The sequence below is a fragment of the Syngnathus acus genome, chromosome 20 (assembly GCF_901709675.1).
Source record: "Syngnathus acus chromosome 20, fSynAcu1.2, whole genome shotgun sequence".
NCBI lineage: Eukaryota > Metazoa > Chordata > Actinopteri > Syngnathiformes > Syngnathidae > Syngnathus > Syngnathus acus.
Window position 1 is genome coordinate 3,380,373 of NC_051104.1, and position 121,896 is coordinate 3,502,268.

Sequence of the window (121,896 nt, forward strand, 5' to 3'; positions counted from 1 at the left end):
AATGGCTTTAGTGTAGAAGGTGAACTGGACCCTGTCAACCTGTTTGCGCTCGTCACCGCTCAAGTTTTCCGTGATGGAACGCGGCAGGTACACGGAAGCCAAGGTGGAGTCCCGCTTCCTGGTCCCGCCCCCGCCGTCGCTCATCTTCACAAAACGGACAATCAAAACACAGCGAGTTGTCAACCGGGACAGTCTCACTACCTGAACGTGCTCGGTGTTGAAGATGTCGACGGACATCTCCGGAAAGTCGGCTGCGTCCACTTTACGGACGGCCAGAACCAGCGAGTTGGACGAGAGAACTGCAGGGGTGTCGCTCACAAGCAGCTTGAGACCCAAGTCCTCCACCACTCTGATGATCCTGCAGAGAACCCATCTCACGTGCATCTATGCATCTTTTTTTTAATTTAAAAATAAAAAATGTAAGGACCTGTTGGAGGACGGGGCAAGGGCAAGGGTGTTGCCCTCCATCAGGTTGCTGATGATGCTGACAACTTTCTTGGCCAAAGCTTGAGACACGCTGGGAGCATCCAGAAGCTTCTCCAGCTCCGCCACCAACCTCGCCACCTACCACGTCCAACACAAAACAAAGCTACCTACTAGCTAATGGCCTCAAGGATAGGAAATCTCGCAACTCACGAGGATCATCAGAAGATCCAAGCTCGACTTTGATGTCATTGGTTTTGATTTTTACCTGTGAGGAGTTGAGCTGAGATACATCCCAGGTGCTTTCAAGAAGTCTGTCGGCTTGCTCCTCCAGGTTCTTCTTGGTGCCCAAAGACAACGTGGTAGTCTTTCCGATACCTTGAGGGGAATAACTGATTGGCATCATTTGACAAATGTTGGAGAGAGGCATCTTACCAGATGAGGAAGACTCTGGACCGACGTTTGTAGTTTGAAGCGTCTCTGCTGTAGTCGTGGTGGCGAAAAGTTCACGGGAGACTCCAAGTCTCGTACTTAAATCCACTCGGGCTTGGGAATCGTTGCGTGTCGATTCTGTGGGCGTGGCCTCGTGATTGCTGCTTGTTATGGAAACAATCGTTTCACCGGTGGCCTCCGCAGTGCGGTCGCTGCCTGCCGTCACGTTGTTGGATGTTGTCGGACCGTGAGAACCAGAATGTGGGTTTGTCATCGCATTGCGGTTGAGTGCGTCCGTGGAAATCGCCGTGTCGGCCACTGTGACTGCCGGGTCATTTGCTTTACTTTCACTTACATTGGCAATTGGTGTCCAGGAAGTTAAGTTGTATGGCGACGTGTCTTTGATAAGAAGGCTTTCCGTAGCAACATTATTCTCGAGTGGTTGTAACAAATCAGATGTAATGTTGCGTAGCGTTGATTCTGTTACATTGTAGCCTGGTGTTGAGGAAGCCGTGTTGTATCGTGACGTGTTTTTGATGAGGAGTGTGATTCCGCTTACTGTCGTTGCATCATGCTCAAGTGTGTTGTTAGGTTGGGAAAAATCTGAAAAAGTTGTGCTATTTGGAAGATGTGAGAAAGCTTTACGTGTCGTTACACTGTAGTGAGACGTAGTTGAGTGGGACTTTGGGGTGTTTTGGAGTGTTATTTCACTCCCGGTAGTTATATTTTCAACAGGATTGGTAGACGGAATCAAAGTGCGACTTGTTGTGTTGACCATTGTGTCATTTGGAAGATGTATATATCCTTTGGGGTGTGTAGTTACGTTGTAGTCAGATGGAGAGGAAGTCGTAGTTAAGTTGGAATGTGACGTGTCTTTGATGTGGTGAGTGGTGACGCTTATTGTAGTTACATTAAGTGCATTGCTAGCAGAGGGTAGTAACGAGTCAGCTGTCGCACGCATTGTGTAGTTTGACATTTCATGAGGCGTTACGGTGCTACTTGAGATGTGATTGGCTGGGTTGTGGTCAGTGGGTGGGGCTAAACTTTGAGGCAGAGATCTGATGATGGGTGTGGAGTCACTGGTCGTCATGGCGAAAGCGACGCTGATGTCCAACGACGTCGTGGCACTAGGAGGTGGCGTCACCGGTGGACTGGGTGTGCTTGAAGAGGTGTTTTCCCCGTGGCCACTAGAGGTCACTGTGACTGGCAGAGTCTCACTCTGAGGGTGGCTGTCAATGGATGTTGAAACTGAAAGCAAAAAAAAAAATGGAATAAAGATTTAGGCGACTCTGCGTTCCCCTGTGCAGAAGTGAACACAAGCCGGATGCGGGCATTGTGATCGACTTACCAGGTGGAGGGGAAAAAGAGGGTCCAAATTCAGGTATTTGCGCTAAAAACAACACATGTGCTGGTCAACACTTGCTCCGACATTTCCTCCATACAATGAAGATTAAAAGGGCTAATATTCACCACAATGGAGGTTGTGGTCCGTCTCCCGAGCCCTGGGGCTGGTCACGCCCCAGAAGCGAGCGCTCCAGCCAATCACGGTGCCGTCCTCGCAGGGGCCGCGCTGAGCTAGGTCGGCCCACACGCGGAACATGTAGACCTCCACCTGGCCGTGCGCCGCACCGTGCGGCTGCCGCCGGGGGCGACAGCCCAGCCACAGTGACCCCGAGGGCGGGACAGCCTGAGCGATGACCGTCCGCTTGGCCACCAGGCGGCCGTTAAGCTGAAACCCAAGTCCATCACAAATGGCTCCCCAAACAAACATTCGGACTCCTTACCTCCAGACTGAAAGAGTTTCCGGGGACGTCTCTCCTCAAGCATACGGTGTGCCAGCGAGCTAGGGACAGACTGACGGGGAAGCGGTGCCGCACCCCCAGTAGCCACCCGTACACCGCCCCCTCGTTGCCCTCCAGACCCAGCTCAGGCCTGGGCGCGTGCACCGAACTGTAGGAGAAGGCCACCCAGTCTCCGGAGGAGAGCACTCGCACGTCCAGGCACACGCTCATCTGCAACAAGACGGGCATAGACGTGCCGTCCTGCAGGGTCCAGTGGTCTTCGCAACCATCCAGCACCGCCTTGGTGTCTCCCAGGAAGTAACCAAACGCTTTCATAGAGTACAGGCCATTAGCTTCTGGAATCGGTTGGGTTCTGGTTGTGCTCTCTAAAATTGGGTTCTGGGGCTAAATGCGGTCCCCTTAGCCTAAGTAAAATCACAGTTTTTTATGTCTCAGTCACCGACTATCAGCAGACCAGTTTGTTCTGAGAAACAAACCGGCAAGGAACCGAATTCAACCCCAGAACTGGCTGAGCACCAGAACCATATTGGGTGGCAATGGGATGTTTGTACCTGGGACTGGAGCAGCTCCCAAAAAGGACAGTCCAAGGACTTGGAGCAGAACATATGCGCACTTCCACCGTCCGTCAGAGTGACAAGCCCTCCTTCTCCTGGAAACACAAAGGTCACGGGGCAGATTCAATCTGAGGCTGGACTCGAGTCCTTCTCAACTGCTCATCTTCAAACTTGGTGGCAACACATTTGGAGCTCCCTTGTGGATTTCCATCACATTTATTTGACACCATGTGACCAAAGAACAAGACTTGCAAGCTTGCTCTCCACACCCAGCAGACGATGCACCTCAAGGCAGGGCTATCAGCTTTTGTTGGCCACCTCATTGTCCCGATGCTCGCACGGCACTCCGCATATCGCATGTCAAACTCTCACGGGCTTTGTTGACACAAAGTCACGCTATGTAGTCACCTTCTTTCAACTCGCATTGAAATTAAGAGACAACTCACACAACAGAAACTCGAAACAAGCCTTACCTTTTCGTGCTCCTAGGGTCCATTTTGCATCCGTCTTAGGTTGGAAGAGTGGCCTCATGGCGCAGATGTCCCGCCATCGCACTTCTTCTGCATCTTCTGCTGCAGAAGTGAGTCTCAGGCACTCTGCAGTGGAAAGGACACGCCTACAAAGAGGAGGGCTGGGCATGTCCGTCCGTCCCACCTGCCGCACTTCATCAGGCTGCGTTGTCCATCCTTCTGTCCATCTGTCTGAGCCTCCCGTCAACCTCAGAGCATTGTTCTGTCCATCTCTCCACTCCTGCCGTCAATCGGGCCGCCTCGGGGCGACAGCTGCAGCTACAGGATGCGGGGCCAGACGCTTCCTGGACAGAGTATTAACCTTTATTTGATCCGTCTCACTGTGCTCACCTGCGTGCGTGCTTGTGGAACAACAAACCACAGAAGAATGTTAGGATTGTATAAAATGGTTGGGCTCAACTGTGAAATGGATTCCCGTTGGCCAAATGGAAAACACACACACACACACAGTCATGGGTGTGGCTGCGAATTTGAGGAACGGGTTCAAGTCATCCGGAAAGTGAAGCGGACTGAAACGTGCTCAAGGCCAGCGCGCCGTGACCGGCGCCGACGGCTCAAGTGTCAGCCAGCTTTTGTTCAATGCCATCAGACAAAATCGGATCATTACGCAGGAGCAACAGTGTCAATGTGGGCAAGCGACCTTTGTTTCCGAAGGATCGCTTTTCATTTCGGTCCTGAACGTTGTTGTTGTTGTCGTGGTGGTGGCCTGGTGATGCTCCTGAGATTTGAAACGCGGTTTCAGTGTTCGCCTGTTAGATTAAGGACTAAATCGGGGCTGAGCAAAGAAAGTGGGGCGAAGCATTTTGAAATGAAGTTAGTTTATTTTACCGAGAAAAACGTTACGATTGCAGTTGGAAAGACAATCGGAGCAGCTTTCAATCACTCTTGACTTTATTTGTCCGGCATTTGTATAGTGATACGGCTGATTGGCTTCTCATGTTGTGATAAGAACACTGAAATGAACAAAAGTATTGGGACTCCTACGGGAAGTGAAAAGCAAACGTGGAGGAGTGTCCACCTAAAGTTACTCTCAAATTCTCTTGGTGATTCAGTAACTGCGACCGCGATTTGCGTACTTCAAGCAAAGAAGGCCTCGGAAGCAGATAATTGTTGAAAATGTTCTTGATGAGATGGTATTATTGATTGCGAGGTGCGTCCCAGAACTTTTGTCCACGCGGAGCGGCGCTCAACTATACACAAGCAAACAGTCGGCAGCAGCTGAACGATGAGATCGGCCGTGCCTGAGCTCGGCTCTTTGGTCGTTTGCCCGTCGCCATGGAAACGCTACATCCGGCTCCTCCATCCAAGGTCAGACCGTGGTGATTTGATCGACCACCCGAGTGCCGTCTTCCATCTCCAAGCACTCGGCCTCCTGCCGGAGGGCGTCGCCGGAAGCGGGCCGGCGGGCTCGGCTCTTGGAAGGCGGCAGGAAGGTGAGCAGGGCGGGCAGGAACGCCAGCGCGTGCAGGGCGGAGCATCCAGCCGTCAGCACCAGGCAGCGGAAAAGCGTGCGCGTCAGGTTGGAGCGTACCGAGCCCACCGGCGCCAGGGCGGCACCGTAGCAGAGTAAGGCTTGGAGTGAGGGCACACCGTGCCTCTCGAGGGCCACTCGCACCCAGCGGGTCCTGCCGTCACCCCGGCCCGCCGCAAAGCCACACAGTAGCGGCCCGCTGCAGTCGGTGGCGTGTCCCAACGCCAGGATCAGGCACAAGACGGACGCGCAGTCCAGCTCCACGCCCCACAGGCTCATGAAGCCCAGCACGCCAAACTGCACCGAGAGCAGGGTCAGCCCCAGCCACACCGACACCAGGGGCTCCACCAAGGCCAGGGAGGACAGGCCCAGCAGGAAGAGGGCGGCCAGGAGGGAGTGGCGCAGGGGCGCGCTGACGGCACCAGCATAGCGGTCCAGGTAGACGAAGGACGGGTTGAAGACCAGGAAGCGCACGCGGGAGGTGAGCGACAGGCGCCGCAACGTGTCCAGCAGCACCGACATCTCCTCCCGCTTGTTCTCCGTGGTTTTGGCCACCAGGAAGATGCGAGACGCCGCCACCTCGGGCTCCTGGCCCGGACCCCGCTCGGCGAAGATGATGTCGTCGGCAAAGTGGGCAAACTGAGGCTCGCGTAGGAAGTCGTGGCGAAGCGCGTAAGTGAAGTTCTCCCGAGAGCAGCTGCCAGACTGGTTGCGGTCCGCCAGGTAGGACAGGTAGGCCTCCAGCCAGCTGATGCGCTGGAAGCCCTTGGCGTACTCCAGAAGGTCGCTCTGCACGGTGGCGTTCCAGTAAGGGGCGCTCTCATAGATGTAGAAGCCGATGACGGGCGAGTAGGAGCTGAAGTAGAGCTGCTGGGCGTGGGCGTACGATGCCGTGGCTGTGTCCATGGCGACCAGTGCGCTGGGGTCCGAGCCCTGCGCCACCTGCCGGCAACACAAAACGGGTTCAACTTCAAATCTTTCCTCATTGGATTTTGTTGAAAAATGTTTCTTGTCTCACCTGCAGGAAGCCCATGAGTCCAAAGGAGACGTAGACCAGGTAGAGCAGCACCACAAAGGGCTTGACGTAAGTGTTGGTGATCCAGTCACCGTAGCAACGCCTCACACAGCCCAGCAGAAGGTGCGAGTCCTGGGGGCGAGCGTCCGAGGCCCGAGGGTGGCCGGGCGTGCTCGGCGGCTGGTCGTTGACCGCCCGTGGGTGCACGTAAGTGCGCGTGTGCGCCACATTGGCCGGGTAAGGGGCGTGTCCTGGGCCGTGCGGTGTCCCGGTGGCGGTCTGCGCCTCATCCTGGTAGCGGGTGTACATCAGGCATCGGTACCAGGCCGGCTTGGAATCCAGCCGCTCCTGCCGGGGCACTCGTCGACAAAAGCAGCCGTGCCGATAGCCCGTCTCCAGGTAGCCGGTGAAGACCAGGCAGGAGCTGTAGAAGGAGAGCATGTAGGCGTAGCTGACGGCCACGGCGAGCGCGGCCGTGCGGCAGAAGAGGCGCACCGCCTCCATGTTGGTGAGCGGCGAGGCGGCCAGGCCCAAAGTCATCAGGTGGAGCACCGTTGAGCCCGAGAAGCGCGGCATGACGTCTTCGAAGACGCTCGCCACACGCTCCTTCACGTGCTGGTCCTCGCGCGTGCGTCGCCACGACGACAGCATCTCGAAGGAGCCGAAGAGGCCGTGACCTGGGGGGGGTATTTTTATCAAATTAAATGTAGCGTCAACACTGTTGCGATGAGCTAAATTGAACCATTAAAATGAAATGTTTTCAAAATGTAACATGAAATAAAAAAGTAAAAATATCCAATGCAGGTTCTTTCTTTTGTTTACCGAAAGAGATTTCCAAGCAGAAAGATTAAAATTCATCAACATCCTAAACGATCACATTGCAGTCACTCTGATTCAGCGGGTACATCTCGCGGCTTGTGGCTTCTCCTCTGGTTGCCACGGCGACAGTGATTCAGTCATGGCACACATAACACGGCAAAGCACTTCACACCTCAAATGACAGCTCACAGGCTGACTTTCATTTAATTTCAGCACCTTGCCTTGCTGAAAAGGACAATTTCATCCGCATTCTCATACATCATGGCTACTCAGTAAGCCGCAGTGATATTCTTTGCAGAGGATAAAGAACGGATGTCTGCAAGTACTCCTGTTATCTTTCCACTCTGTTTCACAAGAAAAAAACGGTCGTAGTAGGCGGGATCACGGCTACAACCGGAGACTAGCGGTCACTCACTCACCCAGCATGACGAAGGGAATGCCCAGGTAAGTGGAGTTGTAGGTGGAGCCGCTGAGGTTGAGAATCCCGGCGGCCGTCAGTCCCGCCAGTGTGACGGAGAGCAAGGCCAGCGTGCCCAACCAGGGCTTGGAGCGCACGCAGTCCCGCATGGAGCAGCACAGGATGGCCAGGACACCGCACAGCCCCAAGCCGGCCAGCAGGGGGCGACGCGCCAGCACCGAGGACAGCTGGAAGTCTGTACCGAGGGACGACGAGGTGGCCGGGTAGAGGCGCAGCTGCGGGTGCAGCGCCGCAAAGTCCCGCAGCCGGCCACAGAAGGCCTTCTCCCATTGGCCGGCCACACCCTCCATCAGCCCGCCTCGCGCCTGCAGGTAGTAGGTGAGCTGGAGCGCCCGGGCTGACCGCACCCCCTCGCCGTCGGGGCCCCGCGTTTGCACGCCGCCCAGCTGGTGGCCGATGTACGCCCGGCGCCCGCCGGCCAGCCGTGTAATGGGGTAGCGGAGCGTCGGCGCCGAGCGGTTGGCGGCCCGGGCCGAGCGGATCTCCTCCAAGGCGCCGATGATGTCGTCCACAATGCACGCCTTCTTGTCGTCGGGAAGACACAGGTGCGAGAAGGAGTAGTTGAAGCTGTCGGGGCTGCTCGGGGGCACCGTCACCTGCATCTGGTAGATGAGTCTGTGCAGCTGGCAAGAAAGGAACGGCGCGCCATTAGTCGCGAATGACAAAAGTAGTGCTTTGGCACCATCTCACTAACTCGAGGGAACGACACAACTTTGCCTGCAAGCTGAATTCTGGCCGTATTTGTGAGTTTGAGTTTTCGAAGCCTTCTTTCGCACGTTTGGGGGGTTACAGTCCCAACAGCCGCACGGTTGCCTAGCAACAAGCCGGATACGCTCAACTTTTTCCTGCTGTTCCATTACAATTTGCCTAATGTTGCTTTTCAAATCCAAATTGGCTTTCCGCGTGAACTCGTTTGTCAGTTTAAATGAAGTCATAGTGGGGGGGGGGAAATACCAAGACTTTTTAAGATAAAAAGATAATAAAAAGACAATAAAACCTCTTCCGCAAGATGCATTTCACTGGCCTATATTGGGAAGATAGATACTGGCTATTAATACCTCGGAAAATGGGTGGCTTGTAGTCTGCGCACTTGTCCACTTGCAGAAGACAAACGGAGGGTTGAGACTTGAGAGCGGGTGGGCGTGGGGCGGGGCCGGCGGCTTTTACCTTGAGCACGGCGTCCAGATTGGGCGGCTCCAGCAGGCTCCCGCGCCGGGCGGTGACGATGACTCGGCCGTAGCGACCGGGCGTCTGCAGGTCCGAGTAGAGGGCGTGCTTGGAGTGGTTGATGGGGAAAAGGCTGTCCACCAGGTTGCCCTCGATCTTGGCCAGGCTGTGCTTGGGCGCTAGCAGGCTCTGCACGTCCTCCTCCACGCGGTAGCGGCTGAAGCTGGCGCCCAGCAGCACGGCCAGCAGCACCGGCGCGGAGGCGAACAGCACCGGCTGGCTGGCGACGAAGCGGCCGAGCGCTCGGAAGCCGCCGCTCAGGCCGGCGTGCAGCGCCTGGCGCAGCATGGCAACGCGCGGCCGAGGAGCCCCCAGCGGCCCACCCAGCGGCCCCCCCAGCCTCTCCCAGCCGGCGGAAAGCCCCGAGGCGGCGCCGAGCTGCATCAGGGGCGGCCGGGCGCATCCGAGCACGCCCCACTTGTCTGCATCTGCAATGCGGGGAGGGGGCGGGGGGGTGTGCTCACGCTCTTACTCCCGGAGCCACCGGGAAGGGTCTCGGCTCGGTCTACGGTCCTCCACTCATCCGTCAAGAAGTCTCTTTACAAATTAGAGCGACAATTAGGTCGTGAGTCATGTCGCCAGCTAGCGCCCCCCGCCCCAACCGGCCTCCATCCGCCTACCTGATGCTGCAGCGGGCATCCCCGCTTAAGACGCGTCTTCAGATCTACGTACCCCTCTGGTAAGACCGAGATCTGGTATCTGCACCCCTAAACACTCAGTTCAGCCCAGCCAGCACGGCGCCGCTGTTTAGCCGTCTTTGCACGCGCGCGCGTGTGTGTGTGTGTGCGTGTGTGTGCACATGCACTCTCCACGCAGGAGGAAAGATTTTCAAAATAAGAGCTTCATTGACAACGACAAAGTGAACCAAGTCCAAAAAAAAATGATGACAGGATTAATACAAGTAAATGCTCGGGTTATAGGCACGTGTGCGCCGCACTTAAATTTAGAAACATCCGATGAAGTATCTGGATCTCGACCATGACGACGAGGGGATCATTTTCAAACTCGGTGACCCATTATCGTCCATTACAGCTGTCCAAGACAGAAGGCTGAGAAAAGGGCGGGGCCGGCTCAAAATTTAATTACAGGCCGGAAAAGGCAGGGGAAATGTGACAGAGAAGGCAAAAAAACATCCGGGCAGTATTTCTTAACCACCCAACACCGAACAAAAACAAGTGATGTTAAATACAAACTATTGTTCTGTTGTTAAACTCTATAACTCAAATTCAAAACACTAACATGCATAGTTTGAAATGAATCGAGTGCTTCTTTCACGGACCGCTAGAGGGAGCCCAAGTAGCCAAATTGGCTCACTGGTCAAACTGCGCCTTTCAGAAAGCCGCTGCGGCTTCACACTTTGAGATAAATAGGAATAATTCTCAGCATTTGCTTTCAACACCAATGGCCGAACATGTCTTATTTACACACGCGCGCGCGCACGCCAATGGGTGTTTTTGCTAATTAGCGCTTGCCGCTGCAATGGCCACCAGGGTTGCCACTGATGCAGCTGAATAACAGCGATGCCTGCCACTCAGAAATCCCATTTGGGTGACCCTGATAAGAGCGACGTCACAATGAGTTTCCATAGCAACGCTGGCATCCATAAGAGTCAGACAATGCCTATAGTATGTGTGTGTAATGAATAGCCACTGCTTAATAACAGAGGTCAAAATAAATGGGGAAAAAAAATCCTTAGTCTAACATCTGGTCAGGCCTGCAGGGCAACATGTTAAGCAGAATCTGTGACTTGTTATTGATAAAATAATTCATAAACTGTGTAATCTTCCGTTCACAATGAAAGGCTGCTGAGTCAGTTGCCATGGCGACATGTGCATCACAGCTCCAGCTGCTTCTGAGGTAACTGTTTGCACAATCTATTTAAAGTTACAAAATCACATTTATTTTGGTCATTGAAAAATAAATAAATAAAAATACAAATTTGATTTTATCCCCCAATGATTAGTCTCAGGTTAGTATCAAGTAAAATATAGGTAATGCAAGTATACGATCGTACAGTAATGACTTCGAAAAGTACTTGGGTAATAATTTCGAATGAGTGATTATTTGACTGTAATTGATTTCTTCATTTTCATCATTCGTGAGATTTCAAATTTGCTTTTAACAGGAGTTTCACAAACAAAATAAGGTCACCACACTCGGCAGGACTGCACCCCTCTGTTCATCGCTGACGAGTCGGGGCAATTGAAGGCCTTGCTGAATTCAGGAAAGTTACTCATCGCTCCGATCACCCTGGCACAGGGGGAAAAAAAATATCAATCATTTACTTTGCATGGCAGGGAGGAGCTCAATTTAGCCTGGGCTGTAAGTGGAAAAGAAGGGAAGTCCAGGTCTCCCTCTTCTCACGGTAAGCTGAACTCCCATTCCTACGCTCACCTGTACTTTGGCGGACTATGCGCCCCACTTTGCACTTGGTCCCTGGCGGCCTCGGTTCTGAACGCGTTGCAGCGGACCTGCGGGCACATCACGAGCGGATCAGACCCCGCGCGGTGCCGACGGCCGCAGAGCTGGCACGCTTGCTTACGTGCGAGTAGCTCAGGAAGAAGAGCTGGTTATTGTCCAGTCCCACGCCGGGCAGAAGCGGCTCCTCCGCACCTCCTCGGTTCTCGTCCACCCAGCGCCGGTACGCCTGAGGTGGAAAACAACAATCGGACCTGCCTCTGTGCTGCCTGCGCTAACATGGTACCTTGAAGGCTTGTCTCATTCCACCATTGTCTGCGATGTTCTCCGCGAGCGTCCTCTTCCCACGGACCTGCGGACACGACAGCCCTCACAGCACTTGCGATGCTAAATGTTTTGCATTCTGTCTTAGAATTAAACTGAACTTTTATATTGGAAATAAACAGTGTAAAGCCTCGTTTATTGCCAAAAATGTTCTCAAACTGCTACTTGTGCAGTGAATCGAGTTTGCCGCGGCACTCTTAGGTGCTCCAGGTGAACCTATTTCGGGTCACTTGTAAAATGTGTTTTGGCGTCCTCTAGTGGAATATTAGGGTATTACAAAAAAAGCACAAACATTTCCAATGGCAAAGTAACATCATTTAGAATCTGACGACTGAGAAGCAACAGTACAAAGCTCCCTCTGTTGCTGCGGGGGGGGTTAGCTGCTTCCCGACAACTACTTTTGGAATTTTGTACATGATCTTCAGATGAGAACAACAAAAGAAGAAAGTGTCGCGCTCACATTTAATCCCGCCTCCTCCCAGTAGTAGTCGTTGTACTGCTCCACCATGCACTGAGTCTTGTCCGTGAAGGCCGCCACCGATGAGTTGCTCCACCACTGGTCCAGGTTGCCGTCCTTGTCATATTTACGGCCTGGCCCGGCCGGCGAGGAACAGAGAAAAGGCTCCGGTTAAATCGCCAGCTGGCCGGCCTGCGTACTCACCGTTGCTGTCGAAGCCGTGAGTCAGCTCGTGGCCGACAATCACGCCGATGGCGCCGTAACTCAAAGACCTGCAAGAGCGGCAGAGGAATGGTTTAGTCCGCCGATGTCATCGAGTGCCCAAAGTATGTCTGCTCAGAGACGTCTAGCTAGCGTGTCACCTGGGATAGTCCTTGCCCCAAAAGAAGGGCTTCTGAAGCTCGCCGGCAGGGAACCCTGAGGTGACGTTTTTTAACACCAGAGATTGCTTGGCCAAGTAAACATTTCTCTCAGTTTGGTGGACAAAACGAATCCTTACGGATCTGGTTGGTGGAGGAGCTGTAGAAGGCGTTAACGGTGGTTGGGTTAGTGAACCACCTGCAAGGCAAAACAAAGGCCCGGCAGCACCGTCAAGCCTCCCGTTCCATTTGGCAAAACAACAGCTTCATCTTTAATGGCTCACTCCGTGCGCGGGACTGTCTTTCGAAGCCAGGCCACGTCGAACTGAGCGATGAACTTCAGCGTCTGCATCACGTTACCGTAGTAGTCGTTCTCGTCAAAGTCCAGCTGGAATTCGGCGCAATGGTTGGTTTCCGCAAAGCCGCGGCCGTAATGGGAGGCGGCGCACTGACCTCCTTCAAGTCCTGGTTGATGTAGGTGTCGTTGAGGATGAACTCGGGGTAGCCCACTTTGGCTAGGACGGCGTGCGCCTGAGGCACGACAAGGTGACTTCAAAGCATCGCCCGGAAGGAAGCAAAAAGAAATAAGGAAGCTCGTGCGGAGCGCTCACCTTTTCCACGGCTCTCGTCTTGGTCGCCTCGTCCATCCAGTCGTTCTCTTTCTGCAGCATGTCGATGAACGCCCAGCGAACGCCGTCGATGAGCTCGTCCATCTGCCGAGAACGCGAGAAGCCTTCACGCGGCTCAAACCGTCGTCATGAGAGCGAGAAAGAGAAAATGCCCACCATGTGTTTCTTGTCCTCCTGGAAGTGGTTGTCGACAAAGAGGCGGCCCGTGGCGTAGAGGAGCGAGTTCTCGACGTAGTTGATGCACTTGTCCCAACGCGGTGTCAGAGAAGTGGTTCCCGTGGTAACCTGCCAAACCAGGTCACAAGCATCAGCGCGAGCGGGATTCCTTGCGGTCTCGGCGCGATCGGAACGGCGCCGACCCTGGCGTAGTCCAGATATCGGTAGAGGAAGCGGCGGCTGAGGGTGGTCAGCTTGGAGAAAACCGCTCTCCACTGCACGTAGTTAGCCACCGTCCTGTGGCAAGAGAAAGAGAGAGACATTCAGGAACCTCCTCACTTGATTGACTCGGCCATCACAAGGGACAGGAAGCCCCTGCATGCGTCTGCCTCGGGTGGGTGACGTTGAGGAGCTCCACAAGGTCCCGCAAGTACTGCGGCGCCCGTACGATGACAGGTTCAGAGGAGGAGACCACGCGAGACGGGTCGCTGTCGGACTCCACCACCGACTTGACCAAGAACAACCAGTCCAGCTGAGGGAGGAGAAGCTCACAATTTAGCGAGAAGGGGGGCAAAATATGCTCGGACCAAATCAAATGAAATGAAGGACCTGCGGTATCTGCCGTTGAAGTCGGGACAGCGTGTATCTGTTGTACATGTTCTCGCTAGTGCGGTTCTCGTAGGGAATGATCATCTGTGCCAGACAAAACAAAAGATGTCTACGTGTGTGCAGCTTCTGATATATTGCTCGAGTTTTGTTTACATGAGCTAGTTTGGTCTCAAAGTTTAGCACTTCCTCCATCTGGACCCGCGCCGCTTTCTGGGGAGCACCCAGCATCATGGCCGTGTCCACCATCAAGCTCAACAAGGCCGCGCGGTACTGCACACACACACACACACACAAACACACACACAATGCATGATTTTTTGTTACATAAATATATAAAAAGTCTACACACCCCTGTTCAAATGCCAGGTTTTTGTGATTGAAACAACAATGGCAAAACGTTTCCCACCATTGACCTCACATTTATAAATCAAGTAAAAAATGTTTTTTTTTAAAAAGCTGTCGTTGGAAACTCATGTTAACTGGGAATCGATTCAACCTCAAATAATCCAAAGAAAGTTCTTGTAAGGGCTTTTTAAGTCACCGTCTGTGCAGCGGAGGTGTTGGTGATGTAGTCCTCCCTCGACGGCAGACACAAGGAGGCCTGATCCAGCTGTGAGGAAAAAAAAAACATCTGGAGTTTTATTTTCACTGGAGCGTAAAACAACAGCAAAAACAAAATGCAGCTTGTTTGACAGTCCATCACAGTCCATATCACACATGTGAGTGCACTTGGTTGCTTTTAGCATCTGGGGGAGGCAAAAGTCCCATAATGCACCTGAGTAACACAAAGTCTAATTCGGTTTGACAAAAATGACTCCACCTTGATGATGTATTTGGAGGAGTTCTTGTCATCGGTGGAGACGAAGATGCGGATGAGGACGCTCTTGCTGTGCCGGTTCCTGACACGGGCCAGCGTCCGCAGGAGGTTCCAGTCTCGCTCGGACCAGCGGAAGTCGCCGCCTAGGCCCTCGCCTAAAACGGGCCAGCGGAAGTCGGGCTCCTGCAGCGTCCTCAGCAGGGGCTGTGCGTCCAGCTCCTCCAGTAAACCTGGACAAAAGAGAAGCAAGTATGAAATGCGTTGCTGACAATTTGGTTCGGTGTCATTATTCCGCTTTTGTGTGGTGCTCACTCTCGTTTATGCAGGAGCGGTAGAGGATCTTGGCCTTGGTCACCGCCTCTAACTCGCCGGCCTCAGTGGGAGCTTCCAGTAACTCTAGGAGACAACAACTTTTGAACCTCAACATATTTTGGACCCCCCCTCCTCTTCATGCCGAGCACCTTTGAGCCGCAGGTCCACCTGCTGGCGAAGCCACGGGTAGATCCCGTACGTGGACGAGTCTTCGGGAATGGGATTATTCTCCAACCAGCCGCCGCAGGAGAACATGTAGAAATTCTCGCAAGGGTCCACCGATTTGTCCATTTTACTTAGAATGGCTCCAGCTAGAGAGAAATCATTACATGAGACGAGGCCGTGGAAAATGTAGAAGAAAAAAGAAAGGCTGTTGCTCTCACCTGCCTCGATGCACTCCGGAGTCAGACAGAACTGCTGCTGTTTGCTTCTTTGGGAAACTGAGGGCAAAAAAGGCCATGATGGGGATGAGACAAACTCAAGGCCGCGGGTGTCCCCGATGTTTCCCGGCTGGCCAGTGATTCAAAGGCCTGGGGGAAAGCCTCGCTTTCTTTGAGCCGGTCTTTGCAAAGAATGCTATCGCGTGTTTGCAAGCCCGTCAAGAATTCAAAAGACACACTGTGAATTTGCATCTCAAGCTGGCGAAGCCTCATTTTGACAGTACAATTTCAACGCTGCGTGAGCCCGCACGAGCAAAGCAATTGCAAGAAGCAAAAAACGGAACACTCGGCATTCTTGTGTGCGGCTGAGGAGCCGAGGCTTGGCTTTGGAGTGGGCTTGCGAAATTACACTTTGGCGCCGCCACAAGAGGGCGTGACGCGCGCATGCACTCGAGCGGAACGCTTCAAATCTTGCTAAATATACCAGACAAGCAAAACTGTTTGGGATGATGTGAGTGTTGCCCGAGCCGCGAGTTTGAATGTCATGGCCGTGTTGAAAAACCGCAACTTCCCCAAGGTGACCCGCAGCAGTTCTGTACTTTGTCGGGTAAAATTAGACATTTGGTTCTTGCCCCCAAAAAGGCAGCCCGGATGTCCAAATGGGGCCAATTTTGGGCTGGTGCTGGTATATGAAGGCAAAATGAGGTCAAAGGGCAACTCGAAGGATGCGGCCTTTGGGAACTCAAGCAAAATGGCTGCTTTTAGACATTTCCTGCTGAAAAAAGTTGTTTTCATTTGTTTTAGATTTGTTAGTAATTTAGTTTGGAGAAAATGGGTTGTTTCACTTTAGTTTCTTGAGCTTTAGAATTAACTTTAAGGTTTGGGTGAGTGAAAGATAAAAAAAAAAAAAAGTTGAATTCTCCACTGAGCAACAAAAACAAATAGTTTTAGTTTTGTTTTCAAGATGAAATTTTGCTTCGTCAAGCCATGTCATTTTTTATTTTGTCAATCTTTCGTTTTAGGTGTTAAGCAGCCATTTTGGGGTTTGTTTGTTTCAAGGCAGTTGAAGGCTTGAAAACATCCCAGAAGCCAAATTGCAGTCTTTGCGTGTTTCTGCCGTCCCCAAAGGCCTCCCGGGCTGAGTGAGTTTGGGAGAGGCCGGAGCGCAGCGCAGCGTATGCTGAAACCTTAGAGCAACCAGAAATAGACCCACGCCAGCCGGGACCTCACTTGGGCTCCCCATGTGCACTCCACAAATTATTATACACCGTGAGCGAGAGTGTGTGTGCGTTCGGGTGTGTGTAGGGACTCACTCACCCACGATGAGCGCAAGCAGCAGAATCCCACAGAGACAAGCGCATACAATCAAGGCAATCCTATAGCGCCGGCTGTGGCCCCGCAAGGGTTTGCCCCCCGTGCTGCCCCCACCACCGCTCAAACGCTCCGCTTCCATCATTTCCAAGCTCGCACCCTAATCGGGAAAAGAGGCCGGAAATATCAGGATGAGGTGGAACTTGACGGTGAGAGATTGCACTTACCTTCTGGTCTCTCTGCAGCTCCTCCAACTTCTGATGGGCTCTTCAAGCAGCCCGCCCCTCCTGCCATCACTCCACCCTCCCGGTGTGTGTGTGCGTGTCAGCTGATGATCGCCTCCAGCAGACTTCCAGCAGCAGATGTACGTCTTAGTGACGCAAAAGATGTCTTTTTTATTTTTATTTTAGAGAAGCGTGCCTTTTGCCAACTACTTACATGGTATTTATTTTGTAATAATTTCATATTTTTCTCAAATATATAAAAATATTTTAAAAACATCATCTGTTATTTTTGTATTTTCCCTATTTTTGTATATTTTATTTTTTTATATTAAAAGTGTTTCATTTTTATTCATACCGTCGTTCACGGCCACACGGCGTCCATCGAATCCCGCGACACAGAGGTTCCCATGATTGGACGCCCGGCCGGGCTCGGCCCAGCCCAGCCCAACGCAGCCATCTCCTCATCCCGCCGCAGGGAAGAATCGTTTCCACACGTGCTCATTAGGGTTTGGGGCGCGGGCCGCAGTGTCCTTTTATAGACTTCCTGCGGAGAAAAAACAAGCAGTGGTCGTCAATCATGAGCGTGCGGCTCTCTCGATGTCGCTTATCGAGATCACGCGATAAGAAGGAGAGCTTGATGAAAGGCCGCTCGCAACAAAAGCAAAATGAGAGCTCATGCAGGATTAGTTTTTTGTTTGATTAAATATTTTATTTTTGCTAAACATTCTTCTCCGATGTTCAAACGATTGGGTGTCGACCCGTTTGTTTTTATTCGAGCAGTAATTTAGTCTATTTATTTGGTTCAAAATGTTTCAATATTCAACAAGGCCATGAGAAAGCACATGGAGAGTTGCAAAACAACCAAACGAGCGCGTTGAAACGCTTTGGGTGCCAACCTTGGGATTTGCGAAACTCCATCAACACCTCGTTAGTCTTCCTGGCCGCCTCCTCCACTCCACTTTGGCTAAACACTCGGCAGGCTGCGAAATGAGCAAAAACACACACTTGGAAAATGCACACAGGGATGGATGGGTGGACCTTCGAATCTTATCCCAACACAAACAGCGGCATCCTTCAGCGTCGGCGAGCGAGCATTTTTTAAGGCTGTCAACGGGAGGCCGGGCTACGCAGAAGCGGCACCACAAAATCAACAAGAGTCAGCATTTGTCGTCCCTTTGGCATCACGACGGCCAGCAGCACTTTATTGAAAGATTTGAAGACGGACACACACTCGGACGGGCGCACACTTCCGCCGAGGCGCTTTTCACTTGAGAATCAAAGCAGGGCCAGAAAGAATTCCAACGCGCTCACTCGGTGGGAACGATTTGATGAGATTTTGTAACGTATTATACATGAGAAATGCTTCCGATCTGGATCCAACCAAGATGAAAAGAAATTTGAAAATAAAAATGTCACTGAACAGCCACGATGGACCTCCTCGGTTCCAGTAAAAAAAAGCCAAAAAATGAAATTGTCATCCTCATTAGACGTGCTGGTTCTTTCAAGCAAACCATTTGTTGGTCCTGTGCGGATGAGTTAGAGTTTCAAAGGCAAACCTGGGGGGGGCATCACGTGCTCCCTTCCCCGGTTTTGGACTTAGCGCGCCGTCACCATCCACAGGCCCAGCGCCACGTTGGCGGCCAGCAGGGCGCTGCCGGCCAGCAGCAGAAAGAAGCCCAACAGTTCACGCTTGCGTCGGTCCGGCACGGCGCCAGCCAGCGCCACCTCCAGCAAGGCGTTCAGCATCCACTGGCCGTCCAGAGCAAAGCACGGCACCGAGTTAACGACCGCCAAGGCGCCTGACAGGGAAAACACGTACCTGGGAGGCGGGGCCATAAGGAATGCACAACTCGAACTATTTTTCAGTGCTTGCCCGTCGCTTTGGTGAAATCAAAAGGTCCACAGGAAAAAGGATACTTGCAGAATGTCTCCAAAAAGATGGGTAGGTCCAAGTGGAGGAAACCAAAGCGGGGCACAAAGTTGGTCAGACTCACTGTGAAAGGGGGGCGGGGGGGTCAATGTCAAACGTTTTGTGCTCATTTCACGGAACGGCTGCGCTGAAGCCCTTTCTGAGCATCTAAACAAGGACGGAGTCTTCGTACCGGCGTGCTGGAGATGCGGAGGGTACCCCACGAAGAGCATGGGAGCGGCGGGTGGGTGCGCCACCCGGATGAAGCGGGTCTGGTTCTGCAGGGAGGGCGTAACGCAGACGCCGCCGCCCAGGCCGGTGTGAGCGTCGCAGTCACGGTCGCTGTGGCACACCCGCGTGCCCGTCACCATTTTGCGCACAGGCATGCAGGCGTACTGCAGGAGGAAAAAGGAGTCACCGTGTCAAAGCCCAGAAAGTCGCCAATTCACTCAAATCTTCACCTCTCTCTCAGCAGCGCGCCCTTTCATGTAAGAGAAGCAAAGGTCTGTCAGGCTGTTGTTGCTGCAGCAGTCCAACGTCCCGTCCAGCCGCTTGAACGCTTTTGGCGAGAAAACAAAAACCATTACAATTCCAGCAGGTTTCTTCACGGCATGACGACTTCAATCTGCTTTTCAATCTTGTACAGAAAAAGTGGGACAAATGCTTCTTTTAAATTAGAGACTGCGTGAAGGAATTGTAAAATTCAACAGGGCCTGCCTGAGGGTTGAAACTATTTGCCATGATGAGCCCGCACCAACCTCGTCCGTGGGCCCAGCTGGGCCGTAGGCCGGAAGTCGGCACGCAGTAGCCCGTCTGCGGCGCGCCGGCGAGCCGAGACAGGCAGCTGTTCCAGTCATCCACCCCCGCGACGTCACACTCCTCCAGGCCCGTCACGATGTCCCCCGCCGAGAGGCCCCGGGGCCCGTCGGCCGCCGAGCCCTGACGCGCACCCACATTGTCAGATTTACCGCTTTGGATTCTCGGGAATATTTGCACCCACCTGCGCCACCTGAGTGACCAGCGCCCCGCCGCCGCTGGAGTACAACGGGAACAGGAAGAGCGGCAAGAGGAAGAGCAATGCCAGGGCCACTATGCACAACACAAAATTATGCCACACTCCTGAGGAGAAGACACACAAAAGATGTTTAGGAAAAGCAAAGCAGAGCTTTGCGCTCAAAGGCCTCGATCGACCAAGGTCATTTTTAGAAAAGAGAAAATTAAACCAAAATTTAAAATGTGCAAAATGTTTGACAACAATTAAAATATGTTTTCAATAATATTGTCTGACCTAAATGTAGTCATAATCATATTTAATCAAAGATGCTGACTCAAAACGTAAAATATTGAGTTTGCTTCTTATAATAAACTGTTTCATAAAATAAATGAGTAGAAAAACATTATGACTAAATTAATACAAATATGAATTTTATTATTTCATTGCATGAATAAAAATGACCAACTAGAATGTCTAAACAATGCAGTATGTCAATGGCACAAGAAGGCTGGAGTTTTTCTTTCTTCGATCATCCATCCATCCATCCATCCATCCATCCATCCATCCATCCATCCATCCATCCATCCATCCATCCATTTTCTATACCAGGAATAATATGGGCAGCCTTTGAACCACAAGCACAATATCAATAAACCTGTCTCGTAATGTTTTGGTAGAACAGGAAAACTATTAAACAGCTCTTGGAATTATTTTGGGGGTCTTTTTCCTTTTGGGACCAACGCAGCTGCTTACGAGGGAGGAGGAAAAAATCAAGGGAATGTGCAGCACATGTTGCATCTGTACACAACTGGACCAAATCATCAATGCTTGTTGCAGAAAATCACGCAGCAGACAAAAGCGTCAACAGCCACTCTTTGCTGCCCTCCGCAGGCTTCAATGTGAAAGAACAATTTTGCTCACCGGCACAGAAGATGCGCAGCTGCTGGGCGGGCGACACGATGTTGAGGTGCGTCGTGAAGAGGTCCACGAAGGCGCCGGGATACACCACGAACATAAACACGCCAAAACCGTTGACGCGCACCTGCTCCCTGCGGGCACACGGGTTGAGTTTTGTTTGCTCGACTTGCTCTGACTTTGGCCAACTGTGTATGGTTGGCGTGGCAACAGACGTACCTCAATGCCGCCACCGCGTGGCCCAGCTCGTGTATGATGCCGCTGAGCAACAGCGCGAGGAAGAAGTACGCCAGGTGACTCGTGGGTAGGTTGACACCAGGAACCTGAAGAACATCATCTTCAAGTAAAATTCATTTGGTGCGATTTGCTCCAATTGCTCTTGCCAGGACACGTACCACCACCTGCAGGGCCTGCTGGGCTCCCATGCGTGGATTGTCTGTGGTCATCTGAGCGAGGGTCCCCTGCAGCGTCTTCACCAGCAGCACCGCCGACGCCAACATGGCCGCCACACCGAACACCAGGCCGCTGTTGAACCTGGAGAACCACAAAGTCGCGCTCTTCACAAAATGCAGCTCACCCCAACGAGAACGCGTCACTCACCAGACGTAGAGCGCTCGCGGATGAATGCGCGCACAGTACGCAAACAGTCGGTTGAAAATGGTCGTCTGCCATCTGATGTGGAACGGGGACAGCGTCAACCCTCGCCTGGCCAGCCACGACTCGTAGCCGATTCGATGAGTCGGCGACGACTGCGAGACAATGTCACTTTTCACCACATGCATTTCTGCTGTGTCGATTCATATGTTATCAACAGATCGAATGAGCTTTTGTCTCAATTCAATAAGATAAAATTGTAGCTTTTGGCAACGTTAAATATTCTCAGTAAATTTTTCAGGTTTCTACACTTGTTATTTTTTTCTGATGACTTTTCCTTGCTACATTAGAAAACAGTCTCACTACTTTGTTTCACCAGATAAAAATGACCTCAAAATAGGTATTGACACTGTAGTAATGTGCCCTAATTTTGCCTATCTGTACTTTCTAAGAAAACCAGTGATTTGTCTTGAGTCTTCTTTTAACACAAGTCTATGTACTCATTCACTGCCATTGACGACTATGGACGTCAAACATCCATTTTAATTGGGCTGGCACTGAATGAGTTAATTACCGGCGTTGAGTACTTATGGTGCGTCCTAAGCCCGTTCGCCTGTTGTGGTTTTTAGTTTTAAATTTAGAGCACGTTTGTTGTGTTTTTGTTTTGTTTCTTACGCGGAGCAGCGTGTCCGCTAGGTACACGGCGCACCAGCCGGCCAGGACGCACACCAGCAGGGGCACGGGGATCATGGTGCGTCCGCAGCTCCGTCACACAATCAACCGCACTGCACCGCCTCCATGGCTGTCTTGCAACCACCGCGCGTCCGTCCAGCTAGATGAAAAGACAAAAGCTCCTCAAGTCCTCCATTGTCAGTCTGCTTTATTAACACACAGTTCCGGGTTGCGGCTCTCCTTTACTTCTTCGTTTAGGTTAAGTGCAGGTGAACAGTTCGCTACTGCCGCTTAGAGTCGAGCGGCGGAACTGCGCCCACAAGTTGCGCTGAACCAAATCAATATTTCTGTTTTTTGTCATATCCATACATCTATTTTGAACCGCTTTATCCTTGCGAGGGTTGCGGGCGTGCTGGAGCGTATCCCAGACAGCACTTTCAAGACACATCTGAAAACGGTGCCAATGTTTTTTAGTCATTGATGATTATCTCAATAAATAAGTACAACGGTGTGGTGCAATATATAGTTTAGAGAAAACTTGTGTAAAATATACAAAATGGATTTGCATCATTATTTTTTATTCCAGCCATCTAATTTCTGTGCCATCAACCCAACAATTTTGTTGTATTAAATCATTTTTTTTACTCTGTCCATTTAAATTGATATTACTTATTAAACTCATAAACAATCAATTAACTAATCGCAAAAGTTAAATACATTTGTAATTCCAAAATGATTGATAAATTCATTCCAAATAATAACAATAAAAATAGAATCCCTGATGGAGCACAAAGGTGCTTTAAAAAAGTCACTGTTCTTGTTTGACTCTGCAACAGGAGGAGGAGCCAAGCCTCTCTCCCAACCAGTGAGAAGAGGCTGAAACGGGTCAGGTAGCCGAGGAGGACCTCATAGAGAGCATAGCAGCAAGGAGGTAAGAGGGCACACACGTCATTCACCCACCTTTTCTTATGCCACCGGTATGGATGGCCGTACTTAGCAAGTGTGTGTGTCTGTGTCTGTGTCTGTGTGAGCTGATACGCAAGTGTGTGTCCGTGCAGAACTAGGCCGGTGCCATTTTAAGATTAAGAGCATCCTAGCAATGAGATCCGAGCTGAAATCATCATGTTTCCCAATGAACTCTGGTTTTGCTCATTCACCAGAACGGTTTGCCCTAACTTCAGAAACAGCAGAGTGTGTGTGACACCATGTGTGTGTGTGTCTGTGTGTGTGTGTGTGTGTGCGGATGAAAGGCAGGTCCCTTCTGTGTATCACTCGTCTATTTATAGTGAGAACAAATCCCAGATATGAGAGGAATCCTGCCGCCACTTAGGAGAGAAGAGAGAGAGAGAGAGAGAGAGAAAGAGAGAGAGAGAGAGAGAGTGCAAGAAGGAAAGATATGGAAAGTTAAGAGTGTGTCAAGTCAGCCTCGCTTCAGTCAATGCAACTTTTGTGTCGCCAGAAGGTACGTTGCGTCTCGTTTGGGTCTTGCTGTTTGGCACAACAAATATTTGAAGGTTTTCAGGAGGGTTATTTCATATCGGCAGGCCGTCGGCTGCCAACCTCACATGAATGTTGCGTGTGTTTGTGTGTTTGTGTGTGATACGGGATGGTCAGCAAAGTGTGTATTGAGTGTGTATTGTTGTCACACAACCAAAGTGATGTGTAGGCTCTCGTGTAAACTAGATACTAAAAAAAGATGCATGCCTAAGGTGCAAAGAATTCACAATGATTCGAAAAGCACTCCGTGAGCAAAAGTATTAGGACACCCACAGGAAATGATTCTAAAGAAGTGCTCGCCCTTTTGCAGCTGCAACAGCTTTCATTCTTCCGGGAAGACTTTCTACTCGTGTGTGGGTGAGTGTGTGTGTGTGCATGCGTGTGTGTGTGTTCTTCCACATCAAATCCATCCTTTTTTGGCCCTTACTTTGTGGACTGGGAACAGAAAAGGAAAATTGTCAAACAGTTCCCACAAAGCTGAACGCATACGATTGTCCAAAGTGTATTCTTGACAAAAAATACTAATCAGGGCTAACTTTGGGCTGTGGTGGAATTTCTTCTTGATAAATTGATTGTCTGAGTCTATATGCTGCATTGAGCATTTCATTGTCCTCTCATCAATGATGCACGCGTCGGTTCCTCGCGACCCGCCGCTCCGCTCGAGCGTCGCTAGGCAACCGAAATGCTATCCCGGGACGGAGAAAGCCCACAGAAGCGGAGCACACTCGGTGTCGCATATCCACGCCTAATGTTTGTAATCTCTCTCTGCTACCTTCAGGTCAGAGGAGACTATGTCTAAACCTTCGTCCAACGTCAAGGCCCTGCAGGTAACAAATACTTGTGCCTGGATGAGCCCCAAATGCTCAACGCAGTAAAAAGAGTCCATTTGTGTGCGTTTAAGTCTTTATTGGTGAAGGCAAGTGCGCATGAATTGCAAAGAGGCTTTGGGATTTTAAGTGAGGCGGAGCGCCGACGCATCATCAACTATGCACAGATAGAATATTTGCTTGGATGCGTTGGGATGCTTTGTCGTAGCCCTCTTGTGCTCCTTTGCTCATCTAACCATGAGTCGGCAAAACCTTCCTCCCCTTCCGTCATTGGAGTTGTGCAGAAGAAGAGCATCGCAGCCAGAACGCAAAAGTACAATAAACACAAAGAGCATTTTTCTTGTCCTTTTTAAAATAAAGCGCTCCTCTGCCAGTCTTTGGTTTCACCCGGCGGAATGTTAGGCGGTGATTGTAAACAGCACGCGGGATTTATTGAAGCAAACATGCGGCGGATGGACTCCTCCTCTCCATCCAACGCAAACTCGGACAAAAAAATCTGGAGGATTGGGCGTCAAGGCTCGAGGTTATTTTATTGGCTCGTTCTCGACGTCCGTCAGGCTAATCTGAACATCCCGATGGGAGCTCTGCGTCCGGGGGCGGGACATCCTGTGAGGAGGAGAGAGGAGACGGGAGACATGTGCCAGGTAAGACATTGTGTTCGGGGCACAGATCTTCGCTGCAAATGTCCCTTCGGTTTTGATCTCCCCCAGGCCAGCTCGCCGACGGAGCAGCCAAGCGATGCCGCGCACCCTCCGCAGGAGGAAAAAAAGACTTTGCCCGGCGCCGTCAAACTGCCCGGCCCGGCCTTTAACCTCTCGGAGCTGAAGAACGTCAAGAGCGAATTACGCGGGGTTGGCAAGGAATAGCACGAGGTAAACACATTTCTGCAAAAAAAAATATATATCCAGTTTGGCTTGTGAATCCAAAATCCACTTTTGCCAACGCCGTCGGTCAAACAGTGTTCACATTTTTGCATTTCAAATATATAAATTTTTGTGCAACACATTTCCACGTGGCGCAGCATGTGAGTGTTTCCACTGCAAGCTAAAAAGGGTCGACGATATGCGGGGACATTGAGCTCCGCACGGCGGCGGTGTCGCTCGGCTCACTAGCTTGACGCGTAGGCAGCCCGGCTGAGTCAGGCGCTATTTATAGCTCATCAAAGTGAGCGTGTCACAGTCAAGTGTGTGTTTTGGACCTTCTGCTGCAACTAAATAAGGTCAGGCCAAGCATGAGAAGAGCTCGGCGGAGACATCAGCGTGTGAAATGTCTGATGATTGTTATGCTGTTTTTTCTGTTCATTCAAGCCAGCGTCCAGGCGGTGAGGGAGGACCGACCATTCATCCATTTGCTGGTTACCACGGCGATGCTCCGAAACCACAATTACATCTTGGACAAAGTTTCGGTCGAGGGTCACCCAATCAAAATCCGCTTCGTCCGTTGATGTTTCTTTGCCGATCGAATCAATTGCGATCCTTTTCGAGGCGGCGCTCCAAACACAAACTCTGAGCGTGTTCACCTCATTCGAATCTTTGGGCCGATCATGATCAATCGCAAAGACAATTTTTTCTTCCGTTCTTCGACTTTTTCGCTCTAAATGGCTTTCTCGTGCTCGACTTTTGTGCTATTTTTGTGTCTTTATCAATAAATCATTTTGGTTGAATAGCAATCAAAATGAAGTCGGGTCTTGGGCCTGAGTCAGCAAAAATATTGCAATGGACCCTCGCTTGTATGCTCGCTTGGCTTCAACCGTTTTTGGCCTTTTTCATGAGGTGGCTTTTATTTTGTTTTGTTTTCAATTCACTTTGTATTAATGTTAGTTTTTAATAGTTTTGAGAAAATCGTAAGTCACTGTATTGCTTCATCAATCATTTTTAATTGAGTTCTTGTATTCCATCTCCTTTATGGTGTCGCGAACTGTCGTGTTTACTGTTTCTTCAAAGGGATGGCTTGGAGCTCCTCCTAAAGCTACAAATCCACCGTGTTCAAGTACCATACACACTCATAGGTGCCCTATCCATCATCACGTCACATGCCACACACACAAATAGAGAGAAGGGGGGGGCAATGCGGAGCAGCTGTATCTAAGTTTAGCCTCCATCAGGTCATCGTGCAATGCTTACATCCACGCGGAACAATCTGACTTTGTGTGGCAAGGAAGGAAACGGCCATGCAAAGAGGCGTGATGCTTATTTCTGTGTTCAAGTGGAATGAACACGCACACCCTTGGATTCATCTCTGAGGGCGGCGCGCAACTATTCAGAGATGATAACCATAAATCACAGCCAAGTGGAAATGGCAATGAAACAAAGTCACTTTCATGCGGATGACCGCATCGTGACATGTTGTTGTTGTTCCCGCATCAGCAAGACGCTAGCGAAAACACACAGACGGCTCTGGGAGCTCCCCATTAATCAAAAGGCCATAAACACGCTGAAACCTGATAAAGGGACCTGATCTCTGCACCAAAATAAGCCTGCAGGCTTAGCATCCCTTGTTGACCTCCTTGTTGCGACACTGGCGCCAAAATATGTTTGATGCTTGACTCCTTTGAGCTAGTTGTTTCTATTCCTGTCGCCATGGCGATGAGAGCGCCTAAGTGCCTTGGCCAGGGCGACCTTGGATTCAGACAGGCAGCTGCATCTACCAATGAGTTCATCCATTGGGATGGACACTAAAGCCTGCCAGACTGCCTCCCTCCCTCTGCGTGTGGTATTTGGGCGATACTCCCACCCCGGGGCGCAAACCAAAGGGCAGCGGACAAAAAGCAAAGGCTCACATTCAGGACATTACAAATCCAACAGGAGCCTGTTGGGAGGGTGTGTTCCTGAGGCGGTCATCCGTTGAATTTTTGACTCGTCCAACACAAGAGAATAATATCGATGGATAGCTACTCCATCCTCTATAGCTCATCCCACAGGACGGAGCTCCTCGCTCGCTTCCAGCGTCTGCGTTCGGCCGGGAGGATGTGCGACGTAGTGCTGGAGACCGGCGACGCCTCCTTCCCATGCCACCGGGCTCTCCTGGCCAGCTCCAGTGAGTATTTCTGGGCCCTGTTCGGGGATACTACGGCAGAGAGATCGGCCGGCTGCATCAAGCTCCCGGCTCTAACGCCTGTAGGCTTGGATGTCATCGTAGACTTCCTGTACTCAGGTTGGCTCAGAGTGTCGGCGAGCACGCTTCCTGATGTTTTGGAGGCGGCGAGGTACCTGCAGGTGGACACGGCCGTTTCCATATGCGAACGCTTCATTGTGGATGAGCTCGGCATGGAGAACTGTTGCCTCTATGCTAACTTAGCAGAGCACCACATGCTTCCAGATGTGCTGGAAGCAGCTAACTACACCATCGCCACGGAGATGGCCACTCTTCTGCGAGAAAGACGGGACCATCTCCTGGGCTTGAACGTCCACTCGCTGATGGCGGTGTTGGATGCCGAAGAAATTCCAGCGGTGAAGGAGGTGGAGCTGGTGGAGCTGGCGCTGGATTGGTTGGGTGAGAACGGCCCCCTCCCGCCGCTGCAATCCAATCAGTTGCTGAGCCGCTCGCGCTTTGGATTGATCGCTCCCGAGGACCTCACACGCCTTAGCCATGCCAGCAAAGCCATGAGCACCCCTCTAATCAGGAGCCAGGTGACAAGGGCGCTGGAGTACCACAGCGCAGGTTCGGCAAGGCCAATTAGGCAAAACAAACAGTCGACGCTCAGGGCGGCCAGTCGTGTGTTACTTGTCGGCGGAGGCTCGAGTCCAGATTGTCCGGAGCAGCAGGTGTTGACGTTCGATCCCCAAACCAGGACCTTTGCATCCCTTACTTCCTGCCTTCCCCTGATACTAAGGAACCACTGCGTATGCTCCTTGGGCGGCTTCCTCTTTGTGTTGGGCGGGGAGGCGGTGAGCCAGGTGGACGGGAAAACGGTTGCAGCAGAACCCTCCAACCAGGTGTGGAGGTACGACCCCCGTTTTGAGTCTTGGCAGCGGGTAGACGCCATGTTGCAGAAGAGGACCAAATTCGCCTGCTGCGCCACCGCCCAGGGCATCTACGCCATCGGGGGGCAACACATGCCCGCCGATGCCGACGCACCCGCCACGCTGGCTTCCGTGGAGTTTTACGACTTAGACGCGGGGGCTTGGAAGAGGAGACCACCTATGCCTACAGCGCTCCACGGCCACGCTTGCGCCGGGCTCGAGCAGAACATTTACGTGTCGGGTGGTCTCTCGGACAACAGCGGTGTCGACTTGATCCTAGGCCAGAGCCGATGCAGAAAGGAGGTTCTGTGTTGGGACAACACAGGCAGACTCTGGAAAAAAGCGGCACCCATGTCCGTCGGGAGGTTCGGACATCGCCTGACGAGTGTCCACGGTCACATTTACGCCCTTCTCGGAATGTACGAGACCTATTGCGAGATCGAGCGCTATGACCCGGGAAGAGACCTTTGGACGCGCCTTCGGCCGCCGCTCACCGCTTCGTTTGGCTACGGAATGGCGGTAGCACCGAACGGGAACATCTTGGTGTTCGGCGGGAGGAAATGGAGCAATGGGCAGGAGGTGGTGCTGAAGAGCGTGCTGGAGTACGACCCTAAGAAAGACCACTGGAGGGAGATCTGTCAGCTTCCGAGACCCCTCACGGGAACCGAGTGCACGTTACTACCCGTGCCTGACTAAAGCCCAAAACAGGTAGCTCGCTCGCATTTCACGTACATTTTGCCGCTAAGATTAGGAGCTAGCTAGCTAACTAAGCCCCAGTTGGTTTGTTGTCTCGGTCTTGAGTGAGGATATCGTAGCTCGACATAAACTGTGCAAACGTACCCTCTTTTAGCCTGATTTAGCCAAGGCTTGTCACACATAGCGACAATTGAGCTGAATTTAACAATTTCATCCCCTTTCGTTTAAAGTCAGCAAAGGCCCGATCAACAAATGCCTCGAAAAGACAATCCTCCTCGATTGTCCTCTGGAGTGAGAGGTAGTAAGAGAGAATTTTCCTCCCCTATGTGCTCAGTATCCAGGATGGCAAATTCTTATGTGTCAACAACACGGTGGGCCAAGTCACAACATCTTGATTGGGAAATGAAACAGGATGACACCCAATCGGGAAACAACCTGAAGCTTGTGCTAATCCAGACACAAGTAGACTGGCGACTGGTTGTTTTGAGCGCCCGACTTACTCGAGGTTCCTATCTTCAGACAACGTCTCGGAGATTTGACTTCCAACTGGATTACCCACATTGAAAGTGCACAACGTGGATTGTTTTCTCAGTTGACAAACAACTTGAAACGTGCACTACCGCCATCCACAGGACTGGAGTGGAACAGCGCAGATCCAATAGCACAGGCTTGACTTTCCATCGCAGCTGTAGTCTCGAATTTCAAATGCAACATATCCAAAATCCAGCAGATACAAGGAGAGAACATATCTTTTACTTTCACTGCGACCTCTGGCAGCTGGTTTGTGTCGCAGTGCGGTAACAAGCGAGGTTATCCGGGATTTGCAAGCATGTCATCGTGCATTTTTAGTTGCCCTCGGAGTACTAAAGTCAATAACTTTCTGCAAAAACTGTGCAAATAAATACGTGCAAATATGAATTGTGCTCATTATTTCACCTTGCACAAGCACAAAATAAACCATCAAACTTTATTAATCCAGCTGCGTCTTCCAACACAACACACACAAATCATAATTTCATCATAATCGGCCAAACTAATTTATAATCGCGTCATGATATCATCTCGGCACGCCTACAAAAACGGATCGAATACAACAGCCAAGACAAGACACTCTCTAAAGTGACTGACTGCATCGAGCACTTTTGAAGACAGAACTTGATGATGGTCATCAAATAAATAATAATATTGTGCGTATTTACAGCAAGTACATGCTGCCGCTCACGACAAGCATCGGCGGCATGAAGCGAGAATCCAAGCTCAGCATTGCGTTCTTCCTGTCCATATCTATGCACCAAAGTCAGAACATTAGGAACACATCTATAAAGATATCGAAATAGAAATATAGAAGAAAGAGTTTGATGCATCGCAGTCGTAGATGACCGCAAACTGCCACCAGAATAATAACGTGTTGAATTCTCGCATTATCTTTGCATCTTTGGCAGACAGTTCTAATGTTAGACATGGTAAGATGCCTTGGCGTGCCTAATGTTCTGGCTGAATTGGATGTGCCATTTCATAACATTGATGCGATTTAAAAATACACTGGACAACGAATGATCCGGGAAAAGTATTCACTCTCCTTTGCATTCTGTCCATATTCAATTGATTTTTTTTTTTATATTATAATTTTTGTCCCATTTTTGTCCATTCCATTTAAATATATGTTTTGGTCTTGGATGCTAACTGAAAACAAATGACACCCAAAGCGTGTTGAAAATGACTTCTTCCCGCTCCAAACGATGACATTCAACTCTGCCAATCACGCCAGGGCCTGCGGCCGGGCTCATGACATCACTTCCTGCTAAGTCAACACTCTGCGGTGGCTGCTCCTCACGCATCAGACATGCGTCTCGATATAGGAGTGTGTGTGGGAGAGCGAGGGCGTCGACGGCGGCCCGGGCTCGGGCTCGGCCTCAGGCCCAGACTCGGCCTCGGGCCCGGACCCGGACTCGGGCTCGTCGGCCTCGTTTGGCATCTGTGAGAAGTGCTCCTGATAAGCTCGCTTCCAGTCCTGGAACTCTGCGGACGACAGCTGGGGGCGGGCCAAGAGCCTTTCAATCAGGGCTAGCTGCCCCTCTCTGTCCTACGCACAAACACAGGAGGGGAGCGCAGGTGTTTGAGTTGTTTTTTTTTTTTAGGTGGTGCGGGGTGTCTGACAAAGCGTGCCATCTTCAAAACGCAGACACACGGAAAGCAAGACAGACACAAAGTTTGGGGACGTCTGATGTTTGTAAGGTGTCAGACATCCGCAATCCTAGTCCAAACATGGAAGCCAGAGCCCTCCCCGACAAAAAGCCACAAATCCTGAAGCCACAAGACCGACAAGTGAAGCTCCCCCAACCATCCGAAATGCATCAGACGGCACACGGCAGCACAGACGAGCTCGCAAAGCTGAGCACAAGTTAGAGACGCTAACATTGCACACACAAATGCACGAACAGCGTGTCAGGGTGCAAGCTTTTATCATCAACAAATTTATGAGTAAGAAGGAACTCATTGCTTTTTTTTTTTCATTGATGATGTAAGTAAGCCATACGGTTCCCAATGCTCGCCTAAAATGTGATTATTTTTCATATAATAGTTTGGACGATGTGGTGCGCACCGACCTTCAGCGTGGAGCTCAAGATGCGTAGGCGGTGCAGGCGCTCGTTGAGCTGCGGGTCTGCAGCCCGCTGCAGAAAAGACTGCCTGAAGCGGGACTGGCCTTTGGCCTCGGACTCCCGTCCGAGGGGACACACGCCGCCCTGCTCGCAAGCGCGGAACAGGTCGCCCAGGGACGCCCCTTCGCTGCCAACTTGGGGCACAGACAACGTTTTTCTGTCACAAACGGGACTTCTACGTTGAATTCATTACCCCCGTCCTACCCTCCCCCCCTTACTGTTGTGCGTGTGCTGCTCGTCCATGGCAGGAGGCGCCAGCAGCGCATGTAGGTTGCTGTCGCGTGGCAGCGTGAAGCTGCGAGGTTTCCCTCCTTGCGTTGCCATAGGGATCAGCCTCTGCATCGCCACGGGCAACGGTACATTCCTCGGCGCAGGAAGCGTGTAGACGGCCGAGGCCGAGACAGGCGTCGGGCCGGCCGGGCTTGGCTCGGCAAATACGGCATCCTCTGGAAGACGGAGGAGATGAGGCTCAGGGATATTTTAGGGAAAATGGCACCTGTATGCAAATACTCGGATCCGGATTAAAGAAGCAGATAGGTGGAGAGACGCTGGTCTCGAGGGAATCCCAATCTTTTCGGAAGTTTCCAATGATGTTGTAACAAGTCATGCGATTTGTTGTGGGTTACTTTTTACCTAATAACGGGGGGCGTAAAAGTAAATAGCAAGAAAGTGAGTTGCTTTGTCACATTGCCCTAACTCCGCCCCAAAGTCCAAATGGCATGCAAATGATCCGGTGTTACCTAGCGGTCCCGTCTGCAGGTAGTGCAGTCCTGCTTCCGTCAGCGGCGTCTCAATCAAGTCCTGCCAGGAACGTCTCTGAGACGAGGACGAGCGGCCAGGTGAGCCCGTCTCGCTACTGCCCCCTGCGGGACTGGAGCGGTACTGCGGAGGACATTGGTATTAAGAGGAGAGTCCAAATTTTACGCTGCATAGAAGAGGAAGGGCATTCCGAAAAGTAAGAAAAATCCGTGAATTGACAAACACCTCTGCGGGGTCACATCGGTACCCCAGGTCGCCGCTGCTGCTGCTGCCACCCGGCCTCCTGCCGCCGTGCACGGCGCCGCCCCCGAGAGGGCCGGGGTGGTACTGAGGCTCGGCGGCCGTGGCCGTGGGCTCGCCGCAGAGAAAGTCCTCCTGAGACGAGCGGGACCGCGACGTCTCGGTGGACGACAGTCGCGTAGTTCGGCCTTCTACGTAAGCGCTCATCTGGAAAAAAAGATGGTGGTACTTCTTATGTCTTTTTACTCTGCATTGAGTGCATTGATCGTATCTCAAATCATCAGTTCCCATTGAAATAAACGGTGAAGCCATTAATTTGTTTCAGGCGATGTTTTTATGTTGCGAATTTTCACCGATTTGGGGGCGGGTCAATAAATGTGGCTTCACCATATATGGGCTGTGCACAACTCACCGACGGGGGCCGCGGGTAGGTATCGTACGGAGGTGGGGGGCTGTCCTGTTTGGGGCTGGAGGTGGCGTCGTCCTCGTGCTCGCTCTCGCTCCAGTAATCTACGAGAAAGCCACGAGGCACATTCGCAGGCTTAAAGTAGCCATCCTTCTGAATTTCAAGCCCAACACCGTTGCCAACGCGATATATTCCACCGTATGGACAAATTTATCTGCTGTGTCATCACATTTGTCAGTCAAATCCTTCTAACATAAAAAGCCGAGGGATACTCGTTTGATGTGTGGCGTCGCCCCTCCTGCTGTCTCGCGAAGGAAATCGTATTCTCTTGTGACGACTTGACCTCTGTGTCGATTAGTGACGTATAAATTGGGGTGAGAATTGCGACATGGCAGCATCAATGAAGGCTCACCCTGCTCTTGGCGAATCCTCTCTCTCTCCGCGTAGCCCACAGCAGCCGTGTTGAGTCGACTCAGCCACCTGAGGGTCGCAAAGACAAAGGCGTTGGGGCCGAGCGTGTAGAGAATAACGTAGATGATGTCGAGAACATATCGTGTTTGCAAACATCTGGCAGCGGGCGGATGGCAAATGTTTGGCGACTTTTGACATGGTGGAGGGTTTGGTGACCTGTTCATGTCGTCCACGCCGTCCGCCGCAAAGAAGAAGCTCTTGACCTTGGGGTGGCATGCTTTGAATGCGCTGGTGGGCAGGCACAAATACAGTAAGACACACACATACACAAACAGACATGGACATTGGCGTATTGGCTTGTGTTCACTTACTACTTCTTTCGGCATTCACTTGCGCGATCGATTTTAAACTCTGGCAGACTGACAAAGCCCTCTGCTTTCTCATCCTGCACACAAGAGATGATTCCTAATGAGATGATGGGCAGCAAAGCGCAAATATTACACCTCAAAAACAGCGCTGTGTGTTTGTTTGAAACATGAGATGTTCTAAATTCGCCGCAGTCTTTTCAGGACACGTCCCGAGTGTCTCATTTGAGCAAAATGTTTTAACTCGAGCGGCTCGGCGGCTGTTAAAGCCCCGGAGCGATCGTACCTCCTTGTTGATGTACCAGTAGAGGCAGGTGTCCTTCAGAACGAACCAGTACTTCTTCCATTTATGAGAAAAGTAACCCTTGGCATCTCTCTTGCGCCACAACCAGCCCTCGCAGTCGCCTCGGCCCAGCGCCTTGCAGGAAACGCGCCGGCGGCTCAGGCCGGCCAAACTTCGGCCTGGAACAAAGAGAAATGTTCACGTGCGAATTTGCAGTAGTTGCGTTTCTGGGTTTGACAAAATCACTGCACTGCAGTAGGCCAGGGTGTGTTTCATAGCTCGGAGAGGAGAGGGCTGCTTTTCTTTCGCTGTAAGAATTGAGAAACATTTTTCACAGCGGACTCCTCATTAGGGCCTGCAGCGGCCAGGGAGCCAAGTCATCCATTTATTTCAGTGCAAAGAGCAGATTGCAATAGTGCTGAAAATAGGCAAAACTAACTAACTTGGAATGAGTTTACAGTGCATAACGTAAACTCGAGGGCCACGACAGAAGGTTTACAAGCCATTGAAATCCAACAAGGGACACGCAACAGCTTCACAGAGACAACAATGCTCATTTTTAAGTATTATTTTAATGGCATGTTTATTATTTTGCTTGTAGAAAAGCACAACGTCAGCCTATTTAATTCAGGTTATGTGCTCCGGCTTGCGGCCACAGAAAAAAAAGTCTGAATAACATTTCATTGCCTACTTAGCGGAAGAAGGGCTTAGATTTGATCATGTTCATTTGCAAGCTTTCGTCACAGTTTTGTAAACAAACACACTCTGCTGAAACATGCGGATGGAGCTTTGAGCAGATGGTGAAACCAACCAAAAGGCCAGCGGGAACCCAAGGAGGAAAAAGTGACAGTAATAATAATGCATTCTGTTAAAAATAATAAAATGCCTTCTAACCACAACACACTCAATTGAATAAATACATTTCAAAATCATGTATTAGCGGGAGAAACATGAATTAGATATATGAAAATACAAGGATATGTTGTGGAGAGAATGCCAAATAAATTGAATAATTAACCAATTTATTTAAAATAACTAATTTCCTTGAAACTCGCGATTTAAATGTATCAAATATGCGTGAGCATGTTTTCATGTTTTTCGAACACAAGCTAAAATTCGGGATTATCGTTTCCATCATTATTACTCACTACTATTTTTTCGTTTTTTATACTTGTTTTTATATATGTCTTCTACTAATGGCAGTAATTTTAGCCAATCGAATTTGAGCATATCAAGATGGGGCGGGAGAACAGGTGTTCGCTGACGTCACTACTTCCCTGTCCTTTGATTGGACAGTTCGACACTTTACCGAGTGCAGCTAACCATTAGCTAATCGTTAGCTTAGTTTTCGTAAGTTTGTTCTCTTTTTTCCCCCTCCTTTCCCAGTATTAATTCCTTTATTTGTCAGCCTTTTGTCAGCTAACCATTAGCTAATCCATAGCTTAGTTTTCGTACGTTTTTCTTCTCGTTTTTCCCTCGTATTAATTCCTTTTTTTGTCGACCTTTTTTTACAAGGACGTTTGAGTATATGTATTACACAACAAAAGGACTCACAAATAACTCCACAGGAGTAAAGGTGGAAAACGAAAAATGAGCTGTATTCTGCAGTTGTGGTGAGTTTGATGTATTTTTATGTAAGCCTTCTTGTTGTTGCTTTTGTCATGTAATGAATGGCACTAATTCGTGCAGTATAATGTGTAATGTAGTTCTTTTCTTTCTGGCTGCACGTGTGACACATTCTGTTGGCGTGAGGAAGTGGGTATCAGATATTGTGCATTTGCAACAATATAATTGACACATTCAGTGATGTATTCATTTCATACAGTGGTTGCCAACCACTGTGCTGTGCGAGACCTTCAAAAAAAATCATCCAATTTCACTGTAACAGTATTACATTTGCATTTATCTTTGCATGCTAGAGATATATAGTGACAGGGGGAACAATTAGTTAAATATGTGCTTTGGGTTAATTAAGATTGGGAAACGCTGATTTCGTATGGTTATCTCCTTTATTGGTGCCAAACTGTTGTTAAATTGGCAATGTTTTGCCATCATTTGCTTGCCTTTGATTTACACATTTATATCTCACGTCTGTTGAGAAGTCGTGAAAGATTTATGGTGTTTCATTTGGTTATTAGGGAGTGACAGGCATCCCGACGCAGGCGTCCGCTGCCAAACGTCAATTCGCTGGCAGGGTTGCTCATCGAGCGCCGGTGACGGCTGCGTTAACGTCAGCAGAGAATGACGAATGCTCGCTCCATGTTTCACTCCGCTCCTTTTAATTCATCTGAGACTAAAGCAGCAAAGCGGTTGCTTGACGGAAGATAAAAAAAAGCCAACAGCTCGCTTCCTGGCTTACCTTTATTCTTCCTGCGTGTCTTTTTCTGCAGCGAGGAGGCCTGTTGATACGTCTGTCAGAGAAACAAGAAAAAGGGAGAGACTGAGAGGGTTGTTGAATGTCTCGCCGACCTTTCTGGTTGCAAAGCATCTTGGCTAGTAAATGTGGTAGATATCAAGGAATCCAGAGGAGAGAAGATGATACCGGCCTTATTTCAAGGTATCAAGTCTCAAATGGCGAGATCGGTCACCGATACCTAAAAAAAGTCTGACCTTGAAAGTCTGCCTTGCCAGTAGTTGGTGCTACTCTGCTGCTATGTGTCATAGCATTATCTATCATTGTGCTAATTCGATTTTTTTTGTATGATAAGTACCAATGGTATCGATACTGGAGAGTACTCAATAGTGGTGTCAGTCTGAAAAAAAGTGGTATAAGGACTTACATGGTAAATGGAGGCGGGGTCTCTGGGTGGCGACTCTCTCTGATTGACTTGGAGAATGTAGTGAGAGGGACTCTGACTGTGGTGGCTCCGCCGCTTGGCGCGCCCGGCCGTGTCATCGCTCCGCTTGCCCGGACGGGCCGTGTGGGAGGCGTAGACGTCGGGCGCGGTCCGCTCTCGCGCCCCGCCACCCGTCAGGCCCACGTAACGCAGCAGCGATGCCTCTGTGGAAACGGGCAGCCAATTGCAGCGCCTTTCAGGGGCACTTGGTTCATTTTGAGGAGGCTCTTCTTGGTCCCAAACGGATGGAATGACGCTCGTGTGGAAAATGGGCCAAATGATGACGCGTGTATGTTTGCAGGTTCTCGTCCAAGGCTACCTCCGGGATACCTGCCGCGGCCTGGTTGCTAGGCAACGAGCGAGCGGCCAAGAGAAGCGACAAGAGCTGTCGGCGTTGTCGTGGCAACAGTGCGAGTGATTCGTGTGGAGGTCAGGCAGAATCGTCTTTTTCTTCCCCTCCTTTCCTCTTTAGTTTTCTGTCTGCTAGTACGGATAATATTTTTATCTATGCAGCCGGCAGCCAGCCTGTCTTTGATTTTTTTTTTTTGCCTTTGCGCCATCTCCTGTCCCCTCGCCCTGTTGTGGCTTACGCAAATCACACAGGGAATTAGAGAACATGAAGGTGTACTGATCTCCAACTGGTTGATTTCACCAAAGCTCGCGGTTTCTGCCCAAGTAGCAGAGAAAACTAGCGCGGATGCTGACTTTAATGCTAATATTTGCTGGCTTTTGATGGCCAAATCTAGATATTTAGTTTTCAGATCTACCACAGCGCCTGTGAACAGGTACGGTGATGCAAAATCTTTGTTCTACGTAGTACACATGAACGTACTCTGCTCAAGTGCGAGGCGTTGGCGTGTCTCCCCCTCACGAGCGTCACGACCAACCATACTTGACGAATATATGCGTCAGTGGCAATAGAGGGTTGGATTCTGGTTGATGAAGAAGAATGTTAAGTGCCAAACGGTTTGCTACAGCCGCTGATCTTCGAATCGTGTCTTGTGACGGGAGCCTATGACAAGCCGGTGCGCAAACACCGACTTACCTCTGCGGCTTTCTCTGTGAACCTCGGCGGGGTCTTCATAGTCGCCCCCCCAGTTGCACTCTGCAGGCATGGAAATGGGCCTGAGCCTGCCTGCAAGCGGCCACAAGTGGCAAGTGAGAACCTCACTCTGCCTATCGTTTCTGTCCAGTGGCTCGATTCGGGAGAATGAGAACGAAGGCGCCGCCTCAGCGATCCGATTAATAAGCGCGTACCGTATGTCGGCGCGGTGCAGTAAAGCGGCTCGTCCTCTTCTCGCCGCCGGGATTCTTGATCCAGAAAGGAGTTGGGCGAATGCGATCGTTTGGCCGCGCTGCTGTGGCCGCGAGATGCCTCGTCCGAGGCGACCGTCTCGTCTCTGAGTCAAAGGAGACACACAGAGGCTCTGGAATGATCGAACGTTGCCGTTACCCAAAGTCTTCCTCGACAGACCTGGGCGCGTAAGGCTCCGCGGGCGGAGGTGGAATGTAAAGTTCCTGGAGGGCCGAGGTCTTGGTGGGGGTCCCCGATGGTGTGGCCGAGCCGCTGCCCGGGCTTCCGGTCGGCTGGAAAATGGAAAATACGGAGCCGTTGAAAATTGATCAACAAGTTCTGAAAAGGCAAGATGACCGTTTTTCACGGACATTTCCAGAAACGTTACACACGGGTCAGGCAAAACCGCCTCTATGTCTATAATTGAAACGGATGGCGGCTTATCAGTGTAACCCGTTCCCGCTGATATGATTCGTTGCGCAAACAAAACCGGCGCGATGTCCTAATTACACACTTAAGCCGAGGCCCGCGAGGCACCAAAGTGGGTCAGCGCGTTTTTTTTCATTTTCATCAAGTCTATAATAGATAGCGACCCACCTGTAGGGCCAGTGGCTTCCAGCGCATGTTTTTGAGCAGCGCCGGGGCGGAGCCCAGCGTGCTCTGGGGCCGCTTCTTCAGCGTTAGCGACACCGAGCCCTTGTCGGCCCGCAGCGAGCCCACCAGGTTGCGCAGCTGCCAGCCCACCTGCAGAAGGCGCAGAGATGCGGGCGGCTGGGCGTCAGGCAGTCGGGATGATTGCAGGCGGAGGTGGCGGGCTAGCTCGAGAGCTTTCTTACGTAACCTGCCCCTTGTGAAATTATTTTATGTTCACCTCCAGACGTTAAAATGCGCACGTGTGCAAACCCACCACAGTCTGGTGATTAACTTGAATGACTTCATCCCCCGCGTGGATCTTCTTGCAGCGGTCAGCCGGAGACTAGAACAAACGGGAAACGCGTGAGTGCACGGCAAGCGTATTGATCTGTGCACTCTCCCGTCATCGCCGTGCAACCCGATATGACGTCAGCCTGGAAACGAGTCATTCGTCTGTTTGAGTGCCGCTTCTCACCCCTTCCGTGGTCCCCGTGATGACATGGAGCCCGTCGTAGGTTGACTTGATGTACATCCCCTGGTGGCGAAGACATTGCTTTTGGAATAGAGCAATTCGTCATTTGCCCCGCCTGATCGAAGCGGCATATTTACCAGGCCTTCAGAGGCTTTGACGTTGGCGAGGCGGACCAGCTCCAGATGGGCCGACTGAGACGCAGGCGGGTCCGACGACACGCGCACGATGTGCTCGCACACTTCGGACAGAGTCTTGCACTGGAGCGGACCGAACGAGAGGCGAGAACACTTTAGAGGACCTTCGGTCGGCGACTTAACCAAGCGAGGTGTGGCGGCAAAGCTCCGAGCTGTTGGAATAACTCGAGACATTCACCCCAAAAGCGGGTGAACATACGCAGGTGTATTAAATATGAACGCCAGATGGATGACATCATCCCTATTTGCAAAATACGTGCCGATGAGATGAGAACAAGGCACTCAAGCGAGAGATTTTTCTGAACCGGCATCGTCAGCGCTGACTCGAATGCGAAGGCCGACTCACCACGTGCAGGATTTTATTCTCCGTCTCAAACACCGTACAGTCCTGAGGGGCACACAATCGCAGCGTCAACCACGTCTTCGCCTCTCAGCTCGGCTCGTCCGCACGTATACGAACCTGCTGCACGATGGTGGTGAGCTCCAGACAGAGCTGGATGACGTTATTTCGCGTTACCGAGTAGTCGGCCACCGCGGCGAAAGGAGACCTGCAGAGAAACGAAAGAAGCTCATGGTTGACGGGACGTCCGATTGGGGGGCACTCTGACGACTTCTAAGCAAATAGCCCAAACGACAAGTAAATGGCGTCCACCGGTAAAGCTTGGTAGCCGCCTATAAGATCTCGCTCTCACCTGTCCAGCCAGGCCAGCAGGCTCTTGGCGGCGGCGATCAGGTCAACCACAGAGGTGAGCAGGTCGTTAGGGAGGCGTCGCGACGTCCTGCTCTCCGATTGGCTGCCGCGACGGCGGCCCGAAATGAAGTTCTGCAAGTTTTTGGCCGAGGCGCCCAGCTTGTGTGCCAGCGTCCTAACGCTCTCCGTCTCCAGGCCAGAGTTCTGCGTGATGCGCCAAGGTGACCCGTGTTGTATTCTTCTGTTATAAAGAAAAGCCGCGCCTGCATCGGACACCTTACCAGCGCACAGAGCAGGTCGACGGCCTCCAGTATGAGCTCCTGGTGTCCAATGCGGGACACTCCCAGGTCCTCCAGTTCGGCGTGGCTGATCCTCAGCAGCTTCTCGCCGCACACGCCGCCATGTTCAAACATGCACACGTACTGCTGCAGGCAGTCATCCAAGCCTGCAACATTGCTAATATTAGCTCTTCTACGTCGAGGACAAAGAACCCACGCATCTGGCTATTTTTATATTGTCTGTCTACGTGTGCCACTGCACCATTTGTGTTGAATCTGTTGCTTGCAGACTCGTCACTAAACGGAAAGATTGTGTGTTTGATCAAATCTCAAGTCAAAGTGAAAAGTTGGTCCAAAATAACAAAGGTCAGGCAGCTTTTTGTTGTAGCACTTGCCAACGTGGTGTCTTGTGTGATTTCAGGTGCATTTGTGCTCTCGGGCGAAGAAAACGTGCCCACGGGGCTTCTGCGCCCGCCTGCCGAACCAATGAATATATCCATCCTCTGACCTGCGAATAAACACGCCTGTTGGAGGGCAAGTACCCACACCCACTCGTTCACGTACGCACACACGGTCCTTCAGTGAAGGCAGGAGCATTGATTTCCCCTGCTGCTCCAAGCCCCAGCTCCATAACTCACTCATCAGTCACAAGCCCTCCAAGCCACTTGCAAACACAAGGGAGGAAAGAATGAGCAAGGCAGTTCTTCAAGCGGCTGGTAAATTGCAGCCCCCCCCATGGACAACTCCATCCTAAATGAAAATACAAATCCTTCCTCATTCATGGGGTTGCAGGCACAGCCGCAATATAGACCATAAAAAAAGTCTTATTTACAGGCAGTTCCCTAGAGTGTTTAAAAGTATCCCGCTAAACACCAGACAAATTGTCCCATAAAAATGTGTAGCATGTACAGTTTCAAGATGGCCGCCATTTGGCCAGCCCACCTGCACGGCCAGCCTTTTGCAGGACTTAAGGCAAAGGTGGGAGATTTCATATTTGCCTACGGAACACCGTGAGCATGCGCCACTGCAAAATGCATGATTCAGATCTGACTCACGCACTCCACTCCCACGGATGCACACTTTGCACAAGAGCAGGCCAGCCAAACTCCCACACGCGTGCACGCACACGCGCAGCAACTCCTTGAACGTTTAAAAGGTGGACAGTACCACCTTGTGACATGAAAGTTTAATAGGGGGCAAAGCTGCAAGCGCAGCAGGACGGTATCGAGATTTTTGACAAGTTGCGGTCGTAGTTGAAAGTGCCAAGTTCCCTTACCGGCCCGGGCTAAACCCATTTGCGACTCGTCAGCTGATGCAACACTTCCATACAGCACACGTCAAAACGTTTGCGCCTTTTGTGCTCTTGACACAAGCGTCATCGTCACACAAAAAACACACATGGTGTCTCCCGTTCCCCCGTGTTGCAGACACACCCGAGAGGCCCGACATGGATCAAATAGCAGAGGAAGGCACGGCACACGCGTGTTCTGGAGCGCGTTGTATGCACGCCCCGCCGGTGGCCTTCTGTTCTGTTGGGTTCGGGCAGCCGTTGCTCTCGTCAGCTGTTGAGCACAGACGCTCGGAGACCAACAACTCGCCATACGCCCACATGCCGAGCACACACACACACACACACACCATATGCACATGAGCAAGCGGGTCCCTCGCGGAACAAAGTGGCAATGTCGCTCACGATGACTGTTTGCACGTCACCGAGTGAGGCATCCTTGACCTGATTTTTATCCATCAATATTCGACGTCTTGGCTCTGCTATTATTTTGACATGTAGGTCTGCTGTTTGCTAAACAAGCCGTAGCCTTTGCCAATAATGGAGCAAGTATCATTTCAAAGAGTGCACACTTTATGATGTCCATCAAACAAGTCCTGTCTGCCTCCGCTCTGACATGAATAATAAGAGAAAGGAATCAAATGAAAATTAGAAGCCTTTTTTGCACCCTTCAACTTTAATATCACAGTCGAGTGACTTACTTTATGACTGCAACTTTTTGATTCACTAGCTTGATTCATAGCGCTTGGCTAACATGCCTGACGTTGTGGACTTATCGGACTTAGGAGTCTCCTTTTGTTGCGTTCATTCAGTCGGCTCTCCAAATTCTGCTGTGTTCTTTTCAGCAACAGGTCGACTCGAAGACAGTTTTGTGGCGCCGGCGGACGGCGGCTGAATTATGCACGGCCGCAAGCTGTCATCTACTGTGAAATGGGAGTCGAGGAAGCTTTGTTCTCTCAAAAAAGCCGCTAGCAAAAAAGTCTGGCCTTCTGCCATTCACTGCTTCATCACGGCTTGATATTGCTTTAAGCTACGTCGTGATATAGTCGGACTGTGCGAGACCGATATTGGCGCCATCGGTCGTGACTCGTGTCGCTGAAGTAACATCGGCCGCGATGCTTAGCGCACATGTACGGAAGAGACTTTGCACACGAAGCTTTGAACGATGTGCGCAAATGAACCACTCGCGGAGAACGACAGCTGACGTTGCCTTCTGACACGACATGCGCATCTGGACTAAAAAGGACCCCTGTCACATGATCTGAGGACCCTCTATACTTCAAATATTGTCATTGTAATCGGCACGAGTGAGAATCTCCCAAAAGGTGCGCGAGCCGATGTTGCGAAGGCTAAACGGGGCGGCGATTCTCAATGTACCTTTCATCCAGTCCACCACCTGGCTGGCCGTCCACTTGCTGACCGGCTCCATCACCAGCGCCATTGGGTCAACTTTGCGCCTTCCCCCCCGTCCTGTCTCCCCCCCTCCCAAAAGGAAAAAAATCGTGCGCCCCACTCTCCTGTTTCCCCCTCCACCAGGTAACTCCCCTCCTCTGCTCCCGTTAGCGCAGCGGCGCGCGTGGCGTCAGGCTGCGGCCGTCTGCCGATGCCGGGCTACATTCCTGAGCTGCTGTGCGCGCCCGCGTCGTGGCTCCTCTCCTGGCAACGGGAGACGGCGAGATGAGGCGCGTGCATGCGTGCGGAGGTGTGTGTGCGAGAGTGGCATCGAGAAGTCACACGCATTCCCTCTCTCTCTCTCTCTCTTTGGCTGCGCACGCGCCTGGTGGGTGGTTCCTCACTCACGCACATGATGACTGTGAGGCAACGTAGCGAGGCAGATCGGGCGGAGGGAAGATGTCATCCTCCAGAGGTCTTCGCCGTGCGCGTGCGAGGGAGGGAAACACCACCTTCGGCTGCCTTGTGTGGGAACCATAACGAATCCTCAGCTGACCTCCTCCTCGTTCTCCCTCCGGGGTGCAGAGGCGAGTCGCAACTCCCGCTCCCCCCCTCCCACTTCTCCATGGGGAACTCCCATGAAGGTATTTGCAACGTCCCCTTTCATGCTTGCCGCATGATGAATGGCAATGATGATGAACAGTGACTGCATCAAGAATAGCAGCAATGATCAACAGTGACTGCCCCCCCTTATGCTTACCCTACAAAAAAAGCTTTAATTGCCCGAAAACGCCAGAAGCACTACTTTTGTCTAAACGACGCTCCCCAACCGACTTTAGCAAAAGCCCTGCTCTTCCAAACAAATATAATTTTCTGTTTTGATGAGAGTCTTGATCAGCCCTCTCAAGGGACTGCGATGACGTCACGTCCTGCGGGTTGTCCCTTCTCTTTTCTCCTTCCTCATTCAAGCGACGCATCAAAGATTCGATCCTTTGAGTCTTTACAAACAAGTGAAAATGGATTGTGAACCTTCGAGGCCTTTTCCTCACACTTTGCGTAACTGCTGCTGTCTTTATTTCATTATTCTGAAATACCATGCTTTATTTTGAAAATGTTATCCGGATGTCGCTTTGATTGAAATGTTTGACCGGAGGTTTTCTCGTCATTCCTTTTTTTGTCAAAGCTGACGGACTGACTTTAGAAGTTTTTTATAGAAACCTTTTTTTGAAGTCTTTTTTTTTTTTTGACCGTGGAGAATTTGCTGATGGAAGAATTCCATTGGTTGAGAGCAGGCCAAAGTGTTCTATGGTGTTGGTGGTGAATCTGTGGAACGAGTCCGACATCCAATCAAAAGGTGGCCCACTTTGACTCAAATTAATCTTAGAGCCGTGGGTCTGAGTAAAATCGTATGCAGTTCCTCTTTTATTTCCAGTTGATAAGAAATCAAACTTAACAAAGGGCAACTTCCTCCTTTCGTTTTAAGGACTGTGCAACCCTGGATATTCCGGCCTGAGGCGCGAAACTTTCTCGGCCCATGTGAGCCGTTGAAGAGATCCCGCGGCCACACGCTCTCACTTCCTCACGCGTGACAGTGAAGAGCAGGATTCCCACACATAGAAACACAACTTTGACATTTGTGTCGCAGACGCTTATATTTACCAGCTGCTCGGGAAGTGTGGAAGAGCCTTGATGAGCCTCTCCATATATTCATATTGCTCTCCAAATATGTCCCGTTCTGAATGGACCTAATTTGTACGTTTGGAACAACGACCTAGAGCGACTTCTCGGACGATGGATGATGGTAATGACCCCAGAAGTGGACGATTCTCGTGGTTGAGCTTTTGTTTTGTTTTCTCTCTGAGCGCCAACTGTTGCGCCGGATACATACTGAAGGACTGTCGAATAAGCAACGACAACGCCATCTGCTCAGCCAGCAAGCTACGAGCCGTCCCCCGGGACATCCCAGCGTGGGTCAAAACCTTTGACTTGGGCGTGAACAAAATCTCCAAGCTCCGAGCAGGTGATTTCCTCAATTACACGCTCCTGACGCAGTTAGACCTGAAGCGCAATAACATTTCACAGATCGAAAAAGGCACCTTTGCCAACCTGCGCTTGCTGCAAAAGTTAAATCTGAATAATAACCGTCTGGCACAACTGGGAGATGTGTTTGAGGGTTTGAGCAACCTGAGCGAGCTGAGACTAACAAGCAACGTCATAACAACTGTGGCCCCTTCCTCCTTCAAGCCCCTGACAAACTTGACAGTCTTGGACCTGTCATTCAACAAACTGCAGCGCTTGACTCAGGTCCACTACGCAATACAGCATCTACCCAATCTGAAGTATCTCTTCCTCAAAAAAATCGATGTCACCATTTTCCAGTCCTGGGAACTGACCAACAACACCGTGGGCCTCTCGTACCTCGATCTGTCTCAGAACCGTATCGACGTCTTCGCCGTCAGCGCCAACGTTTTCCAAAACCTGACTTGGCTGAACGTGGGGGGTTCTCCGAGAAGGCACAAGTTGTCGTGGGAGGTTGGCCGAGGGCCTCTTCTCGGACGGCTGAACTCGCTCGATATCGGCGGGCTTCACTTGACGCAGAAGGACGCCGGGGCGCTTTTTCAGAGCGTCAACTTCTCGCTGAGCAATCTACGGATGAACGCCATGAAATGCGACCTCAGGCAGCTGCTGGACGTGTCCTGCACCATCCCGACACTGACTCAGTTGCAACTCAGACGCAACAAGCTTCGGCTGCTTGATGGCGGTCTGCTTCGGCTCTGCTCCTCCGTCACCGAGTTGGATTTGGCCGACAATCGCATGAAAGACGTTCTCAACGGCTCCTTTGGAGCCCTAAGAAATCTGAAGAGGTTGACTCTCAGTCAGAACAGTCTCTCCTCAGTCCCGCCCGCCGTTAGGAATCTGTCCAGACTTCTAGAACTGGACCTGAGCTCCAATAACATCAGCACGCTCACTTGCGAAGACTTTGCCGATCTCGGCAAACTCCGAATCCTCGGCCTTTATCAGAACTACATATCGACCCTCCACCAGTGCGTCTTCAAAGGTCTGGCCAAGCTTGAGGTCCTCAAATTGCAGACCAATCGAATCACTCAACTGGCCAGTGCATTTAAAAGATACTTACCGAATCTTAGACAGCTGAAACTAGATAATAATCAACTCACGGCTATCGAAATGGGAGCATTTGAGGGCTTGCGATCTCTCCAGAACTTATCGTTGCAGAGGAATCAACTGGAAAAGCTTGAAAGCGGCTCTTTCGTGGGCCTGACGATGCTCACCGACCTTTTGCTGCAATCCAACGAGATCCAACAGATAACCGCGGGCGTTTTCAATGATCTGGCCAATTTAAGACGGTTAAGTCTGTTGGACAATCGCATCAAGTACAAGAGCAGTTTGCCGTTGCCGGCGGCGCCGTTCTCTGGGCTTTCTCGCCTGGAGACCTTGGCCATGGCGGGCCAACACAGCAGAGGCAGGTCCCAACTGCCCCGCAACTTTCTGCAGGGTTTGACCAACCTTCAGATTTTCGACACGAGAAACGTCTTCCTCTCTTCCTTGCACCAAGACACGTTCAAGCACACGCCTGGGCTTCAGAAGCTTGACATCAGCTCAAATGAGTTCATCGATATCTCCCCCAGCTTGTTTGAGCCCATCCAGAACCTGCGCAGCCTCTACATTTCAAGAACCACTCTCCGGTCGCTCGATTTCCTGAAGGAGGCCAACCTTACCAAACTCGAGTTCCTCCAAGCACGAAGGAACCAGTATTCGGTCATCACCAAGGAACAGATGGACGCCCTTCCTTCCCTGGTGTATTTGGACCTTCAGGGGAACAGTTTCCTATGCGAGTGCGACAACTCCCAGTTCCTGCTGTGGTTGAACGAAAGTCAAACCCAAGTCTTTGACGCCCACAACTTTGTATGCAACTACCCCCCGAGCCTTAAAGGCATGAAGCTGCTGAACCTCGACATCCGATCCTGCTCGGTGGATGTAGAGTTCATCTACTTCATCTCCACTACCGTGGCCGTACTCTTGTTTCAGTTGTCGTCCTTTATCTATCACTTCCTGCGGTGGCAGCTGGCCTACGCCTATCACCTCTTCCTGGCTTTGCTGCACGAGCGAAAATTCCGCGGCAGGCAGCCTGAGTCGCTCTACGACGCCTTCGTCTCTTACAATGCCGGCGACGAGGACTGGGTATTCAGGGAGCTGGTGCCCAAACTTGAGGAGGAGCAAGGCTGGAAGTTGTGCCTGCACCACAGAGACTTCGAGCCAGGTAGGGTTACATTCATTGCAGTATCACCCGTGCTCCAAAGGATGTCGCCATTGGCCTCATTTTATTTACTCTTCAGGGAAGCCCATCATGGAGAACATCACCGACGCCATCTATGCCAGCAGAAAAGCCATCTGCATAATCAGTCGCAAATACTTGCAGAGCGAGTGGTGCTCCAGAGAGATTCAGGTGGCCGGGTAAGAAGACCAGGTTTTTGTGACTCAGAGCTTTTGCCAACTCTGCTAATGACCATGACACGTCAACGGCACTCTGATTAACTGTGTCCCGACAGCTTCCGCCTGTTTGATGAGCACAGGGATGTTCTCATCCTGGTCTTCCTGGAGGACATTCCCATCTGGGAGCTGTCTCCTTATTACCGCATGAGGAAGCTGGTGAAGAAGCAGACCTTCCTGAGTTGGCCTCGGGCAGCCCAGTGCACCGACCTCTTCTGGGAGAAGCTCCGGCAGGCTCTGCACTCCAGAGACAATCCCGGCGGGGAACTGCTACTGCTCACCGTGTAGAGCAGAAGGTGACAAATGGACAGACAGACGGAATGAGGGGCTGGATTCACACAAATTCAAGAGCTTGATTTTGATTGCATTTTATCACTGGATTGAACCCCGCCTTATAAATTCAGCCAGACGGACGACGTTTGCTCTAACCAAACAAAAATTCCATTCGCTCGCAAAAGCAAAATCAGACTGACCAGTCCTCATTTGAAATTGATCTTACAGATTTATTGCTGTGTTGCTAAATCAAGAAAAATGCTGGTTATGGGTGTCATGTTATAACTGTGAAATGTTTTGTTTGATTATTATTATTTTGTAATGGGGCAGTGTAATAGTGTTCCCAAAGTTTGCCGGCGAGGTGGCATTGGCTCATCGGAGCAGCAAGATTCTGTCACGTCATTGCAGCGACTGAGTGGAACAACACGGATGCATGTGGTACAAAAAAAGTCTCTTTAATAAATAAGCAGACAACCAAAACTGCACAACGCCAAAGACACTTGAAAAGCAAATAGGTCAATTCTCAAACGAGAAGATGTGAGAACCTTCGGATAGCTACTCTTGGCTGTTTACAAAACAGAGCTTACATATGTCTTCACATCAAAAGCAGTCAAGTCCAGTTGAATCTCCAACCAAAGCAAATAGTCCAACTTCATGCCGCTGTGGTGGCGGATTCCTCAAGGGCCTTTGTGTTCTTCCTCCTACGCTCACTAGAACGGAAAACCTCAGTCAGACGCAGAAACGACTCTGAGAAAATCGTGTCGACGCGCGTCCTACTCACTCGATGCAGCGCATCACTCGTTGGGTCCAGCTCGCGGCGGGATTGGCGCACAAAAACCTTCCGGGGAGGTGAAGGCTGCAAAACAGGAAGAACCAGCACGCGTGTTAATGAGCAGCCTGGAGGAGTGTCAGCTAGCTGATGGTTAACCCGCTGACGCACGCTCAAGAGTAAATTTCTTAAAACTGCTTAAGCAGGCCACTATCTGCATTTATTTGACTTTGAACTCACATCAAAGTTTCCTATCAGTTTGTTTGCACAATGCGTGGTCCACTTATTCCACTACAATGTAATTTGTCTCCGTAAGAGGCCCGTTTTGTCTTTGTGTTGACTCACTCCCAATGAGTGAGTCAAGACACCAGTGAACAAAAACTAGATGACGCAACCAAAGACATCTGCATACACCCAACCCCCAAACGCCCGCCTGCCAAATGAAATTATGTCAATTGTGCGCGGCACCTTTGGAATCATTTGTAGACCTCAAAAAGGGAATTTGTTGCACCTCATACTTTTTACTCCATTCTTTGATTTACTTGTGGTTGTTGTTTATTCCTTTTGATCAACCAATTTTTTTTATTGCTATCACATAAAAATGCTCCAAACATTGTCCAAACTTTGATAAATGATGTCATCTGGGGGACGGAATTTGAGAATGGGACCTTTGAACCTAAACGGTATGATTTAAAACCGTTTTTCAGGTTCACTCGGCCCAAAAAAAAGAAAGTCAGACTCTTGAGAACTTGAGATGGACAATAGTCACCAAAAGCTATTGAATGTGAGTGTTCTCATGGTTGTCAAGGCAACTCACATGACAGCGTTGATGTCGCAGGACTTTCCCATGGACTGGTATGTGTAGCCTGACACCCGTTGGCATGGCAACTCCCGCCTGATGTACTTCAAACAGCAACTGGCTGCAAAAACAGGGTAAAAATGGTTTTAAACGTCATCGGTGATTTCAGCAGAAATAGAAGAAGGCGGTGTCTTCCAAGAGTTAGGGTCTTACCCGAATGCGTGCCGGCCATGAAGCTGGTGAGGATGAGCAGCCCGCTGAGGAGAAAGATAGCGTGGCCTCGCATGCTGGTTCGTGTTGTTGCCTTGAGGGTGTTCGTTTCCAATGTGTCGGAGAAAGCAGCCGTCTTCATTTTTATGTGGACTGGCGTCTGGGTTTTCCCACCCCATTGAGTGGGAGGGAGCCTACCTGCCCACCTGTGCTTGTGCAATGGTTGGAAAGGGGCGGGTGTCCTTTTCTTCTGCAAGACATCAGGATGTGCTCACCTGAGATCACATCATAGAAAGGAATGCCGGCCAACATTTTCCGGTCCTGTTTCATCATGATGTCATGATGCAACTTGATGTTGCCAAAGTGTCCCGCAAGACATCGGCTCACATTTTGCAATGATTGTCGATAACTTCAAGTCGAAACCACCCAATTAGGTTATGGGGACAAAACAACAAACAAAAAGGGCGCTCAACGTCAATATGTTGGAAGAGTGGGACGCATTTGCGCCTCACATTTCTGGGGTTCAGGGTTAGAATCCCAGTTCCAGCCTTACCGTCTGGAGTGAGCTGCATGTGAGAATTTTCTTTCAGATTTCTTTTTGAGAGCAAAACAGAAATTGCAACAGATTCCTACTTGACAATTTCAGATCGATGGACATTTACTGGAAATCAATATTTATATATAAATATATTTTTTTAAATTTTATATATATATATATATATATATAAAACCTATTACTACTGTACTTGCTCTCAGCCTGCTTGTTTGGGTGGCGTGAAGTGGCTGCATGGAGCGTCATGATCTCCTCATTATCATCCGACCATTGGAATCTGAAACCAGAGAGCTAAAAAAAGAACAAGGTGGAGTCGCCAACATTAACACATCAAAACAGCATTACGTTGTTGATGATTTCCTCGTTTGCAGAAGATTGCGTCACTGTTGGCACTCGGTTCCATCCTGATCTCAATCTTCTTTTCCCAGCTGAGCACATTTCGATCCATTGATTGAACAATTCAGATCTTCGATAACCTCATGTACCGTATTTCAATGACTGATGCCAAAGTTGAAACTAGCTTGGACTTCACGTCATCTTAAATGTTTGTTTTCCCGCTCATTCAAAAAGTGTCCGAATTTTCTAAACCGTGACGCTTGTCGGCTGTTTTTCACTTTTTTGCTTTGAATGTAACAAAAGGACTTCACCTTCATATCACTTTATCACCACGCAGGTTCATTAACCGTGTGCACGTCAAGGAAATTTCCCCCGCTTGATAAATTGTGGAAAGTTTGACGTTTTGTGACGTCTCAGAGGCACTTGGATGGTAAACAACTTTATCTAAATCACGGCGCTGGCGTCCGATAACACACACATGAAGGGAATTGTGTCATCTTGGGCATTCTCACCTACTTCAACAGGATTAAGGAGGGGAAAGTCCAATGGTGGAAGGAGAGTGTAACGGCCTTGACTCGGGTTTTTTTTTTTTTACCACAGTGGACAAAGGGCAAAAAGATGTGACGGATGCGCATCATTTCCAAGTTTATTGCAAAGCAAACAGGAAACAACATTTGCAAAGACAACATGGGTGACAAAAAGCTGAGCTAGTTTGCTCGTGTTGAGAAAGAAAACAGCTTTTGAAGGGTGAGACTAAGGCGATACAATCTCAAACACTTGCTTGGCTGTGACTGCAGATGCTTAAGCGTTTTCTCCGTTGATAAAAGGTAAGCTGAATTTTGCTGAAAATGACAAAGGCACGCAAGTCGTTTTACTTTGCTAGCTGTCGTTCAAACAGAGACTGTGAATAGGTGAGTGGGTAGGCCCCGCCCCCACAAACTGCAAACAGGTTCACTCAGATTGATTTCATTTCTTTTGGATGCTTCCTTTGGTCCCTTTTCTCAACAACCTAGTTGTGTTGTGCAGTAAAAGACATTTTGGCAAAATATAGCAATACGATGAGCACACGCAGAGAGAATTTTGGTCAAGTTGGGCAGAAAAAAAACTAAAGGCACAGTGGCAGGTTGGCGGCGTCAGGCTTCGTCCTCCGAGCGCTCGTCTCCCTTCGGCCTCGCTCGCTCCCGGTGCCTCTGGATGGCCCGCCAGATCCGGCACAGGACGCCGCCCCTGAGGATGAAGGCGGAGCTTAGGGAAGGCATTGAAAAGTACGCCAACGTGTTGATACCTGAGGCGGAGACAGCGTAAATCGTCTCTGGTGACCTCGTTCAGGACGTCAGTCAGCGTGTATTCTTCCAGCGCAAACTACACAGACGCATTTAGAACTATGATGAAGTGACTGGAGGACTTCCATGTAGTGCTTGTGACATAAAAAGGCGGCCTTTCAGTGGTGCGCATCTTAACACAGTCATCACCTTATCGATAGTCTCCGGGTCCGCCCCCTGCTTCTTCAGCCAATCGGCGAGCTGCTTGTCCGGCTCGTGGTCCGCCGGAATGTGGAAGATGGAGGGAGGAGAAATGTCTGCAGAAAGCACGCAAATTTGGGGGAGCTTTGAGCTCCTACACAAACTCTGTGCAAATAGTAAACAATAATATGGCTTGTTTTTCACTGAGGATAAAGAATATGTCATTGGATGGATTACAAATGCGTCTTAGAGTTAGGACATTCAGTTAACCCAACAATGGTGTTTTCCATTGGGTGTTAGCATTTAGTGGGAAGATGGGAGCACCCAAAGCTAAAGTGAAGTGTTGGGCTTCCACCTGGTGCTCTGTGACGGACTCGGACCAGGTCCAGGTCTTGGGTGCGCTGTTGCAGCGTGGCCTTCAGCACCTGCTGGTACTCTCGCTCCTTGTGCAACAGTTCCTCCAGAAGCCTGTTGGGGGCGCCAACAGAGCACGTAGTGATTAAATGTGATTATTCCACCATTTTTTTTTTTTTTTTTTAAAGAAGAACAAAATCAAATGAGATGAGGTCCCCATAATTCCAGCCATAATGACTCCATGTCCACATTTTGTACCTGCTGGTCTCTTGCTTGAGGCGGCCCAGTTGCGCGCCCATCTGGTGGTGGTGCGAGCGCTGGTGCTCGTGGGCCGGGTGCGGCACAGCGCCGGCCGAATGCGGCGCGGGCTCGGCGGGGGTCCCGGGCTCAGCCGAGGCCAACACCGGACCGAAGTCTGCCTCCTCCTCATCCACCTCGTCCTCCTTCTCCGCTCCCTCGCAGTCCGACGCTGGGCCGAAGTGCGTCTGAAGCTCTAGAGGAGAGACGTGACTTGAAATTAGATGTGCTGCTGTTGGGAATGGCTGGAGCAAAGTTGGCTGGATTGAAATTGGCCACATGTCCAGCAGATGTCGCCCACCTGGAATGAGAATAGTGATGGCGGCCTGCACAGCCCTGCGGATGATGTTGTCCATGGCGAACATCCAGTGAGGTTTGATGTGATGATTCCTCAAGACCTTGTTCACCTGACACAAGCAAACCAGCAATTTGCAGCTGTATTAATAATATCCAATAAATAATATCCAAAATAGGGACGGGTGAGTCCCCTTGGTGGATATCAATGCTAGCCTCATTTGAAAGTATTATTTGAAAGTTCTTTTTTGTCTTCCAATCAAATAAAGTAGCAGAAACTCACTGAGTCCTGGAAGCCGAAAAGCACCAACTGGATCTGGTTGATGGAGGTGGAGTCAAAATCCAGGTCCAGCTTGAGCTTGGAGATGGTGGCCGCCATGACGCGCCTCTCTGGGGAATGGATGAAGTCTCGCAGGATGCAGATGATCTGCTTGATGTGCTCCACCGACAGTTGCAGCTCCTCGCTGCCCTGGAGTGTGGACGACGCCGGCCCGAAAAAAACAAGTAAGAGAATTTTTTCTGGATCTACAATGGGGTTGGTGAGGCCATTTCTATCTCTCCAATAGAAGGAGCCCATATACCACAAGTGGTCCTGGTCCAGTACTTGGCACACCACTCATTGTATTTGTGTTTGCACAAGCGCACCTGGATGTAATTCTCCTTCAGGTTGGAGATGACCTTCTCCTGGTCCTCGTTGAGGACCTTGAACAAAATAGCTCTCCTCTCACTATCCTTCTTGAGCAAGAAGAGGCCGCCGTCCCTGTCCTCCGGCGAGGGCGGGGCCCCGCTGCGGTCCTCCGACACCGAACCCTCGTCCGGAACGCTGCCACACAAACACGTGCTGTCAGCTCAGCGCAGGTTTTTTGTTTTTTTATGACGTTTGCGGATACTAGACTCTCCTGGCTACTGTGTGTGTCTAGCAGAGTCAACAGCAGTAGCTTGTAAAGTTATCAAGCTTCATTATATCAGTGCTGTAAAAGGTAGTGGTGCATGCTGACAACAATAAGGCCATCTGCCACCAACACACACACACACATCTTTTTTGATATTAGGAACAAGCGCAACGTTCGCAAAACGAGGGAGCTTCTAATTCCATGACATCCAGCCAGTTTACCTTCAGCAGAGCTCTTGAACTGAGACACTTAAAAATACTGGACATAGTCCCCACAAAAAACCTTGTGCCATCTTGTTGCCAAGGAATTATGCCAAAGTGAGTTAAGGAGCTTTTTATTTTTCGACAAAAATAGTTGCTCAAGCACTATGTTGAATCGGGTAGACAAGAATGGTGCCTTGGTGACCTCATGTGGCATCTTGGTGTCAATGTATTATGTCAAGATGAGTGGAGTGGTTTTATTAAGACAAACCTAGTGCTTTGTCACCACTCAGGGGATTGGAAACCGCTGTTCGAATGTGAACACACGAGTTAAGTATTGAATTGTTCGCTACAAGTGTTTGGTGCACGGTGGCACCTCAGGTAGTTGGAGTTGGGCGGCTTGAGCAGGTTCTCCGAGCCAGAGCTTTTCTTTTTGTGGAAGAAGACGTCGTGTTTGGAGTCGCAGTCGGGACTCATGGAACCGTGCTCACTGCTGCTGCTCCCTGCGGCCTCGCACTGGAGCTGCACCGGCAGCGAAACGTGGATGTAGTCTGACAAAAGCGGAAAAACCTCACCTTTACTTCGTCTTGGCAAAGGAAGAAACTCATTTGCATGTATATTCTTTGAGAATATGGCGCTAAAAATGTGTTCTGAAAGATGAAACGGCAATCGGCAACTGAATTGGACCGCACCTGAGGCCTTGAATGCAATCTTGCTCTTCTTGCCCTTGGCGTTGTGTCGCACAAAGGTGTCCCTCAGGAGGTCGGAGGCCAGCGCTCGCTTGTGGGGGTCGGGCTCGAAGCAGCGCAGGATGAACGACTTAGCCTCCGGCGACAAAGACTCGGGGATCTCCGGGTGGATTTTGAACATGCCCACCTGCGGGTTTCAGGGCCGAGACCATCAAAGCGGATACGCTCTCTCGGGATCGTCGATGGAGACGAAAGCGGTCGGCAACCTTAAACATGGCGGCTTGCGGCTCGCCCAGCTCGTGGAAGGGAGGTTTCCCGGTTGCCATTTCGATGATGGTGCATCCCAGGGACCAGATGTCGGCCGGGGCTCCGTAGCCGCGGGGACCCTTGTCGATGATCTCCGGAGCCATGTACTGCAGAGTGCCTGCACAAGGAGATGGAGCTCAGTGAAGCAACAACATAAAAGTGCAAAATTTGTCCTTGGCAGATCTGGAATTTGCCCCATATAGTACAATAAACGGGAGAAGGAGATTAGGACAGACACAGCAACACAGATGAACCTACTAATGAAAGATAAACAACGTTGTGCCTGCGCTTGATTAGCTGATCTAATTGCACAAGGCTCTGACAGATGGAGGAGGCCAGATGCTCGGTCAATATGCGTGTGCGCTCCAGCATGCCACCTCCGAGCGTTTCCATGGACAGCAAGTGAAGATATTCTTTAACTTCTCCCTACTATTGAATTGTTGTGCAAAATCAATCTTCAATTTGGCATTCCACAGACAGAAGAGTCTTGCGTGCAAAGCTGCCAAATTAGCTGCCAGAAGTACAAATTACCCGTGAAGGTCTCGGTGCAGGGGTTGACTCCCGCCAGCCGCTTGGAGGTACCAAAGTCTGAAATCTTCAGGACGCCACTGTAGGTGTTGACCAGCACGTTGTCACCCTGTCGACAAAAGTGGTGAGTCAAAATGACGAGCATTGCTTTCTCTCGGTCAGACCTTGATGTCCCTGTGGACGATCTGGTTCTCGTGCAGGTAGCGCAGGCCCTCCAGGATCTGCCGGGTGTAGAAGATGATGGTGGCTTCCTTCAGCGGACCCCACTTGGAGCGCAGCAATGCTGACAAGCTCCCTGGAGGACGAATGAAAGGATGACTTCAAGTTTCATTCGGTCCATGATGGAACTCTCAATTTACTTGGACGCCACGGAAACGAATTCACATGACATGAATCCCACGCAGCCACCAAAAGCCAACTTAAGAATCTCGTAAGTCAAGCTACTGTTCCAACTTCCTTAAAATGCAAGTAGGCCAAGTGCCTCTGGTCTTGGGTAGACCACAGACGCACACCTCCGGGGACTTGCTCCATGAAGATCTTGATGTATCCATTCTCTGAAACGGAGCCCAAGTACTGAACGATGTTCCTGTGCTTCAGGTACTTGTGGAGGGCAATCTCTTCGTGAAGAGGTTGCGAGTACCTGATTTACCAAAACAAGGGGAAACAGTTTGGATTTGAACAGATTGCTTGATTGTGAGATGCAGTAGCTACTTCTAAAGGGACTACCCGGGAACCGAAACTCTGCAAGGCCTTTTCCTCAAAGGGCTTGTCTTTGGCGGCACCCACCTGCTGTCTCTCTCCGGAATCTCCTTGATGGCAATTCGGACCTGGTTGCTGACGTCCCTCCCGGCGTACACCACTCCGTAGGTGCCTCGCCCGAGCACCACCCGGTCGCCCGTCTCGTCCGTGTCGTACTCGTACTGCAGTAGTACCAACAGTGTCACGTGTAAGTGTGCTCGTGTTTTGACTTGCAAGTATAACGCCCAGAAAATCCCAAGTCAAGGTTCTGGGTTTTGGGTTGCACTCACCTCCAAGGTGTCTCCGTCTCCTTCGCCCTCCAACTCCACGGAGTTACCCGTGCCGTCCGATATCATCTCCTTCACCATGGAGCAGAACCTGAGTGGACGTGTGATGACCCATTCAGGCCCAGTCTCACCAAAACATAACACGGAGGCGCGCTTCCTCACCGAGCACACTGCTCCTCGGTGGAGAAATAAATCTGGAAGTCATCAGAGTTGTCGTGGACATAGAGGAAGCAGCAACGCTCGTCAAACTTGCTGATGCTGCAGATAAAGAGATAAAAAATCAACGAACTTCATCATTGGCACACAGGCTTAATTGCATTAAGCCATGACTTGAAATGTCTTTGGACCACGCTCTACCTGATGCCTTTGATAGACATGGCGGTGAAGTTCCACTCGTGTATGCCTTTCTGCAACACATGAAAGCGGATGGTCACCAAAGGAAGGTTTCAGTTTCAACTGTGGAAAGACACCACGGACCGTTTCAGCAGGGGACACGTGCCAGATGGAGACATTCTTCTCTTCGGCCTCGTTGTTGATGGACACGTAAGAAGGCTGGTACACTTTAGTGGGCTCCAGGATCAGCACCTGGAACATAGGGATGTCAAAGAACGGTCTCGGGGTATTGGATCCGGCCGTATGCTCCGTCTGGTATCCGCACGGGAAAACGCAGTCGGTTGGTTGTGCCCTGCGTGGCCTCCACGATGATGTCCATCCAGAAGTTGAGTCTGTCCCTCTGGGGGGAATGTTCCACCAACTGCTTTTTAAACCTCTGGATCAGCTGTAGGTTCTGCACCACAGAACGCAGGTACCTATGGAGAGGGACGCAACCCAAAAACCATTCAACCAGTTAAAGGCATTACTGCACCGTCAAATTTGGGGTCAGTTCTCACAAGGACATCGGATCTTACCAGAGAGGTGGCTTCAGCTTAAAGAGCTTCTCGGCAGCTTGGGTGGCTTTGGGGATGTCGCTAGCCAGCATGCTAACAGTGAAGAACTGGCCCACATCCCAGTAGTTGTTCATTTTCTCCAGGGAACCTTTGCGTCCCAACAGACTGTTCAACCTAACACCTGAAAATTACAGCGGGATCTGGACTTCAGCGTGTGGTTGTGTGTTTGCCTTGGAGGTCATCCACGAGTCGGGATGGGAATCAAAAAGAAATTCGGTGGCCCGGTGCTATTCTCACCAATTTTCCTCAATTCCATGGAGCTCTCAAACTGTTGGCCAGCGACTATGAGGAGGACGGCCAGGTTAATGCCTGAGTAGAGGGTAGGCTGCAGCTCAAAGCCCTTCCTGTACCTGCAAAAGTTGTTTAGCTTTGACTGCACCAGACATCCTACATGGGTTCAGATGGAAGTGTCTTCTTACCACTGGATAGCGTTGTCCCTGTTCTTGGTGTCCTTGCAGTCAGAGTCCAGGAAAATGTCCTTGTATATTCGCCCGCACAGGCAGAACATGTCAGGAGCCGGGTGTTCGCACGACTGTAGGACGTGGAGCATCACGCGTAGGGCCTGCTCCCTGTCGCCAGGACTGTTCCTCCTGCAAAGAACGGGAGTCACAAAATCCACTCAAGTGCAAACTATTGGAGTTCTGCGTGTGACCTGTTTAACGCAAAGGCGTAGTGGAACTGGATCATGGGCTGTGTCGCCAGGTCACAAGTGGGCAGCATCTCCAAGGTCTGCACCAGTTTGACCATGGCATCGTAGTCCTGACAAAGCAAACGGGGTGATGCGCGTTTTATTCTTTGGAACGGTTCATAATCGACACAAGCCCACCTGAATGTCCCTGTAAGAGAAGAGCAGATTCATGACAATGTCCTGCGTGAGGACTTCGGTGTTGTCGATGCGGAGCTTGATGCGGGAGAGCTCCTTAGCCAGCTCCTCGCCTTGATACTTCTCCCTGGCCTTCCGGATGTCGTTGAGCAAGGTGTCCTTAAAGGAGGCGCTGCAGACAGGACACGCTAGATATTGTGGCCACCGAGAACCGATGGTAGGACTTTGCAAACTTTGGAACCACGTCATTTATTGCACACTTTTTCGATGAGCTATGACATTGGTTTGGGTTTCAAGTTTGTTTCTAACCAGGATGTGACATGTATGTCCTTGAGCAGGCTGGTGAAGCGGTCCATTAGGGGAACACACAGAGGCCCCAAGAGGTTGTCCCAGCTGGGCTGCATGTACTCGCTGGCCCTCCGCTGGGCGTCACTCTCGCAGCAGGTGTACTCGTGGTTGGGCGTCACGATGTAGGGGATGAAGTAGTAGTTGCCGCTGGATGCCTGGAGACGGAAAAGAACTTTTAAAACGAGACCCGTCCCTGGCATTCTGTCAAGCCTCGAGTCGACCTCGGCGCGGAGAATGTTGTCGGGCAGTCGGTCGGCATCATGCCAACAAAGACAAGCTCAAATGCCGAACCAAAATCATTTCGAACCAGTTCAAACCAAGTCGGCACAGTTTTATTGCCGTTATGACGCAAACATCGGCAATGGCGCCATAGTCACGCTGTATTCCCGACCAAGCTTACCAAGATCATGCTGGACTCTGTTAGAGGGACAAGGTGGGCTCGCTTGTCCATGACTCAACAAGGCTCCTGCGAAGCGTTTTGTGAGCACACTGTCGTGTGAATATTACAAGCTGCATTCAGCCTGGTTGTCTTTTTGAGGTTTTCTTGCACAATGTGACCTCCTGTTCCTCCTCCGCCACGGTTAGAGAGCACAATCCCCCAGCATGCTTTGCTACTCCACTCTACCTTACTTGATTGCGCAGGCCAGAGCCTCTGTATTCCGGAGGCAGCTGGACCCAGGGGAAACCTAGCGCCGAAGGACCAACTGCTTTCTCCAAACACAAACACACAAACACCATTCAGACATTGAAACCCTTTGCTTGACAGAACAGCTGCTAAGGTCTTGTGGCCTGCTATGTCAGGGGCACGTGGGGTAGTGATTAGGACAGAGCGAAAGCGTGATTCTCAAAATAGCCCAAGAAAGTGTGTGTGTGCACACACGCTCCTTTCCCATGCAGACACTTACTGTGTTCTTCTGAGCAACCATATCCTGAAAGCACACCGCAAAAGACAAGTGAGTTTGAAAGCTGGGCACAGCACAAGTGTTACAAAAGCTTTGTGTTACAAAAACGCTACCTTGAGCGACTGCGCCGTGTCGGGGTCGGTGTCGTGGTACAAGATGACGTTGTTGGCCATGTCGAAGCTCTCCCTCACGCCCAGGTGGTAGAACAAGGACGGCTGGCGGAAGACGTCGCTCATGTCCACCACCGCAACGTCTGCACGGATAAGACACGTCTCCTTAGGCCGGCATCCATTTTTTGGAACGTGGTTGTTGCATCGTGCAAACTCCACGCAGAAGGTCCAGAGTAGAGAAGTCAGAGGTTACTTGCCAGTTAGCGCTTGTTTACTTGCACTTACTTTTTGTTGGACTACCTTTTACTTGAGTCATATTTCTCAAAAGCAAAACATTTATTTTATTATGTTTAGCGACACTCCTCTCATCGCTATAATGTAAATAAGATCTTTCACTTTTATTCTCAGACTTCCTTTTATACTCTTAAATTTTGTATGTTTGCACAAGGAAGGGAGCAGCTATCCGAATTTCGTTGTACAACTAAGTTGCAAAATGACAATACAGGACATTTTATTCTATTCTATTCTATTCTATTGTCAAGTCAAATTCTTTAGAAAGGGGTTTTACCATACCCACCGGTGACAATTATCAATATTATTATTAGAAATTATTATACTTTTACACCTGAGTACATTTCAGTGCTTCTATTTTTTCACGTTCACTTAAGCAAAATCTGTTCCGTTTTTTCTTTTTTTTTATTCTGTAGCCTCCAGCGTCTCGTCGGAAAGTAGAAAGTCAAGAAAACGCTTGCAGTGCACTTTTGAAAGTTGCAACTTAATCCGAAAGTCAGACCACAGCAATGGGAACAAATCACGCTGCAGCAGCACCAGCCAAACTTGGTACCTGCATCGTAGAAGCTGTCCAGCACGGAGGTCTCCCCAAAGTCGAGCCTGCCGAAGGTGACGGTGGTGAGCAGGGCGCTCTCAGCGTCGCACGCCCGCTGCAGACACTGCAGAGCGCCGGACTCCGGGCTGCTCGCCATCACCGCCTTCAGCCCGTCGTTCAGCACGTAAACCACCCGCAGGGAGCGCTGCTTGGCCGGCGGGCTGGGGCTGGACAGCTCAGCCCGCTCCCGGTCCCGCTCTCGCTCCCGCTCCAGCATACACATAGCGGCCGAGTGCTCGCCCGCCATGCAATCCGCCGCTTGCGCGCTCTGGCCGGCTTCCATGTCGCCACGCAGCCTCCGCCCCCTTGGATGTCAGTCAAGACTTGCTTCTTCCGCCCGGGGCACGTCCTGCTCCTCACCTGGTGCGCACCTGCGGTCTCCTTGAGGAGAGGCGCGAGTCCGAGGTTGTCCCCGCGCATCTCCGCCTCATTAGGTCGCATCAGCGGCCCATTATCTCGCACCAAGGGGTCCGCTCACTCCTAGACCGGTTCCGACTAGATACCCGCCCCCCTATAAAAGACGAGGAAGTGCATGAGTGGAAGTCAACATTTCATTCCGTAGACATGACATGACATGAGCCCATGGCAGTGGCGGTTCTTCACTGAATTACTCCCCGGGTATGCCCACACACACACACACACACGTAAAAAACTAAAAAAAGCCACTATTTATTTCGCACAGACGCTTGTTTATTAGAACAGTATATGACTTTTATACAAAACATCCCTCCACAAATTATAATTTTAAATAAACATGCCTTTACATGCTAAATATTATTAATGTAAATATCATAATAATGTAAATGAATAAATAATGATAACAAATCGGTACAGAAAATGGATGGATTAACATAATAAATGTAGGCGGCACGGTGGGGCACTGGTAAGCACAGTTCAGAGGGTGCGGGTTTGATTCCACCCTGTTTGCATGTTCTCCCCGTGCCTGTGTGGGCACTCCGGTTTCCTCCCACATCCCAAAAACATGCATGGTAGGCCCATTGAGCAATCCAAATTGGTCTGAGTGTGAGTACGGATGGAATTCCCCACACAGTGATACGACAAATAGTAGAAAACCACTTTGGCGACACTTTCTGTGAAAGGTCATCCTCATTTATGTTCCTGACGCATGGAGTACGTTGTTTCAAATAGCTTCAAAAAGTCTTTGTCTACGTAACTTTTGTTATCGCCTCCTGCAGATTGCGATATCGTTCCGTTATTCGTGTTTGTGCGTAGTGCTACTTGAGTTTGGCTCCGCCCCCATATTTGCATAATTGGGGTTGATCTCAAATGACGTCCCGTTTGCTCATAAATATTCAGTGGATGCGGTCAGTCGGACAAAGATTGTGTCCGACTGACCGTGCAACATTTTGGAACAGGACGACGTACCAGGGGCGAAATTCCAACACGGTTTTATTGCCAAAAATAGTGTGGAACTACTCAAACGTTGGCTGACACGCAGAGGCCTCAAAGTCATCGGGAAGAAAGCCGTTTTAGTCGATAGGTAAGCGTTATTGTGTGATAGCTCTCTTACTCAGGTGAGGTCCTGCAAGCTAACCAAGCTAACCTCGTTGGCCCATTTCCACTGACAAAATGCAGAGAGCATATACATATATGTGTTTGGTGACATTATTTTCTGTGACATAATTTCTCAGCATTTGAGAAAAGTCCTTATTTACCCTCGGAATAAAAAAAAAAAGAAACACATACACTATATAATAGCTTCTTTATTCCACGGAAATACAAAAGTATATATATATATATATATTTATATCACTATCTTGGAGAAAGAGAAGAGCAAGTCAAGAAAACAATTTGCAGCCATGGTTGTTTTTGTTTTCTTGTAGTTTGAGTGACAAAGAAAAAAGATCAAAACGAGAGTGGAAGAGGAAGGCCACAGTGATGTGTTGCCATAGATTCTGTGCACAAATGTCGTACGAGGAGGAATCAATCGGCCGTGCATGTTAGCCCACACGCGCACACTCGCACCTTCACAGCTAGCCTACATTCCCTCAACCCTGTCGCTAACGTGACTACTGCTGGCTATTAAAACACCAGTGCCAACTTGAGGCGGCGTACGTCTCTGGTGAGGTCAAAAAAGTGCACAATATTTTCAAATCAACATTATTTTGATGTTGTACAAAGGCAAACTAGACAATATCGTGACCATAGACACAGATGTGCTCATGCATTAACGCACTCATCGGGAGGCAATTTTCATATAAAGCTAAAATAATTTGTGTGAAGGTTAAGCTCAACCTGCAAGCTGGCTTGTCCTGTCATTGATGTGCCTGCAGGGGGCGCCCCCGTTGCCATGATCTTTGAAAGTGGAATGTACGGTGTGCTTTGTGTCGTTAGGAATAAGCTAACCACCGGGTCAAGGACAGACTCTGGCTGGACTTGTCGTAGTTCAAGACTAATAATATCTCGAAATGCTCAGTCCAATTTTGCACCAGGTCGATTGGTGAGAAGAATACACCAGTCACAAAAATCTGGGGATCTTGTAGATTTCTAAATGAACCCAAATAATTTACAAAATATCTCCGAGTTTTTGTGTGTCTCGTATAATAGGCAATAGGAGATATGATAATGCAAGGTTAGCAACATATCAATGCTGAATAAGGACACAAACGTCAATCATCAAGTTGGAGCTCAAATGTGCCGCTCGCAAAAATATCTCACACAGACGTTCACGCAAACATGTACACGCAGCGGAGTTTCGTGGCGGGGAGGTCACGTGGCGGCGGCGGGCGGGCCTAACCGACCGGCCTGCGGGGGTTGCCATGGGCCTTCGCCACCTGTTTTACGCGAGCACCGCTGACTGATGCGTTGCCACGGCAACGCGGCGGTCACCCGCCTGTACCGGCGAGCCTGGCAGGAGCCAGGAGAGTAGACAGCGGAGAGAGAGAAAGGCTGCTTAGAAAATCAACAGAAGTAAACACAAGGTAAGGCGGCGACGTCATGGTGGGGTGCTTGTTAGGTGGGGGAGGCGGGGTCACATTGTTTATGAGTCCACCATGTTCGCTGCCGATGGCGATCGTCATGATCATTTGGCACAAATGTAGTTTTGGCATGGGCTCATTTGGACAGGATCTTCTTTATGTGCTCCACTTCCATCTGTCACAGGAAACACAAACACGTGATTTGTACGGCGAAGGCGTTGAGAGTCCCCGGGTGCTAACCGCTCATCTCACCTGTAAACCGAGACGAATCTTCTTCTCCTCGTCCAGCGTGCCGGCCAGCTGCTTCATCTCCTGCCTGTGCTGACTCTTGAGCAGCTCCACGGAGCTGCGCAACTCTCGCAGCTGCCTCCTCAGCTCCTCCAGCCGCAGCTCGGGAGAGGGGCTGGCACCGCCGGAAGGGGACGACGGCGAGGCTGAATGACGGCCGTTGCCGGCGGATGAGCTCAGAGACGAGGACGATTTGGCGGCCGGCTGAGGTTTACTCTCGAGCGCCTGATCTCATGATTAGTTTTCATTTTTTCAGTAACAAATCACTTATAGCGCCAATGTGAAGCTTAGAGCTTACCGAAATGATGGGAGCTCCCTTCCTCGCAAAAACCTCCGCAGGTCTGGACTGGACCGGTTCTGGGTCTTCCTTGGCTGGCGCTGGTGCCAGGTGGTCTGCGTCGCTGCCGGTCAGCGAGGACTGTAAAGTCGGTAAGTCCATCAGTAAATTTTTACTGGTGAACAGGTTCAATGATTCAACACAAACTGACCACCTTCAAATGAGGTTCATCAATAGTATTAGCTTCTACACTTTACTCAAACACTCTTGAAATCAAAATGTCCTCGGTTCACCGCGTTGGCGAAGACGTTCTCACCGATGTGATAATCTGCGAGCGAGGCCGGCGGTCCGTGACTCTTGGCCGCGACGCCGTCGGGTGACTGAGCTTCTCCGCTGCTGGGACCACTGCATCCAAGTCCAGGTCTGCGCACAAATATGTAAACACATGGAACGGATGCCGTGACGTCATGTACGTTCCGCTAACCCTCACCGGCGTTCTGGGACTCATCAGCGACCGATTCAGGTGTCCAGGCCCCACCCTCAGACTTGGGACTGTCACACCTGAGCAGCCCGACCGCGCACACGGCACCAAGGTTAGGGTGAGACGGGGTGGGAGGGGTGGGGGGCATGCAGGATGTTGTGGGAGCGCGTACTGACGCCAGAGCGGGAGGTCTCTCGGGGCGTCTCGGGGGTTGTTGGCAAGTGGACGTCTTTGGAGGGAAAAGTTTCTTGGGGAGGACAGTCGGGAGGGAGGGCTTGACGACCTCGTCGCCTACACACACACACACACACATTGGGGCAATCTAATTCTGTTTTTTTTTCAAAGCGAAACTGTTGAAGAGTAAACCCCACTTTGAAAATAAATTAGGAAATGTTTTTTTATGCTGGATTGTATGCAATAATATAAGATAGTTATTAATGGCCCCACGAGGGAATCCATAACTACGATGTGGCCCGCAATAAAAAGGAGTTTGACACCCTTGGATTAATGTTTCGTTTGAGGAGTGTGAGCTGAGAAGCAACATTCACCCCTTTTTCTCCATCTCGGGGCAGCCATTTTGCCACTTGCTGTCGACCCAAAATGACATCACAGTTGCCATCCAAGTCGCTTGTGATGCGAGACCTGGCAACTGTGATGTCCCGTTCTGTCGACAGCAAGTGGCAAAACGGCAGATGGCGAGAAACGGCTCCTTAGCTTAACCTAGCTATCAATAAAAAGCTAGGCATAGACGTTCAGAAAAAAAGGTGCACGCTCTTTAACGAGGAGTTCAAGTGAGAACAACGGGGGTACCTCGATCCTGGTCTCTGTGCGGCAGGTGCTCGGGCCGCTCCGGAGGAACCTTCTTGCCATCCGACTTTTTCTCTAATGGTCAGTTTTGTCTGCTCGTCATTCCCTCGCTCTCTTGACGCATCCACATTGTAAACCGCAAGAGGACGAAGGACGAGTTTCTTACCTGCCGCCGAGTGTTTGGACGACGGTGCGCCGGGAGGTGGCGGCTTCTTTGGTCTCTGGAAAGAAAGGTGTCGACGATGAGGCAAAAGTATTGGGACAGTCAATTGATCTCATTTGTGCACGTACTCGAGTGGTACTCGGAAAGAACAACACTTATGCGTTTCGTTCTTCTCAACTGTTTGTTTTCAAACTCCAAAAACTTTGTTACCTCTTTGTCGGCTTCCAGCAGCTTGACAAAGTTGTCCGGAAAGACGCCCTGTCTGCCGCCCACCTCGCCCATCCACCAGCCCGTGTCGGCGCACTCCTGCATGGCAGAGCGCCAGGTAAGGTCCAACGTAAGCCCCTGCATTAATTCCAACACACCTTGGTGATGATAGCGATGATCTCGCCCTCTTTGATGGTCAGCTCATCTTCGTTCTGCGCTTCGTAAGGAAAGAGGACTTTACACAGCTCTCGACCTGGAAGCACATTCCCAAAGAAAGCGACGTGCGGCCCATCTTAATGAGGACGAGCGCTTTAAGAAGGCGGACAGACAAACGAATGAGCTCAAGTTGACCTTTTCCTCTGCTGTCGGGGTCACCCTTCATGTTGTCGGGGGCTGCTGCGCTCGCCGTCTTCCACTCAGCAACCTGGAAGACGCAAACGGTACCTTTGCTCTCAATGTGTGCGTGTGTGTTAAAGAGCTCGTTGTCTCAGGGTGGAAGCCCTCCCCCGTGTTTGTGGAAGCTTCTTCCACACTCACAGGGCAGCTTCTGTCCCCAACGTACACACGCTGCTCTGTTCACAGCCCCCGCCTTCCATGCCACCCCCTCCCCTCACTTGAAAAAGTCACACATCCGATTCAAACTAAATGTGCAATGACGCGCGTCCAGTTCCAGAAATTCAATTCCCATCTCATCCAAATTGCTCCTTTGGCCGTCACGCGCGAATAAACACGTGCTGCAACTTCAGACGGCCGGGTGTGGTCTTCTCACGCCGGTTAAGGCTTGGCGGTGTTTTTGTGCCCGCTTACCTCCCACCGCTGGCATTTAGCATCTTCTCTCAAACACAAGTTGCGTTTTGCAGTGGGCTGACGTGGCTTTGGGTGACTCAACCCTCTTCCTGAATACAACCCTCAGGCCACCCTTGCATGTGGTGCAGAGACGCCGGCCCATAAAACAAGCCACGTGCGGCGGGAGGGAGGCTGCACAACATCCTCATGTGCCACACGTGCTTCTGCATTTTGCAAGCCAAATCAACACCAGCGCCCCCTTACGGAGCTAAGTGGTATCGAACGAGGATGGATGGAAACTATATGCCGTGTCAAAAACTTGAGATGCAGTTTGCAGCGGGAAGGCTGAATTCAGCACACAGCACAGTTTTGGCGCCATCTTGTGGACATTTCAGAAAGAACACCAACGTGCAAAATGCGAATTTGTGTAATGCGGGTCAGAGCTTGCTGTACTTGGACTGATGTCAGTGCGCCGATTCACCTTGTCGCCCTCAGCGTCCAGGTCCATGGAGCGAGGGCGGAGCTTGATGGGCTGGTCTTTGAAGATGTCTCCGAAGCCGAAGCCTCTCACCTACACGGAAGACACAACAGCGCCATCTTCAGCTCTGGCAACGCAGCTACGGGTACTTTAAAAGCTTGTCACTTTTGGGGCCTTGCAAATATTGATTGGGAAGACCGTAGTGTAAAAAAGGGCAACTAAGACGCTGATGACCTTTTTGGGCTGGATTTCCTCAAAGCCTGTTTCAGATCGACTGTCCCCTCCATCGCTCTCGCTTCCCGGACTGGTCTTACCTGCGCACATGCACGCACACACAAATCAATATCTGAATCTTATACAGACCGCTGTCTTATTGGCCGAGACTCACTGCTGCGGCCGCTGCGGGTCTCCTCCTGCGAGGCGGGCGTGTCGGCGGTGGGCCCGTCGGCCTCCACCAGAATCTCTTTGGTGAAATTGGAAGGGAACATGCCACTTTTGCCATTCAGGATACCCTCCCACCAGCCCTCCTCCACCTGCGCACGGCACAAAACACCCAGAGCACGTGTCAGACCACCGGGGCACAAGGAACAGTGTTGAGGTGAGTTGAGAAGCTTTCGTTACTCAAAAGTAATGCTTTGCCGCCATCTTGTGGCACATGCAGACAATTCTAAAACTTTTTAGGACGGGCATCAACGACATTGGCGTTAGTATTAACGGTGATGATTAATCGTCGGCATCCAAATGACGCCCTTTGTTCTTGATTCCCAAAAACGACTTGACTCTTACCTCGGCTACGATTTCGATGATGTCGCCTATTTTCAGCCCAAGCTCGTCTTCGTGCTGAGGCACGTAGCTAAAGGCCGCTTTGCAGCGCCGCTTGCGGATCTGCTCGGCTGCAATCGACATCGGCACGTGAGTTAAGGATGCGATCCACATGAGGGCGACATTTTGCTTTGGCTGCTCCGCATCAATGGCAAAAAGTGTCAACACCGACACAAACGAGCCCGCTGCCAACTTGACGGACGGCCGCTACATATTAGAGCAAGCTAGCTACCTTTCTTGGCTGGTCTGGCGCCGGGCTCGGACACGGGGCTAGCTCGGCCATTGGACAGGTCCGATTTGACCTGACCGCCATCGCGCTTGCCCTCTTTCTTGATCTCCTGCAGAAAGAGAGCTGTGATTTTTGCACGGTTGACCTGTTTCAACTTTCATCTCGTTTTCTTCTGAAACAAGACAACGTTGTGCTCGTAATGTACACCTTGAAAAAATATTATACCAGATTAATAAGTAGACGGGGGCAAAGGGAGCCAGGGAACAAGCTGAGAAAGTGGACATGACGGGTCACATGTCCAATGCTGCAACCGTGGCGACGCTATTTCATAAGCCACTGGCCTGTGAAGCAGACAGCCTGGTTGGACTGACTCACACACACACACACACATACGCGCGCTCTCCTCACATGTTGCATGGAAGCCTTAATGAGCCACAAAATTCAACTATACGACGCCATTTCCTAGCTGTAGCTCTGGCCATATTTGAACAAATCGTCATTGATTGATTGACCTGTTCTAGATTACACGTGTGACGGGTTTCCGTTCAAGCGGATCGCGATGCGTGCGTGCGTTAAGTATTGCGACTTGCCAGCAATGCCACATTGTGTGTGCGTGTTCAATGCGGAGACCGCGGACACTTTCAGGGTAGGCAGAGCAATGAGGAAGACATATCTCAACAGGAAACATCTGTGTATTGTGTTGTGCGGGGGTGGGGGGGGGGGGGATCTCTCACTCTTTTCACTGAAATTGCAGTTTTCATTTCAGGCCTGAGCCAAACAAGGTAAAAGTAGCAATTGGATTGAATTGGTTTGCGTGAATTCATTGCTAGGTTTTGCGTCTGAATCAAAATTGCTGGCGAGCGAGGAACATATCAGCCAAGGGTCAATCTCGGCATTTCACGGCTGCGGCGCTTCAATGGCGCCCATAAGTGCAATCTTGTGACACACCAGCATGCTATGACTGAGTCGACCCGCACGCACACACACGGCCATTGTCCCGCTGCCCGACAGTGAATGAGTGCTGTGGCGGTGGCTCAGCACAAATCCAGCGCCTGACAAGACCGCAAAACCATCCGTGCTCATTGTGTCACTGCTCACTTCCAACACACACAATTCAAGACGCTCCCTGTTTTTTTTCTTGCTATCTAAGCAGGTATTAAATCTAATCGACTCAAGCTCAACAACGGACTTCAGTACTCGGTTAGACGGTTACTCACCCGCACAAAGTTGTCCGGGAACAAGCCCCGCCGGCCCCCCAGCTCGCCCTCCCACCATCCTCCGTCGTCTCGCCGTATGTTCACGATGACGTCGCCCACGCTCAGGCTCAACTCGTCGTCCCGCTGGGCCTCGTAATCAAACTCCGCCACGGCCTCCACTGCAAGGCAGAAAGTCGGAAAGTCAGCGAGTGTCCGAGGTTTTTATTTCATTGTTCGTCGCCGAAGGCCTCTGCCGGGGCTCCAGATCGATCCGGTTTTCGTCTCAACGGCGACGCATGGATTCAGGACCAAATGTAACGTAGCTCTACACAAGCACGACGACTTAGAGCTCGATCTGAAGTTGCTTGCGAAGCTAACTAGCGCGAGAGATTAGCTCAGATGCAGATAGGTGTACAGATGGACGGACAGGCAGATAGATGGAAGGAACAAGCACACAACTTGTTGCACAGGCCGATGCTTGATCCATGTCCAAAGTGTTTTACGGGGTGTGGTAACCATGGAAACAAGCATCTCAACGAGTAGCTATGACTCATCCACGCTGGCTTCCCCGGTCCAAATTGATGGCTTGACGCACACGCGTGCAGCACGTGAATCATTTTGTGTCGACATCATGGAGACAAAACGCGACAAAATTCTCATGCTAAGCAAGGCTGTGTTGATGATGGAATGGAGAACAGAGAGATTGACGGACGCGCCGCATGCTGACGTGAGCTCTCGGCGACTGCATTTGCATATTCTCGCATTTGTACGGAAGCGGCTCGCCGAACCCACTCAAAGTGCGGCTATGACTTGCGCAAAATTTGCCCACGTCAAGTCAGAACGTACCCAAGTTCATCGTCAGACCGATCTGTATTGGCGAGATCGGATTGGATCCGATGAGATATTCCTTTTTCAAGTCCCACGTTGTGAAATTACAGCTCCGACACGACTTGAAATGCTTTTTCCGGGCTGCCCCCACACAGCGAACAACAATCTGCTGCCTTTCAGATTTATTCTTGCTTGCCAAGGAAGCTAATCTAATACTCCATTTCTGGACTTTGGCTTCTCTCTTCAAAGTCCATTCATATGTCGCTTGTAGATGAAAGAGGAGCGATTCAAAGTCTTCTTTGCCCGCTCTGAAGTTGCGATGTCAGTGATGCCACTTACAAGCTAAGCTCGGAAGTAAACCGGCAATAATTAGGGAACGTATCGGGTGCGGTCAGATGTGGCCTGAGGTGGTCACCTTCAAAACTGTTTTGCTGAGACTTTGAGACTTCCCCTCTGTTTTTTCTTTATGCAGCTTTGGTCTGTTGTGGACATTGTCTTGAGATCCGCGACTCGTGTTTCTCTGCGTCGCAGCCCAAAAGTCCTCTTTACAAAAAGTCTCTGAGAGAATCGAGAATCCGTTTCTCCCGAGAACATTCTCGGTGACCCGAAAGGTTTTTCCAAAACAAAATATTTGTGACATTCAGATGACACCTTTGCCATTTGTCAAATTGGCAAATGGGTCTTTTGGCAAATCCCAAACGGTGACTAAGCTGGGCTTCGCTCGACATACTTTTCTGTGTTTTCAGCTCTGCCAAGCTCGGCTCGGTTTGTTTACACGCGTCGCGATGAGTGACTTGTCATCTCTCGTGTTGGAGAAAAAATATAAAAGTGAAAATATCGGACGTCTCTACTGCCTGTCTGCATGCACGCTATTGATGAAATAATTGGCCGTTTAGCAATGGATGACTCGGCCATCAGCCCCTCGCTTGCACCCTGGGGGACGAGCCTAATGAGGAATGTCACAGTCAGCGCGCACACGCACAAGCGCGCGCATGGACCCATAGAGAGAGTGAATGCAAACGTGTCAACATCTGCAACTCATCATCTCATGAAACCCCTCACGCACATCCACGATCAACCATGGCGGGAGAGGACAAGATAGTATACACACGCACACAAAAACACACACACATTTGAGCACCCACGGGCGGAGAAAATGAGGTCTGGGAGCACCCAGCTTATGGACATGGACTTTCCGGTTCTGCTCATCCAGATGCGCTGGGGGATATTCTAGAAGACAGCAAGCGAGGAAGAGGGAGGATACAGGGGGGGGGGGGGGGGGGGGCCTCCAAATATAGGGGGAGAAATGATGCACCTCACCCATTTATGTCTCCTCGGTGCTCCTCGGGCTTGGTTCGGTACCGTACCAGGCGGTCGTTCAAGGTATCGAGCGCCTTTGTTGAGCGCCGAGCTACGCAGCCTCCTCCTCCGCGCTACCACAGATCCGCTAGAACGGGAGGAGCGTCACATGAAACCATGCTCCTTCCTCTTTTTTTTTCTCCCCCCACCGCCCCCCACCCCCCGACACCGACGCACCACAGAGAAGTCAGCGAGCGTGTGGCCAAAACGGGAAGCAAGCTGGCTCTTCTGGTGCCTTACCGTGCCCTCGGAAAGATAACTACCGCCCTTCCCAAAACTGAGAATTGAGCGCGCTTGGACGCAATTGGCTGGAGCGTGACTCTGGATCTGGATGAGTGTCACAACATGCCACAACCTTTAAGGTTTGACTTTCTATTTGTCATGATTTTCTCATTTAAATGGTTGATTATTTTTTGTATTGTTTATTTTATTGAGTACTTTTACTCTTTTCCAAACTACAGCGCAACCACAATATAATACAATGTATTGTTGAATGAACTTCTCTGTGATTTGGGTCTCATTAAATTGTCCAAGTGATCCTAATGCGGTGGAAGTCAAGAAAGATCTGATCTCATCCACGTGTCGCATGTGACTCCTTTTGACTCACTTGGGATTATAGTATTTCCGACTGACATTGAAGGCAGCGTAGCGCTGACGTCCAAATCTCGCAACTGTCCTTAATTCTCGCGATGATTACAGTATGTCAGTGAGAGCTTTGCGTGTTCAAGTAACATGAAGATATGAAGATTACACTTTTATTCATTCACTATATATTGTTCGCTCCATATGTCAAGCCATTTGAGACAACTTCCGTTGTGCAATCGTGTCTTGTAACCGGACATCCCTTTGTTTGGCTTGTGATGAAACAAAATCCATCCTTTTTCTGTATCGCTTGGAAATAGATGGATGGATAATTATTAGTGCCGCAGGTTGCACTTGAAAAGTGTATGTACCTTAAAAGAGAAAATTAAAAATAAAATTATTACTGATTAAATGTGCCTTTGGTGTTTTTCCTCAGACTTATTGGTTCAACTGCATGCCATACATCGTGGAATTTTCCCCCATAGAGACAAAAAAAAGCAAGTTAGGCAGAGTCAGAGATTGGCGACGTAAGATGGCCGCTGGTGGCTTCGCCCCTCATGACGTCTATTTATGACGTACAAGGAAATGCTCTCACGGTTTTATAGGACAGGACAGAAGGACACATTTCGTCAAGCATCTATCGGCAGCGGCGGAGCGGGAGCATTCCTCAAGGTGAGATGAAATGACCTGAAATGCGCATAATTATAATTGGAATAAATCCATGTATTTTTCGACCGTACGCGGTCACACCGCTTCTAGCCTTCGCGCCATTAAGACCGTCTTGCAATGTCACGTAAACGACGTCTCGCCGGCCAAAAATTAAAAAAAAGAACCTCTCCCCAGCCATGTGCGTGTAGTCAGAATGAAACAGAATCCATTTTTACGTTATCTTAATTGTCGCAATTAATTGCCAAAGAATGGGTGAGATTTTCAAGCTCCTGTTTCATTTTCATTCGTTTTATTGCTCGGAAAACATTAATGCCTGTTTTCTAACAAAACATGCGAAGAAAAAAGTTGACATAATTTCTGACGCGCCTGTTGGATTATACTCTTCGCGTTTGCCACGTTATTGAATTTCTCGCCCCTCTTAGACGTTTGTATTAATGTACTTCCGTGAAATATTCTACAGCGCATGGCGCCATTTAAGTTGCACGTGCAAGGCCTCAATAATGAATGTTCCTCCAGCAGTACTTCGACATTAACGTTCGCTTAATGTCGTAAACTAACTTGTTCCTCTTTTGCTACTAAACGAACTTGTTTCCACTTTGCTTGGAAATGCTCAAATTGTGGTGAGCACGAGCTCAATGTAATGTCATAGTGCCGACCAAAATTTCATTGCACGCCTCTTCCTGGAAAGAGTTACGACTGCAAGGTGAAAATTAGTCCGTATCCTTGTTGGGCGGTCTGAGAAACCAGTTTTGATTCTTTGCACTGGCTGTCCTCAGGTTGCTTTGCAACTAACAGTTACGAAGCAGCACGTAAAAGGAAGTGTTTGGCAGTTAATAGTTTTGAACGAAAACACCCCTGCCAAGATGAGGAATGTGTGAGGGCAACTCGAGCTTTTTGCTTTTCACCTTGAAGTCAAGTGGCTGAGAATGAACCGACTGTACACATTTGTGTGCCGAACAATTTTGCTGAATGTGTCAAACTTATTGCCAAAACATCTCTTTCAGAATCAAAATGGATCGAGTCAAGTCTACGTTTGACAGCATGGTGAGTATGCAACCCAAGTGAGAGTCTTTGAAAATAATGCTCTTTGTTGTTTTTTTCCAATTGCAAAATCAAAGAAATGAAAGCCAAACAAAGAAATGAATGGTTTGAATCCAAGTAGTACATGGAAATCACCACTTCAAATTCAAATGCGACTTTTTTTTGCCAGTCAGGCCCCAAACTTATCCTTCCTTCGTCCCTCAGATGAAAAGTGTCCGGTACAGCCGCTTCCCCACGCAGCGTGACGAAGAGACCAACCAGAACGTGGTGTTCAAGCTGTCAGAGGACGACGACAATGCGGAGGTCGGGCCGGCCAACGGCTCACCAAGATTCCGGCCAGTCCCTAACGGTGCCTTGAACGGCTGGCGCCTCCTTATCATCCTAGCGCTGAGCTTCCTGCTTGTCTTCGCTGTGGGTGGGTAGATTGGCGCGAGGGTGTTCTGTCTGTTTATTTTTATTTTTTTTTATTAGACTATGTGAAAATAAGTGTGAGTTGGACATTTTGGCAGGCTGCTTGGTGGGTCACTTCACTGGGAAGAAGCTCGACGTGAAGTCCGCCAGCTGCCCAACTGAGTCGGTGCAGGCGGGAGTCGCGAAGGAGCAAGGGACAGGGGAAGGAGACGACGACGGCAGTGAGGACGTGCCGCAGGAAGAGGTCCCGCTAAGCTGGAACGAAATCAGCCAGCTTCTCGACGACAAATTCACCCGCCCCGCTTTCGATGAGCGTTTCAAGTAAGCTGCCAACTCGCGCTTGCTTTCCAAGCACACGTCACAGGCGGCGGTTTGATGAAAATGAAACGCCGCGTGTGACAAAGACAAAGTTGCCGTTGTTTAAAGAACAAATGATGGAACGGAATCTCTCCTCAGGACCTTTGACGTGCCATCCCGGTCGGCGGGCAGCGAGGGTGACATCAGTCTGGCCGCGGCCATCTCAGACGAATTTAAGGCGCTGGACCTGGAGACCTGGGCGGACGTCCACTACGTTCAGCTGCAGAAACCCGACAGGTGCTTCACCCGTACCCTCGCCTCGTCGGTCTCCCACGTGGTCTTGGGCTAATGAGTGCGTTTGTCCCAACAGCCAGCGCCCCAACACCGTCACTTTCGGCAGCGAGGTCTTCAAACCCACCGGTTATTTGGCCTACAGCGCCATCGGGAAGGTGGAGGTGAGTGGCGATAGCCATTCGCCGGTAATTATCCAAGGACGGCAACGCTCAAGATGAGTTGGTGTTTCTCAGGGCAAGCTGGTGTACGCCACCTACGGCCGTCGTCAGGATTTTGATGCTGTCCGGGCGGCCGGCGTGGAGGTGAATGGCAGCGTGTTGCTCCTCAGAGCGGGAGCAGGACAGCTCACCTTTGCCGAGCAGGTAAAGGCCGACACTTTCAAAAGGCGAGAGATTATTCGTGAGATGCACTTATTTTTTTTGTGTCGATTGTTCAGGTTGCCAATGCCGAGGCCCAGGGAGCCTTGGCCGTCCTCATCTACCCCGACCCGGAAGATTTTGATAACATGGCCGACTTTGAACTCTACGGCCACGTAGGTGGCACCGTTGCGCAATCAGTGTGCCGCTTTCACCAGGAAGCTTGCGCCTCACTTTGTGTCTGCTTTTGGCCTCCGTCAGGTACACCTGGGTTCGGGCGACCCCTACACGCCGGGCTTCCCGTCCTTCAACCACACCCAGTTCCCGCCCACCCGCTCGTCGGCCCTCCCCAGCATCCCGGCTCAGACCATCACCTTCCCCATGGCTAACACCCTCCTAAAGTAAGCCCGCCCGCCCGCCTGCTGGCCGCTTAGTGCCGGGCCAAATCCGTATGCTGAGCCTGTGCCTCTGTGCAGGTCGATTGGCGGCCCAAACAAAATGGGTGGCGTGGAGAAGATCAGCGTGGAGGTCAACAACGTGCTGGTCAACACCCAGATCCACAACGTGTTTGCAGTCCTCAAAGGATTCAGCGATCCCGGTATGGTACAAGTAAATTGGCGCGTGGCCACTCTGTTGCCATCTGGGTGCGGGCGCTCGGAGTGAGTCCCGACTTGTGCGTTTGTGTGCCGCAGACCAATACGTGGTCCTGGGGGCGCAAAGGGACGCGTGGGGTCCGGGCTACGCCGGAGCTACTGTCGGCTGCTCCGTTCTCATGGAGATGGCCAAGGCCTTCAAAGACTTGGTGGAAAGAGGTAAGACACAAGAACATCTCGATGCCTGATTGGATTTTTGGGAAGTGCTTTCTGCTCCACGTGGACAAATGTTCTTATTTGCGTCACGTTTGGACGGCTCTGTCCAGACGGTGTCCGGCCCAAGAGGAGCCTGGTGTTTGCCAGCTGGGGCGCCGGAGAGTACGGGAGCGTCGGCGCCACGGAATTTTTAGAGGTGAGTGCTGCTTATGGTTTAGCCAAATCCACACTTTTTTTGTTTTTCTCAAAAAAAAAAAAAAATCTGTTTTCAGGGTTACCTGTCGTCCATCGACCGAAAGCTTGTCACCTACATCAGTCTGGATGGCGTGGTCATGGGTAGGTCCAAAGAGCGCACAATCAGCGAGCCTCAACATTGTTAAGCACACGTGCGTGTGGTGTCGCCAGGTCGCGGCGGCTTTGTCGCCTCAGCAAGTCCGCTGCTTCGCAAATTGTTGGAGGACACCATCAAACAGGTAACGGCACTCAATTGTTTTTTTTGGTGCGCGGATTTTCCCCACAATTGACAAAGCTTTTGCTCGCAGGTGAAGAGCCCGCTGGATCGGGGCACTGTGTACAATATGGTGGGACAGACGAAATGGGAGGCCAACGTGTGAGTTGTGCCGCTGTGATCCCGTGACATCATCGCGAGCGCTGTCATAAGAGAGTCCGTGCGCGTATTTGCAGACTGAGGCCTATGTCCGTGGATGACCCGGCCTACCCCTTCTTGGCCTTCGCTGGCGTTCCCTCCATCTCCTTCCACTTCATCACTCCCAATGTGAGTCTTCTGGGCTGCATTTCCACCTCTTGCGTGATGTGTCTGTGGACCTGAGCAATTTTTTCTTCTTCTTCTCGCCACAAGATGGAGACCTACCCTTACGACGGCAGCGGCCTGGACAACGCGGACCACCTCAACTACAACACGGCCCAGAAGACTGGCGCGATAGCGGTGCTGGCTGCGCAGTTGGCCGGCCGCATGGCTCTCCGCCTGGTCCACGACCACATGCTCAGCTTGGACATGAGCGGGTACCGCAAGGTCCTCCCCAAGGCCTATAGCCTGCTCTACACGCATGTGCGCAACCTCGTCAATGTGAGCCCCAGTGCCAGTTGGGAAGATCTCAAGCTGCTTGGAAATGCTCTCCCAAGCTTGTCTGATTATCTCGAGGCTACGCTCTTGTTTGGTGTGACGAGACAAGTCGCTTTGAATAGATTGGCTGACTCTTTAGAAGTTTGGAAACCCATGCGAGGGGTCTCCTTGGTTCTGTGCTTGCATGATTTGAGCGTTTCCTGTCAAGCGGGCCGCATGTTTACAAAGGAGTCTTGTGCAGAGTGGTGAGCTGGAAGGCGTGGACCCCAAATGGCTGAGCAACGCCTACGGATCCTTCACGCGAGCGATGGCCAACCTAAACAGAATCATCACTACCACCGACCCAAACGAAGAACGCGGCTGTCGGCGCGTCAACGAGAAGCTCATGAGTGTAAGATGTCCTTTTAATGGTGTAAGGTGACCAAAAACCGAGCTTCTTATCTCCGGCCCTCAGGTGGAGCGCAACCTCCTCTCGCCGTATGTGTCCCCTGTGGAGAGCCCTTTCCGCCACCTCGTGCTAGGCAGAGGCAAGCACACCTTGGCAGCCCTGGCCAAGAACACGGATCCCCAAGACCTCCACATTCAGCTGGCCTTGGCCACCTGGAACCTGAAGATGTGCGCCCATGCCATGGTCAGCGACATCTGGGAAAACGACAATCAAGTTTAGAACGTGTGCACGTGCACCCCCCCCAAAGTGTGAGTGAAAACGGCAGAAAGTGAAAATGCTTTTTTAGGCACTTAATTGGCTGTCAATCACAGCTCTGTCCCTTACAGGTATTATTTCTATTAGACACTTCACATCAATTGAGGGCACTGCCGCTCCTCTTGTAAGAATGAAGGAAATGCTGTTTCGGTGGGGGTGGGGGGCTCCTGGTCCCATCCTAATACTTGAAAACCTTGCATGCTACTGACACCCCCCACCTCCCTCACCACATCTTAACCACCCAAACACTGAGGACCTTATTTAATTGTTTTTTTTTTATATGAAGTTATCGGAAGCAGTGCCTTCCATAATTATGACGGTTATACTGTCTCATCTGACAGCAGTATCTGCTAAGCGAACTTAAAACTCAACTGTTGGCGCCGAAACGGAAGCAGCTAAAGCTTTCGAAAATATTGTTACCCCCCCAAAAAAAAAAAATCCAATTAAGTGAAGCAGGAGAATATTAATCATGGCGTACAAAAGCCTCCAAAAAAAAAAAAAAGTAAATGAAGCAAAGCGGACCAAAGTGCTCATTGAAGGCAATTGGCTACAAATTTTGGCTGTTGATGTCCACTTAAGGATCAGTTGGTGCGAGCGATCGGGGGCAGTGAGTCCCATAATTAATGAAACCCATTATCGGGGGCAGTGACTCCCATAATTAATGAAACCCATTATCGGGGGCAGCGTCTCCCATAATGACATCGAGTGATGGTAGTTTTTATCTACCGGTGCGTGTGTTTATTTTGTCTTTTGTTTTTTTACACTTGTATTTATCGGGAGCAGTGCCTCTCATATTTCACTCCAAGGGTGGAACAACTTATCGGGGACAGTGTTTCCCAGAGTTTTATACGTATTTATTATTATTTTTGCTTTGTGGTAGATCCTTAGGGCTTGTTTTCTCCCTCACTGAATTTTCTTCTTTGTCGCTAGGGAGAAAAGTGTCTCATCTTCTATGCTCGCTGCAAAGATGCTTTTTTTTTCTGTGTTAAAATTGGAAATCAAATGATTATTGTGGTGACAAATTAATGTCCAAGTCAGGTTTCTTTTCTGTGACGAGGCAATTTACGGCATCTCTGTTGAATATCCAATGTGCAGCGCTGGGGGGGTTATGTTGACAAAGAAATGTTATGCAAAATCAGAGCGCCCCCTCACTCATATATTTAGCACCTGTATTGGAGAATTTGCAGGATTTCAAACACCATGTGTCCTGAAAAGAAATATAGTTGGTCCATACGAGCAAATTGAGTTGCAGCTCATCAATCAACTTGAGAGGGAAAAAAAACATCAAGTCACCTTAAGGGTAATTTGTTAGATTTAGTGTGGGTACTGAATTGATTGTCGGATTTGGGATTTCTGTCACTTTCGAAAAAATATTTCTGCTTTGATGTTTTGGCGAAGATTGGAATAAACTCCTAGCTGTGCATCCAATTTTTATTTGTGTTCGTATTATTATTTTTTTTCATTAGAACGTCATCTACGGGAAAATATTTTCTCGTATTTCTATTTTTGCTCAGTCGTTTTGCTACTTCCGGGATACTGAGCGACGCGGATGAATCTCAATGTGGTGCTCAGACTCTGAGCTTTGCGAAGGGCGGCGATGCACGGCTCTTGCCACGGCGGAAGAACGCGACAACGGTCCCGTTAAATCTCTACCCATTTGCCGATTTACCAACACGTCCTGCTCGAGATAAGCCGTCCGACAAGACAAACCACGACGTCGAGTGGTCTTCAAGCCCACCACCACTGGTCGGTGTGCTCTGTTTTAGTCCACGAATCAGCAAAATGAGAAAAATAATGATAAACTCAACGTGATCGTCGCGATGTGGTAAGTTCCCATGTTCTATTTCAAAACACGAAAATTATATAAATGTCATTCATACGTCTTTATTTTATTTTCCGGACTTAATTCCTTCAGTTTTTCTAGTTACAATTGGAGGCTGGCGTCTCACCTGCTTCCACGCTGACCTGCAAAGACTCCTATTCCAGTTTTGATCCAGTTCGAATGCATCAACAGCCCGTGTGCAAGGTAAAACCGGACTAAGTTAATATGGGCTTTTCTACGGAACGCATGCACAAACATTTTTGTGGTACCCGACTTTGGACGCTTTAGAACCCTGGACTGGATTAAAAGATCAAACAATTAGCGATCGTCTACTGGCTAAACAGACGGGTCTCAACATCCCTGCAGTTTTAGAAAACGCTGGAAACTAGCTCGTAGTAATTATAATAATAATAGTAATTGACGCATTACGCGTCGGTGTCACCACAGTAGTGTAAGTCTCTAAAAAAATAATTTCAGTTATCCTGTTTTGACTTCTTATACTAATTATACATCAAATGAATAAGAATCGCTAGATTCAGTAATATGCATTATGTAACTGCAATTGGAATGTTTTTTTTTTTTTTTTTTTAATTAATTGATGAGCAACATGCTTAATGTAGCCCGAGCTGCTATATTTGGAACGTTGGCCTGTTCCGAACCTCGTTTGAGGCCGCAAACGCGTTCATGCAGATGGGAGCCTGCGGCCAGTGGTTGCCATGGTAACCGTGGGAGTGGAAGGGGGGTGCTTAATGTGTGCATAGAAAGAGAGCTACTACATGTAACACATTTAATCTCATCGTGTATAACATCCACTTGGCTGTGCCTCTTAAGTGCATGCGGGGAAGTATCCATCTCTTCGTCCGTTTGTCTGCATCTTTATTTGCTGCCTCCTCCTCCTCCTCGATAGCGCTGCTGAATTATTTAGCAGGGTGGCCGAGAGGGAAGCGATGGAGGTGGCGGCGGGACGTCGTGACTCTGCTGCGGCGGCCAGCGTTTGGATAGGAGGACGCAGTGAGACAGAGGGAATGCCAATTTGTCATTAGGTGGATGCCGGCATCTTGACACTAGAAGTCTTGTGGCAGATGGGGGACGGCTACATGTACCGGAGACTCCCCTACGCCAGGGGAGGAGAGGCGGCCGACGAGGAGGACTCGGAGGGGAGAGCCGGGATGCCGGAGAATGCCGGGAGACAAATGGTAAACGTGGGGGGAGGCTGCGCTACGATCACTTTTCATCGGTGGGGGGGGGGGGCTTTGTCCATTTGCTCCAAATGCAAACTGGCATTTCGTAGCTTGCAGTCAAGCTCCTTGGTCTTCCGGTAGCAAACATGAAGCTCTGTCTTAGCGAGTATTGGGATCTGACCCTAATTGTGTTAAATTAAATTCTGTCAGGATCTGAGAGCAATGTAAACATAGACGCTGCAGTTTTAAATGGAACTCTGATGGGATTGGATCCAGATTCCACAGCAGTGTAAATGCAACTTGTGTGTTTTTTGGTGCAGATGCAGGGAGAGGAGGGCACGGAGTGGCTTCTGGAGCTTCTGATGGACGTGCAGCTGCAGCAGTACTTCCTGCGCATTCGCGACGAACTCAACGTGACGCGGCTGTCGCACTTTGACTATGTCAAGAACGAAGACCTGGAGAAGATCGGCATGGGCCGACCCGGTCGGGTTCTCGACGCCCACCTGCTGCGTCCCGTGTGCTTGTTTTGATGGAGATGTGCATTGTCTGTCAGCAGGTCAGAGGAGGCTGTGGGAGGCCGTCAAGAGGAGGCGAGCGCTGTACAAACGCAAATCCTGGATGAGCAAGGTAAGGTGCAATCAGGTCAACATGACACGCTACAAGCTGGAATGTCAAATCCATTGCGATCGGTTTCAGATATCACGTTCTCTCCTTTCCTTGCGCCCGCAGGTGTTTCCCGTCAAGCGTCCTGACGCCGAGCCACAGCCGGCCCCTTCGCTCGGGGCGACGGCATCCGGTGGCTCCTCGTCCGCTGCCGGGGAGTCGGCAGCCTCGCTCACCTGCCTGATCCGAGAGGCGGAGCTGCAGCTGTTAGAGCGTCTCGGCGACGGCACCTTTGGAGTGGTGCGCCGTGGCGAATGGAGCGCCCCCGACGGTCGAGCGGTGAGACACAAAAACGTCATATGACTAAATGACATTTTGTATTTTTCAGCCTGTCTGCTCCGCTTACAACATACCAACCCAAATCATTCAGCGATCTTAATTTGTGCTCGAGCAGCTGTCCGTGGCGGTGAAGTGTCTGAAGGCCGGCGTCCTGGAGTCAGACGGGCTGGACGACTTCATCCGAGAGGTGAACGCCATGCACTCCCTCAGCCACCAGAACCTCATCCGCCTCTACGGGATCGTCCTGACGCAGCCCATGAAGATGGTGAGCTACATACTCGCGCATACACATGCGGGGGGCGGGGTAAATTTTGAGTGGTTCGGCTGTGGTCAGGTGACGGAGCTGGCTCCTTTGGGTTCCCTGTTGGACCGGCTGAGGAAGCGTCAGGGTCACATTCTCATCTCGTCGCTCTGTAACTACGCCGTGCAGGTAAACACACTCCACACGTGTTGCTCAACTTTTGGAGCCTTTTGTTCTTTCCGTCGCAGGCAGATTTAGTGAAAAACGTTTTGTTTTGTCATTCTTTACATTTATGAGTCAAATGTAATTGTGTCATTTTAACAAAACAAAGATCAGAATCAAGTCAATAGTTTAGTCTGGGATTTTATATTTTGGAGTTAGTTATTTTACAATACTCACTTGTCCGGTTTTGGCTGCGGCGGTGCAGGTGGCGTGCGGCATGGCCTACCTGGAGCGGCGCCGCTTCCTCCACCGCGACCTGGCGGCCCGCAACGTGCTGCTGTCCACCAACGAGACGGTGAAGATCGGCGATTTTGGCCTGATGAGGGCGCTGCCGTCCCACTCCGACCACTACGTCATGGAGGAGGGCCACAAAGTCCCTTTCCCATGGTGCAAATCTTTTTTTGTCACCCATCGGACGATGCAGATGAGCGCGACCACTTCATCGATTTTTCAAAATTTTGCACATTTTGAAATATCTGCTGAAACAGAGCATGTTCTATGGCGCTGACATTAGCGAGCGTGCTAACTGCTCTTTTGCTAAATTGCTCAAAGACAACCCGAGCAAGCATTTCAAACAAATTGCCCGCCGTTGATTCATTGCAGGTGCGCTCCGGAGTCGTTGAAGACTCGCACCTTCTCGCACGCGTCCGACACCTGGATGTTCGGGGTCACCCTGTGGGAGATGTTCACCCACGGGCAGGAGCCGTGGCCGGGCCTGAACGGGAGTCAGGTATTCTTCTCGTGGCAAGGAGTCACTGCTGGGTGACAACTTGAAACGTGTCTGGCCTTGGCAGATCCTCCACAAGGTGGACGTGGAGGCAGAGCGGCTGTGCAAGCCGGCCGACTGTCCGCAGGACATCTACAACGTCATGCTGCAGTGCTGGAGCCCCAAACCCGAGGAGCGGCCCACCTTCGCCGCCCTCACGGACTTCCTGATGGAGGTATCGCCGCAAGCTCCCGTGCCTTTAGGCTGGTTTTCCCGCAGCGCCGACGGAAACGTTTTGCTTGTTCAGAGCACGCCCGCCGAAATGAGGGCCCTGCAGGACTCTGCCGAGGACAACAAGCTGCACATTCAGCTGAATGATGTCATCACCATAATCGAGGGAAGGTCAGTCAGCTGAGGTGCCCAGTTCAAGTTTTGGTTGTAACTCCATGCGTTTGTCCTTCTAGGGCTGAGCACTACTGGTGGCGCGGTCAGAACCGGCGGACGCTGCGAGTGGGCCCGTTCCCTCGCCACGTGGTGACAGCGCTGACTGGCCTGTCGGCAGAAGACATCAGCAAACCGCTAAAGCACTCCTTCATCCACACGGGGCACGGAGACACGGACCCGCACAGGAGCTGGGGCCACGCTGACCGCATCGACAGGTTTGTTGCACTCGGCGACTGGCACCCAGTCCGTGGTACCCATTATTGGACAAGCCTCCCTTTTCTCCACTAGAGTGCAGCCTCGCACCATCGGCATCAGTTCAACCATTGCCCTCACGTTGTTTTCGGGACAGTTGGCACTTTGGTATTCACCCAATACATTTCTCTCTTCAGTCTCTATTTGGGGAACCCCATGAAGCCCCCCGACGTCCTCGGAATGGACCCCTGCATCTCGAGACCGACCAAACTCCCGAACCGGACCAAGAGTAACTTCAACGTGCATTTGTTAACATTTTTTCGCGAACCAATTGTCACATCTTGCCAAATTGACAGAGCAAGCCCCGCCTCGTCCTCCTCAGCCTGCGGTCCTGCTCAAGAGTAAGAGTCCCTCTGCCTCCGTGCTAAGATGGCCGCCATGCGTGACTCTCACTCCGCGTTTCTGGCAGAGCCTTTTTACGACTCAGTGATGGAGGACTACGACGACGACGAGCAAGGCGCCCGGCCCGGCCCCGAGAGGCGGAGTCTGTCGCTGGGCCTGAAGCTGCGCCGACCCAACTCTGGCGAGGTGTCGCTCATCGACTTCACCGACGACAGCTTCAGCTCCGCGACCACGCCCTCACCGCTCACTGAGACCTTGGACCAGGACACGCTTAAGGTGCGCTTTTGTCCAGTTGCCGCACATTTTGAATTAAGCCAAAACTGTCAAACGGTGCATTTCTTGAAATGGCATCGTTTGTTGAATGGAATTACCAAAAACGGTAGCTCTTACTTAGCGTTGGCCGTGTACAAAAGCATTAGCAGCCCTTCCACCCGTGTGTCGAATTCACCAAGTTTGTCATGACAGAAAATCAATCCGATTCTTGACCCGCCCACGCTTTAAGGCAAGTGGACATTTCCCCCCCCCTCGTCCTGGAAATCTTCTCCTCGGATGCACACAATGTGACAAGATGGCAGTCATTGGTGTGACGCTGCTTCACGCTTTGATGCGCCACTTTGTCGCTTTCTCCTTGCTCCAGTCTTACATCAGCAGCAAAAAACAGTATAACACGCACGTCCCTATGGGGTGGGACTGTCCATATCGCTGGGGTGCTTGAGTGTCCTTGACACTTAACTGAGGACTATTGGAGGCCCCGGAGAAAGTGCACAGTCACCCATGATAAGGGACTAATGGATTTCCAGTGTATTCAATTTCCAGCACAGAAGACCCGTCATCTCTGCTTTATGTACTCAATCACCTCACACCAAATACAGTTAAGCCTCACAATTGATGCGGGTTAGGGACCGCGCCTCAATGCTGTTTGAAGAGCACACATATGTATTTCAAAGTCGAAAGTAGCAGTTGACGGAACATCTATGCTAATTTCGCTGAGCATGTCTATGGCGTTTCACATGATACGTTAGCATTAAGCTCGCAGACCTTGGTGAGATACACTTTTCAAGTCGGGTTGAAATATATTCCAAGTTGAAATAATACAACGGAGTTGTGAACGGTCTCTTAGGACACCCCGTCCATCCTGGACTGGCCCCTCCCGCAGCCGGCCTACGATGAGGTGGCACCAGATCTGCGGGACCAATCCGAGGACCAGGAGGTGCGCTCCATCAACAAGGTGGTGGTGGAGGAGCCCCCAGTCACTCCCGCCGAGACCGTCGCGTTGGGCCGGAACGAGTCGCAGTCGGCCGACCTTTTCCAGGAACTCCAGCGAGAGGTGCCGCGGGCATTTATTTGACGTTTAACCCCGGCCGTGACTCCCATGCGTGCGCCTCAAACATTGTAGCTGTGCGCCTCAAACATTGTAGCTGTGCCAATGTCAATGTTTTGAAACATCCGAAGGCAAGGATATGGCTTTGACTTTGTCATTTCATCTCTTTCAGTCCTCGTAGCTCCATTGTAGTCAATTGAAGCACACGAAAGGTGCATTTTGTAATACCTTATCTGGAGTTATGCAATTTGGTACAGTGAAAAATCGAGATCAGAGAGCGTAAACTAATACAAGGCCTTGAAGCTTAAGACAGGAGGTGTCATGCTGTGCTCAGGATTTTGTTTTTGTGCTTGACCAAGGTGATGGTGAAGCTCCAGGTTCCCATGACGACGGGCCGCTCCCTCCCCTCCTCGCCGCTCCCCCTGCCGTTGGCGCCTCAGCGGCAGATCGGCCCGCCGCTACCTTCCGAGGAGCGGCCCATTCTCCCGCCCCGCAGCCCGGCATCCCTGCTACGCCCCTCGGTGGGGGCGGCCCACCCACGCCGCGGCTCCATCTCGCTGGAGTTGGAAAACACCCCCCCCCAGCTGCCGCCGCGGGAGCGAACCCTCTCCCAACCGGGCTCTCGTTCGTCTTCGCCGCTCACCCTCGCACCGCCGCTGCCGTCCCAGTCGCCCGCGGCGCTTCCGCCACCCCCGCTCTCAGTGTCCCCTCGCCGGGCCTCGGGCCTCCTTGGTCCTCTCCTGTCCTCTTCCTCGCCTCCTAGAGTAACGTCTTTGTACTCGTCTGGCTCCTCTTTGGACCCCCTGACTTCACGCGAAGTTCGCGGAACTTCTGCTGCCATCGACGGTTCGCAGAGCTCCGCCCGTGCCCCGTTGCCGGAGCGACCGGCTCTACTGGAGAGGTAGGATGTGACGTTAGTTGTTGAACTGAAAATGCATTTAGATGACCCTAGAAATGCATCCGAACCTTTACGGGCATGATCTGTTGTTAAGATGGTAGCACATTTACTAGAAATGTGAGCCTTGCCCTGAAACATCATCCCAAAGTGAGTAAGAGAAAGGTTGGCCTGTAGACACGACAAAAAGGAACGCTGTTAAGTGAAAGACAGAATTATCAGTAGAATGAGCCAAATGTTAGAGGTAATGATTTGACTTGTCGATCAGATACGGCGCTGCAAACATGGCTGCGGTCAAACCCATGATTCAGCATCCTGCCAGAGCCAAGCCCAACTCCTCCTACAACAACAACAACAACGGCCGACTGCCGGCTGACCCCGCGCGACATGAGCTGAGCGTCGCGCAGGTGAGAAACCAACCGAGCGACGGAATCTGTGTGCTTTTCTGACTGATTGATTGATTTGAAATGGATCCCCATCAGATCCAAGAAGCCGTCCACGGCGTCACACTGGACGAGTGTCACGCTGCCCTGCAAGCTCACCACGGGGAAGTCCGGCAAGCCATCAACCATTTGAAGGTGCTGCCTTATCCATGGCACCTTTTGTGTGGTCAAAAGTATTGAGACGCGCTTGAAATCTTTTGGCAAAGAACAATATGGCGAGGAAAGACGGTGCAGGCAGAAAGTTGTCTTGCTCAAACAACCCCGAAACGCTTTTGAGGTATCCAAACGCATGATGCCATTTCTAATTGACCAAGGTGGAGCAGCTGTTTGGCGTTGGCCTGCGCTCCCGACGCGAGTGCGAGGTGCTCCTGCGGCGCTGCATGTGGAACCTGGAAGAGGCCAGCTCGCTCATGCTGGACACGTACGGACCACACGGCAACAGGTCTTTGTTCAGACACTTTTAAAAACTGCTCACAGCACAACCCTAACCCCTGACCCTAAACCACCCCCCCACCCAGTTGCTCTTTCCGCATCATAATTTAATGATGCGTGGGCGATTCAATTTTCCAGAAGACATTCACATAAAACTGGTGCTCTTCTGGGATCTGTCGTAGGGCCGCTCGGTTTGTTGTCAAATCTTTGTTTGTCTGGCAGGAAGTGACAGCTGGAGATGACGACGATGCTTCACCCACTCAAGGACCAGCGAATGTTCATCTTGTTGTACTGTTGCTAACTGCTTGCACCAACTGTCGCCGCATTATTCCACAGCGGGACTGCTTATTTATTTTCATTCACTTCACATGACTCTTACAACTGTTCCATTCAACCAAGAATGAAATAAAAGTGATGTGAAAGAATGCGTCTGTCACAGATATCGAGGAAGTCCTGCAGAAGGAAAGCGGCGAGACTGTCCAAATGACAGACTTGACTGACTTGATCAAGCAAATTGATTTAATCCCATGCTTGCAATTAGAAACTGAGAGGGAACGAAATGATGGGTCACAGCTGGCCGGCCAGCCTGTCCTCAACTTGACCTTCTGACGGTTGTGGCTATTTCCACTCCTTCCGCGTGCATTGCGCAATTTTCTATTTGCCTATTTTCAAAGTTTTGACAGCTGGCATACAAACAGCAAACTAACGACGTTATCTATTTGAGAGCGTTATTGGGGCGACCAGAAAATCGCGCCAAATAAAAGCAAATTCCGTTGCCGGTAAGAGTTGGTGCTTTGCGGCATCTGCGACGACCTTTGAGTCAGTTGCCGCATTATGTCGGGCGGCATACTTTTCCGAAAGGGAAAGGCCCGGTCAGCAGCAGCCACTTTGGAGTTGTTGGTTTTTTTTTTTATCCCTAAAGATGACCTTGCACGGCGAACGTGCGTCTGCACATGCAGGCTTGGCGTATCACGTCGCGCAAAAGCCCACCGGGGCACTTTGACTCAGCGGAAACCGACAAGAAGAGAGTGTTTGTGTCTTTTCGCAGCTGCTTTAGAAGTTTTCTGCTTCGTGAATGTAATTTGGGATTTTTCCCCCACCTCTTCTGCCCCACGCGCGTGACCTTGACGAACGTAAACAGCGCCTGTGAAGAAGTTGCGGATCCCTCCCGGCCTAAACTATCAGTACCCACACACATGAATGTATTTGCACATTTCTTTAGTGTAGCTTTCAGATTGTCAATCGTGCCGCCCTCCAGTCCGAATTGATTCGTTCTCGTTTGTAATCATTTTCCTTCCCTCTTATAGATCGCATGTTGCTAAGCGAAAGGCTGCAATCACGAAGATTCAGAGAACAAGTCGGCCAAGTGACTCATCCTTGAACCGGAGCGCGATCGAAGGTGTCGGAGATGTTCCTCTCCCTCGAGGAGGCCGGGAGGAACATCAAAAACAAAACGAGGTAGGCACCCGAGTGCCATGAACAACAAAAAAATGCAAATTGGCCCCTCGGCGCATCACCCGGACACTAATCGAATCTGTGAAAGTTGAACACACGCTGACTGTGATTGTTCTTGAGTGCGCGACTCCGCGGCGCGCGCACTGGGTGAGAAAAGCGCAGACTTGACCTGCGTCAGACTTGTGAGGCGAAGAAGAAGCGCACTAAGGGGGCGGAGCCACCACCACCACCACACTTGTCCTCTCGTTGAGCCGAGTCTCGACCCGCTCACCAGCTTGATCCTCTTGTCAGCCGTAGCAGCCCCATGCTACTTCTGTGCGTAAAAGGCGCACGGGACGGAGGCCGCCGCGCGCCTCATCGTTCTCGTCTTCCTCCTTCAGATGGCTTGAGTGAACTTGACTCGGGTCCGAATTCGGCGGTATGATCGACTGCGACGTGAGCCTGAGCTGCGCGCACTGCCCTGAGGGTGGAGGCGCCTCCGCTGCCGCCGCCGCCACGGCCAAGTACGAAGAGGTATCCGGCTCGCCGCCGTCGCTCAGCCCGACGGGTCACCTCGTGGTGGCCGTGTGCCTGGGCTCGATCGGCACGCTGGGCTTGGTGTGCAACTCGGTGGTGCTGGCCCTGTTCTTGCGCTACCGGGCTCTGCGCACGCCCATGAACTTGATGCTGGTCAGCATCTCGCTCAGTGACCTGCTGGTCAGCGTACTCGGGACCCCCTTCAGCTTCGCCGCCAGCATCCACGGACGATGGCTCATCGGGCGCGCGGGTTGCGTGTGGTATGGCTTCATCAACGCCTGCCTGGGTGAGTCCAGTCAAGTTGCGTGTTTTGTGGGCTGTGGCTTTGAGAGGGATGTCGTAGTCATGTTTGCCTCGCGCCCGTTTTGGGAGGGGAGGGGAGGAGTGGGTCTCCTGGACCGGCTCTCGCCTGGGCTCATTAGTGCTGATTGCATCTGATTTTGTCGCTTCAGACAATTGAGCAATCAGCAACACAGGATTTGATTCGCTGTTTTGTCCTACGGTGAGAAGAGCAAGGCGGTCCTGCTCGTCTCACTGTCTCCATGGTTGCGACGCAAAACTTGTTTTTCCAGTCGGGGTAGGGGTCAGGGTCCGCCGTTGATCATGACGACCTTCGTCCCACTTAGGCATCGTGTCGCTGGTCTCGCTGGCTGTTCTGTCGTACCAGCGCTACCGCACCATGACAGCGCCTAACGCGGCGGATGGTCGTGACTTCCGTCCGGCGCTGACCGGCATCTGCTTCGCCTGGTTCTATTCGGTGGCCTGGACGCTGCCGCCCTTGCTGGGCTGGAGCCGCTACGGGCCCGAGGGTCCCGGCACCACCTGCTCGGTGGACTGGCGCTCGCGGACGGCCAACAACGTCTCCTACGTGGTATGCCTGTTCGCCTTCTGCCTGGCGCTGCCCTTCGGCGTCATCGTCTTCTCCTACGGCAAGCTGCTACGCGCCATCACGCAGGTGAGCGAGCGACGAACGGCTTGTCCCCCCAAATGCCAAACGGTCCAAGTTTGCCTCTGTCTCATCAGACTCCGACTGCTCGCAGACCTTCTTTTGCGGGGCCTTCTTTGGAAGAGGCTTTTTCTTGCGGGACTTAGAATGATGCTAAAAACGCAAAGACGCTTGTTTGCTGACCAATCTTGCGTAAGCCAACTCGACCTTGATCATTGACCTCGCTCTGCTTAGCGAGACGTGCTAACTTCTGCCGGCTAAGCCTTTGTTGGCCCGACAAAAATTTCAATGCGAGGAATGTGTCTTTTGGTGGAAGCGGATTAGACGCTCAGCTTTGATACCTTGCAGCCGGCAAATAGTCAAAATATGGACGGTACGCGATTGGTTTCTTCATTTTTGTCCATTTTCTAAAAACAAGTAGGAAACAAACTCGCAAGTCCTTAAGAACATTTTAAGGCAAACTTTTTGTGACTCTTGTTGCAGGCACGCAGCACCAGCTCTGTGGCAACACGGCGGCGGGAGCGGCGGGTGCTGGTCATGGTGGTCACCATGGTGCTCTGCTTCCTCCTCTGCTGGCTGCCTTACGGCGTGGTGGCCCTGATAGCCACCTTCGGGACTGGGGAACCCCTCGGCCCGAAGGCCAGTATCATGCCGTCGCTGCTAGCCAAGTCCTCGGCAGTCGTCAACCCCTTCATCTACATCTTCATGAACAAGCAGGTATACTTGACGGCAACCTCCATCATTCAAAACAGGAGACGTTTATCCACGGTTTGCTCTCATATTCCAAAAACATGCTCAGTAGGCCAATAATGTGTGCCCTGCCATTGGCTGGCGACCAGTTTGGGGTGTCCTCCGCCTACTCCCTCGTGAGGAAGAGGGGTTCAGATGATGGATGGATGGTTGAAGTTTTTGAGATGTGCTAAATTGCATGCCTGTCCTCAGTGTGTGCATGTGTGTAGTTCCACCGCTGTTTCAGAGCCTTCTTCAGATGCTCGGCCGTGGAAGGAGGCTCCACCTTCTCCATGGTGACCAAGACGCTACGCAGCGTCCAGCCGGACCTGCGCGACCGCCGTGTGAGCCCCGCCACGCCGTCGTCTGCTCACGCCTCGCCGCCATCCGTCCGCCGGTCTTCCGAGGTGAACGACCGGCCGCCGAGTCTGTCTGACCGTCCTCGACCCAGACTCGCTCTGGTGGCTCATTACAGACAGTGACTGATGTCTCTTGACTAGAGAGGTCCCGGAGGTGCTTGAACACAAACGGCCCCTAACCCACAAAGAGGACACGGATGAGCAAATAAAAACAGTAATGGCTTGAAAATGAAAACAGGCTCTGAGTGGGGAAAGGCCCACAAACAGAGTGATGTTTATTTTGTTTGTTTTGCTGAGCGGGTTGCTTTGTTTATTTGATATTTGGTACATAAAAAGTATGTACATAATTAAATTACAATTGAGTAGTTGTGTTCTTTATTAAAAATAGCTAACATGTTTATTTTATTTTTGTAATATTGCATCTATATTTTTTACATTGTTTAAACATGTGACATGATTAAAAACATTGTTTGCACATTCATGTTAATGGTTGGATAAAATAAAACATGTTTTTATTTAGATTCATGTTTGATTCATGTCGTGAATCAAGTCATGAATCGAGTCATGATTAAAAGCATTGTTTGCACATTCATGTTTGTAATGGTTGGTTAAATTGAAAAGTGTTTTCGTTTCGATTACATTTTCCTCATTTTGGCTAATGTTGACATCAAGATGAGCCATTTTTGCATTGATGTCATTTACCTTCATACTACTAAAGCAGGGGTGTCAAACTCATTTTTTTCGTTGGCCGCATTGTAGTCATAGCTTCTTTCGGAGGGCCATTATGACTGTCAACCCAAATAAATGTATGAGCACCTCATATTAGATACAGTAAAAGCTACAAAACAAACTGACAAATAACTTCTTTTCAAATCAGATGAGTAAAAACTGGTCAAATCTTTTTTTTTAAATATATTAAAAGTAAAGACAATTTGCAATTCTAGTAATGACACGAATTTGATGCACAAATTGTCTTCGCGGGCCACATAAAATGATGTGGCGGGCCGTATCTGGCCCCCGGGCCGTGAGTTTGACACCCGTGCTTTAGACCTTCACCAACAGAACTCTCCATCTGTTTACTTTCGTATTTTCAAGTGCAAGGCACACGTCCTAACATTCCGTTTTTCAGCCCCAGGAAGCAAATAGGGTTTAGTTTTAGTTTTAAAAACTGCTTCATTTTGGATTATTCGCGGGATTCGTTTGGAAATTCCGGATGTGAGGAGGGCAAACTTTTGCGGTTGCCGAAGACTGGAGCGGCGTCAACGCTCGATTGGGGGTAGGTTTTTTTTCCACCCTGTCGCGGTGATTGTTAATCCTACTTTTATTTCTTTTTGTGTTTACGGTCTTCATTAACTAGCCAATCTTCGTGACCATAACGACTGAAGAGGCAGAACGCTAACTCGCCAAAGTGAATATAGTGAAAGTTAAAAACGTGAGGTTAAATTAACACCAAAGGCATTGTTGGAAAAAAAAATAATGATAAGCATGTTAGAAAACCAAAGAAAGACTGAATTTGGCAAACTGAATAACATAAAAGAATCATACACCAGGCGCACACGTCTTTATTAGGGTTAATGCCTGCTGATGAAGCAAGTAAACATGATATTTGGTAAATTGCTGAGCGTTAACGAAGTTACTGCGGGTGTAAGCCAATGGCTGTGTAACGCTAAAACAGACTCAGCCACTAGACTCAAGTCTGTGGTAACTCTAGTCAAAATGATGGTTTGTCAGGCCAAACTGAAATTCAAATGGCGGGAAAGGAAGTTAATGACAGAGAAACGAGCTACGGTTGGAAGGGGAAGATGACCTTTGACCCTTATGACAGCGTCTCAAACGTGCAGTCTCAGCACTATGGCTCAAGTCATCTGTCCACTTCTTCAGCTGCTATGCGCAAGGAGGAGAAGGAGAAATACACATTCTAACAATGTGAATCCAAATGGTACAGAGGAATGAAAAGTGGCTGAAACCAGCATTCAAGTGCTTTTTAATAGAATATTCCAAAGCAGAAGTAAACTAGACTTAAATCATGCGGCTTAGACTGCTTGGAGGAAGTCTGGTGAGGCTTGGGTGCCCCCTGTGGAATCCAAGTGCAGGGCCACGCTCATGTTCATTGAACTGGCATTGCATGAGGGTCTGGTGGGATGTTTGTGTTTTCGAGTCCCTCTGCAAACTGGTACGCGATTGCGCTCTACTTCTTGCGATAGTCGTCGTGCTCAGGGAAGCGGTCACCGTAGCTTCTCAGTATGTCCTGGAGGCTGGGCATTCCCTGAGGGGGCGTCGGCATGTTGGAGACGTAAGGCTCCTCCTGGCCACTTTGGTAAGGCTCGGCCTCGTTTGGGTCTTGTTCTGACGCCTCCGGTTGGGTTTGGCGGCGCTCGGGTTGGACCTCGTGGCGGGGCTGTTCGGGTTCGAGGCGGCGCAAGCGGCAGTCGCGATCAAACTCAGGGTCGCAGTGCGGGTTAGCCGGCTCCAAGACGCCGCGGCGGGTGCCGTCGGCATTCAGGTGGGGCTCGTAGGATTCGGCGGGATAGGGGACGCGGCGGTGGACACCTGATCGGGGCTCAGTCGGCTGCAGCGGGAAGCACTCACGGTCATACCCGACGTAGCAGTCGTAACCTTCTCTGGTTTTTCCCGGGGGGCCCAGAGGGTGGCGCTCTTCCCTGGTTGGCTCCTCAGGGTGAGAGAACAGGTATTGCTGGCGGGCACCGTGGCGGTGCATGGCAGCGCTATCTCTCATGGCCGAGAAGGGATCGTTGGGGTCCGTTTCGGGCGTCACTTCCGTGCGCGGTGCATACGGGTCGCTGCCTTGAACCTGCGCCATGAAGCGGCGCATCATCGCGTACGGGTCGTTGGCGGGCGGCTCAACTGGGGCGCTAGCCTGATGATACGTGGAGTAAGGGTCGCCGACTCTGTTAGCATGAACGTTAGCATCTCTATACATGCCGTAAGGGTTGCTGTAATGGTCAGCAGCGGGAGGGGGGGCGCGGATTGCAGCCGCCTCCTCGCTCGCCTCCTGTTTGTACGCCTTAGGGGGCGTGGCGTATTTGCTGGCGGTGAGGGGGTTGCAACCATCATCAAAGAGGGGGTTGCAGGACCCTGGGCCAGCCGGGGAAGGCAGGTTGTGTGCCCGGGGAGCCTGGAAGTAAAAATGTAGCTGCATGTCATTTCTGCCAGGATACTTGAGTACCTTTTTCAGGTATCTGTACTACAGAGGAGTTCACTGTACTTCCCAGGATGTAGATAACTCACCAGTGGGGAGGCGGCGAAGGCGCAGTTTGGGTCCCTGAGCGGGTCACAGCTGGGGTACTGCGGGTAATGGCCGTAGGGGGCCTTCTTCGAAGGCTTGCAGGTAGGGTCCGCTTGGGGGTCGCAGTCCTGGTGAGCGTGGGCAGGAGGACTCCCGGCGGCGGGCGGGTACCCGTATGCGGCCCTCAGGTGGTACTGCTGACACTCGACATCATCGGCTCCGCAGATGCGCAGCAGCTCCGCCTTCTGTTCCTGAAAACGTTTCTACTCCATCGAGTCGACGGTTTGACGGCAAAGTCGAGTCAATATTGTGTGCTGTCATTTCTGTCAGGATACTAGAGTACCTTTTTCAGGTATCTGTACTACAGAGGGGTTCACTGTACTTGCCAGGATGTAGACAACTCACCAGTGGGGAGGCGGCGGAGGCGCAGTATGGGTCCCTGAGCGGGTCACAGCTGGGGTACTGCGGGTAGTGGCCGTAGGGGGCCTTCTTCGAAGGCTTGCAGGTAGGATCCACTTGGGGGTCGCAGCCCTGGTGAGCGTGGGCAGGAGGAGCCCCGGCGGCGGGCGGGTACCCGTATGCAGCCCTCAGGTGGTACTGCAGACACTCGACATCATCGGCTCCGCAGATGCGCACCAGCTCCGCCTTCTGTTCCTGTAAACGTTTGTACTCCATCGAGTCAACGGTTTGATGGCAAAGTCGAGTCAATATTGTGTGCTGTCATACCTTGGAGAGGAACGAGACTGACGAAGGCGCGTAGTAGTAGTGAGGCGGCTGAGGATCTTTGGCTGGGGCGGCAGACCGTACAAAAAGAGGGGCAGGGGACTTGGCCGGGGACGGGACGGACGCAGGCAGCACCAGCGGCAGGTAGGGACTTTTACCGGCCATCAAGGCGGCATACAGGCAGGAGGCTTCCTTGGTGGGGTCGCAGGTTTTGAGTGGCGCTGGCTTGGGGGGCTCGGGCTTGGGCCGGCTGATATAGGATGCCACGCAGTTGGGGTCATCTGACTCGGAGCAGGACTTGTAGACCTCCCCCAGGTGGTTCAGGTAGGCCTTGTAGGAGCGACGACCTTCGGCACGGTTCTTGTTCTGGAGGTAGGCCAAGTAGATGCGGTCCAGCTCCTGGACCTGTGTGTATGTGTGTGTTTAGCCGATGTTGTCGAACGTGAATTCGGATCAATTTTCGACACAGCGTGGACTCACCGCCTCCTGATTGCCGTTGTCGGTGAAGTACTTGTACCAGTTCCAGAAGTCCGAGTGCTGCTTGTACCAGCTGATGTTCCTGCGGTTGCGGCTCAGTCTCCTGTGGGCAGACGCCGCCTCCGCCCTCGCCTGGATGCCCCCCCCTCTCGCTGAGGGCAACACAAAGACACCGTTAATGGTTTGCACATCGCCGAGATGGCCAAAGTTGCAAACTACAGTTTAAGTAGAGCGAAAGGATGTTGGGCGGGTGTTGCTGCATTTACCGTCCTCTTTGGCCTGGTTGGCGACGGGTCCCGCAGAAACGTCGGCTGCAAACACAAGAGAGCAAAGACCAGGCATGTGAAGAAATTAGTTTGTGGCCCGGGTGCCTATCATGAGGACGTTTGGCTAACTACACGGGCGGTTGCTGGCCTCCGCCGCCGCAGGGCTTTCTGGCTGCAGCTCTTTGTACATTTTATAGGTGGGCCCGTAACACGGGGCCGCATGCTGCGCCATAAGTGAATTCAGCTTTCCTTTCATCTCCGCAGGGGAAAGGTGTGAATGCTTTCCAGAAGGACGAGCGGCAGGGCGATGATGACTTGATGCTGAGGAAGCACTAATGGGTTTTACAGCAAGAAGAGGCACCGCTGCAAAATTAGCAGTCTCAGATTTTGCTGTTTATAGGAAGACGGAGTCAAATGTTTTTGTAAAAAGTATCGTTTACGAGTTTTACATTTTTCTCAGTGCTGCTTGTGATGGGAATGGAAGGATCTTTAGGCTTTTTTTTTTTGGACCCAATCAACCTGCATCTGGCGCATGTAAAAGCAAAGGAAGCCTTTGAAAAGGCAATGCTGACACGTAGTCATTTTTTTCAACAGGGGCAAAACAATACGCCACTGCTGTTCAAATGGGAAAAGAACGGGCGGGGCTTGCGAAGCGACCAACCACCTCCCACCTTTGCCGACCCCAAGCAGGTGTGCGGAGGGAACGATGATGTTGATTTTTATTAAGACAAAGAGAGCATATGAGCAGAGCTCCTCGCCATCGTGGCAGGAATGGAAAAAAAGAACCACGAGCCTTTTAGCAGCTTGAATATTTGGTGTAATCGGCCATGAATATGAAACACAGACGAATGTAGCCGTTGCAAAGCTATATTAGATTATGACCGAGAGACAGACACCGACAGACTTGCAGATTTTGTCAGCATGTCAGAAAATGTGCTTCTTTGTGTCAAAAAAAAAAAAAAAAGGTAAAAGATGATTTTAACTTTGACTCCATGAGTCAAATCAGTACTTGTACTTTGATCATCCCACAAGTATCGGTACTTGTATCGGTGGGAATACTTTTGCCACCTCCTATTCCATGACGGCCACCCTCAAAAACTTTTGAGCAGTCCGCACTTTTGACTTTGGGTGAGTGCCGTTCCCAGCTCCATTGTGGTCAACTCACCGGGCAGCAGCAGCAGGACCACCACGATGGCGGCCAACGTGGCGGCCGCTGTTACGGCAGAGAGCCCGGTCCTCCTCGCTGCAGCCATGACTCTGCTCGTCTGCTCTAGTCCGGTCTCCTACCAAGGTGGTAAAAAAAAAAAAAAAAAAAACACTACTACACTACTTTGAACCTGCACTGCGCAAGGTCAAAAAAGTTCTCTTACCTGAAGTTGCTCTGATGACAGGAATTGATGGCGGTTCGAGTGTGTGCGATGCAGACCTCCCTGAGACAGACTGGCTTGCACGAGGACCTGGGCCAGGTTTTAAACCGGGCCCGTCCTCACAAGCTCACAAGAGGTATTCATTAACACACGCACACACACGCAGACAGAGCAGAGGGCCACCTCAACAGGGCCCCCCGTTGGCCGGCCAAGGGCGGCGCCATTGCGAGGAAGTGTCATTAAAAGACGGAAGAAAAAAGGTGGGAGGGCCACCCCCCTCCCTTTTGTTTCGGGGCAATGCTGAGCCATGGGCCTTCACTCCAATATGGTGCGTGGAAGTGTTCATTTCAAGGCCGCAATGCAAAAAGTAAACTGAAACAGCATTCCAAAAGCCAATACTTCAAATTGATGGAAATCCTTGCGGGTGGGGGGAAGGCGGTGTACCCCAACGCACAGTGCTTCCTTCTTTTATTGTCACTGAAGTCACCTCTCAGTACACACAGAGTGTTGCGAGGCCGAGGTTGGCGAGGTACTGGAAGACGCAGCCACATAAGCTCTTCTTGGCGTGCACCGCCAAACCGGCAATGGCAAAACAGCAGCTTGTAGCTCAGCACGAGTGCACGCACATGCACCAGCGCCAGCTGTTTTGCACGTGAGGAATCTGCTTGACTGCAGTCCGCCATACTTGCGCCTTCAAGAGACACATTTGCACGTGCCGTCGTCGAGGCTTCGGTTCCTAGGCGGACAATCACGTCGAAGCATCTCGTTTTGTGGGCCGGATCTTTGTTGCCATGGTAACGAAGCCGGCGTGACCCTAATGTAGCGCGCGGGCCTTTGCGATCATGCGTGCATCGTGCGCTAAACAACGTCCGCATTGAACTCTCCACCTCTCGCATAATGTGGCCAAGCATTTAGCGGCCGTTTTAGCTGGCGTCTCGTATGTAATTACGTTTCGCTAACAGGTGTTTCTGGTCCCCCAAACCTGCCCCAAAAATGCATACGCATAATTTTCTCCAAAGCTGGAATGTCCGCCATGCCCACGATTGGGAGGAAAACACCTGGTTGCGCCGGCTGTTTTTTAAAGACTTTTATTGGACAAGTTATTTCATTTCATTTCAGGTGTGCGTGCGGGTAGACAGTTACTGCAGATCATCGTCATCAAAAAGGTCTTCAAAGTCTGAAAGCAGACAGAAAAAGTGAAAGTGGGAAGAAAACCAGTTAGTTGATGTTTTGTAACATGCTAGTCTTTGAGTTTCTTTATTTCCTTTGCTCATCCCCAAAAACAAGTTCCCGCGAATTAATTAATCAGAAAAGCCAGCTTTTGAAATTGATGGTCTTGGTACTGCAGTAATGTATTTGGGAAGACGCCGCCCGCTTCTCATGTGCCGACTTAACGCGCATGCGCGCCGTTAACAGGCGCCGCGTGTGCTCGTTGGCGTGCGCGTTCAAAGCGGCCGAGTGGCGAGGCGCCCTGCTGCGTTTCCGTCATAATGCATCTTTACCGCGTCGTTAACAATCAGCGCTTTTCGCTCTGCTCCCGTCCCGCTCAGCCTAAATTGTGTTGAGCCGGCGGCCAAACACTGCGGGAAACAAAACACATTAGCTATGGTTCTTTTTTTAACCTTGGTTGTGGGCGCCACCTGGCACAGAAATGAAAAGTTTTATGTCAGAGCTATTCAACTAAATTTTACCACTCTAAATATGAATAAATAAAAACAGGGCAAATAACATTGTAAAACAATTTTTTGATGAATTTGATTATTAGTAATTAGTAATTTTGCAATCTCAACACTAATTTGCCGTATATTTAAATGAAAGGTGTATATTACACTCAAACATATTTCACCAAACTTTTATATGAGAAAATGCAGGATTCCTTGATATGAAAGTCATTCATGGCTTGTTAATTAACATATTTTGTCTATTCCTGTCACATATTAAAAAATAACGACTTTTAGATGTTTTGTCGCTTTGTTAAATGGATGCGTGATTCGCAATGTTTACCGTTGAAGAAGTCCAGGTGAACTGCTTTCTCATTGGCTGCCAGGTCCATCAGAAGGCCGCTGCTGCCCCCTGCCTGCACACACGCAGCGGTGCAATAAAATTATATCGCTTCTTCACTGTCAATCTAGTGATTTAAAAAAATATATATATATACCGCTAAAAAAAATATACTGCTGTCGGTGTCCTAAAGACGTGCGTACAATGCAAGCACCAGCCCGTATCATTCAGAGCAGTGTTAATGTTAACTAGCTTTCGCCGTGTTGTTTATAAAAACGGGCTGACAAACCTCGTCCAGATCCACATACGGTCCGGCTCCTTCCGGAAACATCTCGTCGACGGCAGGCTTCATTATTTCTTGCGTTTTATCTTTCTGTTGGACGAATTGGAGCCAGGTGATTTACAAGCCTGTGCAGGTTGCTGCGCTACGCTAGGAGCAAAACAAGCGTGTGCGATGCTTAAATGTGCTCGGCTTGGAACTCGAGCTTATGTTGACAGACGGTCCCCCTCGACGCAACTTTCGCCATTTCCGATCACGCTTCACTATCGGAACCATTTAACTTAGTTAGTTAGACGTGGGTTAATCGTCGTCCTAAAGCAGAATACAGCGTACAGTTAGAATGCTCATAAATGACAACACTTAAAAAACTGAAGCCAGTAAAATAACAAGGGTCTAGTAATTTACGACCGCAACTAAATGCAACGTACCGTCCACACAGGTTGCATAGCAACAAGCCAATGCAGAGTCCTCAGTGAACTTTCCAACTAAGGTTGGTTAGCGCGGCTCGTTTGCGTATTTTCCTGCCATTTGACGACTTCTTTTCAACTCCGTGTAACACTTTCAACATGGCGAAGACGATTTTTCCCCAAGAGAGCATCTACAACTATTTACCCGACAGTAAAAAGCCGAAGTAAGTCAGCGAAAAAATAAAATAAAAGCTAAGATCATATGTCAGCTGGGAGTTTTTAGGGATTGGATTCGTGTCTGGGGAGATACTCGGGAAGATTTCACAGATTTTTTTATTTTTAATAGCCGCTATTCATTCTGCACTGTTTCTGCAGGAACACGCCCAAATTCAGACCAGTGGTTACCCTGAAGGACAAGCCGCTCAAGAATGCAATGAAAACGATGGGACCAGCAAAAGTGGAGGCTCCCTCTCCAGAAAGATACCTCAAGAAGCATTCCAAAGTGCCGGAAAGTGAGTTGCCTCACCAACCCATATAAATCCGGCTACTTGTTTGATCGTTTCACTCCCTTTTGTCACGCAGCAAAAGAACGTTTTCATCGCATGTGCACCGCAAAGAAACCGGCCGTCCCCTTGAGGTCAGAACACCCGCCTGAGGGCCTCTGCACCAAGAGAAACATCATCAAGCCCACGACCACCAGACAGCAGGTTGTTTCCGTCGACACCAACCGAGGCCACAAGGCGCTCCTGGAACATTCGGGACTGGTCCCCAAGTACACCAAGAAAAAGGTAATGATTAAAAGCAGCGCGAGACAAACGTCTGAGACCTTCAAACCTCTACAGAGCTCCAGACGTGGCATGGCGGCAAAGAAATAAATAGAGAAACAACAAGTGCACAACTTGCGGTCACAATATGGCGTATCAATTTTTGGCATCGAAACAGGCGCGCCCCAAATAGTCATTTGTGGACGCATTCCAGTGTTACGGTTCAACTCGCTTCCAGATTAACTGGCTCCCTGAATCCAAATGTGGCCGCTAGGGCAAAGCCAGTTCACACGTGGGACAAAACGTCTCATTTACATTAACAACTGGAAGCTCCCTAATCTGTGTCTCGGCCACCTTCAGGGCTACGGCCAGGTGCCCCAGTACTTGCGGCATCGCAGCGAGGAAGCGCAGAGAGCCGTAGACGACTACAAGTTTGTGGAGGAGGAGCGTAGCGCCTTGAGGCAGCTGTCGGATGAGGAGCGGCAGGCCAACCTGGAGGTGTGACTCCCCGTTGAAGCGGAACTGGCAAAACAATCTCTGAAGTTGCATTGTCTCCCCCTAAGAGCCTGAAGAGCATCTTGGCCAAGCTGAACGACAAGTACCAGCACCTGCCGGTGGTTGTGGACACGACGATGAGGAAGACTCGCAAGGGGCAGCTGGAAGCGGAGATGAAGCAGCTGGAGAGCGATGTGGTCCTGTTTGAGAAGTTCAAGACCATCTACATTGCTGATTAGATCTCCAAACGCGAGCGGCATTTCGTACTCCGTCCAACTTGCCGCATCTTGGCCTCAGGCTGCGTGCGTGGAGAAAGATGCATGAACATTTTCAGACTTTTTCCCCACTCCAAAACTAGACTCCCCTGGCCCGAGCATCGGCAAAACCAATGCAAAGTGACCACATGTAAATGGAGTGACCCGATTTCTGTGTCGGCGGGGTGAGAAATAGAACACACCGGGAAGGAAACTGCAATTGTGGTTTGTCGACACCAAATTGATTAAGTCCAACCGCAAAAGAGAAAAAATTATTTGTAGACACACTCATGGTTTGATGACCTCATTTTACTGCCGCAAGATATCAGCAGCACGTTCTATGTTCTTGCGCGTCTTGACCCCCAACAAAAAAACAAAGAATTGTGACGTCATTGCTGTCCGGTTATTAAAAAAAAAAAAAAAAAACGTCCCCTTGCTGCTATAATATCTACAACACGCGGGCAAGCGTTCGCTGCTGAAGCTTAAATCTAAAGAAATCCGGAGAAATATAAACGATTAACATTTCAGGAAGGTCGACCGGCTGAAATTGAAGTTGAGATGCAACTACAAGTGCGCTTCAGACCTGCGCCGCTAGAAGGCAGCAGCTATCTGGTTATATTGCTTGCAGACGTCAACTCTGCGACATTTGGTTCAGGCTTTAGGGTACTTTGTCACGAATAGGTCCCGCTAGCGATGCATTAGTGCCGACGTCAAGTTTACACTTTAAAGTCAAAGCTAAAAATCCAGACGGGAGGGGTCATCGGTATCTCAAGGCACCACTGGCTTCTCCTTTGCTGTGTATATTCACAGATAAATATATATGTTCGATACATTCCGCGTATAGCGGGAGTCCGTCAGTCGTTTGTCAATAGAAGGCGGGGTCGGTGTGCTCGATGACGCATTTGCGACAGTGTCGTCGCACGAAGCGCAGCGCCTCGGGCGACACCTCGCACTCCTGCACGTTGAGAAGCTGCAGCTGGCAGCAGTTGGCGGCCAGCGCCCGCAGGCCGCGTCCCGTCACGCTCTCGCAGGCCCGCAGGCTGACGCGGCGCAAGGCGCTGCAGTAGAGGGCCAGCTGCTCCAGCCCGCCGTCGGACACCAGCGGGCACTTGCCCACGTCCAGCGACTTGAGCTTCGGGCAGCTGCGCGCCAGGTGGCCCAGGCCCTGGTCCGTCAGGCCCTCGCAGCCGCGGGCGTTCAGGTAGCGCAGTTTGGGGCAGTAGCGCGCCACGTAGCGCATGCCCACGTCGGTGATGCGCGCGCAGTGGGCCACGCTCAGGTAGTGCAGGCAGCCCTCCAGGCGGGCCACCTCGCGCAGGCCAAAGTCACCCACCAGACGGCAGTCGCTCAGGCTGAGCTCGCGGATGGACGGGCAGTGCAGGGCCAGGTGGCGCAGCGCCTCGTCGCTAAGCCGCGCGCAGCGCCGCAGGTAGAGGTGTGTCAGGCGGGGGCAGTGCGCCGCAATGAGGCGCAGACCCTCGTCCTCCAGGCAGGAGCAGTCGCTCATGTCCAGGTAGTGGATGGAGATCTGCTGGCCGTGCAGGGGGGACAGCTGCAGCGACGCCTCGCGGGTCAGGCTGATGCACGTCACCTTGGAGCAGCCTGCGGCCGAGAGCAACAAAAACTGAACCAAATGAATTAATCTTTTTTTATTTCTATTCATCATTAAGCTCAAGAAAAGTGCTGTCCTGTCAGAAACATGCATGAGCATGCAGGTGAGCCTCGTGAAGGACTGACTACCTGACAGGTCCAGGTGCTCCAAATTGGGGCATCGCGACACCACCTCAAACACGGCCTCGTTGGAGATGTTGTAGCAGCCGGCCACCTCCAGGCGGCGCAGTTCCGGGCAGCACTGGGCCAGCGCGTGTAGCCCGCGATCTGTCAGCCTCTTGCAGCCGCTCGCCACCACCGTCTCCAAGGCCAGGCACACGTTAGGCGTGTCCTGGCACAGCCGGCGGGTCAGCGCCCGCACGGCGCGGTCGGCCTGCAGCAGCTCGCCGGCCAGCCGCACGCTGCGCCATAGCCGCGGGTCCCAGGCTACATTGTACCAGCGGCGGCATACGCGGGCGCAGCGGCACACTTGGTTGGTGGAAAGGTGCGAGAAGATCCGCAGCAGGACGCTGTCAGGGAGGAGGTCGGCGGGGCAGTGGCCCCTGCAGGTGCGGCCTCGGGAGCCTGGCTGTGGGTGGACCACAGCCACCGTCTCGGACGCGGCGGCCGACGACGACGACGTGGAGTTGCTGTCGTGGCCGTTGCTGGACAGCGCCGGAGAGGACAGAGACGACGACTTGAGGCCCGGACTCGCCGTCCTTGTGCTGGAATCCGCACCTGAACCGCCGTGACGTGGAAGGAGACGACATGACCAATCAAAGCATGTTGGAGGCATCACTCCGGGCCATCGGTCAGCCCGGTTGTACGCCGCACGTCAGCGTCTGCCTGTCACGTTGGCCCCCGTGTGGATTTGCGTGTCGGGATTGTCAGTGGGAAGGACGACGATGGCTATTCCAGACCCGGACTCCATCTCGGAGTCTGATGACATCCGCAGACTCTTGTGGATCAAGTCGCCTAGCTTTGAAGAAAGCTCGGCTGGGACTTAAATCGCACATCCGGACGCAGGCGCAAGTGTGCTGCGGTCATTTTTTGCACCAGTTGCTGCCAACACATTTTGGCTTCCTGACAGAATCTAAAAGGCGGAACTTTACACCTCTTCAAGGCACAGGAACACTACGCTATGTACAGTCCTGACTAAGAAGATAATTTTACTCTTTACATTCTCATTTTTCTCTCATGACGTCATTTGGGTTGTCGTTCAATTGCTGCATGTTTGCATGTCGGTGGTGAGACGGAAAGCCTACAGGGATGAGGAAAAGTGCACAGTTTGCGTGACAACACTTTTTGTCTCCATGACAACCCCTGATGAAGAACATGTGATGTGAGCAAAAGGACATTGACTTCATTCGTGAATCAACCCAGTGGAATCCGCACGTGGCCGTCGCACCAACGTCGTGTTGACTCACGCGCTGGAGTGTGCCGCGGGAAATCGAGGCAAACGAGTCAAACATCTGGACTTCGCCGCCGAAGTGAACGAACAGGGCAGCTGCGCCGAGGCACATTCGGGCTGGAATAATTTGCCGCTAACAGCCAAATTGGATCCACGGTGGTGCGAGGCAAGCGGGGCGCGGCGGCGGCGGAATCCAATTAGTGTCAACTTAGCCGCCGCTTTGATACCCATTTTTGATGCCGTTCTATCTTTATGGCCCTTCCAAAGGAAGCGAGAGGAAAAGGAAGGAAGATAAATTGGCAGGAGCGCCTGCCGACTTTAGCAGAGATGGAGGCAAGCGCACGGGTGGAGTGACTGCAAACTCAAACTGCGGGGATTCTTTTTTTTTTTTTCAGGCCAGTTCAGCGCTCCCACGTAGACGGAGCTCGGCCGAGTCAAAAGGTGCAAGTTTTCCGGCTGCGTCGGTTTGTGTACGGCACCATTGCGGCAAGCAACAAGGAGCCCGGGATGCTGCCTGGATTGGAATTGAATACGTGGAAGTTAGCGAGCGGCACTATCGCCAAAGCCTTCGTTCCAGGAAGCGCTGAGGTCACAACGCAAGTCGTGGGACAATAGACGCCACTGTCAGGAAGCGGACTGCCCTGCTCCCAACCCTTTATCTGCACACCACCACCATTCTCTAGACCAGTATTTCCCAACCACAGTATGCTGTGAGAGATATTCAGCTGTGCCATGGGAAATTGTCCAATATTAATTACAGCGTGCATTGTAATTAGGATCACCAAATCACTGGTCAGTTAGCGCAAGGCCTGGTCAGCCACTTGCTAATCGCGCATGCGTGGCTAATCTGAGAATCATGTGTTGGTCTGATTGTGCTGCATCGGAACGTCTTCAGTTTGTTGCTGTGTGCTTTTGATAACGGTGACTATTGTGGTGCATTCGCTAACTAACGGAAATCCCGGCATGTAGTTCAACCGAAGAACCTGGAGTGTTCATTTCCACCGACAGTCAAGTCATGACACCTCGTCTGTGATAGCCACTTAGCTGCTGTCAGAAAAGCAGAGCGTTTTTAAACGCGACTTTGTTCTTATTGTCACAATATTTAGTCTAAATCAGATTCTTTTGGATTTTAATCACTTTCAATAGTTTATTCCTTACACTGTCTAAAACCTTTTTATTTAAAAAAAGAAATGGAATTTAAAAGAAATTATATATATACGTATGTATATATATATATATCTATATATCCATATATATAGTTGTAATATAAATAATTTTAATATAGCTGGTGTAGCACCTAACAGATTTTTGTTGGTGGTGTGCCTTGAGATGTTTTCCAATGAAAAGGTGTGTGGTGGTTGAAAAAAAAGTTGGGAAACTGCTCAAGACATGGATCCTCGACATAAGTCTTTTTGCTGTCTCTCTGAGCGGGTGACGTCACCGCCCGTCCCGTGTCCTCACGTAAACAGCGGCGCTCACGCTGCCTTTGCTCGGCGACACAGACCGACGGCACCAAAACTGCGGAGGTAATGACATGCTAGCACTTTGCACCACTCAGCCTAATTACAACCCCGCGGCGGTTCTGGTGGTGCCGTAAAAAGATTGGATATGTCTTCAACTGGTAAACATTTGGGAGCCCTGTTTGGGCAAATGCGTGTGAAGCAAATTACAAGACGGAGCTTCTGTCGTGTCGTCTGGCCAGGGTTGTCAATCAATTGTGGCCAGGGCGCAAACTACCCCGACAAATCTTGGAAGAGCTCGGCTAGAATTGCGTCTTTGTCGGCTCCCGTCAGAGAGCCGCCTCGTCTGGTCACCCGCATGAACATGTTACGCCACTAGCGGGGCGACAAAAAAACTGCTGACGATGAATAATGTCGGGTTTTTGTCTAAAGCTCCATAAATGGAAGCAAGAATTGCCGGCCTGTTGTAAGCCATCACCTGGCAATGGCTGTCCTTCGGCGACAGCCGCTTAAGCGACGCTTCCGTGCCGCGCAGCTGTTTGCCAAGCGGAACTCGAGTTGCGTCTGTCACGCTTGAGATGCAAGCGTGAAGTCGCCTTGCGTGCAAACATTTTTCCCAGCAGACTTTTTGGACTGCGGGAGTGAGCTTTCCGTGTCAGCGTTATTTACCTTGACTTCCCGTCTCAGTTGAATCTACTCAGTATTGCCTAGTTTGAATACATTCCTACGAGTTTGCCTTTGAATGAGGGTCATCCCAGGAGCAGCCAGGTTCCTCTCCCAAAATAGGCAGCGCAAAGCGTGGATGAGGAGGGAAGAGGGCCAATGGGAGGGGACAAAGAAGGAGGGGGGGAAGGGGGCGCTGTGACTTAATGAGCACCAGATGCTTTACCTTCGCCGGGAGTCGCATTCTTGGGAGCTTTGGTGGGCGTGCGATCCGTACTGGAACTTATGTCGGATGAGATGCTGGAGCTGCCTTTCCCTGTGGAGGAAGAAGAGCACAACTTGAAACTCTTTTCTGCTCCAGTCATGCTCGTTTTCTGGCATTTGCTCGTCACTCGGTTTTGCAAAAAACGGGGACAGCGGGGCTATTTCGATTCATGATTCTCAAAAGTAGGCCAAGTGGCGATCGTCTTGGGGGACCGGCCGCTCCTGTTCCTTGGGAACGTCGTGTGGCGGGCGGCGCTGGTATTTTAAACATCACAACTTCCAATCTTTTCTCCGCCGGTATTGACTTAGGATGGGATCAGGAAGGAATGTTATTTATCCAAACATTTAGGCCGGGCGGACACAAATACTGTGGCATGCCTGAGATTTGGGGGAGGAGTGTGTCCAAGCTGGAAGATTAGGCCTTTGCGATGATAACGCAGAGGTGAAGTTGACATTTCGAGTCGGGAGATTGTATCGCCGTTGTGGAATGGCGTTATCGCAACATCCGTGCTTCAAAAGAAAAGAAATAAGCGCTCCCGAGATTTGTGCGGCATTCCATTTAAGTGAAGCACTCTCCCTCTGTGGATGGACAAAGTTCACTCGATAGACTCGATATTTGTCAAGTGTGTTTTTCGATGGAAGAGGCCCGAGGCGGAAAGAAACTCGGCATTGTGAAGCGCTGCAAAGTCAGGCGGATGACGAAGGACCCTGAATCTCGACTCGTCATTTCCATGAGTCGGGAGAGACATATCAAGTTTTCCAAAACAATTACTTTCACGATAGCAATGCGAGCCGTCGGTGAGTCTCCGTCGCCAAGTTGCGTAGCCCTCCAAAACGTCTTGCTTCAGTTTAAGGCACCACAAAACTCAGTGGCCATATGCAAAAAATGGTTTGGAGCCCCCAGCGCTGCATCCGGTGATGAAAGCTTTGCTCTGCCAGATGAAATTCCTCCGGTGCTTTTGCACGTGGCGTTCAAACGACAGCGGCGTGCAAAGAAAGCTCCTGACTCTTGTCAAGAAGTCCTTGGCGCCTCTGCAGTAGGATGGATGGAATGATGCTCATCATGCATCATATGTTAGGCTCAAGCTAATCAGATGATACGCTTGGGTTTGAACGTGTTGCTGTTCCAAATTACAGTGATGTCTTTACGGTAAAAGGCAACTGGCGAGTGTGGCTGGAGTCTTTTTTTGTGTCTGTTTTCTTGTGCCTTCATTCAAACGTGGCTGCCTGTCAGAATGCAATTGACTTCATCTTGCACATACATAAAGAGAGTTGTGTTGTGTAGCTACGTAAGCTCCCCCTTTTTGGGTGACAAGAATGAAAAGCAGCAGTTGTAATGTGACTGTCAGATGGAGAAGAAAAGAATTTTCCCTGGCTGCACTCATGCATGCTTACTTGCTCCAACTGCACATTAAGTTGCATTTTAGTTTTTGAGGTCCACGCGCACGCCAAAAGTTTGCCACTTTGGAGCACTCACCCTCGCTTCCATACAGTTTTCCGTTGTTGGCACCCATTTGAGAGGACACATAGTCGAGCACCAAAAACTCGAGCGGAGATTCCAAAAGTCTAAATTGTTAATCCAGATGTGGACGCGAGAAAGAACCCTAACGGCCCGGCCTTCAGCCTCCTCGTCGTCGTCGTCTTCTCCTTCCAGCGGTGCGCGCGCGGCGCGTCTACATCCTCCCTCCCTCTCTCTCCCTTTCTCTCTCTCTTTCTCCCTCCTCTCCTCCTTTCTGCGCGTGCGCACAGGAAATCTCGACAACCGAAGAGTGTGAAGAAAGGGGCTGAGTTAAAAAAACTTCTGGAGCTGTCCTGAATGGCAAGCAGCTGTTGTCGTCCGCCGACCTCATTAATAACGTGCAAGACGTCGTGCACGCGCAAGGGGGGGGGGGGGGGGCGTGCGCGGGCGCGGGCCTCGCTTGCTCTTGATTTAAAGGCGCGGCAGAAGTGCAAGTCTGCAAACAATGGGCTAACGTCGTAATTAGAGGGACGGCGCCGAGAGAGGAATATCAAAACGTGCATATAAATAGATTTTGGTTGCAAGTCACAAAGTCCGTTGGGACTTGAGTGGTGAAATCCTGCAGATGGCGCTGTAACGCAAAAAAAAAAAAAAAAACTAAGCAAACGTCGACATGAGAAAACATCCAAAGTATTTACAAAATGTCCGTTATATTTTTTCGGAAAGTTTGCAGGCGGGTCGCGGTAAACGGGGGTTCACGGTTGTTGCGGACGCCCCCAGACGGTTAGGCTTATCGTGCGAACGTGCGGTGGGCAACTGCAAGCAGAGAATGGCTTCACCGCACGTTTTGGAATGTTTCTATGAATAGGGTTAGGGTCGCTGCCACGCAGGTCATCGGATACCTCGACAGAGCAGCTGAGGTACTCGAGCCTCGCGGGCCAATTTTGATGGACGTGCAGCAAAATCAGCACAATTATCTGTCATGTATGCGCGCCCCTGGTTTATACCAAAGTGAAAAAACATCAGACTCGTTCTCTTGACTGAAGTCGCTTTTTGAAACTCTGGCCAGAAGATTGTGAAATTGCGCCCACTGTAAGTCGGCGTCCGGTACTGCAATTTCTGGGAACCAAAGGAAGCTGATTGAGCGTCGTAAACGTTCAACGGGCCCGCCATACAAGGCGACGTGCCAGCTTAAAAATGACTTACCGTGCAACTTTCAATTAGCTGCAAAGTCTCATTCCAAGTTTTTGCTGCATACTTGCAGCTGTGATAAAATGGAGCTCATCACTGTGAAAATGCGGAATTCTTGTTTTCAGCGGTCTGTGAATGTTCACATTTACCTGAATAAAGAGCGACTCTTTTGGGTGCGCAAGCCTTTTAGAAGGGATGAACCAATCCCACTTAATACGGGTCAGTCATTTTAAAACATTTTTTTATTGTTATTATTAACATGATAGATATGAAAGCATTTTGGAACCATGCCGCCAAGGCATAAGGCGAGCAAACATATTAATTGAATGAGCTAACTGGTCTTCGGAGACAGGGCGGAGGCTCTCCAAGCCGAGTATAGCCGAGTGAAGCCGAGTGAATGCCGAGCGAAGGGCCAACAGCAGGGGCTCGCGGAGCCGACTTAAGCCGAGTATTGCCGAGTCGAGCCCAGCCCGTTGCCTGCCCCGCACACATCACTGCTGAGCTGCTAACGGCTAGCGTGAGGAACTAGCCATGAGCTAAGGGAGCAGTTCTCAAGGAAGCCTCTTTTTTCCCCTCCCTTTTAGCCACGGCAACTTAAAACCCTGCCCGAGGCGCCACCTACGCGAAAGCCTTCAACGACGCCGGTAGGTGACGTCTCACCTGTGACGATCGCCCGCATTGCACCGCTCGTATGCCGCCGCTTAGCCCAGCTTACCGTTGAGTGGCCGCCGCCGTCCGTGCCGGGCACCCGGGCGACATTCGAGCGAACATCTGCGGCCGTCGATGATGGCATTTACTCGGTCGAAGCCGTCGCTTTTTTTTTTTTTTTTTTAATTAAAACGCCGCTAAGGCAGAGGGTCATTTTCGTCGCTGCAGCGCCCACCGTAGAGAAATCAGCAAGCTAGCTTTTCTTGACGTTACTCTCAACGGGACATGTGCAATAGAAAATGGATGGACAGTATTGTACATTTCTTACAATTTGCCCGTTTGTCCGGAGTTCTGTTTGCCAAATTCTGCTGGTTCTGCACCTTAAAACTAGCTCCTCAGAAAGTCGTGCAGCAGATGAATTGATTCCATCACCTAAAGGCTATTTGCGGGTTGATCCTGGCATGACAAACTGTTCACACCTTTGCCAAGCATCAAAAGGCGTGGCTGTAAAACAGCTCTTTGAAAAATAAATTTCTCCACATGGTCCCATTATTGTTATTTCTAACAGGTTACCCGGAAGTATCCTTGCACGTCCTACGCTCAAGTAGAGAGAGGCAAACGATGACAAGCTCATTCCGCCGTTTGTTTCAGGAATCAAAAGCCTCGCCGCTGCAGTTGGCATTGTTGTTCTAATTGGCACAGCCCTCATCCCCCACCCCAGCCCCTTACGTAGAGCCATGGCGGCGGCGAAACCCAAAGGGCAGAATTCTCTCGCCCTCCACAAAGTGATCATGGTGGGCAGCGGCGGAGTGGGCAAGTCGGCCCTCACGCTTCAGTTCATGTACGACGAGGTAAGCGCCCGCGCCGGGCTTGCGTGGATGTGGCGCAAACGCCGAGCTTGTTGTTCCTTGTGGCTGTCGCGCTAGTTTGTGGAAGACTACGAGCCCACCAAAGCGGACAGCTACAGGAAGAAGGTGGTGCTGGACGGCGAGGAGGTGCAGATCGACATCCTGGACACGGCCGGGCAGGAGGACTACGCCGCCATCCGCGACAACTATTTCCGCAGCGGCGAGGGCTTCCTCTGCGTTTTCTCCATCACCGAGCTGGAGTCTTTTGCTGCCACCGTCGACTTCAGGTTCGCCCCGAGCCCGGAAAAGCTCACCCGCTGCCAAATCCAACCTGATTGACGCTCGGTCAATGCGCAGAGAGCAAATCCTGCGGGTGAAGGAGGACGAGAACGTTCCCTTCCTGCTGGTGGGCAACAAGTCGGACCTGGATGACCGGCGGCAGGTGAACGCCGATGAGGCCAAGGCCCGCGCCGACCGCTGGGGGGTCTGCTACGTGGAGACCTCTGCCAAAACCAGAGCCAACGTGGACAAGGTCCGTCCGATTGGCCTCACTTTCAAAATGCTTGGCGACCGACTGGAGCGAGTAACCTTCCTGTTGTGTGTTTGGAATCACCCCCCTAACCCCCAAAGGTGTTCTTTGATCTGATGCGGGAGATCCGGGCGAGGAAGATGGAGGACGGCAAAGAGAAGAACGGCAAGAAGAAGAGCAAGAGTCTGGCCAAGAGAATCCGGGAGAGGTGTTGTATTTTATAGTGGCCCAACGACAACAAAATAAGCCAGAGAGCTGCTTGTGTACATAATATACATTTGTCAGACTTTTTGTTTGAGACCCCCCCCCACCTTCCACGTCAAATACGCTCGCTAACTTTCCAATCGATCCTTGCAGTCGTCCGGTCTCTTCCTTCACAACGTCCGCATGTGTGCAAATTGAGGCGGGTGTGTGCTGCTTAAAAACAAAGTGCAAAGCCTCGGTCAGCATACGTTACAGATGGCATCATTTCAACGTACACACTTCTTAGTGCCTCTTGTGATTTTCCCGCTGTCGAGAAATGGGCGACTATCGCATAACATCGCCTGGAGAAAAGAAGACCCCCCCCCCCCATTCTCTTGCACAATGAATGCTTGTTATTGAATTTGCTGTTAATGCTTCGTATTTTTGCTTTTGTGATCGAATCATGTTTGGTGCTCAAACGTTTCGGTCGAGTCATGCCACACGCCATGCTGGCATCTGGAAGGCCAATTTGACCAAACTGACAGAGAAAGCAAACCGCTCGCCACCATTGAGTTGAAGCGAGAGCGGACAGATAAGCTTTTGCGCCGAGTGCGCTTGGACAACAGTTTTACAAATTACCGCTTGGTTCCCTTTTTTTTTTTTTTTTTTTGCAGTGGGCTGAGCCACACCCGTTATGATTATTGTTCCCTTCGGCTATTTCCTCCACTAAACAAACTGGTCGGGTATGACTGGAGACTGTGACCTTGTTGTCCTTTCCAATTCCTGTTCAAAATGGCTCAGTTGATTGCACTCGTCACCAAAACTACAAAAGCGTTTAGCAAAAATGCTGGGCTCGCTTAAGCTTCGATGCGTTGAGGTGAAGCCAAAATGGAGCGATGAGAACCGTGGCACGGTTGGAGTTTAAGGGCTAACCTCCGCGTCCCTCCCGAAAGACAAAACAAAACGTTGACATTCCTCTATTGTCACAGTGTGCTCTCGTTGCTACAACTACTAAAAAAAAAAAAAACAACTAACAAATGACCACCATAGTGCTTGCTTAGCAGATGACCACCGTGAGCTTCTTTCTACTCCATCTTAAGAGTATGGTAAGGCAGTCAATTCAAAGAAATTGTTTTGCTTTTTTTATATTAATGCTATAAGAAAAAGTGATATCTTTATGTGTTGGTTGCTGGTGGGGGATGTTTGCCATGATTGAATTGCTCCCTTCGTGTTTCCTCCCTCATGTTCTTTCGGAAACATAACCAACCACGAATATCGCCGATTGTGGTCCGTTTGTGCGCTTCCATTTCAATTTGTGTGTGCGTGTGCGTTCTTAGCAAATGGCAAATAAAGGCGACGTGACTACTGGTGCTCACTTTCCATCTTGTGTGGCTGACGGGAAGAGGAACAATGTTGGCTCATTTATCAGCGGTGCTGAGAGATGAGCTTTATTTTACTTTTCTGCAACGTTTACTCCATGTAAAACAAATTTGTGTTCACAGCGTTAGCACAGGCCCAAGTGACGAGAACAATACATCATTCATAAAAGTCCAGCTGATGCATAGCGCGTGATGTGATTTTCACTGTCGGAGAAGAGTGGAGACAATTGTGGGGCAGGGTAGAACCCAATGCTTTTTTTTTTGGTCAGTTTTGTGTGACCTGCTGACCTATCAGGAACCCGGGGCCTTGTCGAAGACGGCATACTACTGAAAATGGCCTATGATAAAATGGGAGAAGCCCTGGTAGCCGTCACACAAAAATTGCAATCCTGACCTCTACGTGCCCAAATTCAGCAGGTCAAGGGGCACCGATTGCTTTCTTGTTTGCAAGTATAGCTGCGCTCACATAAGTACAGACTAAATACATCCGTCCATATCTACGTGTAAGAAAAGAATAATTGCGATGATTGTGTCCACATCCATTAGTGTTAGCTCAAAGTGTTAGAAGAAAGTACGTGAAGGAACGCAGCGGCACTTGCTGGCACTCGAGTAGTGGGGATCAGGGGTTCCCTCGGCGATGACGTGTCGGGCCACGTCGATTCGCACTACGCCGTGATTGGCTGACGCCGGCGCACGAGGCCTGTAGTTTGAAAGCTCGTCTAGGGCAGCCAGTCAGCGGGGCCCAAGAAGTGTTGGATAGCACTAGCCCAGTAACGCGCTTGCCTTGCCTAAGTTCACGCCGTTCGGGAACTTCATTCAAATCAAGCACGGTGCTCGCTTGGGGGCGCCTTCGAGAATGATGACGCCACCGACGGGAGCGAATCACTCGGCGGATCACACGACGGAAGACGCGGCTTTCTGACGGCAGTTGCGATCGAGTCCACGCTGAGAGACAAGAAAGCTTCCCAGTTGGCTAGCGACTTGGCGGCTAACTTCCTTGTTGCGACTCGGCGGTGTCAAATGGGAGGCCGACAAGTTTGCTTTTGACTTCGGACACCAACCTACTGGTGGAAGTACCCGCTCGTACCGCACCAGCCGCGGTGGGTTCAAGGAATCGGGGCTTTAAATCCGGACGGGCCTCGGGCCTGCACTCTTGTCCACGAATGCGGTTTGTCGTCGGGTACCGTTAGCCCCCGGAGGCTAACCTAGCTCACATTTACTTAGCATGTGCTAGCCAATTTGTAAAAATGCACACCGTGGAGGAGTCCGGACGTTTAATAGTCGACTGCTAGGTGAATGTCAAATTGTTTGTGCGTGTGGCCGAATTGGGTCGTGATTAAACTCTCGTGGAACACATTCTAAACATAATCTGTTAGCTTTGTGATGCTAACGTGAAGCTAGTGATCGCGATAGCCGCGGCATTCCGAACGTGAATTATGATGCTAACTGGCCCGGTGTTATTATGTCCCACTGCACAGCCGGAAGCATAATAGTTTAAAAGGTTCTTTCTCAGTGAGCGTGGCGTTGATGTAACCCTCTGGATAAATGCCGAATTCGGATGTAGTTCGGGATGGCCGCGGCCGGAGTCCCTCCGCGCAGCGAAATGCTAGCAGGCAGGACAGGCGTAACGTCAGTAAGCCGGGAAGCAGCACGGCCCAGCGGGACAGACACCGGGACAATCGACGCTCCTCGGCTTCTCGTCGGAAGAAACGCAGACAGGCCAAGGACAGAGACTTGTGGCACATTGGTGCAACGGAAGGCACTGTCAATGACCGACATGGCACTTTGGTCAAGGAGGCTGAACTTCAGACACTGGTGGAGTACGATGACGTGAGCTCCCAGTCCGAGCGCTTCTCCGGTAGCCCCTCGCCTAAACTGGAGCGTCACGTCGATCGGTTCTCCGCGGACTTCGGGGAGTGTAACGGCCCGGTGAGGGATCGCCGGGACGTTTTCCCCATCAGGGACGAGCATGCCAAAGGACCCGTGGAAAGGAGCAAGGACCTCGACCGGAGGAAGGAACGTCCTAATCGTGAGAGAAACGCCAAACCTCGTGGCGGCCTCAGCCCGAGCATCTCTAAAAACCACAGAGACGTGGTGAAGGCTAATGACAAAAATGGCAAAAGGTCGTCCGCCGGTCAGTCATCGCAGGCTGTAGACAAACGGGACTCCAAAAGGCGACAGAGTAAAACGAGAGCCGATAAAGAACCGCCGTCTGCGTACAGAGACGTTCCTCCTCAGTCATATCGCGACGAAGAGCAGAGAGCCTACAGGAGAAGCCCGGGATTCAAAGCTGAAAGTCCCTATGGGACATCCTACTCGTACAGCTACCAATCCCCGCCTGGCTACAACCAGATGATATCGCGACGAAGCCCCACTTACCCGAACAAAAGAACCTCTCCCATGCCCAACTACTACGGCCGAGACGCTGACGTGTACGGAGCTTACGGCGTTGCCAAGTCACCCAGCTCGTACCCGGGCAGCAAAAGGAAGCGATCCCCTACCAGTCCGGCCAACTGGCGCAGATCTCCCAGTTACGGCCGGCACAGTCCGTACGAGCAGGGGGAGTTTGTCGCCAGTCCGTTCGGAGGCCGGCGGAGATCTCGAAGTCCCTACAGGAAATCCCTCAGCCCGAGTCCAGATGTCAGGTGAGGTACAAGCCTGAGATCTGGCGAAGGATTTCTCACCTTATCTGACACTTCACAATGTAGTCCAAGACCTGTAATGAATAGCCAAATTCTGACAAGACACAGTGTAGTCAGTCCGGGTGTACTTTGAAACGTGCAAAGTGCTTGTAAACACGCTGCGTCTTTTTTGTTACAGGCGATCGGTGAGGTCTCGCAGTCGCAGCCCGTATCCTCCTAGCAGGCATTCTCGCTCCCGCAGCCGCCACCGCCATTCCCGCTCCCGCAGCCGGCCCTCCAGCCTCTCACCGAGCACGCTGACCTTCAAGAGCAGCCTGGCGGCCGAGCTCAGCAAGCAGAAGAAGGCCAAAGCAGCCGAGGCCGCCGCCAAAGCCAAAAGCGCAGGCAACTCTTCCACGCCCACCAAGGGCAGCACTGCCGCTCACCAGCCCAGTCCCAAGACCAACCACGCGGCCAGGAAGGGCCGCCCGCCCTCGCCACCCGCACCTCCAACAACAGCGGCGGAGAAAGGCCCACGCACGCCCACGTCCAGCCAGCCCCAGTCGCCCTCCAACCGCACTTCTAAGAGGAGTACGGAGCAGCCCGCCCCCCGGAACAAAGACGCAAAGGCAAAAGATGACTCCAAGAAGAAAGCCACGACGGCAAGCGGGCCGATCAAAGAGAAGGAACGAGCCAGTGGGACCTTCATCTCTGGTGTCCCGTCCCTTCCGCTTCCCTTGAGTGTTCTTGAGCAAATTGATAAAGTTGACTGGTGGGTACCTGTGAAAATCCACCATATAGAAGTCATCATGCTTTTCTTTGACGTCATTTCTTTGTAGAGCACAACCAGCACTTGCAAGAAATGAATAACGAAAACATGAAAGACCATCAAACGCGAAAACAATGCTGGGTTCAAAAGCTGTAGAATACAAATGTGTTTTCGGCCAGTTTTAAAAAAGCACGTGGAAATGCCGATCCTATTCAAAATCGCGGTCCAGTAAGGAGGACGTGTCCTTTTTGCTCAGCAGGACATAGCAGTGACAAGGAACTAGCACACTTTCTTAAGTTGGAACCCAGGGGGCAGCAAATACTGAAAACACAACAGGGGCCCCACAATTGAACCCTGTGGTGTGCCATACGACAGTCTGGAAAAACAAGTACGGCAAAATCCATCAATGCTTTTTTCCCCCCCTCAGCGCAAAGGACTTGTCGGCGAAGAAGAAGTCCGACCGAAAGGGTCGACAGCTGCTTGCCGAACTGCCGCTCCCGCCGATTCTTTCCAGCCGGACGTCTTCTCCTCGCAGCCCGGCCGACGAGAAAAAGAGCCAAGCGCTGCGTAGAAGGCCCAAGTAAGTTAGCATTTTTCACACGCGTCACCTGTTTGAATACAAACCAAATGTCCCTCTGGAAACACGCATCCCAGAATGTGCGGCCCCAGATACGGTGAGATCAAGGAGACAGAGATCGACTGGGGCAAGCGCTGCGTGGACAAGTTTGAGATCATCGGCATCACGGGAGAAGGCACGTACGGCCAGGTGTACAAAGCCAAAGACAAGGACACAGGTGGGGAAGTGCTCTCCTTTGCTTAAGTGGCAGCCCAGCGAGACGTGCTGCTCGTGATGCTGTGTGCAGCGGAGATGGTGGCTCTGAAGAAGGTGCGTCTGGACAACGAGAAGGAGGGCTTCCCCATCACGGCCATCCGAGAGATCAAAATTTTACGGCAGCTCAACCACAAGAGCATCATCAACATGAAGGAGATCGTCACCGACAAGGAGGACGCGCTGGACTTTAAGAACGATAAGGGTACGCTTCGTCTCGTGTGCCCCTTTGTTCTTTGGATTTGTTCTAGATGCCACAGAAGCCTTGCAACAAATCCCTCCTTCTACGGGCAGGTGCTTTCTATTTGGTCTTTGAGTACATGGACCACGACCTGATGGGGCTGCTGGAGTCGGGCCTGGTGCACTTCAACGAGAGCCACATCAAGTCGTTCATGCGGCAACTGCTGGAGGGGCTGGATTACTGCCACAAGAAGAACTTCCTGCACCGTGACATCAAGTGCTCCAACATCCTGCTCAACAACAAGTGGGTCCCCTTCCGTGCCATTCGGGAAGCTCTGTCCCACCGGCCAGCCCGATGATGACTTTGACTCTTGCGTTTCCTAACACGTCTTCTCTCTCTCTCTTCCTATCAGAGGAAAGATCAAGCTGGCAGACTTTGGTCTGGCTCGCTTGTACAACTCTGAAGAGAGGTGAGCCCGCCCGCCCGCCCGCCCGCCTTCGCACGCACCTCTTTGGTTATTCGTCCAACTCCGGCAAGGCGTTTTCACGTCATGTAATCCCATTGAACAGAATTTGCTACATTGAAGTCACGCACCCATATTTCATCCCTTTTTCAAGTGCCACACCACTTGAGCTTATTGGAGAACTCTTTTAATCGTCACGTTGAGCGTTTGAGTCGCGCGGCATTTCAGTTTCGGCCGCTCAACGTCTGCGTCTCGTTCCCAGTCGGCCGTACACCAACAAAGTCATCACGCTGTGGTACCGCCCCCCGGAGCTCTTGCTGGGCGAAGAGAGGTACACGCCGGCCATCGACGTCTGGAGCTGCGGGTAAGGACACAAAGAGGACAATGTCGTCACAAACGAATGTGGTTTGGACAAACAAAATGACACTGTTCGCAGATGCATCCTGGGAGAATTGTTCACCAAGAAGCCCATCTTCCAAGCTAACCAGGAGCTGGCCCAGTTGGAGCTGATCAGGTCCTAGAACTTTACTTTTGGATTTTGTACAAATCCTTCGTATGCTTACTGAACACATGGCTTCAAGAAGACAGACAGGAATCAAACCTCAGTCAGTCGTGCCTTCCAACATCATGCTCACATGCCACGCAAAACGTTCCGAATGTTGGTGTTATGACAGTTGGTGTCCATCATTTCAACAACTTTCTGGCTCCCCAACTTATTGGAGCACTTTGCTGTCTCGCAGTCGGATATGCGGCAGTCCGTGTCCGGCGGTGTGGCCGGATGTCATCAAGCTTCCCTTCTTCAACACCATGAAACCAAAGAAGCAGTACAGGCGACGACTGCGGGAGGAATTTGCCTTGTAAGTTTCAAGTTCTGCCTGACTTTGACGAGTACTGCATTTTGAGTCGATAACCTTGCGGCCTTGTCCTGCCTTCAGCATTCCTCCGACTGCGCTGGATTTGTTTGACCACATGCTGAACCTTGACCCCACCAAACGATGCACGGGCGAGCAGGCGCTGAGCTGCGAGTTCCTCAAAGACGTGGACCCCGACAAAATGCCCCCGCCAGAGTACGTTCATCAGGAGGCGGCTTACTTTGTTGTTTACTTTTGAGATCACGACCGTTTGGATACGCACCACTGAAGTTCCTTTTGTGTCTCCAGTCTCCCACTGTGGCAGGACTGTCACGAGCTGTGGAGCAAGAAGCGTCGGCGTCAGAAGCAGATCCCCGAGGAGTTGGCCGGCCCGCCCAAGGCGCCGCGCAAGGAGCTGGGCCTGGACGACAGTCGCAGTAACACACCTCAGGGATTCCCGGCATCCGCCGGCATCAAAGCCCCGAGTGCGGCTGCTTCTTCACTGCTGGGTGAGGGCGAGAAGATGCTGCACGTTGTTGCTATTCGACTGTTAATATTCGCATCGCGTACGGCAAACGGGTTTTCACCAGCCGCATAGTAACCTTTGTTATACTGTTCTATGGGCAGACGCGAAAGCTCCAAACTCCCAGTTGACCCAGGAGCAATTCGCCGTCCTGCTGAACCTCCTCGGGCCGCCCAACAACGCCGCCGCCGCCGCTAACCCGGCCCAGTTCTTCCAGGCTGTGAGCTCCAAGGTTAACCAGGAGACGTTGCAGCAACTGTCCAAAGTGCTGCCCCCCCCTGAGGCAACTCAGCCACTGGTCGCCAAGCCCCCGCGGCCGCGGACCCCGCCCATGCCCAAGCCCCCTTCTCCTCCCCCCGAAGGGGATGCGGCAGCGGCCGCTGCTGCAGCCGCCACTCAGACGGCCGTCACCATGCTGCTGGCTCAGCTACTGCAAGCTCAGAGGCAGGAGGCTGGGGGCGGGCCGGAGGCGGCCGACAGCAACCTGTCAGCGGGAGCAGATGTGCTCCCTCCCGATACCAAGAGACCCACAGAATCCAGCCCAGTCACCCCTGGTAATCCATTTTAGTTGTCATTTGATTTAGAATCGCGCGTTGGTTGGACCACTCTGTCTTTGTTGGTCTTACAGTGCCGGACCTGGCCGCTGTCCCCATCCTGCCCCCGGACCAGAGACCCCCCGAGCCCCCGGAGCCACCTCTGCACGCCGACCTGGACTACAGGCGGCCGCCGCCCGAACCCAAGCCCGGCCACGCCCCGCCCATCGCATCGGCCGGGGGAGGCGACGGCGGCGCCCGCCCGCCCGAGCCTGACTACCCGCCCCTGCCCACCGCAGAAGGGCCCGGCTACGGGGGCGACTTTGGCCACCCGGTCCCGCCACCCCCCTTCACTCCCACAGGCTTTGGGGACAGCTTCATGGGTCACATGATGGGCGCGGGGTTACCGCCTCACTCACTGAGAGAAGCGTTTAGCGGACCGAGCCAGGCCCCACCCCTAGATTCCTTCCCCCCACCGGTCCCCCCCACCACAGGAGGAGCCCCTGGGATGTTGTTTGCCGGGGACAAGGACCACCGCTTTGAATACAGCCCCCTCCCAGTGGAAGGCCAGCCCAACCCCGGGGCCCTCCACCTGTACAACCACACTCTGGTCCGGAAGGACGGCATGCCGCCTCTTCCCCCGCCGCCCGTCCCGCCACCAGGCCGCGCTTGGGCCTCGCCCTCCTCCCAGGTGCCCCTCGGCTTTGTCCCTCACATCAACTCCACCGTTCGAGGTCGAGGGCTGCCCTTCTAGACAAACTGGAAGCGACACTTTGTGATTGACGCCCCTCCCCCCGTCCAAGACGGTCAAGTTTGTTAGAGGAGCTTTTCTCAGACCATTTTCATATTTTTGTTGTAATTTGTTTTATGAGTCTTTTAACGTCAATCTTTTGAGGGGTGGGGGGTGGTGGACAGCTAGTCTTATTCTGGTGCATTCTTACCCTACCAGTGACTGCGACCTCTTAGACAGTACTTCAGGATTGTTAGTAGTCATGTTTTGCACTACTGACTGAAGTTCAAAAACACTTTTAGCAGGTCAAGGGCATCGCATCATTTCACCCCACCCCCTGCCTTCCTCTCGTATTTTTTTTTTTTTTTTTTTTTTACAAAAATGCTCCTGTGTGATGACACTTGGATGAGCAAATTTCATCATGGCTGCGAGACTCTGGAGCAAATGTAAAAGTTGTAAAATGGTTCAACGTAAAAAAGGACACGAAGTGTTTCTTCTCTTTTTTTTTGGTATTAAAAAAATCCCGACCACACCAGATTTCCCTTTGGCAAGTGTTTATTAAAGAAATGCCACTGTGTAAAACTATTGTCTTTTCAGTTACTATAAAGATTATTTTTCAATGTCTTTTTGCTGCGTTTGACTGTATGTGACCTATGCTACCACTGGATGGTGCCATTTTGTAAAAGTTATTTTCTACTCTAGGGTATTCTCAGCGGAAGACAAATGTGCTTGCCATTCATTCAGCACGTTTTTCACTGCCACGGGGTTTCAGAAAGCTTTGAGCATCGGTAGCTCGTGAAATACAATTTTTTTTGTCTTTATTCAATACTTTTTATTTGGAACTAATAATGCCGCTAATGATTTGGAGAAGCAAAATATTTCCCCATCCATGACATACTTATGTAGTCGTCTCCAAGAATGATTTGCAGCGAGCAGAAACTTGGAAGTGCTTCTACAGCTTGTCAAAGACCTCAAGAGCCCCTTTAATGGTGATTTTAATAGAAAGCACTGGCGTCAAGCTGACATTTTTCTTTGGCAATCATCAAGCATAATATTCAGTGCGTCGTCGTAATGACATACAAGAAAGAATAGGACACAATCACAGCGCTTTTGTGATGTATAAATAGCAATTTTGTCAAGTAAAAATAGCGTGTCTGTACATGTGTAAAGAAATTAAAAGAGAACGGAAATGTAACAAGCAGAATTTTAAACGTGTTCTCAATGGGGGAAAAAAACAAGCAGAGGCCATGACATTAAATAGCAATACATGACATTGAAGAATGTAAAATAAAGCATTTATGCAAATATAAACAAACGAGCATTATTTGTCATCATTCCCCCCCTCCCTTCTTTTTTTTTTTTTTATAACTCACATTCTAAATCTAGGGGGCAGTAAGGCGCCCCTTAAACGGAGTGTCCACGAAGAAGTGAAGACGTCATCTTTAACATGAGTTAGTTTTGTCCCTTTTTGGTTAAATTTAGCGAGTGATTCGTTCTTTTTAGGTGAAATATATTTTATTGAACACATTATGCAACATTATTGAAATGCATTGGGTTCTTTTAAGACAAGAGAGAGAGAGGGAGAGAGCGCGCATGGACAGCAAGT

General features: G+C 51.0%; 19 protein-coding genes and 2 long non-coding RNA genes across 36 annotated transcripts in view; 10 read left to right on the forward strand and 11 right to left on the reverse strand.

Annotated features, from left to right (window-relative positions):
• Window positions 1-3,302, reverse strand: part of LOC119139396 (adhesion G-protein coupled receptor G2-like) — a 6,108-nt gene extending 2,806 nt beyond the window's left edge. Inside the window, exons 1-9 of the mRNA XM_037280014.1 lie at window positions 3,209-3,302; window positions 2,640-2,965; window positions 2,326-2,584; window positions 2,204-2,245; window positions 859-2,103; window positions 692-801; window positions 428-564; window positions 202-358; window positions 1-144 (exon numbers count right to left, since the gene is read on the reverse strand). The exon at window positions 1-144 is cut by the window's left edge and continues 9 nt beyond it. Coding sequence (XP_037135909.1) covers window positions 1-144; window positions 202-358; window positions 428-564; window positions 692-801; window positions 859-2,103; window positions 2,204-2,245; window positions 2,326-2,584; window positions 2,640-2,885 — 2,340 coding nt within the window. The 5' untranslated portion in view covers window positions 2,886-2,965; window positions 3,209-3,302. The remainder of the gene's footprint in view (window positions 145-201; window positions 359-427; window positions 565-691; window positions 802-858; window positions 2,104-2,203; window positions 2,246-2,325; window positions 2,585-2,639; window positions 2,966-3,208) is intronic.
• Window positions 3,303-4,542: 1,240 nt separating this feature from the next.
• Window positions 4,543-9,697, reverse strand: ptchd1 (patched domain containing 1). Of its 3 annotated transcripts, XM_037280115.1 has the most exons (6): window positions 9,372-9,697; window positions 8,692-9,288; window positions 8,583-8,621; window positions 7,466-8,147; window positions 6,231-6,904; window positions 4,543-6,154 (listed from the first exon to the last, which is right to left on the reverse strand). In XM_037280115.1, exons 2-6 carry the CDS (start codon window positions 9,133-9,135, stop codon window positions 5,051-5,053), a joined length of 2,943 nt encoding a protein of 980 aa, XP_037136010.1. In that variant the 5' UTR covers window positions 9,136-9,288; window positions 9,372-9,697; the 3' UTR covers window positions 4,543-5,050. The 3 variants fall into 3 exon arrangements, with proteins under 3 accessions (XP_037136010.1, XP_037136009.1, XP_037136011.1); XM_037280114.1 differs by having other exon boundaries at window positions 8,692-9,697; XM_037280116.1 differs by lacking the exon at window positions 8,583-8,621 and having other exon boundaries at window positions 8,692-9,697.
• A 931-nt stretch (window positions 9,698-10,628) lies between these two features.
• On the reverse strand, window positions 10,629-16,878 carry phex (phosphate regulating endopeptidase homolog, X-linked). The gene is made up of 23 exons (XM_037280118.1): window positions 16,751-16,878; window positions 16,530-16,683; window positions 15,216-15,272; window positions 14,982-15,143; window positions 14,833-14,916; window positions 14,524-14,750; window positions 14,245-14,313; window positions 13,857-13,973; window positions 13,704-13,787; window positions 13,484-13,626; window positions 13,298-13,391; window positions 13,095-13,223; window positions 12,921-13,022; window positions 12,763-12,840; window positions 12,594-12,697; window positions 12,450-12,508; window positions 12,313-12,367; window positions 12,155-12,222; window positions 11,954-12,084; window positions 11,456-11,521; window positions 11,294-11,398; window positions 11,146-11,222; window positions 10,629-11,001 (listed from the first exon to the last, which is right to left on the reverse strand). Exons 2-23 carry the CDS (start codon window positions 16,666-16,668, stop codon window positions 10,899-10,901), a joined length of 2,253 nt encoding a protein of 750 aa, XP_037136013.1. The 5' UTR covers window positions 16,669-16,683; window positions 16,751-16,878; the 3' UTR covers window positions 10,629-10,898.
• On the forward strand, window positions 15,442-29,731 carry LOC119139449. Its single transcript, XR_005101361.1, has 3 exons — window positions 15,442-15,452; window positions 18,483-18,484; window positions 29,148-29,731. It is a non-coding gene; the product is annotated as an uncharacterized LOC119139449 (long non-coding RNA).
• mbtps2 (membrane-bound transcription factor peptidase, site 2) lies at window positions 17,907-22,087 on the reverse strand. The gene is made up of 11 exons (XM_037280123.1): window positions 21,835-22,087; window positions 21,166-21,314; window positions 20,961-21,099; window positions 20,785-20,888; window positions 20,572-20,699; window positions 19,657-19,775; window positions 19,415-19,595; window positions 19,118-19,215; window positions 18,850-19,051; window positions 18,665-18,740; window positions 17,907-18,566 (listed from the first exon to the last, which is right to left on the reverse strand). Exons 1-11 carry the CDS (start codon window positions 21,907-21,909, stop codon window positions 18,344-18,346), a joined length of 1,494 nt encoding a protein of 497 aa, XP_037136018.1. The 5' UTR covers window positions 21,910-22,087; the 3' UTR covers window positions 17,907-18,343.
• LOC119139446 (kelch-like protein 34) lies at window positions 22,671-28,945 on the forward strand. Of its 3 annotated transcripts, none has more exons than XM_037280121.1 (6): window positions 22,769-22,995; window positions 23,082-23,293; window positions 24,107-24,155; window positions 24,713-24,799; window positions 24,866-25,027; window positions 25,463-28,945. In XM_037280121.1, the coding sequence occupies exon 6, from the start codon at window positions 27,038-27,040 to the stop codon at window positions 28,811-28,813; it is 1,776 nt and encodes a 591-aa protein (XP_037136016.1). In that variant the 5' UTR covers window positions 22,769-22,995; window positions 23,082-23,293; window positions 24,107-24,155; window positions 24,713-24,799; window positions 24,866-25,027; window positions 25,463-27,037; the 3' UTR covers window positions 28,814-28,945. The 3 variants fall into 3 exon arrangements, with proteins under 3 accessions (XP_037136017.1, XP_037136016.1, XP_037136015.1); XM_037280120.1 differs by having other exon boundaries at window positions 23,086-23,293; XM_037280122.1 differs by lacking the exons at window positions 22,769-22,995; window positions 23,082-23,293 and adding an exon at window positions 22,671-22,762.
• A 552-nt stretch (window positions 29,732-30,283) lies between the features above and the next one.
• Window positions 30,284-43,614, reverse strand: cnksr2a (connector enhancer of kinase suppressor of Ras 2a). Its single transcript, XM_037280113.1, has 24 exons — window positions 43,002-43,614; window positions 40,340-40,503; window positions 40,060-40,262; window positions 39,828-39,915; window positions 39,714-39,755; window positions 39,311-39,430; window positions 39,177-39,236; window positions 38,976-39,044; window positions 38,666-38,812; window positions 38,249-38,361; window positions 38,032-38,174; window positions 37,820-37,909; window positions 36,718-36,938; window positions 36,297-36,348; window positions 33,941-34,116; window positions 33,661-33,734; window positions 33,506-33,577; window positions 33,291-33,358; window positions 32,885-32,982; window positions 32,458-32,679; window positions 32,214-32,355; window positions 31,692-31,919; window positions 31,420-31,607; window positions 30,284-30,896 (listed from the first exon to the last, which is right to left on the reverse strand). Exons 1-24 carry the CDS (start codon window positions 43,063-43,065, stop codon window positions 30,651-30,653), a joined length of 3,090 nt encoding a protein of 1,029 aa, XP_037136008.1. The 5' UTR covers window positions 43,066-43,614; the 3' UTR covers window positions 30,284-30,650.
• A 195-nt stretch (window positions 43,615-43,809) lies between these two features.
• tlr22 (toll-like receptor 22) lies at window positions 43,810-49,193 on the forward strand. The gene is made up of 3 exons (XM_037280117.1): window positions 43,810-47,295; window positions 47,372-47,489; window positions 47,585-49,193. Exons 1-3 carry the CDS (start codon window positions 44,808-44,810, stop codon window positions 47,811-47,813), a joined length of 2,835 nt encoding a protein of 944 aa, XP_037136012.1. The 5' UTR covers window positions 43,810-44,807; the 3' UTR covers window positions 47,814-49,193.
• On the reverse strand, window positions 48,233-49,733 carry ccl20b (chemokine (C-C motif) ligand 20b). Its single transcript, XM_037280124.1, has 4 exons — window positions 49,580-49,733; window positions 49,385-49,487; window positions 48,580-48,654; window positions 48,233-48,508 (listed from the first exon to the last, which is right to left on the reverse strand). The coding sequence occupies exons 1-4, from the start codon at window positions 49,716-49,718 to the stop codon at window positions 48,451-48,453; spliced, it is 375 nt and encodes a 124-aa protein (XP_037136019.1). The 5' UTR covers window positions 49,719-49,733; the 3' UTR covers window positions 48,233-48,450.
• A 1,753-nt stretch (window positions 49,734-51,486) lies between these two features.
• On the reverse strand, window positions 51,487-61,063 carry map3k15 (mitogen-activated protein kinase kinase kinase 15). Of its 3 annotated transcripts, XM_037280110.1 has the most exons (30): window positions 60,489-61,063; window positions 59,648-59,787; window positions 59,538-59,561; window positions 59,263-59,343; window positions 58,594-58,787; window positions 58,288-58,456; window positions 58,114-58,220; window positions 57,881-58,051; window positions 57,699-57,811; window positions 57,423-57,582; window positions 57,173-57,323; window positions 56,992-57,099; window positions 56,872-56,921; window positions 56,677-56,772; window positions 56,518-56,605; window positions 56,276-56,409; window positions 56,002-56,129; window positions 55,654-55,784; window positions 55,493-55,598; window positions 54,922-55,079; window positions 54,659-54,842; window positions 54,343-54,517; window positions 53,519-53,696; window positions 53,157-53,342; window positions 52,881-52,986; window positions 52,541-52,775; window positions 52,284-52,396; window positions 51,938-52,044; window positions 51,751-51,827; window positions 51,487-51,692 (listed from the first exon to the last, which is right to left on the reverse strand). In XM_037280110.1, the coding sequence occupies exons 1-30, from the start codon at window positions 60,811-60,813 to the stop codon at window positions 51,599-51,601; spliced, it is 4,089 nt and encodes a 1,362-aa protein (XP_037136005.1). In that variant the 5' UTR covers window positions 60,814-61,063; the 3' UTR covers window positions 51,487-51,598. The 3 variants fall into 3 exon arrangements, with proteins under 3 accessions (XP_037136005.1, XP_037136006.1, XP_037136007.1); XM_037280111.1 differs by lacking the exon at window positions 59,263-59,343 and having other exon boundaries at window positions 60,489-60,813; XM_037280112.1 differs by lacking the exons at window positions 59,263-59,343; window positions 59,538-59,561; window positions 59,648-59,787; window positions 60,489-61,063 and adding an exon at window positions 59,033-59,254.
• A 98-nt stretch (window positions 61,064-61,161) lies between these two features.
• Window positions 61,162-65,225, forward strand: LOC119138981. The gene is made up of 3 exons (XR_005101282.1): window positions 61,162-61,174; window positions 61,553-61,557; window positions 65,140-65,225. It is a non-coding gene; the product is annotated as an uncharacterized LOC119138981 (long non-coding RNA).
• sh3kbp1 (SH3-domain kinase binding protein 1) lies at window positions 62,237-71,551 on the reverse strand. 4 transcript variants are annotated; one of them, XM_037279278.1, is made up of 18 exons: window positions 71,352-71,550; window positions 69,225-69,382; window positions 68,011-68,116; window positions 67,743-67,849; window positions 67,345-67,489; window positions 67,191-67,270; window positions 66,960-67,049; window positions 66,044-66,116; window positions 65,851-65,945; window positions 65,696-65,791; window positions 65,489-65,543; window positions 65,326-65,397; window positions 64,692-64,806; window positions 64,525-64,595; window positions 64,351-64,457; window positions 64,056-64,175; window positions 63,722-63,982; window positions 62,237-63,644 (listed from the first exon to the last, which is right to left on the reverse strand). In XM_037279278.1, the coding sequence occupies exons 1-18, from the start codon at window positions 71,353-71,355 to the stop codon at window positions 63,606-63,608; spliced, it is 1,794 nt and encodes a 597-aa protein (XP_037135173.1). In that variant the 5' UTR covers window positions 71,356-71,550; the 3' UTR covers window positions 62,237-63,605. The 4 variants fall into 4 exon arrangements, with proteins under 4 accessions (XP_037135173.1, XP_037135174.1, XP_037135171.1 ...); XM_037279279.1 differs by lacking the exon at window positions 65,326-65,397 and having other exon boundaries at window positions 71,352-71,551; XM_037279276.1 differs by having other exon boundaries at window positions 64,525-64,806; window positions 71,352-71,551.
• Window positions 71,552-72,551: 1,000 nt separating this feature from the next.
• Window positions 72,552-78,163, forward strand: tfr1b (transferrin receptor 1b). The gene is made up of 19 exons (XM_037279274.1): window positions 72,552-72,644; window positions 73,646-73,685; window positions 73,887-74,097; window positions 74,192-74,414; window positions 74,550-74,687; window positions 74,761-74,845; window positions 74,918-75,046; window positions 75,121-75,216; window positions 75,302-75,441; window positions 75,517-75,638; window positions 75,733-75,852; window positions 75,960-76,045; window positions 76,122-76,185; window positions 76,255-76,322; window positions 76,392-76,459; window positions 76,534-76,624; window positions 76,709-76,936; window positions 77,175-77,324; window positions 77,388-78,163. The coding sequence occupies exons 2-19, from the start codon at window positions 73,653-73,655 to the stop codon at window positions 77,598-77,600; spliced, it is 2,265 nt and encodes a 754-aa protein (XP_037135169.1). The 5' UTR covers window positions 72,552-72,644; window positions 73,646-73,652; the 3' UTR covers window positions 77,601-78,163.
• A 1,028-nt stretch (window positions 78,164-79,191) lies between these two features.
• tnk2a (tyrosine kinase, non-receptor, 2a) lies at window positions 79,192-87,304 on the forward strand. Of its 7 annotated transcripts, none has more exons than XM_037279267.1 (22): window positions 79,193-79,461; window positions 79,552-79,662; window positions 80,502-80,654; window positions 80,960-81,122; window positions 81,196-81,266; window positions 81,369-81,581; window positions 81,697-81,846; window positions 81,916-82,011; window positions 82,250-82,431; window positions 82,648-82,774; window positions 82,839-82,985; window positions 83,058-83,152; window positions 83,215-83,409; window positions 83,584-83,675; window positions 83,743-83,787; window positions 83,856-84,064; window positions 84,909-85,115; window positions 85,469-86,010; window positions 86,273-86,411; window positions 86,487-86,582; window positions 86,762-86,889; window positions 87,102-87,304. In XM_037279267.1, the coding sequence occupies exons 2-22, from the start codon at window positions 79,639-79,641 to the stop codon at window positions 87,106-87,108; spliced, it is 3,081 nt and encodes a 1,026-aa protein (XP_037135162.1). In that variant the 5' UTR covers window positions 79,193-79,461; window positions 79,552-79,638; the 3' UTR covers window positions 87,109-87,304. The 7 variants fall into 7 exon arrangements, with proteins under 7 accessions (XP_037135168.1, XP_037135162.1, XP_037135163.1 ...); XM_037279268.1 differs by having other exon boundaries at window positions 79,561-79,662; XM_037279272.1 differs by lacking the exon at window positions 79,193-79,461 and adding an exon at window positions 80,387-80,469 and having other exon boundaries at window positions 79,551-79,662; window positions 80,541-80,654.
• A 784-nt stretch (window positions 87,305-88,088) lies between these two features.
• On the forward strand, window positions 88,089-91,476 carry tmtopsb (teleost multiple tissue opsin b). The gene is made up of 4 exons (XM_037280023.1): window positions 88,089-89,136; window positions 89,477-89,805; window positions 90,280-90,513; window positions 90,756-91,476. The coding sequence occupies exons 1-4, from the start codon at window positions 88,755-88,757 to the stop codon at window positions 91,005-91,007; spliced, it is 1,197 nt and encodes a 398-aa protein (XP_037135918.1). The 5' UTR covers window positions 88,089-88,754; the 3' UTR covers window positions 91,008-91,476.
• A 1,376-nt stretch (window positions 91,477-92,852) lies between these two features.
• On the reverse strand, window positions 92,853-97,148 carry and1 (actinodin1). Its single transcript, XM_037280017.1, has 8 exons — window positions 96,968-97,148; window positions 96,763-96,880; window positions 95,598-95,642; window positions 95,335-95,483; window positions 94,858-95,259; window positions 94,537-94,785; window positions 94,134-94,394; window positions 92,853-94,020 (listed from the first exon to the last, which is right to left on the reverse strand). Exons 2-8 carry the CDS (start codon window positions 96,848-96,850, stop codon window positions 93,073-93,075), a joined length of 2,142 nt encoding a protein of 713 aa, XP_037135912.1. The 5' UTR covers window positions 96,851-96,880; window positions 96,968-97,148; the 3' UTR covers window positions 92,853-93,072.
• Window positions 97,149-98,036: 888 nt separating this feature from the next.
• On the reverse strand, window positions 98,037-99,459 carry cops9 (COP9 signalosome subunit 9). Its single transcript, XM_037279881.1, has 3 exons — window positions 99,255-99,459; window positions 98,969-99,041; window positions 98,037-98,141 (listed from the first exon to the last, which is right to left on the reverse strand). The coding sequence occupies exons 1-3, from the start codon at window positions 99,315-99,317 to the stop codon at window positions 98,104-98,106; spliced, it is 174 nt and encodes a 57-aa protein (XP_037135776.1). The 5' UTR covers window positions 99,318-99,459; the 3' UTR covers window positions 98,037-98,103.
• A 107-nt stretch (window positions 99,460-99,566) lies between these two features.
• LOC119139314 (enkurin-like) lies at window positions 99,567-101,450 on the forward strand. Its single transcript, XM_037279880.1, has 5 exons — window positions 99,567-99,876; window positions 100,028-100,164; window positions 100,235-100,440; window positions 100,777-100,914; window positions 100,980-101,450. Exons 1-5 carry the CDS (start codon window positions 99,812-99,814, stop codon window positions 101,148-101,150), a joined length of 717 nt encoding a protein of 238 aa, XP_037135775.1. The 5' UTR covers window positions 99,567-99,811; the 3' UTR covers window positions 101,151-101,450.
• Window positions 101,451-101,528: 78 nt separating this feature from the next.
• Window positions 101,529-108,481, reverse strand: LOC119139313 (F-box/LRR-repeat protein 7-like). The gene is made up of 4 exons (XM_037279879.1): window positions 108,031-108,481; window positions 106,516-106,605; window positions 102,906-103,493; window positions 101,529-102,767 (listed from the first exon to the last, which is right to left on the reverse strand). Exons 1-4 carry the CDS (start codon window positions 108,065-108,067, stop codon window positions 102,031-102,033), a joined length of 1,452 nt encoding a protein of 483 aa, XP_037135774.1. The 5' UTR covers window positions 108,068-108,481; the 3' UTR covers window positions 101,529-102,030.
• A 1,170-nt stretch (window positions 108,482-109,651) lies between these two features.
• Window positions 109,652-112,779, forward strand: ralaa (v-ral simian leukemia viral oncogene homolog Aa (ras related)). The gene is made up of 5 exons (XM_037279514.1): window positions 109,652-109,847; window positions 110,503-110,702; window positions 110,778-110,986; window positions 111,057-111,231; window positions 111,330-112,779. The coding sequence occupies exons 2-5, from the start codon at window positions 110,589-110,591 to the stop codon at window positions 111,450-111,452; spliced, it is 621 nt and encodes a 206-aa protein (XP_037135409.1). The 5' UTR covers window positions 109,652-109,847; window positions 110,503-110,588; the 3' UTR covers window positions 111,453-112,779.
• A 713-nt stretch (window positions 112,780-113,492) lies between these two features.
• On the forward strand, window positions 113,493-121,516 carry cdk13 (cyclin-dependent kinase 13). Its single transcript, XM_037279513.1, has 14 exons — window positions 113,493-115,435; window positions 115,611-116,183; window positions 116,608-116,760; window positions 116,835-116,974; window positions 117,044-117,214; window positions 117,304-117,493; window positions 117,603-117,659; window positions 117,916-118,017; window positions 118,090-118,167; window positions 118,394-118,510; window positions 118,589-118,720; window positions 118,814-119,013; window positions 119,132-119,581; window positions 119,656-121,516. The coding sequence occupies exons 1-14, from the start codon at window positions 114,336-114,338 to the stop codon at window positions 120,312-120,314; spliced, it is 4,122 nt and encodes a 1,373-aa protein (XP_037135408.1). The 5' UTR covers window positions 113,493-114,335; the 3' UTR covers window positions 120,315-121,516.
• The last annotated feature ends 380 nt before the right edge of the window (window positions 121,517-121,896 follow it).

Excerpts from the sequence above, each read along its gene's own strand:
- ptchd1 (XM_037280115.1), bottom strand. The coding sequence starts at position 9,135 with ATGCAGCTCGGCGCCGCCTCGGGGCTTTCCGCCGGCTGGGAGAGGCTG. Across the intron at positions 8,622-8,691 it reads ATCTGGACGCCGTGCTCAAG|TGGACAAGTGCGCAGACTAC; the intron begins GTAAAAGCCGCC and ends GTCTTCTGCAAG. Across the intron at positions 6,155-6,230 it reads GACTCATGGGCTTCCTGCAG|GTGGCGCAGGGCTCGGACCC; the intron begins GTGAGACAAGAA and ends TGTTGCCGGCAG.
- phex (XM_037280118.1), bottom strand. The coding sequence starts at position 16,668 with ATGATGGAAGCGGAGCGTTTGAGCGGTGGTGGGGGCAGCACGGGGGGC. Across the intron at positions 13,627-13,703 it reads TTCAACGGCAGATACCGCAG|CTGGACTGGTTGTTCTTGGT; the intron begins GTCCTTCATTTC and ends CTCCTCCCTCAG. Across the intron at positions 13,023-13,094 it reads AGGAGGACAAGAAACACATG|ATGGACGAGCTCATCGACGG; the intron begins GTGGGCATTTTC and ends CGTTCTCGGCAG.
- mbtps2 (XM_037280123.1), bottom strand. The coding sequence starts at position 21,909 with ATGATCCCCGTGCCCCTGCTGGTGTGCGTCCTGGCCGGCTGGTGCGCC. Across the intron at positions 19,596-19,656 it reads TGGTCACTCAGGTGGCGCAG|GGCTCGGCGGCCGACGGGCC; the intron begins GTGGGTGCAAAT and ends GGTGCGCGTCAG. Across the intron at positions 18,741-18,849 it reads TCCGCATCTCCAGCACGCCG|TGAGTCTGACCAACTTTGTG; the intron begins GTACGAAGACTC and ends CCCCTTTCACAG.
- LOC119139446 (XM_037280122.1), top strand. The coding sequence starts at position 27,038 with ATGGATAGCTACTCCATCCTCTATAGCTCATCCCACAGGACGGAGCTC.
- cnksr2a (XM_037280113.1), bottom strand. The coding sequence starts at position 43,065 with ATGGCGCTGGTGATGGAGCCGGTCAGCAAGTGGACGGCCAGCCAGGTG. Across the intron at positions 38,175-38,248 it reads GCGGAGCCTTACGCGCCCAG|AGACGAGACGGTCGCCTCGG; the intron begins GTCTGTCGAGGA and ends CCTTTGACTCAG. Across the intron at positions 34,117-36,296 it reads GACACGCAGGAAGAATAAAG|GCCGAAGTTTGGCCGGCCTG; the intron begins GTAAGCCAGGAA and ends TCTTTGTTCCAG.
- tlr22 (XM_037280117.1), top strand. The coding sequence starts at position 44,808 with ATGGATGATGGTAATGACCCCAGAAGTGGACGATTCTCGTGGTTGAGC. Across the intron at positions 47,296-47,371 it reads CCACAGAGACTTCGAGCCAG|GGAAGCCCATCATGGAGAAC; the intron begins GTAGGGTTACAT and ends TTTACTCTTCAG. Across the intron at positions 47,490-47,584 it reads AGAGAGATTCAGGTGGCCGG|CTTCCGCCTGTTTGATGAGC; the intron begins GTAAGAAGACCA and ends GTGTCCCGACAG.
- ccl20b (XM_037280124.1), bottom strand. The coding sequence starts at position 49,718 with ATGAAGACGGCTGCTTTCTCCGACACATTGGAAACGAACACCCTCAAG. Across the intron at positions 49,488-49,579 it reads CATGGCCGGCACGCATTCGG|CCAGTTGCTGTTTGAAGTAC; the intron begins GTAAGACCCTAA and ends CTGTTTTTGCAG. Across the intron at positions 48,509-48,579 it reads CGAGTGATGCGCTGCATCGA|TGAGCGTAGGAGGAAGAACA; the intron begins GTGAGTAGGACG and ends TTTCCGTTCTAG.
- map3k15 (XM_037280110.1), bottom strand. The coding sequence starts at position 60,813 with ATGGAAGCCGGCCAGAGCGCGCAAGCGGCGGATTGCATGGCGGGCGAG. Across the intron at positions 54,518-54,658 it reads GATTGCATTCAAGGCCTCAG|ACTACATCCACGTTTCGCTG; the intron begins GTGCGGTCCAAT and ends CGCTTTTGTCAG. Across the intron at positions 52,045-52,283 it reads AGTCCGTCACAGAGCACCAG|ACATTTCTCCTCCCTCCATC; the intron begins GTGGAAGCCCAA and ends TGCTTTCTGCAG.
- sh3kbp1 (XM_037279276.1), bottom strand. Across the intron at positions 67,850-68,010 it reads CGCCAGACCAGCCAAGAAAG|CCGAGCAGATCCGCAAGCGG; the intron begins GTAGCTAGCTTG and ends TGTCGATTGCAG. Across the intron at positions 67,050-67,190 it reads AGGAAATCCAGCCCAAAAAG|GTGAGAGGCTTCGGCTTCGG; the intron begins GTCATCAGCGTC and ends TCTTCCGTGTAG.
- tfr1b (XM_037279274.1), top strand. The coding sequence starts at position 73,653 with ATGGATCGAGTCAAGTCTACGTTTGACAGCATG. Across the intron at positions 76,046-76,121 it reads GCGCCACGGAATTTTTAGAG|GGTTACCTGTCGTCCATCGA; the intron begins GTGAGTGCTGCT and ends ATCTGTTTTCAG. Across the intron at positions 76,323-76,391 it reads TGGAGGACACCATCAAACAG|GTGAAGAGCCCGCTGGATCG; the intron begins GTAACGGCACTC and ends TTTTGCTCGCAG.
- tnk2a (XM_037279267.1), top strand. The coding sequence starts at position 79,639 with ATGCATCAACAGCCCGTGTGCAAG. Across the intron at positions 81,847-81,915 it reads TGACGCAGCCCATGAAGATG|GTGACGGAGCTGGCTCCTTT; the intron begins GTGAGCTACATA and ends GGCTGTGGTCAG. Across the intron at positions 83,410-83,583 it reads CACGCTGACCGCATCGACAG|TCTCTATTTGGGGAACCCCA; the intron begins GTTTGTTGCACT and ends TTCTCTCTTCAG.
- tmtopsb (XM_037280023.1), top strand. The coding sequence starts at position 88,755 with ATGATCGACTGCGACGTGAGCCTGAGCTGCGCGCACTGCCCTGAGGGT. Across the intron at positions 89,806-90,279 it reads TGCTACGCGCCATCACGCAG|GCACGCAGCACCAGCTCTGT; the intron begins GTGAGCGAGCGA and ends CTCTTGTTGCAG. Across the intron at positions 90,514-90,755 it reads ACATCTTCATGAACAAGCAG|TTCCACCGCTGTTTCAGAGC; the intron begins GTATACTTGACG and ends GCATGTGTGTAG.
- and1 (XM_037280017.1), bottom strand. The coding sequence starts at position 96,850 with ATGGCTGCAGCGAGGAGGACCGGGCTCTCTGCCGTAACAGCGGCCGCC. Across the intron at positions 94,395-94,536 it reads CCTCCGCCGCCTCCCCACTG|AAACGTTTTCAGGAACAGAA; the intron begins GTGAGTTGTCTA and ends TCGATGGAGTAG. Across the intron at positions 94,021-94,133 it reads CCTTCGCCGCCTCCCCACTG|GCTCCCCGGGCACACAACCT; the intron begins GTGAGTTATCTA and ends TTTTACTTCCAG.
- cops9 (XM_037279881.1), bottom strand. The coding sequence starts at position 99,317 with ATGAAGCCTGCCGTCGACGAGATGTTTCCGGAAGGAGCCGGACCGTAT. Across the intron at positions 99,042-99,254 it reads CGTATGTGGATCTGGACGAG|GCAGGGGGCAGCAGCGGCCT; the intron begins GTTTGTCAGCCC and ends GCGTGTGTGCAG. Across the intron at positions 98,142-98,968 it reads TCACCTGGACTTCTTCAACG|ACTTTGAAGACCTTTTTGAT; the intron begins GTAAACATTGCG and ends GTCTGCTTTCAG.
- LOC119139314 (XM_037279880.1), top strand. The coding sequence starts at position 99,812 with ATGGCGAAGACGATTTTTCCCCAAGAGAGCATCTACAACTATTTACCC. Across the intron at positions 100,441-100,776 it reads CCAAGTACACCAAGAAAAAG|GGCTACGGCCAGGTGCCCCA; the intron begins GTAATGATTAAA and ends GGCCACCTTCAG. Across the intron at positions 100,915-100,979 it reads AGCGGCAGGCCAACCTGGAG|AGCCTGAAGAGCATCTTGGC; the intron begins GTGTGACTCCCC and ends TCTCCCCCTAAG.
- LOC119139313 (XM_037279879.1), bottom strand. The coding sequence starts at position 108,067 with ATGGGTGCCAACAACGGAAAACTGTATGGAAGCGAGG. Across the intron at positions 106,606-108,030 it reads AAAACTGTATGGAAGCGAGG|GGAAAGGCAGCTCCAGCATC; the intron begins GTGAGTGCTCCA and ends CTTCCTCCACAG. Across the intron at positions 103,494-106,515 it reads GAATGCGACTCCCGGCGAAG|GTGCGGATTCCAGCACAAGG; the intron begins GTAAAGCATCTG and ends ACGGCGGTTCAG.
- ralaa (XM_037279514.1), top strand. The coding sequence starts at position 110,589 with ATGGCGGCGGCGAAACCCAAAGGGCAGAATTCTCTCGCCCTCCACAAA. Across the intron at positions 110,987-111,056 it reads GCTGCCACCGTCGACTTCAG|AGAGCAAATCCTGCGGGTGA; the intron begins GTTCGCCCCGAG and ends GTCAATGCGCAG. Across the intron at positions 111,232-111,329 it reads CCAGAGCCAACGTGGACAAG|GTGTTCTTTGATCTGATGCG; the intron begins GTCCGTCCGATT and ends TAACCCCCAAAG.
- cdk13 (XM_037279513.1), top strand. The coding sequence starts at position 114,336 with ATGCCGAATTCGGATGTAGTTCGGGATGGCCGCGGCCGGAGTCCCTCC. Across the intron at positions 116,975-117,043 it reads AGCCAAAGACAAGGACACAG|CGGAGATGGTGGCTCTGAAG; the intron begins GTGGGGAAGTGC and ends TGCTGTGTGCAG. Across the intron at positions 118,018-118,089 it reads ATCGACGTCTGGAGCTGCGG|ATGCATCCTGGGAGAATTGT; the intron begins GTAAGGACACAA and ends CACTGTTCGCAG.